This window comes from Vigna unguiculata, chromosome 1 (genome assembly GCF_004118075.2).
Source record: "Vigna unguiculata cultivar IT97K-499-35 chromosome 1, ASM411807v1, whole genome shotgun sequence".
NCBI classification, from domain to species: domain Eukaryota; kingdom Viridiplantae; phylum Streptophyta; class Magnoliopsida; order Fabales; family Fabaceae; genus Vigna; species Vigna unguiculata.
Window position 1 is genome coordinate 12,608,509 of NC_040279.1, and position 144,179 is coordinate 12,752,687.

The 144,179-nt window shown below is 33.7% G+C and overlaps 5 protein-coding genes and 1 long non-coding RNA gene across 16 annotated transcripts; 5 read left to right on the top strand and 1 right to left on the bottom strand.

The window, feature by feature from the left end:
• Positions 1 to 1,803: 1,803 nt before the first annotated feature.
• Positions 1,804 to 33,379, top strand: LOC114178499 (protein RRNAD1). Of its 10 annotated transcripts, none has more exons than XM_028064439.1 (13): positions 1,804 to 2,021; positions 2,106 to 2,201; positions 4,876 to 4,959; positions 10,096 to 10,170; positions 10,349 to 10,429; positions 10,939 to 11,078; positions 11,393 to 11,632; positions 11,919 to 12,093; positions 18,482 to 18,565; positions 19,401 to 19,578; positions 19,778 to 19,983; positions 32,644 to 32,856; positions 32,935 to 33,379. In XM_028064439.1, the coding sequence occupies exons 1-12, from the start codon at positions 1,899 to 1,901 to the stop codon at positions 32,845 to 32,847; spliced, it is 1,686 nt and encodes a 561-aa protein (XP_027920240.1). In that variant the 5' UTR covers positions 1,804 to 1,898; the 3' UTR covers positions 32,848 to 32,856; positions 32,935 to 33,379. The 10 variants fall into 10 exon arrangements, 8 of the variants coding, with proteins under 8 accessions (XP_027920240.1, XP_027920248.1, XP_027920268.1 ...); XM_028064447.1 differs by having other exon boundaries at positions 19,841 to 19,983; XM_028064467.1 differs by lacking the exon at positions 32,935 to 33,379 and adding an exon at positions 20,362 to 20,481 and having other exon boundaries at positions 32,644 to 32,754.
• An 8,086-nt stretch (positions 33,380 to 41,465) lies between these two features.
• On the bottom strand, positions 41,466 to 48,063 carry LOC114178043. 2 transcript variants are annotated; one of them, XR_003603257.1, is made up of 4 exons: positions 47,960 to 48,063; positions 44,084 to 44,867; positions 43,512 to 43,615; positions 41,466 to 43,042 (listed from the first exon to the last, which is right to left on the bottom strand). It is a non-coding gene; the product is annotated as an uncharacterized LOC114178043 (long non-coding RNA). The 2 variants fall into 2 exon arrangements; XR_003603259.1 differs by lacking the exon at positions 47,960 to 48,063 and adding an exon at positions 45,445 to 45,722.
• Positions 48,064 to 56,604: 8,541 nt separating this feature from the next.
• LOC114178035 (ribosomal L1 domain-containing protein 1-like) lies at positions 56,605 to 58,430 on the top strand. The gene has a single exon (XM_028063713.1). The coding sequence runs from the start codon at positions 56,696 to 56,698 to the stop codon at positions 57,932 to 57,934; it is 1,239 nt and encodes a 412-aa protein (XP_027919514.1). The 5' UTR covers positions 56,605 to 56,695; the 3' UTR covers positions 57,935 to 58,430.
• A 10,561-nt stretch (positions 58,431 to 68,991) lies between these two features.
• On the top strand, positions 68,992 to 73,246 carry LOC114162839 (NAC domain-containing protein 21/22-like). The gene is made up of 3 exons (XM_028046819.1): positions 68,992 to 69,275; positions 71,766 to 72,040; positions 72,579 to 73,246. Exons 1-3 carry the CDS (start codon positions 69,110 to 69,112, stop codon positions 73,041 to 73,043), a joined length of 906 nt encoding a protein of 301 aa, XP_027902620.1. The 5' UTR covers positions 68,992 to 69,109; the 3' UTR covers positions 73,044 to 73,246.
• A 21,110-nt stretch (positions 73,247 to 94,356) lies between these two features.
• Positions 94,357 to 95,419, top strand: LOC114188320. Its single transcript, XM_028076918.1, has 5 exons — positions 94,357 to 94,497; positions 94,571 to 94,693; positions 94,879 to 94,994; positions 95,087 to 95,214; positions 95,289 to 95,419. The coding sequence occupies exons 1-5, from the start codon at positions 94,357 to 94,359 to the stop codon at positions 95,417 to 95,419; spliced, it is 639 nt and encodes a 212-aa protein (XP_027932719.1).
• Positions 95,420 to 100,862: 5,443 nt separating this feature from the next.
• LOC114188328 lies at positions 100,863 to 102,810 on the top strand. The gene is made up of 3 exons (XM_028076925.1): positions 100,863 to 101,526; positions 101,631 to 101,734; positions 102,022 to 102,810. The coding sequence occupies exons 1-3, from the start codon at positions 100,863 to 100,865 to the stop codon at positions 102,808 to 102,810; spliced, it is 1,557 nt and encodes a 518-aa protein (XP_027932726.1).
• The last annotated feature ends 41,369 nt before the right edge of the window (positions 102,811 to 144,179 follow it).

Below are 144,179 nucleotides of genomic sequence, written 5' to 3' on the forward strand. Positions count from 1 at the left end.
GGAAGCACATGAAGTTCAAAAATAATTTGGTTTAACTAAGGCTACAACTTTAAATGGCAATGACTAACTACCTATATGGCGAACACTTTAAAGCTTTTTGCACAACAAGTTTTCATGGACATGTGGCAACTTCATTTGTATTTTCTTTTCACTAAACTTTTTTATTAAAAAAACAGTACAACTTTTTTTGTGTAACGAACATATGGGAAGCACATAAAGTTCAAAAATTATATTGCGAAGACTAAGGCTGCAACTTTAAATGGCAATGACAAAATACTTAAATGGCAAACGCTGTAAAGGGTTTTGCACAAATTGTCCTCAGATAGGTGCCCATTTGATTTGGAACAAAATTTAACCAGGGATACATGCCTAACTTTCTTATCCAAATATTAGTGCATAATTTATGTTCCTGGGTATGTCCTTTACACATTTTGGAAAAAAAAAATTCAAATTTTAGTTGGAGATTACAGTGGTAGACATTGACAACGATAATGGGTTTGGGCAAATGCAGCGGAAAGTTTAATCAATGGAAATTTGCAGAAGAATGGTTCTCTTAGCGTGGACAAGAAAAACTTTAAGAGCGGACCAAAAATGAACTCCAGCGCGGGAGCAGTTCTGTGAGAGACAATCCCATTTTTTGAACCACGTCCCTTTTCTTCAATTTCTCTCTCACACGTGCAGTTTCCCATTTTTTAACTCAAAAAAAATCATTTAATATATGCCACGTCAGTTTGTCAAAAACTTTGTAACATTTACTTTGTCAAACAATCGTTTTTTTTATACAAATAAATAAAAAACAAAATAGAGTATGAAAAGAAACGTAGGTAGCTTCTATTTGGAAAACTTAAAAGCATAAAAACATGGTGATTTCTAAACAAAAGAAAGTTGACTGAGAAGAAATTATTTTCTACGACACAAGTGTATGGTCCTGGTCGAAACATAAAAATTTTAAGACAACTTTATCTTATAACGATTAGTGCCTATGTCCAATTCAATGTTTAAAGTCTTAAGTGAATTTAGTTGAAGAACTGCTTACCGTTACAAATGTATACTAGGCCACGTATGGGGTATGTAGAATCTCTTTGTTGGGGAAAAATTGTTTACGTGCAGGGACTGATGCAGGGGAATACAACTCTTCTTTCAATAACGAAAAGACAGAAGGGGGAACACAAATTTTGATTGTTCCAATGAGAGTGGGAGACCATGACATCAAGTAAGGATAACCAAGGTCACATACGCTACTGTAGTGGCGCAACCAGGGATACACACATGGAGCAACAAAGGAGAAGAAAGCCTTCATTAAATTATCAGTCCTGAAGTGAATTTGTATACGGTCTATCTATGTTAGCTTTTGACTCTTATGCAGCTTTGTATCAACTCAAGTAACCTCATGCACAACAACAAAGCAATTAAAAACATAAGATATCACTTAGTTTAAAGTATGTGTAATATATGCTAGTGATCTTATTATATTGGAGCATTGTTTTCAAACAATAAATCTGATCTTGATGCTGATATAACTATTTGTATTTAGATTCTCTCCCAAATATATGTATGTGAACTTTTATCACAAATGCTGGTGGTGTTAGTACAAAAAATATATAGGTGATGCATGACAATACCATGTTTATGTTTGTAAAAGGATTAAAACAGTACACTCTTTTATTTAATTAATCTATTTATTTTGATAAAAAAATTATGTGCGGTAATTTTTTTTTTTAAAAACGAAGATCAAATCTAAAAAAATAATTAGTTTTTTTTAAAGATAGTTAAAAAAATAACCGGTGAATTACAGAAGAATAAAGTTACTGCTTTCAAATAACGTTCATCCGAGTGTGCCCTAAACAGCGGAACGGAGAAAGGGTGACAGTGACACAGTGTCACACAAGCTGGGTCCGATGGGTGAGTGCAGGTATTCATGCAAGAGCGCTGTCGAGACCCTGGCATGGATCAACGACATTATCCACTTCCTTGCGCCTTATTCTTCCTTAATCGATGCTCATGTTGTCAATTTCTTCAAGGTTCATCTGAATTCCATTTTTCACTATTTTTTTTTAATTTGTAATTTAATTAAGTATAAGGAAATGGTGATGATTGAATTTCAGGATAGGCTATGGGAGAATGTTGACGCCGAATGGATCGAGTGCCTGCGCCGTGAACCTGTTCAAAATCTTCTGCTCATACCTTCTGGTGCAGTTCAGGTTGCTTTTTCCAATATTATTTTTTCTTATTTATTTATTTGTATTTCTCTGATTTAGGTTTACTGTTTAGCAATATTTGCTGAAATGCATTCTTTGTTGTTTGAATTACTTTATGCTTGCTTGCCTTGTTGATATAGATTATTTTTAATCCCGTTTTAAGAGCTCGGGTTTAAATTTAGTATTTGATTTGGGGTGCTTTGCTTAATTTGATTATGACTACTTGTTATTTTTGCATTCTGTGTTTTATAGCTCCGAAGTGATTTGGCTATGTTTGGTTTCACTTCTTCAAAATCACTTAAGGAAAGGAACTTCGGTATAAACTATAACTAACGTATATTGTGAAAATAGTCAAAACTAGGTATAGGGTTATTTTCCTCCTATGTAGAAAATATACATAAGGTAATATATTTATAATGAAGAATAATATAAGAAAGTATGGGCTATGCCTAAATACATATAATATTGTAACTAACATATGATATTCTAACTAACAATATTTAACACTCCTTAATCTGGTGCATAAAAATCGTATGTACCAAGCTTGTTACAATAAAATCAATTCTAGGTCATCCTAAATACGTAGTGAAAATATCTGCTAAATTATCACTTGAGTTAACAAACTTAGTCCCGATGTCTCTAGATACAATCTTTGCTTTAATAAAATGACAGTCAATCTCAATGTGCTTGATCTTTTCATGAAAGACAAGATTAGAGCTAATATTAAGAACAACCTGATTATCACATATAAGTGTCATTTGAGTGATATCTCCAAATTACAACTCTCTAAGTAATTGTTTAAGCTAAACAAGTTCATAAGTGGCTTAGGTCATAACTCTATATTCTGCTTCTGCACTAGATCTTGCCACAACACTTTGTTTCTTGCTCTTCCAAGAAATCAAGTTACCTCCAATAGAAACACAATATCCAGAAGTAGATCTTCTCTCAAAAGGAGAGTAACAATGATACCCCTTTTGTAGCCGAGAATATCCTAACAAGACACATTTAATAGCCTGAGTAGAGAGTTTATCCAATCATGAACAAAACATATACAACCAAACACACGAGAGGAACATGAAAGAGAGTATCATTTGGATAACTAATGGAATAAGGAACCTTAATGTTGAGAGGAGAGGACGACATTCTAGTAATAAGAAAACAAGCAATTAAGATAACATTGCCCCCATGATGGACAAATACATTAGCACCAAGCAATAAGGTACAAGCAGTCTCAAAAGTGCCTATTTTTTTCTCTCTACAATACCATTTTGTCAAGGAGTGTGAGGACACAAATAGATTGATGTAAAATGCCATGTGAACTTAAAACTCTAGAAAAATTAGAGAACTATTCTTTGGCATTGTCACTCAATAACTTTTAATTACTTCTCCAAATTGATTTTTAATTTCGTTCATAAAAGATGTAAAGATAGACAATAATTCAAGACGATCTTTCATAAGACAAATCCACGTGCACCTAGAATATTCATCAATGAAAATAACAAAACACCTAAAACTAAAAGATGAGACACGACTTGGTCCCCAAATATCATGATGAATAATGGAAAAAATAGAATTAAACCTTGGTTCAAATCTTTTTGGATAGAAGATCTAACGTGTTTACCTAACTGGCATGACTCACATTCTAATAGTTGAAGACTACAAAGTTCAGGGACCATTTTTTTTCTTAATTTTGACAAGTGTGAATGTCACATACGATCATGCAAAAGTTTAGTAGATGGAGAAGCAAAACAAGACACACCTGGACTAGTTCTAAAATAGTACAAACCTCTAGATTCATATCTTTCTCCAATGAATCGCTCTGTATTACATTTTTGTATAACAAAGGAATTGACATTAAAGGTTTTGAACAGTTTAAAGACTTGGTTAGTTGACTCAAAGAAACAAGATTGAATGACAAGAAAGAACAAAAAGAACCAATTTTATATTTAAGGAAGGAGAAAGTGAAACCTGACCAAATCCTTAGGAGGAGATTTTAGAGCCATTGGCTAAGGTGATAAAATGAGGATTTTTTGGAAAGGAAAGAAATGAGAACAATGAGGTCCATACAATTTGTCTACTGAAACTTGTATTGAGTTTGTCGAATTTGATGAACTTGTAAACTGTTAACAAAATCCTTGAGAAGACCATGGACTAAATTGATTTGTTCCAAGCTTGGTACATACAATTTGTCTACTCTAGCTTGAGGGGGAGTGTTAGAATAGGTCTTAAATTGGTTTTATTGAAAAGTCGCTGTGTGCTGTACCTAGGACTATAGATATGACCTTTCTTATTCTTTTGTCTTCCCTCTCATTTGTTGTATCTGAACTACTATTTTCATTATAAATATGAAAACTTCAGAGAGGGGAATTATGCTATGTGATAAATTTTCTTTTCCTTATTTTTATCTCAAGTGGCTACTAATCTTTTGCTGAAGTTATTTGCTTATTTGGGACAAAATAATTTATTTGGATTTAATGGTATTTATTTAGTGAACAATATTTTTAAGGGTTTTCTTAGACTGATATGCTACAGGATTGGATGTATTTTTTGCATTTATGTTTTTTTCTTCTTATGCTTGTCGTATGTCTCATGTTTGCATCTTTCTGACTTTGGACATGTTCTCCTTTGTTAATAATGATATATTTTCTCTGTGCATGTAATAAAAATTTGGTGGCAGTATGAATGGCCAACTTCTCTGAAGGAGTTCATCCTTAAATTAAGGTCTATGGTATTTTGTCAAGATCAAGCAGATATGAACATGGTATGTAATCTCTTCCTTGTTACTCACCTTTACCATGGTAAAATCTGGGCTATATCTGGTTGATTGCAAATTGTTGAGAAGAAAGAAAATAGGGTTTGAGATTAATCTCCCTTGTATATAAACCACACATAGGGATTGATATTGGGATTAACAATATCTAACAATATCTTAATAATATCAAACAATATCTAAACAATATCTAAAACTCCCCCTCAAGCTGGAGCATACAAATCGTATGTGCCAAGCTTGTTACAAATATAATCAATTCTAGGCCTCGTATAGATTTTGTAAAAATATCTGCTAACTGATCACTTAAGTTAACAAACTCAGTCTTGATGTCTCCAGACATGATCTTTTCCCGAATGAAATGACAATCAATCTCAATGTGTTTGGTCCTCTCATGAAAGGCAGGATTAGAGCTAATATGAAGAGTAACCTGATTGTCACACACAAGTGTCATTTGAGTAACATCTCCAAATTGTAATTCTCTAAGCAATTGCTTGAACCAAACAAGTTCACATGTAGTTGATGCCATAGCTCTATATTCTGCTTCTGTACTGGATCTTGCTACAACACTTTGTTTCTTACTTTTCCACAAGATCAAGTTATCACCAATGGAGACACAATACCCAGATGTAGATCTTCTATCAGAAGATCCTGCCCAATCAGCATCTGAATAGCAAACAACTCTTGTATGGTTATTAGAACCCTATAACAATCCTTTTCCAGGAGATCTTTTAATATACTTCAAGATACGAATGACTGCATTCCAATGATCTTCACATGGGGAATTAAGAAATTGGCTTACCACACTGACTGCAAAGGAAATGTCAGGATGAGTAACAATAAGATAATTCAATTTTTCAACCAATCTTCTATACTGCTCAGGATCAGATATAGGCTCCCCTTGATTTGGTTGAAGTTTAGTATTGAGATTCATGGGTGTATCAACAGACTTTGAACTCACAAACCCAGTTTCCTCCAGAATATCCATGGCATACTTTCTCTGAGATATAACAATACCATCATTGGATTGTGCCACCTCAATATCCAAGAAATATCTGAGTTTGCCAAGATCTTTGGTCTGAAAATGGTGACAGAGATGTTGTTTCAACTGAGAGATGCCATGGTTGTTACTCCCTGTAAGAAGGATGTCATCAACATATACTATCAAGTAAACACATCCAACACTCAAGTGTTGATAAAAGACAAAATGATATGCTTCACATCGAGTCATACCAAATTGCTAAACAACATTGCTAAACTTTCCAAACCAGGCTCTAGGAGATTGTTTTAGGCCATATAGGGATTTGCGAAGACGACATACCATTCCAGAAGACTCCCCTGAGCAACAAACCCAGGAGGTTGCTCCATATAGATTTCTTCTTGCAAATCACCATTGAGGAAAGCATTTTTAACATCCAATTGATAAAGAAGCCATTGTTGAAGAGCAGCCATGACGATAAATAAACGAACAGAAGCCATCTTTGCCACGGGGAAAAGGTATCTCTATAATCCAACCCAAAAATTTGAGTATAACCTTTGGCCACAAGACGAGCTTTGAGGAGATCAATAGTACCATTAGGTCCAACTTTGACAACAAACTCCCACCTGCAACCAACAATAGATTTCCCAGACGATAACGAGACCAGTTCCCAAGTTCCACTGTTATGAAGAGCACTTAGTTCATCTGTCATGGCCTGACACCAACCAGGATGGGCTAAAGCTTCACGGACAGTTTTTGGAATGGTCACAGAAGAAAGAGAGAAAAGACATGTATAAAAAGGTAATGACAAGCGATGATAACTCAAAGCAATATAATGGGGAGAGGGATTATGGGTAGAACGCATACCTTTTCGGAGGGCAATGGGAATGTCAGACTCAGGTGTCAAAGTCGGAGGAGACAGAGTAGTTGGCACTTGAGTGGAGTCACATGGTGGTGGTTGTGATCGATTTCGATGACTATAAACCTGAAAAGGTGGTGGAGGAGAAGCTGATTGTGGAGCAGGAACCGATGGTGAAGAAGACACAGTAAGAGGGTCACAAACAATAGGAACATTAAAGGTACTAGGAGAGTTGTCAGGACTGGATGGAGTAAGAGGTGGAGATTGACTCTTAAAATAAAGGGAGAACTCATCAAAGGTGACATCTGCAGACACAAAATAACGGTTAAGAAAAAGAGAAAAACTTTTGTATCCTTTTTGTGATCTTGTAAACCCTAAGAAAACACACTTATGTGATCTAGGTGAAAGCTTGTCAAGACCAGGATTGAAATTATGAACAAAACATGTAGACCCGAAAACTCTTAGAGGTAAGGGATGAAAAGGTTCATGAGGGAATATAATGGAATGATGTATGGTATTCTTTAAAACCGAAGAAGGCATGTGATTAATGAGATAACAGGTAGTAAGAATAGCATCACCCCAAAAATGTTCAGGAATCTCTCCATAAATTAAAAAAGTGCGAGTTGTTTCAATAAGATGTCTATTTCTACGTTCAACTACACCATTTTGATGAGGGGTATAATCACAAGAAGTTTGATGCAGAATACTGTGAGAAGCCATAAATTGTTTAAAATAATGAGAAAAATATTCACAACCATTATCACTACGCAAAACTCTAATAAGAACACCGAACTCAGTTTTAATTTCATTAAAAAAAGATTGAAAGATATGAAATAATTCCGAACGATGTTTCATTAAAAATAACCAAGTACATTTGGAATAATCATCAATGAAAGTAACAAAGTATTGAAAACCTAAAGTAGACTTAAAGCGGCTAGGACCCCAAATGTTGTGAACCAAGGCAAAAGAGGACGAAGCATCACGTGTGACACTACGAGGAAAGGAAGTACGACTATGCTTACCTACTTGACACGACTCACATACCATACGGGATAACTTGAACAAGGCAGGACAAACTACTGTAACTTTGCAAGGGTTAGATGACCTAACTGAGCATGAAGAAAAGGGGGAGACTCCATAACTGCACTAACGTGTGTAGAAGGACGAAGATGATAAAGACCATGAGACTCACATTTTGTGCCAATCACCTGTTTTGAACTCCGGTCCTGTAAACACACAAAATTGTTGGTAAAAGAAATAACACAATCAAGAGAACGAGTTAGACGACTGATGGACAAGAAGTTAAAAGGAGACCCAGGGACATAAAAAACATTATCAATGGTTATAGAAGGAAAAATTTTAACAGTGCCAACACCATGAGATGAGACTCTAGAACCATCAGCCAGTATAACAGAAGGTAAAGGATTAGGAAAGGATAAAGAAGAGAACAAAGATTTGTTACCAGTAATATGATCAGTGGCTCCTGAATCAAAAACCCAAGGACCAGGAGAAGATTGAGTCAGACCATCAAAAGATGTACCTGTGTGAGCGATAAATGCAGTGGAATTAAAAGACTGTTGATCCTTATACCATTTGAAAAATTTGTTGAACATAGCAGGTGTATCGGATGAAACAGAAGAAGGAGGATCCCTAGTAGACGAAGGTGGGGAAAGGTTGGTCTGAACAGTTGCAGCAGAGCGAGGAGGACGACCATGCAATGCATAACACCTGTCAATGTTGTGACCTTGCTTTCCACAATGTTCACACTCATGTAATGCATAACAGTTGTCAATCTTGTAATCGAGCTTGCCACAATATTCACACTTAGGACACCCTTTTCCCTGTTACTGAGGGCGAGTTCGATCATCACAGTGAGATGCCAACGCAGAAGAATCATCAACAAAAGCAGGTGTATCAGTGTTGGGTTGTTCTGGTACACGCAAAAGAGTAGAGCAGGTTGAATTCAAGGTGGGGACAACCGGGGAACCCAAAATTTGATCATGAATATGTGAATATTTATCAGCAAGCTCGTGTAATGCGTCGAGCATGAAGAACTTTGGGTGTTGCTCGATCTCCGTGGCAGGGTCGGGAGAGGGAGGCAATAACTCATTGAACTCATGAAAAAGAGCATGAATTTTGCCCATATCAGTCATAGAGGTTTGATGTTTAGAGGAAATAAGATCCGCAAATCTAGAACATACACCATAGAGACGTTGAGTATCATTGGTGTATAATAACTTGGCATGCTCCCAGATTTGAGCACATGTTTCGTAGGAACGAAAAAGTTGCTTTAACAAAGGATCAAGAGTACCCTTGAGAACCACACACAATTGAGCATCAATGGTTTCCCAACGGTTGGCCTCAACATGAGTGGGAGTAGGTGCTTTCGGGGCAAGATGATCAACATACCTTTGACTCTTAAGCCATAATCAGACATCTGATGACCATGTGACATAATTAGGGCCAGTTAACTTGTCAATGGATAAGTGTACATTAACAAAAGGGCTTACACATTCTATTTGGTTGTTTTGTTTCTTACTATTATATTATCACGGGAAACATAATCCATTGATTACAGATTTACTGTTGGGGCTCTATATGTGGCAATGCATATTATTCATTTATCTTGTGCTACTTGTACTATGAGAGTGTCGATTGGGCTTATTTACACTGAATTTTTTCATGCCCTTTCCATTTGAGCTAATGAAAACTTGGTGACAACTAATTGTTGGAAAACCATCTTAGTTTTAGTCTCCCTATCCCTCCTTAGTTGCAGTCTCTTTGGGGGTTGCCTTAATTGCAACATCAAGTGTGGTGATTTAGTCCTACATCAATTAAGGATAGTTTTTAAGTTGAACTTATAAAGCTTAGACAACCCTCACCTTATAAACCAGTTTTGTGGAGGTTGAGTTAGGTCCAAACCTATAATCAAGATTACTTCTTTTGAACTCCAAAGTAGGAAAATACTTGAGATTAAAGTAAAGAAGATTTAGAGTGAATTTGAGAGTGTGTGTTTTGAACTCCTCTCAAGAGTTTCATATTTATAATATCTTGAGATACATCTGATACACTAAACATAAGAGAATTCCAGAAGACATTTGTAGGAACTAGGTTCAGCATAAAGCCCATAGCACCTAAGAATAAATCCTATTAAAGATCATTTATTCTAACAAAAATCATTTTAAAGATCTTATATAATTTTGTAATCAAGCTATATTAGTCTGGGATTTCTGCTTAAGAAGGTTTTGTATCTCATAATCTTGATTTATATAAATTTGTTCTATATTTGCAGGCATTACCTGGTCTGCAGATGACTTCACTTAACAGTGTTCTTGCCCAGGGCATGAATGTAAAGAAAAAACATGAAGTGAGTCCCTGGCTATCAAATTTTTACAATTGCCTTCTTAAAGAATTTCCATGGTCAAGGTTTTTTCTGGGATGAGATTTTTGGCAAACGAATTTTGAGTTGTGGATTTCATTTTCCTTTTGATCAATGAATTTGTTGCATTTCAATATAACAGATAAGAAGATTTTCATGTGTGCAGGTAGAAATTCTTTCAGCTGTTATAAGTACAGTTGCAAAAGGTGTGAGAGCTGATGCCGTTGCTGATGTTGGTGCTGGTCAGGTGTAGATTCATTTTCTTTTGCTTACAGTTCTGTTAGACAAGATATGAACCCTAGGTATGATTGACAAATCAAGGGACATTGCATGGTTAGAAGTAATCCTCTTGTTTTAAAATCCACAGATGCAGTGATAGTTGCCTCAGTGTCGGAAGTTAAAGTTGGAATATTGGTTGAATAGTGACGATAAATTATCTCTTTATTAAGTGATTCGTTGGGCATATGTACTTAGTGCTTGGTGGTCTGCATTAGATCCTCTAGTTTTGAAATGGAAGTCTATTTTCTCACAAGCTCAATTTATGACTTCATTTAGTGACAGTTTTTGTCTTCTCCATTGTCTCTATCAGCTTTGTCCATATCAGAGATGAAATTCTGTATATTGATTGAGAAGTGTTGTAATTTTTTCTTGCGCTAGCAATAATTTTGTTGCCTGAATTTTCTTCTTTTTGTTTACTTATTTTAACTTTTTTTTTTAAACTTTATTTATGTGATGCATATTACTTCACGTTTTCAGGGTTATCTTGCACAAGTACTTGCCTTTCAATATCAACATCCTGTCATTGCAATTGATGCATGTTCTCATCATGGGAGGGTTACTGATGCACGGGCAGCACGGATTAAAAAATACTATACATCACAGATGATAAAATCTGGGTATGTTCTTCAATCTTCTTCTTATTGACTGTAATGTGACCTTATAGAGAGTAAATGTCTGACTATATGATAAGACAAGAAGTGAACATTTTGCAGGTTAGTTTTCTATTGTAAGTTTTAATTTTCACATTGTGAATTTATTATTTGAAATAAAAGAATCAACATGGGGATGTTAGTATGTGTTGGGGACGACAATAGCAGTTCAGATATGCCTTTTGTATTTTTTTAAAGTTGACCTCATTGGGTTTTTTATTTCAGCGCCAGCAGTTATTTATTGTCATTATGAGAATTTGTGTTTATTTGTTTTGCTCTAGATCAGGCTTTCGGAGTTTAAATGTGCCAAAGACAATCACATGTAATGTTTTGTCCATCGACTCGTTAAAAACCTTGGTTGAAATATCTTTGACTGGAGATGATGTTGAGCAATCCAGGATAAAGGCAGAAAATCAAGAAGATCTAGGGAAACTAAATTGGCATAGCAATGCAAACAAAAAGTCTTCAATTGTTCTTGCTGGCCTTCATGCCTGCGGTGACCTTTCAGTGACTATGCTAAAGTGAGTTTCAAAATGTGTTTTCTTTCAACCACGGCTTTTAACTCAATTGTTTATAGTTTCTTTAGTTAGAATGGATTTTTTTTTTTTTTTGGTTCTCAAAATAGTTATAGGATGTCATACTGACATCTTTTGCCTTTAATTACTTCGTTAACTTTATTATTGGTATTACCCAGTATAAAAAAATTAACGATTAACGTTTTATGGCATTGCCAGTGTTTCTGTGTCTGTTACTTTATATTATCCGTATTCTGTATACTTGTAACTCTTGGATTCATTTTTCTATTAGGACTTTCTTAGAGTGTAAAGATGTTAAAGCTGTTGTTAGTCTCGGTTGCTGTTACAATTTATTATCTGAAGAAAGGATTGAGGATGGTGAATCTCAGTGTGGATTTCCAATGAGTCATGCTGCAAGATCCACTAGCTTATCACTTGGAAAAAGTGCACGTGATCTGGCTTGCCAGGTACTTGATCTTATTGGTCCCACTTTGACTGTCCCATTTATGCTGGGGGGGTGGCTGGTAAATGGTCAAAATTTAACGAGTCTATTGGCAAGTAGCTCCTTAGGGTCTGTAAATTGAACATACTGTTTCTTTTATTATTTCTTTTAAGAATGCATGTTTCCTTTTATAAGAAATACAAAACAACCGAGCTTCCTTATTAGGGGAGGTGAGCTACATAGATCAAATGACACCAGATATTGTCATATATCATGTCTATAGACAAGTTATTGATTTGTTGTCTAAATCTTCTTTAATCGTTTCTCTGCCTTTGCCTATTATGCCACTTACTGTAGTTTCCTTATTTGGGCTTCCACAAGTCTTCTCTGCACATGGCTGAAAAACATAAGGCAAGACTTTACCATCTATTCTACAATAGGTGCTACCCCAACGTTTTTCCAATATATTTGATTCTAATCCTATCTCGTCAAGTGTAATTATCTGCTCATCTAACAAACAATTGATCTAATACTACACTGTGTATATTCTCATGTTCATTTTACTGCCCAACATTCAATTCTATTTATTAACACAATATAAAAGGCCTTATGACTACGTAGTAAACTTTTCCTTTGAGCATACCTTTTTTCTTTATTAACACTCAAGTTACACCTCCATTTTGTCCATCGCACATAAACCCTACAGTTTACTCTCTTTATTTCTCCTCTTGCAGTACCTTGGACTTTAGATACCCAAAATCTATAACTTGTGAGGGTTATTCTCCTTTGTGCTAGGAATGTGTCACCTCTTACTAAACGTACATTTCATTTTGTCTTGTTTTCAACTTATGTGAAAGCAATGCTCATCCAAAACTCGTTTTCACATCTCCCACTTCCCATTTATTTCCTCTCTTGATTCTCTGGCTAAAAGTATATTGTGTGGAAAAGGCATGCATCCTGGTGATAGGAAAATTTTTTAGGACATTTTGTGTTCTCATCCTTGCTTTATTTGAATTTATGCAATACAAAACTTTTTGTCTCTCTACGGACTTCCACAAACCTCTCTTGGCACCTGATTGCATGCCTTTTCCAAGTTAATAAAGATAAGATTTAAATATTTTGGATTCCTTTGATATTACTTAATTAAATGTAACAATAAGTATATATAAAAGTTGGTGCTGAAAATTCCTACTTGACATTCCGTGCCCAACGTTAGCAATTTCCTTAATTGAGGCTAGCATTTTTTGGTGCCTCTTGCTTTAAGGCGTTAAAACTCTATGGTGCCTATCACCTTTGACTACATTGAACATGCAATGCAAAGTTGGATATAGTACACTACAATTAAGGCTTGATATATGATGTTTCATTGTATATTTGTATTGGAGATCCTTCATCAACCGGAGTTATGGCCAAATTATAATATATAGTGTAAACCTCACCATACCAAGTTTGTTTTACGAGTGAGTTAAGCTTAAAGTTCACTTTTTAAGATGATAAAAGAGCTTATGCCTATCCTAGTAAGGTTTGTTGTGTCACTTGCCATCTGGTCCTCCTCTATTTCCAAGCACAATTGATTGTTGTGAGGGGACATGTTAGAGATCTCACTTCAATTGGTGAAATGGCGAAATTCAAGGTTTAATTGTGGTTAAATCTGACTTAATATCATATTATTATTATTATTAAATAAATATAATATTAGGTTTATAAAACTAAAAAATAAAATATAAACATAATTGGAATTGATTCTTAACTTTCAACATAAATATTGTTGTTAGTAGGATATTAAGTGTTCTACTAGAAGTTGCTAGAAGTTGTTAGAAGGTTCTAGAGATCTCTTTATAATTATTACTTTAGGGTTAGACTTTTCTATATAGAGGTTAATGTACTATTTCAAATGAATCAATTGAATAAGAATGTTCCTTCTTTCATATTTTCAAGTTGGTGTCAAAGCTTTTGCTTAAAGTGCATCCAACTTGTGTTTTGTCACTGTTGTTGCGCCTCGTTTGCCGTCATTGGAGCCAATACTGGAGTTGTCGTCAGACCTTCGATGGAACCGTCGCTAGACCTTTCGTCGTAGCTGTCGCTAGACCTTCTTCAAAACTGTTGTTGGACCTTGTGCCGGAGATACTACCAGACCTTATGGTGGAGCCATTACTAGGTGATAGAGGTCGTACCCCACCAAATTAAAACAGATTAAATGTAGTATATGAAAGTTGAACCAAGTCGTCTCCCAACGACCAATGTTTTCGTCCACAACTTAATTTCCAAAATTACACACAACACCAAGGAGGGGTTTGATAGATTCGCACAAAACTTAATTTGCAATGCAAAGTAATTTAATAGTTGTATAAAAATACAATGATTCCTTGATTCAATTGAAAGTCCACCAATCACAGATTACCAAATTAATTGTTCAATTCCAATTTGCTCTCATGAACCCTAAGTAATCAACTAAGCGAAAATTACCATGGATTCATTATGTCATTAAGCACAACAAATTTCAGGCAATTAACACCCACAGATTAAAGCAAGTTGTGACAAAACCAATAAACATTAAACATGAATACGAGCCATTAATGTGCACAAAATACGAATTTGAGATTAAGCATGCATCAAAAATGCATTTTATCATGAAAACACAACCTGAAACAAAGTCAAATTCGAACACAACCCAGAAACGACCAACAATCCCATGGTTTCATTTCAATTTTGTCAAGGAATCAATGCAAAAAGTTAGTTCCTCATGGAATCCGAATTAGGGTTGAATAGAAATTGCGATTCAACCATTCAAATGAGTATAAATTGATGCAGGAAACCTAAATTGGTGCAGGAAACGAAAATGTGCAAGGAGAGAAAGGGGCAAGAACGAAAACAGCCAACAAAACGTTAAATGCTTCATTGTAAATGTTACCCAAGGTGCAGAAAACGTGAATACAACCAATAGGTGCTGTCCATGACTCATAAAACGTCAAAAATGAGTGGAAAACGTGAAAAATAGACATGTGTCTCCATGGGTCACCTTCAAAGCTTCAAAAACCTAAAAATGGAGAGTGGAGAAGATGATCGTGGCTGGAAAACGAAAACTCAGCCTTCCTATACGTGGTCACATCACCACAGATTCACATAATTACAAAAATGTCATTCTGCCACTAAGAATTACAAAAATGCCACTATGGGCTAAAAATGCCGACCCAATGACATGGATGGGCTGACTGACATGGCGCAGACGTGGCAATGATGTGGAAATCACGTGACAACCTTCTCTTGACCTTAAGATAGATGTCCAAGCTCCAAAATTTGCTCCATATAATACCTATAAATAATTACAGACAATAATTAGACCAATTAATGCCAAATTACTCAAAATTCGGAATAATGGCCCAATGAAGCCCAATTGAGGAAAATGAACTAAGAAAAGACAATTAAGCACTAAACAACTATCAAATGGGTACACAAAGGTTAGTGGAATGGAGGAAAATAATGACTTATCACTAGGGCTTTTGCCATTGCCATCACTAAAATTGTTGCCGCCATCGCCATTGCCATTGATGGAGTTGTTAGTGTTACTGTTCTATTTTATTTAAAATGGGGCTAATGAATCCCTATCATTTATTTAAGCAAGGCAACTCCACTAAGCAATGTTGATATTTTAACTTCAGAAATATATGCACTACGTACGTGCTAAAATTGAACGTTTAGAATCTCTCATGGAGTATATCAGTATGTCACCTCCTGGTACTTGCTCTATGGCCATGAGATGGTTCCTGTATGAAAAGAAATGAAAGATGACTCAACAAATTCAAAAGAACTCTTCCCTTGAAGCCGAGGACCTAGTAAAAAGATTTTGTTTCATAAAAAATGTTGGAAGTCCACATCGACTAGAGATAAGACAATTTCATAGTATATAAGTGGGTGCAAACCTCACCTTACAAGCCGGTTTTATGGGGTTGGGTTAGGCTTAAAGTTCACTTCTTAACATGGTATCAGAGCCATTGTTTAAAAAAGCCTATCGTAGAGAGATTTCTGTTTCTTGGACATATAGTTCCACTCGCTATCTTGGGCCACTCCCGGACCACCCATTAATGTCTAGTCCCACGCACAAGATGTATATATCTTGACATGAGGGGTGTATTGGAAGTCCCACATTGACTAGAGATAAGACAATTTCATAGTACATAAGTGGGTGCAAACCACACCTTACAAGCCAGTTTTGTGGGGTTGAATTATGCCTAACAAAAAATAACATCCATGGAGGTAAAAACTTTTGACTTGGAGGATAATAACAACGATATTCCTTTTTATTAGATGCATAACCAATGAATATGGACAAACACAACACATTCGAACTTATGAAGATTGGAGAGAAAAGGAATAGATGGAAAGAAGGAAGACATGGACTTAATGAGACTCAAACCATTTAGAACCCGAGGGGGTAATTGGCTAATAAGATAGACAGTAATGAGATTTACGGACATACATTTGGAAAAGAAGTGCCCATGCTGTATCACCTTAAGAAGATGCCTGTTTTTTCTCTCAGCATTGCCATTTTGTTGTGGTGTGTCAAGACATGTGGGTTCATGAACAACACCATTCTCAAAAAGGAATTCAAACATGTCATGATTAGATATTCCCTTCCAGATCGGAACACAAACATTTCATTGACTTTCCAAGTTATGTTTTTTTCATATGGAAGAATCTAACAAATAAGGTAAAAACTTAGTACATGGGTACAATCTGGAAGAAATCCATGTAACATGGGTACAATCATCAATAAAAGTGACAAACCATTTAGTACCAAATATACTAGAGTTTGATGTAGGTCCCCAAACATCAGAATGAACCAAATCAAAAGAATAAACACTCTTTGCATTACTGAAAAAGGATGGATGACCTAGATGATGGTGGACGACCTAGACAGCGGCGAACGATGGTGGAGGGAAGCAGTTAGTGGCGAACAGTGGCGAACAACAGCTGCAAACAGTGGTGGACAACAGTGAACAGTGCTGGACAGCAACAGACAACTGTGGATAGTGCCGGCTAGTGGCGAACAAAATGAGACAGAAACCAGTAGAGCAAGACTGACCCACTTTGATACCAACTTAAGATTAAAAAGAGAGAAAATATGTTTTGGAGAGCATGAGAGACCCCTCTTATGATCTTTCTATTTATAATGGAAAATCCGATACAAAGAGAGCATGGAAGATCAAAGTTTTGTACTAGACACCTAGGTACAACTGATACATGTTTCCAACCCACTACTCCGTACTTAAACTTAATGATTAATCTAGCACACATTGCTTTAACACACTTTAATAATTACATTTAATAATTACTTGATGGGAGAAGCTCCTCCAAGCTATATGACTCAAGCCAAAGGGAGACTTCCAAAAGGGTGGTGGTTTGCAGAACCTTGATGGTGGTGGAAATATGGTGCCCATATGGTGGTTTTTATGTGATGAGATGATTTCTCCTCCTCCAAACTATATGACTAAAACAAGGAGGAGAGGTTAAATGAACTCTTAAATAAGGGTGGCTAGAGGAAACCTAGAAGGGGTGCTCTAGCCTTGGTGACATAAAATGAGTAGTATGGCACGACACCTCTATTTATAAGCTTAGGTGTCTCCAAATTGTAGAAGCAAAACCCTAATATTCTAACTTGGAGACCTAGGAAAAATCCTCTCCATTAGGAGCATGACACATGGCTACTACTAAAGAGAAATCCTCTCCATTAGGAATATGCCACATGGCAAGAGCATGTGTCTTACAAAAAAGACCAACTTGGAGACCACTCTAGCCAACGACCCACAAGCTTCTAGAAGGTTTGTGCTCCAAGCTAGGGTTTTTACCCTAGACCCATGTGTCTCCTTAGGGCCAATTCCTTTAGGCCCAAAACCCTAAACTACAACCCTAGGCCCAAATACATGGCCCAAAAGAAAACCTAGACTACTTGGCCTATTATATAAGGTCAAAAGTAAAACCCTATACTTCTACGCCCATAATACAAGGCAAAAAATAAACCTAATCTAATAAGTACTCACTAATGGCCCATGATGATAGGAGTTTAGGCCCACCTTCCACATATGACTCAAACTCTTCTTGAATGTGCTTGACCATGGTTAGGGGGTATGCCATCATTACATCCTAGAGTATGATTTACAGGAAAGAAGTTACATGTAACAATTAAATATTTGTAACATAATGCCATTAGGAATCCTGGGGCCTTTTAAAAATCACTGCAATCCTTTGCAAAATTATATGTATATAACCCTCTATTTTAGCTAATTTAGAAACAAAGAGGCAACTTGCATGTAAATTGGCCACAACTTTTAGCCATATGTATTTCTGACATTGAAGTTTTCTTGATTAAGTCATGTGGGAGAAATTTACTTCATTGTCTATGTTTATCCTATTAGAGTGCAGAGAGGTGGAGGAGCTTGGACATGCATGCTGGCATTCACAACTTCGAGTTGCATGCTTTTCGGGCTGCTTTTCAAATGGTACCAAATTATAACTTTGTTTTGTATTGTTAAATTTTAACTTACCTTTTCAATCCTCTTCATCTTATTAATTTAAAATTTTAGCAAAAAATGTAGATACCTACCTTCGTCAATATACATTAATGGAATCATGCCTCATTCTAGTTTTCATTATGTCTTGCGTAGAGATGCAAATAAGCAAAGCTATTCTTGAGCTATTTGGGTTTGATTTGTTAATATCTCGCTCAAGCTTATTTGTTAGTTAAATAAACAAACCCAAACTTTCAATTAGGCTTGGATTATTTAAATGAGTTGAACCCAAGCTTTAAAGCTTATCCTTAAGGGCTCATGAATACCCGTTTATAAACATACGAAAACATGCATGAAAGTAGTTATATATATAAATTGACTAGAGATATGACTAGAGATATGACTAGTTATATATATGGTATACTTGCTGGAGAGTCCACATTGACTAGAGATATGACTAAATTATAATATATAAATGGGTGCAAACTTCGTAAGTCAGTTTTGTAAAGTTGAATTAAGCTTAAACTTTACTTTCTAAGAGGGTATTAGAGTCTATCGTAGCTAGGGTTATTAGACCTATCATGTGAGGGAATGTGGGGAATACCACAATGACCAGAGATATGACCATATAAGTTGGTCAAGAACTCACCTTACAAATATGTTTTGTGAGGTTGAGTTAGATTGAGTCTACCATTTGAGAATAATATTCATTCTGCTACAATCGGTGGATATAACCCCTGTTTTTTGAATGATTCTTTATTAACAGTGGATCTACACCTAATTCACATCGTCTCCTGTTAATTATAAATATATATTGTTCCTGAAGGTTCTTTCTAAATATTATCCGGAAATTGTGATGAGTACTCCTTCAATTGGGCGTAAAGGGAAGGCTCTTCGTCGGCGACATCAGAGGAGATCTGCAGAATCCCAGCTGCATCTTAAAGGAAGTACTTCCCACACGAGACAAAAGTTCCCTTCCGAAGCTCCTTTTGTATCAAAGACTGGTATTTGAAATTTTGAATCGTATTCTTTTTTACAATTTATGACTGTTATTATTGGGAACTCCTTTAGAAGCATCGCAGTTGCATCTTTACTTAGCTCATTGGTTTGTCTTGGCTGTTTAGTTCTCTTATTTTTTTTATACGCCTATAGGAGGATATCTTTAGTTTGTTCTTTGTATTGTGCTTTTTCAATGTGTTACAGACTGGACTTTGGGTTCGATATCAGAGATACAGAACTTACCTAGTGAAATTCCTTGTAGTGAAGGGGCTGGAGGTGAAGGGATTAAATCTGATGACAAATTTTTACATTTTGAGAATTTCTGTCAGTCTGGATTGTCTCATCTTGGAATTAAACATTCACATGATATAAACCTTGAAGGCATATGGAAGGAAGCAGAACCATTTGCTGTATGTCACTTTCAATTTATTATGTTATTCAAACTATTGTCATCTTAGAGATAGTAAATGTTTCTTTACTCTGCCTAGTACTGTATTTTCTTTATAGCAGTTTTCTTGAAGTTGCTTGTATATGATTTTCTGTTTTGCTACTTTAAAATATTGTTATAATCAATAGGATTTGAATTTGGTGCTGTATGATGAAATGAATAATTGCTCGGTTGAGAATGCCAAACTTTTATCGATAGGCAAAAATGTTGAGTGCATTTTATAGTTAAGAACTTCTATATGTTAATTGTTTTAACTTCAATATTACTTAGATTAGTTAGCTTTCAAATATTTGGTCTTTTTGAAACTTAATTCATATTTCAAGTGGTGAATGGTATGTAGTGGTGGCTAGGGACGACTTTGGTAAAAATCCCAACTCGCAGCAGGAGCCCCAATGGAGGAATAAAGCTCAGTGCAGGAAGACATCTACAATTGTGGAGAATTGTTAGAAGATAGACATATGTTGAGTGACTCTGTCCATTTCCTTATTCTGATTGATCATGTTGGAGATCTCATTGACTAGAGATATTATAAAATTACAACATATAAGTGGATGCAAACCTTATCTTACAAGTCAAGTTGATCTAAATTTAAAATCTACTTTCTGAGATGGTATCACAATATTTTCTTTGAGAAATTCTCAAATCATCCCTTGAACTATACAACTTTTGTACCATGGAAATAGCACAAGTATTCAAGATGTTTGTCTGAAACTTTTGAGTAAAATATTGTTCTAATTGGACAATGCTCTCCTTATCATTGTTTGTGATAAAATTGTTGTCTATATATACAATGAAATAGATGTATCCTTGAGGTGGAATGATGATAAATGATCAACATCACTTTGATCGAGAGACCTACATAGACGACATACCATCCATGTTAGATGACTCCTAAGAAATAAATCTAGGTGGACGACATACCATATCAGATGACTCCTAAGAAATAAATCTGGGTGGTTTTCCATGTAGACATCTGATAGAACACTTGAGGAGGGGCTGATACAACATGAGAAAGATGGTGAAGAAGGCCATGTTAGTGGAAGGCCCAAGATATGGAAGGTTTACTTTAGGAGGAAGAAAACAGGCCCAGGGAATCTTAATTAGTTAGGAGGGTAATGACGTGGCAAAAGAAGACAAGTATTTGAGAAGGGAGGAAAGAGAGAGGGGGGATACGGGAAGTTTGTTATGAAATAGGGTAAGGAGAGTGATCTCTTTGGAGGAGTCATAGACTCTGGAGATATTCTATATTGTCATACCACCGTTTTGCTCATTTTCACACATTCAATAATACAGTTTCCATACACTATCATTTGCTGTGCTGTTTTGATTTGTTTTTGTGGTCATAGTTCTATCACTGGTCCGACCTGCCGGATACCTGCGAGGAGAGCTAGCGGAGTTAACCTTTTTCCATGCCACCGAAGATGTCAGATAGAGTGGAAGTATTGGAGGAGCGTTTGACGGCAATGGAGGCTTCAATGCGACAATCGTTGGTGGAATTTCGTCAATCTATGTTGGAGGAATTTGCTAGATTGCATACTGCAAGAAGTGAAGAGCGGGTTTCATCGTCTCCAGAAATGGAAGCGTCACCGGAGGAAAGGATGACAGCGAAAAAGGTAGAATTGCCTTTATTCGACGGAACTGACCCGGTGGGATGGATTACGCGCGCAGAGACTTATTTCGTGGTTCAGGGGTCGAAGGAGGAAATGGAGGTGCGATTGGCTAAGTTAAGCATGGAGGGGGCCACTATCCATTGGTTCAATCTTCTCCGCGACTCTGGTGAGGGGTTGACTTGGACGAAGTTAAAACGAGAGCTGATTGGGAGATACGGAGGTGGTCGAAGTGACAATCCCTATGAGGAACTTAAGGACTTGAATCAAACAGGAAGCATAGAGGAATACCTGTCGGAGTTTGAATTCATTTCGTCCCAGGTATCACGATTGTCGGAAGAACAATATTTGGGATATTTCATCGGTGGTCTTCGACCGGAGATTCGAAGACGTGTTCGCACTTTCAATCCTATCAACCGCTTAGAGGCTATGCGAATCGCGAGGAACGTAGAAATTGAGTTATATGGGGAACAAAGTGGTAGAGGAGTCGAAGGACGCATGGGAAGAGGAAATCAAGGATGGGTTTCGAATAACCCAGATAGAACTGGTATCGGGTCGGGTTACAACCCAAATAAGATGGGTATAGGAGTGGGTCCAAGTGTTAGAGCCCAATCCAAAGGGTTCTCAAACGAAAGTGTGGCCCAAGGAGGGGCTAGAGCTGCTGGATCACCCATACAACGTGCTAATAGCGATCGATCTTCTCCATCAGAACGAAATAGGGGTACTAAACATCTCCCTTATTCCGAATTAATGAATCGTAAGGCACAAGGGCTCTGTTTCAGATGTGGTGAAAAATATCATCCATTACACAATTGTGCAGAACGACAGTTGAGGTTGCTTGTGTTGGGTGATGATGAAACCGTGAATGAGGAAGGAGAGATTATCGCTAGTAAGGAGATGGAGCAAAAGGAAGAGTCCACATTGGACTGCGGAGCTATGGGAATGTTTGGAGGAGTGGAGATAGGTGGAAATGAAAGGATTATTCCTTCGACCTTACGCTTGGAAGCCTCTATTAATGGAGTTTTTGTGGTGGTGTTGGTTGACAGTGGGGCGAGCCACAACTTTATATCTCCTCATGTAGTGGCAGCTTTGGGATTGGAAATGGAGAATGAAAAGCCTATTGGAGTGCAGTTGGGTGATGGCCATAAGATACCCACTTTGGGTAGATGCAAGCCCGTGAAAATCCAATTTGGAAATTTTCATACTGTTGTAATTGTTGAAATGTAATGTTCTTTTATTATCATGTATGGGATCCCTTCTTTAGGGTTAGGGTTAGGACTGATGACTCTTTGTATTCTGCCTATTTTTTCTTATATAAACAATGGTAAAACAGTAACAGTGATAGTTTTTCACTATTTCATCTTCTCTAAACCTCTTCAAGTTGGTATCAAGAGCCAGAACATCTTCTCTGGTTCCTCTTCACTGTTTGTCACAGTGACTGTCGCCATCTTCCGCCACCGTCCGCCGTGCCGTCCGCCGTCGCCGCCGTCGCCGCCGGCGTGTCTACTCCGGCGAAGTCAGGGTTAGGTGCGCCTCGAGAAGCGCAACCCATCCCCGCAAGTCACGTCCCTGGAAAAGGGCACAAGACATTTTTGCTAACGACATTCAGCGCCTCTTTGATGCAACTCAAAGAGTAGCCTCACTCAAGCAAATCAATCATGATATGGTTTCTCATATAGGAAAGGCTAGGGCTGCGGTAGAAGAATTGAAGAGTTTTTTTGTGGCTGATTCATTAGACGATATCAATAAAAAACTTGATAAGTTTTACATGGTCTTAATTTTGAGGAGCCTGCACTCGAGTTTTGATCATGTGCGTGATCAAGTTTTAGCTGGTGATCAAATTCCTTCAATGGACAACTTAGTTACTAGACTTCTTCGTGTACCTACCTTGGTCAAAGATGAAAGTTCAATTGATGTTTTTGAAACATCAGCAATGGTAGCACCACGAGGAAGAGGAGGAGGTCGGAGCAACCGTGGAGGACGTGGTGGTCGAAGTGGGCGTCCTCAATGCTCATATTGTAATAGAATGTCAACTGCATGCATTTCTCAATCTGTGGAAGGTCTTAGTCCATGGATTCTTGATTCAGGTGCCTCTGATCATGTCTCTGGTAACATTTCCTCATTTTCCTCCATATCCTCTCCCAAAATTCCTCATTTTATTACTGTTGCAAGTGGATCCAAAGTGGCATCTCAAGGAATTGGCAAAGTTTCTTTATCTCCTTCACTAAATTTAAATTCTGTTTTGTACATTCCTCATTGTCCTTACAATTTAATCTCCTTGAGTCAATTGACTCGTTCCTTAAATTGTTCTGTAACCTTTACTGCTAATTCCTTTGCTATACAGGAACATGGTACGGGTCGTCTGATTGGAGAAGGACATGAGTCACGGGGACTTTATTTCCTAAAACCAAGCTCCTCGGTATCTTGTTTTGCAACTTCATCCCCAAAACTTTTGCATGATCGTTTGGGTCACCCAAGTTTGTCCAAGTTGAAGTTGATGGTTCCAAGTTTCAAACACATTCAAGCCTTAGATTGTGAATCGTGTCAGTTAGGAAAGCATATTAGATCTTCCTTCCCTAGAAAGTCTGAGACACGATGTAATTTTGCTTTTTCTACTATTCATTCTGATGTTTGGGGACCAAGTCGTGTCAATTCTTTTGGTTTTAACTATTTTGTAACGTTCATTGATGAATTCTCTCGTTGTACTTGGGTTTATCTAATGAAAGAAAGATCTGAACTTTTATCCATATTTGTGTCCTTCTTTAATGAAATTAAGAACCAATTTGGGAAGACAATTAAAATTCTCAGAAGTGATAATGCTAAGGAATATTTTTCTGCTGCGTTTTCCTCATTTTTATCTTCCCATGGAATTTTACATCAGTCCACATGTCCTCACACTCCACAACAAAATGGCATAGCCGAAAGAAAGAATAGACACCTTATCGAAACTGCACGCTCTCTCATGTTGAATACTAATGTTCCTGTTCATCATTGGGGAGATGCAGTCCTCACTGCTTGTTTTCTAATCAATAGGATGCCTTCTTCTTCTATTGAAAATAAAGTTCCTCACTCGATAATTTTTCCAAATGATCCTTTGTATCGTGTCTCTCCACGTGTGTTTGGATGTACTTGTTTTGTTCATAATGTCTCTCCAGGTCTTGATAAACTTTCTGCAAAGGCTATTAAGTGTGTCTTTTTGGGATATTCTCGCCTTCAGAAAGGGTATAAATGTTATTCTCCCTCAACCAAAAGGTATTATATGTCTGCTGATGTTACATTCTTTGAGGACACACCTTTTTTCTTGTCCTCCATGGAGGAGAGTTCATCTGTTCAATAGGTCCTTCCTTTACCATCCTGTGATCCCTTGGTCATTCCTGAAACTCAACCTCCCACTCAGAATGACAATGACATTGTTCAACCACCTCTTCTCACATATCAGCGTCGCACTCCAAGGACTCCTTCCTTGCTTGAAGACCCCTTGGACTCAAATCCTTCTCCACCAGATTCTCGAATCATGGATCCTTCATCCTCTTCGTCTTCTCTTGACTCCGATCATCCTTGGCCTATTGCCCTTCGAAAAGGTATTCGCTCTACTCGTAATCCACATCCTATTTATAATTTTTTGAGTTATCATCGTTTGTCTCCTCCATATTTCTCTTTTGTTTCCTCCTTGTCTACCATTAAGGTTCCTAAGAATGTTGATGAGGCACTTGGTCATCCTGGATGACGACAAGCCATGATTGATGAAATGCAGACACTTGAACACAGTGGGACTTGGGAACTTGTCTCTCTTCCTCCTGGTAAGAAGCCTGTGGGCTGTAGATGGGTCTATGCTATTAAGGTTGGTCCTAATCGTGCTGTAGATCGACTCAAAGCCCGTCTCGTAGCTAAGGGGTATACTCAGGTTTATGGCCTTGACTACTGTGATACTTTTTCTCCTGTGGCTAAAACCAGTTCTGTTCGTCTTTTCCTTGCTATGGCTGCCATTCGCCAATGGCCTCTGTATCAGTTGGACATTAAAAATGCCTTTCTTCATGGTGATCTGGAAGAGGAGATATACATGGAGCAACCTCCTGGGTTTGTTGCTCAGGGGGAGTCTGGGTTAGTTTGTAAGTTACATCGTTCTCTCTATGGCTTGAAGCAATCTCCTCGAGCTTGGTTTGGTAAATTTAGTCGTGTTGTGCAGAATTTTGGATTGAAACGTTGTGAAGCGGATCATTCAGTATTTTATGGTCATACTTCTCCTGACAAATGTGTTTATCTTATGGTTTATGTTGATGATATTGTTATCATAGGAAATGATATCACTAGAATTGCTCAATTGAAGAACCATTTGTTTAACCACTTTCAGACCAAAGACCTGGGTCGTCTTAAATATTTCCTTGGCATTGAAGTGGCACAATCAAAAGAAGGTGTCATTATTGCACAGAGAAAATATGCTCTTGATATTTTGGAGGAAACAGGCCTGACAAATTGCAAGCCCATTGATAGCCCTATGGACTCAAATCAAAAGTTAACAAGAGATCAAGGTGAACTTTTCTCAGATCCAGAGAGATATAGAAGGTTGGTTGGAAAACTCATCTACCTTACTAAGACCTGATCTTTCTTATCCAGTGGGAGTTGTAAGTCAATTTATGCAAAATCCCCACATTGATCATTGGAATGCTGTGATTCGCATTCTCAGATATGTGAAAGGGAACCCAGGACAAGGATTGTTGTATGAGAACAAGGGAAGTACTCAAGTTGTACATATTGTGATGCAGATTGGGCTGGTTGTCCAATTGATAGAAGATCTACCACAGGGTATTGTGTATTCCTTGGAGGGAACCTTGTTTCTTGGAAAAGTAAGAAACAAAGTGTTGTTGCTCGATCTAGTGCAGAGGCAGAATATCGATCTATGGCTCTAGCTACATGTGAACTAGTGTGGATTAAACAACTCCTTCAAGAGTTGAAATTTTGTGAAAATGAGCAGATGAAGTTATGTTGTGACAATCAAGCAGCCCTTCACATTGCCTCCAATCCGGTGTTTCATGAGAGAACAAAGCATATAGAAATTGATTGTCATTTTGTTACTAAGTTTGTCGGCTCTAATGAACAACTTGCTGACATTCTAACTAAATCTTTAAGAGGGCCTAGAATTCAATTTATATGTTCCAAGCTTGGAGCATATGATCTATATGCTCCATCTTGAGGGGGAGTGTTGAAATGTAATGTTCTTTTATTATTATGTATGGGATCCCTTCTTTAGGGTTAGGGTTAGGACTGATGACTCTTTGTATTCTGCCTATTTTTTCTTATATAAACAATGGTAAAACAGTAACAGTGATAGTTTTTCACTGTTTCATCTTCTCTAAACCTCTTCAAGTGTAATACCGCATGTGTTGGAATTAGGAGGGCTGGATATGATATTGGGAGTAGCCTGGTTACAAGAATTTGGTAAGGTGACTTTCGATTGGAAAAACAGAGTTATCAGTTTTAACTGGATGGGATACCCAGTGGAATTACAGGGGCAGAAAACAGAAAGGAGATGTCAAATAGAAATGGTGGCTTCTTTGCAAAGTTTAATGGCCCAAAGAACACAGAAAAATTATCTAGGTATTGACAGGGGCTTGTCTATTACACAATTGAATGAAGTGCAGCAAGTGTTGTCCACTTTTCAAGAAATTTTCAAGGAACCGAAAGGACTACCTCCAGCTAGAAAGATTTCTCATGGTATTGAACTGTATAAGGAGGTCGGACCTGTGAGTGTGCGACCTTACAGATATCCGTATCATCACAAAGAAGAGATAGAAAAACAGGTGAGTGAATTGTTACATCAAGGAACTATTAGGCATAGCGCAAGTGCTTTCTCAAGCCCAATCATTCTGGTTAAGAACAAGGATGCTTCATGGAGGATGTGTGTGGATTATAGAGAACTGAACAAGGTAACAGTGCCGGATAAATACCCGATTCCTGTGGTGGAAGAGCTATTGGATGAGTTGCATGGAGCTGCTTACTTTTCAAAACTAGACTTGAAGTCCGGGTATCACCAAATTAGAATGAGAGAGGAAGATGTGCACAAGACAGCTTTTCGCACTCATGAAGGCCATTACGAGTACTTGGTAATGCCCCTCGGGTTAACTAACGCCCCAGCCACTTTTAAATCAATAATGAATCAAGTTTTCAAGCCCTATCTAAGGAAGTTTGTCTTAGTATTCTTTGACGATATTTTAGTGTATAGTCGAAGGTGGCAAGACCACTTAGAGAATTTATCTCTAGTGTTGCAACTGTTCAGCAACTAGCTTTTGTGGTGAATCAAAAGAAGTGTGTGTTTGGCAGTAGACAAGTGGTATATTTAGGCCATGTTATCTCAGAACAGGGAGTGGCAGTTGACCCTGAAAAAATTCGAAGTGTAGTAGAATGGCCTATTCCTCGCAATGTGAAGGGAGTGAGGGGTTTTCTTGGGTTGACGGGATATTATCGAAAATTTATTGCGGGGTATGGAAGGATTGCCAAGCCTTTGACAGAACTAACTAAGAAGGATGGGTTTAAATGGGACTCAACGGCTTTAACAACATTTGAAGAATTAAAGAAAGTCACGACACAAGCTCCTGGTTTAGTTCTCCCAAACTTTACACAACCATTCGAGATTGAATGTGACGCTTCAGGAGCGGGAATTGGTGCAGTATTGATGCAAAATCGTAGACCTATTGCTTACTTCAGCAAGGCTTTATCACCAAATAATTTGAGTAAATCCGCTTATGAGAAAGAATTAATGGCTTTAGTGCTAGCTGTACAACATTGGAGGCCATATCTTTTGGGCAGAAGTTTCAAAGTTTATTCTGATCAACGTAGTTTGGGGTATTTGTTGCAGCAACGAATAACTACAGCGGAACGGCAGCATTGGATAGCTAAATTGTTGGGATATCAGTTCGAAGTGGTTTATAAACCGGGCCCCGATAATAAAGCTGCTGATGCTTTGTCACGGGTCTTTGAAGATGGCGAATTAAGAAATATTATTTCTTTTCCTATATGATTGCAAGGACAGCAGGTACAGGGGGAGCAACAATCTGATCCGTTCCTTAAAAGAGTGGTGGACAACATTCAACAAGATGTTAATCCTAAGCAGGGTTCAGTTGGCAGCAGGGCATATTGTTGCATAAGGGACGATTAGTTTTGTCAGCATCGTCTCCTTTGATTCCACTCATCTTAGAAGAATTTCATGCATCTCCTACAGGGGGACATTCGGGTTTTCTGAGGACATATAAGCGGGTTGCTGGGAATCTATATTGGGTTGGCATGAAAAGAAGGGTGCAAGAATTTGTTAAGCAATGTGATATATGTCAAAGGCAAAAGTATGCAGCAACATCTCCAGCTGGGCTCTTACAACCATTACCCATTCCTGATTGTGTTTGGGAGGATATTTCTCTTGACTTTATAACGGGGTTGTCCAAATCAAAGGGATTTGATGTTGTGTTTGTGGTAGTAGACCGATTGTCAAAGTATGGGCACTTTATACCTCTCAAGCATCCATATACGGCAAGAAAAGTGGCTGAAATATTTGCTAAGGAAATTGTGCGTCTCCATGGGATACCCAATTCAATTGTAAGTGATCGAGACCCCTTGTTTATGAGCTTATTTTGGCAAGAGTTGTTTCTTATACAAGGCACTGTGCTAAAGATGAGTTCATCTTATCATCCTGAGACGGATGGTCAAACAGAAGTGGTGAATAGGTGTTTAGAGACTTACTTGCGGTGTTTTGTTTTGGAACAACCTAAATATTGGGTGGATTGGATACCATGGGCTGAATTATGGTACAACACCACTTTTCATGTGACTACGGGAAAAACACCCTTTGAAGTGGTATATGGGAGAGCACCTCCTCCTTTGGTTCGCTTTACACAAGGAGAAACAAATGTGGAGGCTGTGGCAACAGAATTAGTGGATCGTGATGAAGCTCTGCGACAATTAAAATATCATTTGCAGTGTGCTCAACAGCAGATGAAGAAGTATGCAGATAAGAAACGTAAACAAGTGGTGTTTGAAGTAGGAGAATGGGTATTTGTAAAATTACGACCACATAGGCAACAAACAGTGGCACGACGCATTAATCCGAAGTTGGCAGCTCGTTATTATGGACCATTTCTTGTGTTGGCTAAGGTGGGAGCTGTTTCATACAAGTTGAAATTACCCGAGACAGCTAGAGTGCATTCAATATTTCATGTATCACAGTTGAAACGGGCAATTGGAGATTATTCTGCAACACCTGAATTGCCTACAGAATTGGAATTGGAGCCAGGAGATTTGGAGGAACCAGAGTCGATTTTAGCAACACGAAAAATTATGAAAAAAGGGGAGTTAATTGAGCAGTGGCTGGTGCGTTGGAAGGGTAGATCTGCAGAAGAAACCACTTGGACAGATACAGTGTTGCTACAGAGCCAATTTCCTCATCTTCGCCTTGAGGACAAGGCGATTTTTGGAGGAGGGAATAATGATAGAACACTTGAGGAGGGGCTGATACAACATGAGAAAGATGGTGAAGAAGGCCATGTTAGTGGAAGGCCCAAGATATGGAAGGTTTACTTTAGGAGGAAGAAAACAGGCCCAGGGAATATTAATTAGTTAGGAGGGTAATGACGTGGCAAAAGAAGACAAGTATTTGAGAAGGGAGGAAAGAGAGAGGGGGGATACGGGAAGTTTGTTATGAAATAGGGTAAGGAGAGTGATCTCTCTGGAGGAGTCATAGACTCTGGAGATATTCTATATTGTCATACCACCGTTTTGCTCATTTTCACACATTCAATAATACAGTTTCCATACACTATCATTTGCTGTGCTGTTTTGATTTGTTTTTGTGGTCATAGTTCTATCAACATCCTTATCAATGTCATAATGTAGAAATGCATTCTTGATGTCAAGTTGAAACAAATTCTAGTGGTGAATGGTAGCGGAAAAGAGAAGTCAAATAAATGTTATTTCGGCAACATGTATAATCTTGATCATAGATGGTGTATCCTTTGGAAATCAAATGAGATTTATAGTGATCAATAGATCCTGTCTTAAAAGTGTACAACCATTGACACCCAATATTTGATTTGTTAGTTGGAAGAAGAACCAACTCCTAAATACCTCTACTTTGAAGGGCACATTGTAAAGGCATAGATGAGTTTATATGATAGGATGCAAGTTTCAATGTAAATGTCATGGCCACTTGATGGAGATTCCAATATAAGTGTGGAAGTCCACCACTTTGAATTGAAGATTCAAAGATAAGGATCGGTGGTTCGAAGGAGAACCTCGAGATTTAAGAAAAAAACTCAAATTTTCATATACTCAAATGTGTCTTACAAAGACTTATGTATTATGAGCCTTAACACAAAAAGTCCAGTACGACTAAAAGCCCGATAAAACCCAAACACAAAAATTACAAAATTACAAACTAAAAAGTTCTTATTCTATCAATCGAAGCTAATTCGAGAACACTCTGAAGGTCATGGGCACGCTTCTATCAATTACTCCGAAATTCCTTTGACGGTTCTAGTCATGCCTCCATCAGTATTGGAGGTCTTGTATGTGCCAGTTGAATATGGAATAGACTGTTGAGTGGCAGGATCAATAAAGAACAACGACTCACGAGGATGATAGGACTCGTCAGATTTGAAGTGGCAAACATTGGCGGTATGATCAAATTTGAGACAAATTTGGCACTGAAACTTGGCAAACTTGCCACGACCTCGGGCTGGACTACTACCACTGCGACCAGAACCACGAGAATTTCCTTTTTGTGCATCACGAGCATAGGATCCATGAGTAAAATTGAGAGGTGTTACGAGGTTTTTGATTTTCTTGTTCATAGCGACGAAGTCTGGTTGCATGACCATGCATAAGAGCTTCAATCTCAGCAATTGAAGGAGGTCTCTTCTTGCTTTCTATAAGTGAGACAAAAGGAGCATAATCAGATGGAAGACCTTCCAAAAGCACATCCACATGCTTGTCATGACGAACAGAGAAACCAACACCAGCTAGCTCATCAACATAATTCTTGATTCGACGTAGATACTCTTCCATAGTCTGAGAGTCAAGTTTAACGACACATATAGCAGTCCTCAACTGACGTGCATGAGATTTGGTCTGGAGATTACAATAATCATGATTACGCTCCCAAACTTCATACGAGTGAGTACATCCGAGAACAAGAAAGAGTACAGACCTGGAAAGAGTTCATTGAAGCCGTCGAACCAAGACAAGATCCAAGAACGAGCGCCACGAAATCAACCACGCAAGAGAGAGAACCGAACAAAGGAGACAATGAAGAAGCAGTGGAATCAGTCAGGATCGTCAAAAAAAAGCTCATGATACCATATTAGATTCATGAGAGAGAGAACAGAGAAACGAAAGAGAGAGAACAGAGAAACTGAACAAAGTGTTGTAAAATCCACTTAACATTCTGTAAGAGATTGTATTTACAGAAATACAAGAGAAAGGACAGCTGTACGTGACACGTGTCCATGTGTAATTAATATTAACATATACTAACAGGGATCGGCACGTGCATGAGAAATTTTCATGTTGAAAGTATGTCAACTTTCGAAGAGGAGGAAAAGAGATAATCAAGCCTAAGAATATTGTCTTGTGCATACTGATGTGATACAAGATGCAAAGCCTTAACTTCTGTTCATACTAATCTCAATCAAATAAGAAAACAAATCATTAAATACGAAAAAGTATTCACAAGATCTTCTAATATAATATAATATTCTAAGATTCAAAAACGAGAAATTCAAACACAATCTATAAATAGACAGACTGTAGAATATGTTGTTTTAAGTTATAATGTGTTCATTGATTGTGTTTTCTTGGTACCATCATCCATATAATCTTGGTTAAAAAGTAAAGTTTTCTTTAAAATTAAAATAATTTGTTTGAACTGTACTTACAGAGATGTTTGCTATTAATGAAAGCAATTTTACATCTTTTTTTGGTTACATATAATTAAAGTAAAAAATATCTAGTACTTATTTACCAATTATGTACAGGACCTTGTAGGACCTTATTGGTCTCTGAGAGCCGCTTTAGGACCTCTTTTGGAAACTCTTATTCTACTTGATAGATTATTGTTTCTTCAAGAGCAAGGCAGTACTTTAGAAGCCTGCTTGTTGCCTATATTTGATCCAAACATATCGCCAAGAAATGTGGCCGTAATTGCAAAAAAGATTGACAAAGATTTAAGATCTTCCTGATGCTGAAAGGTAATTAGTAGTGTTCTCATTTACCCAATTACAGCTCTTTTTATATCCTTTCATTTTATTACTGTCTTTCTGTGGCAGGAAACATCCCAGTGTAAGCAGGAATGACTCAATATGGCTTGGTTGGTTGATTTTGCCACATGTTGATATTATTAAATCTGTTGAACCATGTAAAGTACCGATATGGCTTCTCCCAACTCCAATTCTAGACTTGTTCGATTCAGATGAAGAAACTCAAAATTCACATGAGAGAAGGCAATGATGCTGCAATCATTCCATGCCGGACATTCTTGAGCTTTTTGTTGATTCTGAATATCCTCTCAGGTTAAGGTCAAGGTCATTTGGGACAGCATGGTTGTTATTGTGTGTCTAACATCTTGAGAAGTTACTTGATTGTCATTAATCATAGCTACTGGTCTGAGTAGCTATCTGGGTAATTCATTTAAATGATGTAAGCTTGGAGAAATTTTAAGCCCTTTTTATTTGTATTAATTATTAAGATTTCAAAATATTTTTGCTTTCGTTCTTTCTGGTGTCTTTCCTGTGTGAGCATGGGGATTTTGACCTAATTTCTTGCGTAGTGACTGTTTTCAATGTACATTGCTAGATGTAATTTAGTATGAACTGAATATGTGTAATGGAAGCTGATACATTCTATGTAAAATAGGGATATAGCATCTGATTTTTTATTTTCTCTGTTTCAATCTCTTATGGTGATTATTTGCTGTTTAATAATGACATTCAATCTCTGGTTCCCTAAATAATGACATTGTTTTCTTATGAGCTCAATGTATCTATGTGTAAAATATGGACTTTACATAACTGATTTTAAAATAATTTTATGTTATTATTTTTTTTTTTAAATACGGTTTGGTGCGAGTTATTTGATTGTTTTTCACACTATAAACTTGTGTACTGATTGATTATGTAAGAATGTCGCAAATAAAATAAGGGATATATTCTTTAAACATAAATTGTATACTCAAATATCACAATTATAAAAAAGTTATTTCAAGATATCTGCAACACGAATAGTGATGGAACTGCGCGTATTTACACTATATTCCTTTTCTATGTTATTATAGGTAAAAAATATTGGTGGAAAATAAAATAGATTCAAAACGGAAATGGAATTATAGGGTGCATGGAAACATATGAAAAACAAAAATAGAAATAGAGATGCTTAGTTTAAAAATAATAATAAAATAATTAAAAAATATGTATAAACTAAAAATCCATTTTATAATTGATGATCGTTCACGCATAATCGATTATTATTCCTACAAACACCATTTTTCCCAAGGGAATCTAGTTTAGTGGGGTTGAATAGTGATAAATATGATAGCATACCTTCTAGCGATAATCAAGTACATTCAAGAACAATTGGAATTATCTGCGAAATGTGTGCTTAAAATCTTATTATCATTATGAATTTAGTAGTATAGAGTTTTCTTTTGGATATTATATCATGGACCATGTAGTATAGGGTTTTTGGAAGAATTCACCTTAAGTTAACATGAGAAGCCTTGTCTTCCAAGGTAAAGGGCTAAGAAGAGTAGTGGCCACACGGCATGCTACTAATGAAGAGGATTTCTCCTTAGTAGTGGTCATGTGTAATGTCTTAATGGAGAGAATTTCTCTTTAGTAGTGGTCATGTGTCATCCTTTTAATAGAGATGATTTTGCCTTATTTTTCAAAGAATTTTGGTTTTGCTTCTCCTTTTTTATGAGAAACCTCTAGGGTTAGTGTTGTAAATAAAGGTGTCTTCCCCCATGTAAATTCACCTTTGAATTTGAGTAAAGTTATGTTGTCAATTTTGTGCCATACAACTCAACTTAAGTCCCCAAGGCTAGAGTGTTGTTTCTAGGTTTCCTTTAGCCACCTTTCCTTAAGAGTTGGTCCAACATCTCTTGAGAGCACCTAAACACCACCATAATCTCTCCCCCTTACTTGAGTCATATGGCTTGGAGGAGGAGTCATCATCTCATCACATCAAAATCACCACATGCGTGCCATATTTCCACCACCATCAGGCTTTCACAAACTACCACGCATTTAGGAGTCTTTCCTTGGCTTGGGTCGTATAGCTTGGAGGAGCTTGCTTATCCTGCCATTTGGTAATCATAGCTTATGTTATTTTGTTTGCCTTTTGTGTTTTCCTAACCTTGTCTTGTTGTACCTATCTTGAGATTATAAAAATCAACCTCTCTTACACATAAACAATATTGATAGTAAACATCTATAACATTCAAAATAAAATTGCTCTCTCTCAAATATCCAAAAGTTACGTGCTTGTATTAGAATGAAAGCCCTTTGAGTCTAGTTTCCAACAAAAAAAAAATCAACTCATTTGGAGTTCTATGAAGAAGGTTATGAGCAAAATAGTCAACAAATGTCAAAGTTGCCATAATGTTGTCATCAATGTTTTCTAGGTTTTGTTTTGGTAGTTTTGGCTATTGTTTTGTTGCTTCTAAATGCTCTTAAATGTGTTGGATAACATGTTTACACATGCTTAGCCTTTGTTGAGTCTTTTCTTAATATTTTTCATTCGGTCATATCATATGTTTGGATCATTTTTATTTTTAAATCATTTCATGTTGTCTACAGTCATGTTTAGTCCTTTTTTGTGTTTCTACATTTTAGTTTAACTTTGAAAAATCACAAAAAATATATGTTCATTTTCAAAAATACACCATATATGTCCCTTTGAATGCTTTTATTTTTGCATCTTTGAGTTCATACTTGTTATTAGTTCATTATCAAGTTCATAGAGTTAGGTTTTCATTATGTTTTGTTGAGTTTTATAATCTATCTTTTGATTCTACTAGGTTTCTTCCATTTTAAATTTCTATCTTTTGATTCTACTAGGTTTCTTTCCATTTTAAATATGTTGTAGTGGTTATGTTTTGGTGTTGAAAAATTATTGAGAAAAATAAAAAAGAAGTTCATAAAAAGAAGTAAAAGAAAAATTAAGAAAATAGTAATTAAAACAAATGCACTAGAACCACTACTACTACCTTCTTTGGGATGTTTATTTTGAAACTTTTTTGGGGCTCGGAATTGGACTTTCCAACAACTATTGGTCTTGGGTTTGAGCTAAAAGAGTGATTATATTCACCATTAGCCATTAACCAAAGAAAACAAGAAGCATAACCCTCTCTATTCTAGTTGTGTTTGTTCATTCATTCTAGTGCCTTTTTTTTAGGTGATTCTCATTGTACTTAACCTTGTTTCTAAACAATTATTTTATTGTTTGAGCTTCTTGGTACACTTGGTTTTGTCATACACGTGCTTCTTGCTTTTCTCCCTTTGGCCTCCTTGGTTTTTGGTGTAGGCGCTCTTTTGAGGTGAACCAATCCCTTGAGGTAGTATCTTAGGGGTGAAAACCTTAAGTGGACTTGAAGCCTTGGTGAAGGAGGCAAAAAGAGGAGAGAGGAGCACCTTTCTTTAATTTGAGTTGTGATTTGTTTCTTGTAAACTTGGCCTAATTAGGTCTCTTGAGGGAGCCTTTGGTATTCAATCTTATCTCCTAATTAGAACCTAGAAATTTTTAGTGCATCATTTTTTTTTAGTTAGAGAGGCTTTGAAAGCTCTAATTGTTTACACACCTTACCATTACACTGCAATTGTCTACACACTTTACCATTATACTACTAAAATTAATCCAAATTTTATTTAATGATTACTGTAGATGGATCCTTGATTACACATCCTACTATTTTTCACGATACTAAAGAGCCGGAGAAATTGATTCATTATTCCATTTCAATTCCAATCGATTCAAGAACGAGACAAAGCACTAATGTTAACTTCCAATATCTCGATTGAAATACCAATCCATGGTATTTTTTGTAGAAATAGTATTTTTGCATATTTCGATGATCCTCAATACCAAACACAAAGCTCGGGTATTACTAAATATAGGACTATTGATATAAATTACATTTTTAAAAAGAGTATTTTTTAATCGAGTATCTAGGAATTGAGGAATTTAAGACAAAATACCAAGTTAAAAAGTAGATCAATTTTTTTTTCATTCCCAAAGAAATGTATATTTTACCAGAATTTTCTTCCATAATGGTACAAAACAATAGTATTATTGAAGTAGATACACCAATCACTGTAAATATAAAAGTCAAGTAAGCGAGTTGGTTCGATTGGAGAAGAAAAAAAAAGATTCAATTAAAAATATTGTCCAGGAATATCTATTTTCCAGAGAAATGGATAAGATATTCCAACACAGTGCCATCTTGATACCACCGAGAACGATAAAAAAATTCAAAAGGATAAAAAAATGAAAATTGGATCTATGCCCAATGGATCACAATTATGAATAAAAATTATATTGTTTTGGTTCGACCGATCATTTTATATGAAATAGAAGATATGATCAATTTAATCTACTTTTTTTCCCAAGATATGTTAAAAGAAAGAGATAATTTGGAACTTGAAGTTATTCATTATATTCTTTCTGGAAATGGAAAATCAATTCGGGGAATTTCTAATTCTAATACAAGTATTCAATTAGTTCAAACTTGTTTAGTCTTAAATTGGGATCAAGACAAAAAATTGTCTTCTATCAAAAAATGGCATGCTTCTTTTGTTGAACTAAGTAGAGAAGGTTTGGTTAGATATTGCTTAAAAATAGACTTAGTAAAATCCCATATTTCATATATAAGAAAAAGGAAAGATCCGCTCGCTTCAAGATTTATCTTAGATAATGAGTCGGACTGGACTAACATCAAATCATTTCTTTTATAGATATGAGGGAAAAATTTCAACAATCACTTAGTCAAAATTATGGAACTATTCATATGTTGTTGAATAGAAATGCGAAATGTCGATCTTTAATAATTTTGTCATCATCGAATTCTTTTCAAATACGATCATTCCATGATGGAAAATATTACAATGGGATAAAATAAGAAATGAATCCAATTCAAAGAGATCCTGTGATTCTAATTCAAAATTTGTTAGGTCCTTTAGGAATAGCCCTTCAAGTTGCCCATTTTTATTTTTACCTTTTAATTACTCATAATTAGATCTCGATAAATAAAAATGGGTAACTTGACAAACTAAAAGAAACTATTCAAGTATTAAAATATTATTTAATAGACGAAAATGAGATAATTTATAAATTTAGTCTATTTAGTAACATCCTTTTAAATCCATTCCATTTAAATTGGCAATTTTTTCCATCATAATTATTGTGAAAAAAAAAATGTTTCCCATAATAAGTCTTGGTCAATTTATTTGTGAAAATGTATGTATAGTTCAAACGAAAAATGAACCATACCTTAAATCGGGTCAAATTCTAATTGTTCAAATGGATTATGTAGGAATAAGATTGGCTAACCCTTATTTGGCGACTCTTGGAAAAATTGTTCATGGTCACTATAAAGAAATACTTTCTGAAAGAGATATATTAGTTACATTTATATATCAAAAATTGAGATCAAGTGATATAACACAAGGTCTTCCAAAAGTAGAACATGTATTAGCAGTTCGTTCGATTGATTTAATATCCATAAACCTAGAAAAGAGAGTGAATACTTGGAATGAGGATACACAAGTTGACCAATAATAAGAAAAAAGATATTGTCATGAAGAAACTTGAAGATTTGAGGACAAATCATTTTCAAGACCAAGCACATACAAGAAGAGTGCACTTCATTTGTGGAACGTGGGCCCAAGCTCTTATCATCATGGGTCATCAATATGTTCTTAGTAGATTAGCTTTACTTTGAGCCTTGTACTATTGGCCTATTAGTATATGATTTTTTTTGTCTTGTATAACAGGCAAAATAGTCTAGGATTTCCTTTATGCCTTGTATTTGGGTCTCGGGTTGTAATTTAGGGTTTTCGGTCTATTAGAGATGGGCCCTAAGGAGACACATGGATCTAGGATAAAAACCTAGTTTGGATAGCAAACCTTCTAGAAGCTTATGGAATCTTGTCTAAAGTGGTCCCCGAGTTGCTCTGTTTTTTGAGACACATGCTCTTGCCATGTGTCATTCTCTTAATGGAAAGGATTTCTCCTTAGTAGTCACCATGTTTCATGTTCCTAATGGAGAGGATTTTACCTTGGTCTCCAAGTTAGAGTATTAGGGTTTTGCTTTTACAATTTGGAGACATCTTTAAGGTTACATAAGCTTATAAATAGAGGTGTCTCCCCTATATAAAAATCACCTTTGAATTTGAGTATTGTTAAGCTGCAAATTTTATGCCATATTACTCATCTTAGGTCACTAAGACTAGAGCACCGATTATAGGTTTCCTCTAGCTACCCTTCCTTAAAGGTTGGCCCAACCTCTCTTTAGAACACTCAAACATCATCATAACCTCTTTCCTTGATTGAGTAATATAGGTTGAAGGAGGATCAACCATCACACCACATCAAACCCACCATATGTGCACCATATTCCCATCACCCTCAAGCTTTCGCAACCACCACCCATTTGGGAGTCTCCACCTTGCTTGATTCATATAGCTTAGAGGAGCTTATCCAATCATTTGGTAATTGAAGCTTAGGTTATTTTGTTTACCTTTGTTTTTTCCTAACATTGTCTTGTTGTAGCTATCTTGGAATTGACAAGATCAACCTCCCTTACACAAAAAAATAGTTAGCAATAAACATCTGCAATTTTCAAAATTAAACTACATCTCGCTCAATGATCCAAAAGTTAAATTCTTGTATTCAAATTAAAGCCCATTGAGTCTAGTTTCCAACATAAAAAGAATCAACTCATTTAAAGTTCTATGGAGAAGATTATGAGCAAAATAGACAACAAAGGTCAGAGTTGCCAGAATGTTGTCATCAACATTGTCTAGGTTCTGTTTTGGTAGTTTTGGCTATTATTTTATGTCTTTTAAATGCTCTTAAATGTTTTGGATAACATGTTTACATGTGCTTAGATTTTGTTGAGTATTTTCATCTTTTTTTCCATTCAGTCATAACATATGTTCAGGTCATTTTTATTTTGTAATCATTTCATATTGTCTAGAGTCATGCCTAGTCTTTTTCAGTTTAACTTTAAAAAATCTGAAAACTAATCTATTTTCATTTTAAAAACCGCATCATATATGTCCTTTTGAGTGCTTTCATTTTTGCATCTTTGATTTCATACTTGTTATTAGTTCATTAGCAAGTTCAAAGAGTTAGGTTTCCATTATGTTTTGTTGAGTTTCATAATCTCTCTTTTGATTCTAATAGGTTTCTTTCCATTTTGAGTTGTTTCTTGTTCAAGTACAATATATATGTTGAAATATGTTGTAGTGGTTATATTTTGGTGTTAGAAAACTATTGAGAAAAATATAAAAGAAGTTCATAAAAAAATAGCAAAAGAACAATCAAAAAAAGAGAGACCAAAACAAGTGCACTAGAACCATTACTACTACCTTCTTTGGGATGTTTATTTTGAAACTGTTTTAGGGCTGTAAACTGGACCTTTCAACAGCTTTAGGTGACTCTCGTCGTGTGCTTAACCTTGTTTCTAGGCATTTATTTTCTTGTTTTTCTTTTTTGGTACTCTTGGTTTTGTCATACAAACTCTCCTTTCGAAGTTAGCCTTCTCTATTTTCAAGCCTTTTCTTGCTTTTCTCCCATTGGCCTCTTGGATTTTGGTGTAGTCTCCCATTTGAGGTGAACCAATCCCTTAAGAAGGTAGCATATTAGGGGGTGTAAATGATAACGTTGTTTTCTACCTATTATTGATGTTAAGTTTCGTGAATAAAATCAACTCCTACATAACTTTTATCTTCTTTAATCCTCTAGTTTATGTTGTTTTTGCATTGTGTCGTATTTTAGTTGTTTTATACTTTTTTACTTCTAATCTCTATTATGAGTGTGTGAAATAAGACAATAGGAAGCAATTCTGGTGAAGGAAAATAAGTTGAAACTTAAGGAAGCATAATTGGACATGAAAGATTGAGTTTTAAACAAATACTCACGTCGAGGGACACCGAGATCAAGTCCAACATTGCAAACATGGAGAAATAACTCACATATATGTATATACTGCCTTGTACCACCCTTGGAAGGCCAAAAAAATGACCATTGGGCGCCAGGGTCACTCGCTGAGCAAGCAGGTGGCTCACTGGGCGAAAATGACAAACCAGAACTGTAGTATTCGAGTCGTTGGGCGAAAATATGGCTCGCCCAGCGAGTTACATGTTTGAGAACGTCGATTTTAGGCCTCACTGGGTGAGAATATCGACCCCAATACGCGAATATGGTTATCTAATCATGTTTCTACGAGAGCATAGAGGGATTCCTCATTTTTCACGAATAGAAACACCTTGGGTGCTTGGGAGAGACTCTTGGAGGCTATTAGGGGTGTTGGGAAACTCTTCGTTTTCCTTCTTGGGTTTCCTTCTTCATCCATAGAGGTTTTACCCCTTTTGGGTTGGAGAGGATGATGGGCTATGAAATTGAAGGCGGAGATGCGAATGGGAGGCGCAATTGAACCATGGAGCAGTATTCAAGAACCTTGGGAGAGGGATTGTTTCTACTTTATGGTTCCAATTTCTTCCCTATTCTTCAATTTTGTAAAACCCTAGGTTCTCCACCATGGAGAACAATTTCTATTTGTTGAGATTAGATGTAAAACATTGAATTCTTGTGTAAAATTGTGTTGTTAATTTATATGCTTTTCCAATTCATGTTAGTATTTGATCTTCATGCTTAATGCTTGATGTGGATTGTTCCCATGCTTGATTTGTGATTCTTGAGGTGTTGGGAAACATCTTTAGAATCTAGATTTGAAATTAAATACCTAATGGATGCTTGTATCTAGGAATAGAACTTGGTTCATTAGTAATCTTAGATTCTTAAAACTAATGCATGATTTCACTTGTTGAGGATTCAAGGAATTGAAACTTGATGAGTAATCATAGGCTCAAAGTCTCTAGGAATAGGATTTGAGTATTCTTATGAATTGATTTTAACATGAATATGGAATTGGGATAATTTAGAATGCATGAGAATGAAATGGTTAAAGTCTAATCTTGAGAAATTGTAAATACACTATGTTAATTTCTTGTTGCACACCAACTGTTTCATAAAATACAAAAATAGTTTTCATTGTGTTTGTGTGAACTTTGTGTCTAATTAAGTCTGAATTGCGAGAGTTGTCATGCGTTGCACAAGTCCCTTGTGAGAGAACGATAAAATACTTATTACTTGTTATGTGCGACTGGTGCACTTGCCATGTTGGTTTTTCACTAACAGTAAACCTGAAGTGGACTTGAAGCCTTGTGAAGGAGACAAAAAGAAGAGGAGATAAACACTTGGAAAGGAATAGCTAAAACTTTGGTTGTATATGCATTTTTCTTTAATTTGAGTTGTGATTTGTTTGTTGTAAAATTGGCCTAGGTAGGTGTCTTGGGGGACCTTTGATGTTGGATCTCATCTCCTAATTGGAACCTAAGCTTTTTAGTACATCATGTTTTTTAGTTGGTTAGGCTTTAGAGGCTTTAAGTGTCTAAAAACCTTCCCATTAGGCTGCATAGTCTTGTTGCTATACTTTCTTTTAATTCTTTTATTTTTGCTTATAGTTTAATGTGTGTCTTAACATGCTTTTTAATTTAAGTTCCCATTGAGAAGTTTGGTACAAGAGGTTTGAGGTAAACTTTGGCTAAGGATAGACTGGGTTGTTAAGTAATCTAAGTGATTTAAAAGAAGGTTATTCTTTTCCTACAATTTTAATCCATCCATAATCAGCGATAACATGTCAGATAAAAGAAGTTTAAAAAATTACATGAGAATGAGAATTCCATACAGTAGATGAATGTGTGCAATGAATCAATGCATGAAAGCATACTTGAGATGTAATATGAGAAAAAATATATAGTCCATTGAAAAACATACTTAACCTATAAAATGCCTTTACTTGGCCGCTTGAGTTCCTTACATTTTGGGTTGCATGATTCAGACCATCCTTCTTGTGCATCCTGTCCAAAAATAGTAATTGCCTTTGGAAATTATTAGATGAATATGCATAGATTACAAAGCTAAACATGTGACCTTGGAAACATTACATATAATAACCATAAAGTATATCATCTTGATTGTTAGTCAATATATAAGTTATATAACATATAACCATAAAGTATATCATCTTTGTTTGCCTAACTTTCCATTGAGTTAGAACTTCCAAGCCTGTAATGGGACACCGAGGATCTTCGACACCTAAAGTTCCCAAAACCCAAACAAATGCTTCAATTACAATTTAGTTTAAAAAATTTCACAAAATCTAAACAATAAGGATTGGTGCAAAGATTATGACGTTATTTCCATACATACACGCATTAAAGAAGCAAACATGCATGCATAACTTTACTTCCAAACCTTAAGTTTTAAGATCTCACCGACCTTGAAAGAGGAATAACTTTATTCTTGATCAAGTAACCACATAGATAAAACAATATATAGTATTAATGAGAACACTATAGTGCATTTTATAACAGTATATATCTTGAATATTATTAACACAATGATGTAGTTCCAATAATAACAATATGTAAAGTGGGACAAACATGGCATTAGGAACTAAATCTGCGATCACAAATAGTTACGTAGTTAATTAGCATTCATTTAAATCACCATAGTAAAACACGATAAGGCATAGATTGATATCAACAAACTTTCCAGTGTGCACCTTTTCCTTATTTGATTCCTGATTGCACTCAAATCCACCGTAATACTCCAAACAAAAATGTGGAGAAATGTTGTCAGGCCTTGAAAGGGGTATTAACATTTTTCCTGATCAAGTAACCACATATAGATCAAGTAACTCTTCAAAGCAAGCCTTAAAACATGATGCCTCATCATTTTAACTATTTTTTACATGAATCAGTTTGAAAAGAAAACTTACAGAAATCTTTAACAATATCAATAATGATATCAAAGTCTATATTGATATTTCAACTTAAACCTACCTTTTTAATGTTCAAGATAGATAACACTATTCCTTTTGTGCACCTCTCATTTCCTAAGGCTCATGACATATATAAGTTGTTGCCACCATATGCTAAGACAAATACTTAGTTAATATAGCCTAATTTATACCATTCATTCAATCAAAACTAAAGGAAAATATCAAAAATACAATTTCAATATGAAAATAGTAGTAAACCAATTATGTCACTCATGAAGTAAAAATAGCCAAAAAACAAAAAGAATAAAAAAAGGAAGGTATATGGTTGAAAAACCAAGGGCCAACAATCTCACCAATTGCTTAAACTTTTGATTTAGTCAAAGAAACATATGGTTGTATCCACCTCTCATGCATTACATGCCCCCATCAATCTTCTTATTCATTGAGGCACTACCATTGGTTCTGATAGGATCGACATGGAGCAAATAAATCTCCATCAAAGATGACAATAAAAGGCATAGCAATGATGATAATCCAATTAAACATGACATGCAAAGTTCAAACAGTTAATAAGCAAGCACTTGCTTCATTCCAATCTAGGGTGACATTCTCTCCTCCATTTAGATGTCATCACAAGCTTTTAGAGTCATTATTTGTTCAAAGATAATTGCTACCTTACTTTTCTATAATGTGATATGTATGAACATATTCCACCCTTTTCAATTAAGTTCAAATAAAATATACCTCAAAGATCCCACCATTGGCACCCACCTCCATCTATGGTGGAACTCTTCTTAAATGGAAGTGTGCACTCCTTCAAGACTGAACTTTTCCCTATTCTTGTAGCAACCATCAAATTCTCCCAGGATTCTAGTGATTGGAACTACTCTTATAACTCAAGTAATACTTTAGGGATCAACCCCTAGTTATAAGTCTAAAAAATGAAAAAAAAAAATGACATAGTATCATTCATTAACTTTGAGTTGCTAGTCCCATATCCACCCCCAAAGATATATAAAGTACCTCGATTTTTCCAAGTACATATTTAGAAAGCAAAGATGTGACCAATTTCATACCCACCAACCACGTAAATGCACTCCAAAATCCTATCATTGCCTTCTCTTCGTCCTCCTCCTTCTATAAAACAAACAAACCCATATCTAAGCATACTCAAAATTTCAAAATTTTAATTAATAATATAACTGTTATAAAAAAATGGTAGATTAAGAAGTGATAGATATTCTATCATATCTTTGCCCTATCTTGAGATTAGCCAAACCACCACAAAGGTGTGAGCTTCCAAGAACCAATGTTAAGGTTTGAGTGAATGGAACCAAGCAAGGACATTGACTTTATTATGATGAAGTGCTAATAATGATATGATCATCTTAGTTGCATTTCCACAAGTTGCATTCAAAAGCCCTCCAATTGAATTAACATCCATAAACCAAAACCAAAACCAACTAAAATAATGCTTGCTGCAAATTTTTGTTTACATAGCTAAAACCAAGCTTACATTTGAAGTGTAGAAAATTAAAAGTTGCACAACTTTAGCCTCATACAACTTCCTAGTCAATAATTTGATTTAGTTATATGACCGAGACAATATAGTTAGGACAATGAGCCATATCTTAGGATTGGATTTCAAATTTGAGTTTAGATCCATAATGCACAACAACATAAAATTCCAAAAGGGGAGAAGCCAACACCTTACCATGTTATCAAATCTTTGAAGATCAACCTTTAAATATCCAACACAACTTGTGGTGTCTCTGCTTATAATTTGTGGTGCTCAGGATACAAAAAATCAGTAAAACAAATATGTAAATAAAGACTAAAGATGTACCAAGTCCATTGTGAGAGAATTTGAATCATTGAAGAATCTTATTGTCGCAACTGGAATCGCGACGAGACGACGAACCAAAAGAGAAAACGGATTTAACAAGAGATTTGGAGTCGTCACCATAGTTATCCTGGAAAACTATGAAAAACCATAAAAATAAAACAAGTCTGCGAAAAACCAGATTTTGGATCCGGGAGTCGGTTACACATAGGGAAGGTGTTAGCACCCTACCATGCCCGTCCGAGGGCTGTACCTTTAATTAAAAAATGCAAAGTTGATGTGGTTTTCAAAATATTAATTTTCCCCAAAAATAATAATACAAAAATACTAAAAGAAACAAAATATTTTTTTTTATTTTTTGGGCCCGATAGGGATTGACCTTGGTCCTGCGTATTCTCATTCAAAATGAGAAATCAGGGTTACGTAGTTCTTCAAAAAGACTTTGTTTTAAAAAAAGTTGATATTTTTATATTTTTTGAAATTTTATATATATTTTTTGTATTTTTTAAATTACTTGAAAATATGTGTCACACGACGCAAACGGTGAGACAGACACTAAAAGAGAAAGAAAAATATTTTTAGCATTTTTGAATTATTTGGAAGAAAGTGTCACACGACGCGAGCGGTCGGATAGACACTAGAAGTGAAATAAAATTATTTTTGGTATTTTTGAATTTCTCATTTTTTTTGTGAAATTTTTATGATTTTCAAACTTTTTTGATTTTTTATTGAAATATTAAAAAGGTGGAAAAGAAAGGGATAAAAGTTGAAAACACAAATATGGGAGTGCATAAGTAATGTGTAAGGTGCATGAAGCAAATTGGGTGTGTGTAGTAAAAAATGAGGTGCGGCGAGTAAAATATCGTTAGGTGTGTGGTAAATGTGAAGGTGCAACAAGTGAACAGAAAAACAGGCCCAAAACAATAAACAAAGAAATAGGGGGTGCGTGGTTAACAATCAGGAGGGTGTTTGAAGTAAAACAAAATAAGCCCCAACAAGCAAAGAAAACAAATGGATTTGGAGTGTGAAGAGTAGAACCAGAGGTGCGAAGAGTACGGATGGCCCAATTCGAAAATTCAAAAGATGAAGGTGTAATTAGTGGCATTGGGGGTGCGGAAATCATTCTAGTCCAAGTGTTAATATCCTTAATGTGCAGAAAACCCAACACGCGTGGGGTTCATCTTCTTCACGAATAGAAACCTGCAAGGGTTTCTTGTCTTCTCCTCCATATGCTCGGACCAACAACATAACCCTCCATTCACGGCCATGCCTTTCTTAGTCAATCGAGGACTCTCTCACTCGTTGTTGTCCACCCGAACACCACCTCCACTACTTTTAGTTCACCACCGCGCCATCACGCGGCTTACTTGCCGGCGGCGCCGACGTAGGAGACGTCGACCTCGTTCTCGAAAGCTGACCCCGAGAGATCGTCACCTCGCCGCAACCATCCAAAGACGTCGACGGCGGCAGTGACGTCCACCACAGACCTTGACGTCGAGAACCGTGAGCTGCTCGACCTTCACTCTTCCTCCTCTCAGGCGCGACTCGGACGGCTTCCGCTTCAGCACCCAGGGGCACTACCGACAACGCTGATCACCCTAGCACCAAATTGCACACGACTCGCATCTTCCGCTAAACTCCGACTCGCCAGCGGCACGCCGTCGAGGATGGTTTTATCTCCTTCCCACCGTTTTCGTTTCCGATTGGATGTATGTGATTGGGGAAGATGAAATGTGAGAGCTTGGTTCTAGAATGGGGGTTCTGATCCGGTGCGGTATTGGATTGCAGGGGTGGGGTTGTGATTTTTGTTTTTTGCTTTGTGTTCTGTTTGCAGGATGGAATGGTGTTGTGATGTTGAGGTGGTGTTCTACGAATGGGATTGCTGCAGGAATGGACTGGAATGCTGCGGGATTGGGATGGAGAAGGAGTTTGGGGTGGAATCGAAGACTTGAATGGAGGGGATTTGCACGTGGGGGCTTTCTTGGTCTCTGTTTTGTATTTTTGTGCAGGTGAATGAGAAAGATGAAGATGGAAAGAAAAGTTGAGGTGAATGCAAGGGTTGAAGATGAAGGTTGGAAAATGATAGTTGGGAGTGTGTATTGCAATCGAGACAGAGGATATGGGTAGCTTTATTAATGGAGATGGAAGATTGGTAAATGATAAGGTTGTAGAGGATGGAGGTGAGGGTGTGATGCTGATGATGGCGAGAGAGATTGAGGGTGAGGAGCTTGATTTTGTTTATTTTTCCTTTGTGCAGTGGCGTAGAGACATTGGAGGGAGGAAACAGGATGTTTCATTCTCAAACATCACTCAAATCCAACAGACAAGTTATACCAACACAACATCAGTCATGTTCATGCCAAAGTATTCGAGTATTGGTGCTTACCTCTTAGAGCTCCTGCTGGTGGTCTTGGGTCTGCTCGTTCAAGTATGCGATCCCCTTTGTCTGAGCTGTTTCTACTCTTTTCTCCCCTCCTCTCATTTTCTCCTCTCCCCTTTGTTGCTTGTTATTGTGTGTTATCCACTGCATTTTGAAATGGTAAAATCTTCTTGTGCCAGTAAGCTGCCCGTGCTAGGAAGTTGTCCCCTTTTTAAACTGCTCTCTCTCCTTTTTTCTTTCGAATCCTCGAGCCATGTGATCATAAGCCTTCCAGCCAAAGGTTTCCTACACCTCAGCCACCCAGCCACCCTATGAGATTAGAGACAATTTCCACCTTCGTATAAAAACTAACTTCAACATAGCCTGCACATGGCTAATCATCACCCAAATAAAGAAATTGTAGAATGACGAATGCAGGTAGGGCTTGATTGATGGGTGGTGCAGGCACTTGACCTCTTTCAGAATCACTTGTATTCATTAAACCTTTTTCTTTCATCATCACCTTTTTTTAAAAAAAAAACAAACGGCTAAATAAAAAGGAAAAAGGTAAAAAGGCTAAAATGAAATAAAAGTACAGTAAAATATATTAAACCCAAAAAACGTAAAATAAAACAAAGCAAAATTAAAATGAAACCAGATAAAGAGAAAGAATAAAATAAAAAAGAAATAAAATAAAATAAGACAAAAATTCAAAATAAAATAAAAAGATAAAATGCATATAAAAACAATATAAGATAATAACAATAATAATAGTAATAAAATAAAAAGGTAAAATAAAAACCATGAAATAAAAGTAAAACGAATTTAAAACAAAAACAAGATGAAAATAAAGTTGAAATAAGTAAAAATAGAAATATGTATTTATGCTCAATTAAATATTTATTTATTTTTATTACTTTTTTTTTACCCGGACGAAATTGGATGTTGACACATATATAATTGGGTTTATCTACCAAGTCACGAGATTTGAGACCCTCAAGGTAATATAGTCATCATCTTTGCCCTTGAAGTCATTTCCAGTATATTTGGACTACAAAATTGTATTCCCGGAGTCACAAACAATGGTCTTTTGTTGCCTTCATCGTCCAAATGCCCTGGACCAATTACTATCACATATAACATACTAAGTATTACAAAAACATCATTCACTTTCAAAATTGTTAATCCACAAAAAAAAGTATAGATCAATATGGCTTGAGGATAATGCTCTTAATTAAAGATTTTCTAATGTATTTAGTGCTTCATAAAAAATATACATAAGACAAGTCAGAATATGATAATCTAATACTACATTAATGAAGTAATAAAAACCTCGAGTATATACGGCCCTATAAGAACAAATTCACACATCATCTTTGTATTGATACTCTTCTGGGACATGCTTGAGAAGTTTTACCTACAACTCAAACACATCATCACCTCGAAGCACATCACAGAGCCAAGTTACCTCAATCTTTGTTGACACTTGTACATAGATATATGGGAATCATGTTTACATGGAAATAAAAAACCTTAATGCCTCACCATGATTCTCAATTCCCAAGATATATCCGAAAACAAAATATTACATACCATGACTCATTTTCCTCAAGGTCAATTTATTACCATAAAAGTGTTCAATAATTTAATTAGGTTGTGTTCAGTGACATGATTTTGGTCAATTTTAACTTGCCCAAAATGTGGAAATTATTAAGCCAATGACAAAGACAAATAAGTTTAATTAAATAAAATCACAAAGAAAATGTAGAAGTAGAATCCACAAAGCTCTACACGGATATAAATTCATAACACATACAAACCAAAATGAACAATAAAAATTACAATCATAATAAAAATAAATCAAACAGAGCTCCAAAAAGAATACTCGTTTACTAAGAAGAAACATTGTCTTTACTTAAGATTAAGAAAATCATAGAACAAAAGTGCACACCAACTAATAATACAAAATAAAAAGGGCTTTTAGAGAAGCACAACTTAATAAACGATTTTCTATAGTCAAAAGCTCCCTCCTTTCGTGACCCCTCAGTCATGCCTTCATGCTCTTATCTCTTCGCGCACCTCAAATCTTGAATGTTTTCCACGAACCTCAACAAATAATCAGGAATTTGTCATGATCCTTCAGCAAAAAAGAAAAAAAAAACTTGCTAGATCCAAAAACTTCCAAAATGGAAAAACTAATGGTACACACCAACTTTATAGTCAACGGTCTTCTTAGCATGATTAGGGCATCGTAGTACTTTTGAAGAAAATCAGACCCATGATAAATGTAAGACCCATGAAATTTAATTAATTAAATAAATAATTAGTTAATAAATGCGTGTCGTGGAAGCCTTTATGGCATTTAATAATGGTTGATGTGATGTGGAAAGGTACTAGCTCAAGTGGTTGAGAGTACTTTATTGTGTAAGAGGACTTGGGTCCGAGTCCTATGTATGCCACTTATGTGTATTTAATTATTATTGTCTTAATAATATGAATGTGCATGTTAAGTAAGAATATACTAATTGAGTTATGTTAGTTTAGCATGAAACATGAATTGGCATGAGTGTTAGCATTGACTTAATATTTGCATGGTTAGGGGTTCAAACCTTGGTGAGACCTAAATTAAGTTTTCTTTTTGCTAAACTTGACTTTTGGCAAAGAAGAGAGGAGGTAGAAAACTAGCAGCCGCGTTAAGGCATCCAAAGGGGCTGAAAAACAACCCCATAATGGTCTTGAATGACACTTATCACAAGCAATTTCGTTTTATGCCATTAAACCATAATTAAGACCCAATTAAAAGGCTAATTGTGAGAGGGAGGAGGGCTTTGGGAGTCTGCACAATTGGGGTATTGAAGGCTGTACGAATTCAGAGAGAAACAGTGAGTAGAGAGTGGGATTGAAGGGCTGGACAGCGAGAGAGCTTGAGGAGTTGTTGGAATTCAAGGAAAGAACGCAAGCTTGTCATTTTTAAGCAAAGGAATTCCAGGTTAGGGGAGTTCTTATTCCGTGTTTTAATGTGTGCGATCTTCTAATGATGTGTCCTGGATCATGTTTGAATTCTGAAAGCTTTGAATCCTGGTTCTGGTTGCATTTTCTGGAATTTTCCAGAAACCACCTGGCGGCGCATGAATTGCCGCCAGGCGACACATGTGGTTGCACCCAGTTTTTTGGGTTTGCGGATGATCCGCCTGGCGACCGAGAGTGACCCGCCAGGCGTTGTACTGTTGTTGCTGTTTGTTTCTTGTTTTGGTTGATTGGTCAATGATGTTGTTGTATTTGGATTGAATTCTTATTGCACATGTATAATTTGCATGATGAATTATGATTGGAGATTATTTGATTGTTGGCAATTGCATAAATTTGTGAATGGATTTTGGGGATTTTAGGTTACGTTGGGTTGGTGATGAATATGCATGAAGTATGTAATTGATTGATGATCTGGTGTTATGGAAATAATGTTCACATGAATAAAGTCTAAACCCTGTAGGATATGTGCACTTGAAGTGAAGCTAGTATGATGGGGGGTAATGTAATTAGGGTGTCTGGGGTCATGACGAGAGCAGGAAAAATTTGGGTAGAAACCAAAAATGCATACACCGCCTGGCGGCGCATGATCTGCCGTCAGGCGACACGTCATAACAATTTGCTGTTTTGATTTTGTCGGGGTTTCGGGTTAATGGGTATCTAATTAGTAAATTAATACATATATGATTAAAGTAATTAAGCATGTAAATGGATGTGGCATAATATGGATTAAAGAAGGTTAAAATGAATGAAAGTTGTAAAGTGTGATATAGTGCAGTGGTGGTTTGTAAAGGTTTGGTTCTATAAGCTATAATTCAGAATGCATGTTAACTTGGTAATAAGAGTGAGATTGACTTATGGGATACGGTATGGATGGTGTATTTTCTCTAGACATTAGGCGTTGTGATGGTGGTCTTGCGATTATAGCATATTGTGTAGCATTGACCATGTTGTGGTGGCATGTTCTAAGTAGTGAATGACTGAGAGTATGCTGGGTATAATACTAATTGATTAAGTGGCATGACTAAATGTGTGCATTGTGCTCTAGTTATAGAAATATGGCTGGAAAATTATAATTGTGCTTCAAGTTTGTGTGTGGTGTGATTCAAATCCTTTGGAGGATCTGTTTAAGTGCCAAGAAACCAGTAGCATTGCGCTACTAGTATGGCGCCAGGCGGCGCGAGCGAGCCGCCAGGCGAACGTAACACAAATCAGTGGCAGTGGCCACTGTTGACGGTGGCGCCTGACGGTAGGGGTAGTTCCGCCAAGCGGTATGGTATAGCGGAGGTCCTGATGGCACGGTGGCGCTTGGCGGCACGGGCAGGTGCGCCAGGCGGTAGCGGCGAGTGGCGCCTGGCAGCGTGGTGGGGTCCGCCTGACGGTGACGATGCAGTGATGATGCTGCAGGCGCGTGGCGCTTGACGGTGTGTGATGTCCGTCAGGTGGTCTGAACCTAGTGTGTGCCTGGCGACGTGGGATGCACGCCAAGCGGTTTTGGTTCAGTGATGGTGCGCGGGGAAAGGTTTCTACACAGCTTTAGGGGATGTTCATGATGCGATGCTTTGGCTGGGGACCCAGTTATGAGTGTAATCTTGTATTGGGGTAACACGTGACCACTCTAGGTTGTAGCCTGGTGGTGTAGGAAGTCCAGTGGAGTGTGCGAGTTGTGGCTCGTACGGCGAAGTTCGAGTGATGCCCTCTTCAGAGTGATTCTGATAGAGCTTTGGTAGTCTGGAACAGCTACAAACTTCATGTTTGTTTCGGGGAACTCCACTTGGTGTCACGGTGAGATGTTATGGCAATGTTATTCCCACGTGTGGACTATCAGGTGGTGGCCTGTAGTCGGAGGGGCGAGTAGACACTCGTGCAGCAAAGATCGATCATCGTTCTCACCTAAAGGGTATAGAAATGATAGACGTCTAATGAAAGTATTGGAAGTGGAAAGGTAAGGAAAGATGGAGAAGAATGCTAACCCGAGGTTTAAATGAGTTGATGTTGTATTTATTATTTTATTGGTTGGTTTTATTTAAATGAGCTCACCCTATCTGTGTGTGTATGGCGATTATCATGTAACTTGTTACATGGGAGCAGATGTTGATGCAGGTGAGCGGACAGGTGCATAGAGACGGAGTGGGGATCTCTTGGGGATTTTCTCACTAGTTTATTGTATTTGGACTATGGTGTTATTGTAATAATTTTATAAATCATTTCAATTGTATTACAGTCCTAATGTGAAATATTTTATCTATTTTGGTGCGTTGAACTCAAGGTTTTAAATATTTCTTGCGTTTTGGGAAATTGATGATTAATAAATGAGGTTGTTTTATTGAAATCTTATTTTTGTTTTATTTTAGTAAGTAATTTCCGGGTAGGACGTTATAATAAAAACCCTACACCATCAAAGGATGACAAAACCCTACACCATCAAAGGAGAAGTACCCAAGTTCAATAAAAAAAATATAGTGTCTTAAGACAACATAAGAATAAATATTACCTGATCAAGGCTGAAGAGAAAACAAACATATATGACATATTATGCTCCCTAGGGTTTCAGAAAGACAGAAAGGAAATAAGAACATTCATGTGGGAAGGCTTTTCTTTTCCAAGACATTTGAAAAAGAGTGATGAAGACATGACCACCTCACCAAGCACCATGGAGACCATCCTCAAAAGAATCACAAGAAGCATGTCAAAAGGGGAGGCTTCTCCATCTCTTTCCTTATTTAGCATTTCTTTAATTTGAATTCCTTTAAGTGGGCTTGGTTGACTATTTTTAAGTTAACTTGTTGACCTTGACTTTGGGTTGACTTGTTGACTCGAGGATTAACTTAACCTAAAGCCCACATGCTAATCTATTTTCTTTGCCTTGTAAGATGTTTAGGAGAGGGCAAATATGGAGACAAGTGGTGCATAAATGTGAGGTCCATATGAGGAGAGAGGACGCATATGGAGAGGCACATGTGAAGGAGAGAGGAGTAGCAAAGCTTTCTATAATCATCTAGAATGCTGATCAGATGCCTTGGCCATCAAGTTGTCTAGAAGCTTCTAGATGGCGCCTCCACCATTGCTTGCCTAAGAAGACACTTTGGAGACCACACATGTGCTCCTTGGTTGCCCTACCTTCTAGATGTTATTTTTGTTGCTTTGTTTTGTAGCCCTTTTGGATTATATGTTTTGCTAAGAGGCCCCTAGGCACTTTTATTTAAGGAGACCTCTAACACTTGTACAAGGTTAAACATTTTGGAGAAATTAAACACCTTTGTGTATTAACCATTGTGAGAGTCTTCCTCCCTACGGAGTGAATACTTTTAAGCCTTATCTTGAACCTTGATTCAAGTGGTGACACCATCACTTATCTTTAGAGGAGTCCATGGCTTTGCCTCTCCTCTAAAGTAGTGTGCTTCTCACATCAATTCCTTTCTATTCCTTTCCATTTTTATGCTTTCTTTCCCCTTTTATTGTCTAAGTTTTTATGTGCTTTCCATTCTTGCTTTACTTGAATCAATCTATCATCTTCTTCTCTTAAGCTTTGTGAAAGAAATCGTCACATCTAGATAGAATACTATCTTAATGTCCAGTGGGGATTTCACTTAGTTTTCTTAATCAACTCACGCCATATTCCATAATCTTAAAAAGGAACAAGATAATCCTACATCAGAGAGTCCAAAAACGTTCTCAACTACACTTTTCATGCCTTATGATTATGTTATGCAAAGACCAATTTGTCAATAAAGATATCGTTCCCTAGAACAAAAGCAGGGTACATTGGTAAACAAAATAACAATGAAATGACAAAAAAACCACATTTTAGCACTATTGTCACAATTTTAAATATGGGTGTTTGGGTAATATTCCTACCAGTTTGTTTTCTTATAGTTATAGTAGATCTCCAATTTAGTCAAGTTTGCTTTGTCTATATGATCATTAAACAATTCAATTATTGTATCATTTACAAACAATTTATGTGCTTGCTTTTAGTTGATCTACATAAAGCACAAGTTAGAATGCTCAAGAACAATTTATGTAGTTACATAATATTCTTAAAACTCAACACATAAATGATTTATTAAGTCGTCTAGGTAAATTGTATAAACTAGATTCTCTAATTAGACTTTGTTATATCGTTTGCCTAGAACAACTTTGGTGTAACAAGGCTTAAAGAATTGATTTTATCATATGTTTTCATTTTATGCAGAAATCCTAGATAAAATAAGAAATTTAAACACAATTATTATATAATAAAATTAAGATTAAATGATGTATCAGTGTATAAAAACACACTCATGAGTATATGTGCTTAAATATGTGTAGTGTAGTAGAACAATTATGTGTTGGAACAAGAAAAATGTTATTAGAATTTTTATTTTTCTTTATTTTGTAGGTAATTTTATAACTAAAAAAATAGGTTAGTTTAAAAAAATGGTTAACCTAAATTGAAATTAGTCCATCTTCAAAACTTTGAACCAATTTAGTCCCTCATGTTTAGAAATGTGTGAATTTAGTCCTTTTAACCTAAATTTTGTTAAATTTATTTAACGTTTCAAACATGTTTCAAATGTGATTCTCAGCTAATATTACAACAAAAATGTTTTAAACCGTACAAACAACTCAAATGCTATCATGAAACGAGTTTGAAACATCAAATAAACTTAACAAAATTTGGTTAAAAAAACTAAATTTTTACAATTCTAAAGTTGAGGGACTAAATTGGACTAAAATTTTGAAAAAGAACCAATTCTAATTTTCACTAAAAATTAAGAGACAAAAAACATATTTAAATCTTAAAAAAGGTTAAATAAAAAAGATTGGTTAAATTAAAAAGGCAATTACTTAAAGAATAAAATTAATTAAGTAAACACTTTAATTTTAAAAAACTTATATTTAAAAGATAAATTAAAATATAAAAATAGATACATAAAAAAAGAATTTTAAATATCCATAAATATCCAGTTTAGATGTAAATATATTTGTTTCCGTTTTAGATTTTGTAAAATTATGTCTTAACTCTATATTTATCCCGAGAGAATATTCGTTAATATGATAAAATAAAATTATTTTTAGATTAAATAATTATATTATTTTTAAATATATAACTCATTTAAGTGATGCATTTATTATTTTATATGAATAAGATAATTTCATGAAATTATTTATATATTTATTAATTTTAAATATATTATTATAAACAATTTTTCAGTATTTTCCTGACTTCGTAACTCACTCATTTACTTTCAAATTTGCACTTAAAAAAATTTCTTATTCACTTTCAAAAGAATTATACTTTATTTAGAAACTCACAATTTAGTTCTATATATAATTTTAATTTTTGTACACTTTAATCCACTAAGTTTGACTATTTGTAATATTAATATTCCAGAAACAAATATTGTACTTCATTTAAAAACCTATAACAATAATATTATTTAAAAATAATAATGATAATTACTTTATCACATTTTTATTTTATAGATTATTTTAAATCCTTCCTCGTAATTATTTTCACTATAGTTTTATTTGTGTTTAAAAAAAGAAAACAATAATCGTTTTCCTGTTTAATTATAATTAGATTCGGGCCAAAGGGCTGGACCATCCTTACATTCTTATATTCTTATCTCTTGAATGGCCCATATCAAAAGTCAAACCCCTTATATTTCAACTCTGACCACCAAAACCCTAATTCTCCTTCTTCTTCACTGAAGACTCAATTTGGTTAAACCCTAAACCCTACTTTGGCGCATGGCTTCCGAGAACCTAAACCCCGCCACAGTCACGAAAGCCATAGACGCGCTTCTCAAATGGCGCCGCACTCAATCGGAAACTCAAAAGCCCAAACTCTTCGATCAAGACGAAGAATTTGTGTACCTCGTCGTAACGCTGAAGAAGATACCCGCGAAATCGCGCGTTAACCCTTACAAGATCCCTCTCCCTCACTCACTGATCTCGCAGTTCTCCGAACAGTGTCTCATCCTCGACGACCGGCCCAACAAGGGCCGCGTGACCAAGGCCCAGGCCCAGGCCAAGATCCAATCCGAGTCTATCCCCATCGCGAAAATCCTGAAGCTGTCAAAGCTGGCCTCCGATTATCGTGCTTTTGAGGCGAAGCGGAAGCTCTGTGGTTCCTACGATTTGTTTTTTGCAGAGAAGACTATTGTGCCGTTGCTTCCTCGGCTACTCGGGAAGCAATTTTTCAAGAAGAGGAAGTTGCCGGTGCCGGTGGATCTGAAGAAGAGTAACTGGAAGGAGCAGGTGGAGAAGGCGTGCTCGTCCGCGATGCTGTTCATGCGGACCGGCACGTGTAGCGTGGTTAGGGTTGCCAAGGTGGGGATGGAGAGAGACTGGATTGTGGAGAATGTGATGGCTGCGGTTGAGGGGATTGTGGAGGTTGTGCCGAAGAAGTGGGGGAATGTGCGGTCGTTGCATTTGAAGCTGTTGGAGAGTGTGTCGTTGCCGGTGTATCAGGTAGTTCCGGACGTGAAGTTGAGGATTGAGGGTGCTAACGAGCAGGATGAGAAAAAGGAGAAGAACAAGAAGAGGAAAAAAGATGAGGAGGTTCGTGAATCGGCAAAGAAGAAGGGGAGAATTCATGAAGTTAGGTATATGGATGAGAATGGTGGTGAGGATGAGATTGAAAATGAATTGGCGAGTGATGATGGTGGTGGTGATGAGAATGTGGATGAGAAGACGAAGAGAGGGGTTTCGAGTGTGTTGAATGATGGGAAGAGGTTGAAGAAATCGTCTGGTGTCAAGGAGAATAGAAAAAAGGGGAAGAGTGGTAGTGAATTGGTTGCTGAGGATACGGAATCTAGTGCCAAGGAGAAGAAGAAAAAGGTGAAGAGTGAGACGGAATTGGTTGTTAGGGATGAGGAATCTGGTGTGAAGAAGACGAAGAAAGGGGAATTGAAGAAGATGAAAACAGGGGAAGTGAAGGTGAAGGCTGTGAAAAGTGTGAAGACTAAGAAAAGTAAGAAGGCTTAGCGAGTTGGATGATGTTGTCTATGGCGATTGATGAAAGAAATCGTTGCTTGTTGGGGCTCTGTGCAAGCCTGTGTGGTGTTGCTTGTTGAGTCCCCAGCTGCATTTTTTGTTTCTGACCATGTATTAGGGCGCTTATGTTTTTCTGTTGGTTCGATTTGTTATTTGCTTGTTCAAAATTTCTATAGTTGAGGTTTAAAATTATTGTGAAATGGTGTCAGAATGTTGCATCCCGGCAAGTTTAATATACTTGAGTCATTTAGATGTTGCTTGTTGGAGATCGATTTAGAAGATGAAGTTATTTAGATATTGCAAATTTTTGGCTTCACTATTAATGAAAGTATCAAGGACATTTGGCAGGGGAATGCTGAGAAGAAATTGGAGCTTTCAGTGAGTTGACTGCTTAATTTTGCTGTTTTCCTTTTGTTTTGAAGATATTAACCTTAAACTTTGCTTCTTAATTTTTTGGTAGTAGATTTTTGAAATATTTTTATTGAAATTCTGCGTGTTAGGTTTCTTTTTTCATTTCTTGGATGCTAAGATTAATGGAAAATGTCTAGTCTGGAACTATCTATTTAGCTTTACTTGAGAGCACCCATAATAATTGAACAGCTATTAATTTGACAGAGCAGTGGGAGCAAAACAACGCCTGTTTTGAAATCACTCTTGGGTTTAAAATCATTCATATACTGGATGTATTAATCATGTCTGTTTGCCTTCATTGCTCGATTTTGGATGTGGAATCAAAACAGTTTTATCGAGTGCATAAATGCTGCAGATCTTGTATTGAGTTTTATCATCTTAATGGTCTGTAGTTAGCCATGAATTATCTTAAAGAGGCAAGACATGTTGAGTACATATTTGTAATGATTTAGCTCTCAAAACATATGCTACTGGTTTTTCTGTGGTCTTTCTTCTGTGGGGTACGGACTTGGGGGTGTTGGACTGATTAGTTGCAAAAGTTTTATTATTCTAAAATATATAGCTGCATTAGAAGTATTTTATGACAATATCTATATAGTGGGTACTTTGAGAAATTGATATTTATGGTCTTGATTCCTCTATAGTTTATTACTTTGATAAATTGGTAGTTATGGTCCTGATTCCTCTAAAGTTTAGACTCTATAGTTCAGACTCCTTGATGTTTTGTTTTTAGGTTACTTAGATATAATTAAAACTTCCTTATAATTATGCTTGGGATTAGACTGCCATTGTTCTTTGTATTCACGTGTCTTTATACTCTTGTATTTAGAGACCATTTCTCTATCAAATAGATTGAACACACATTCAAACGTATTTTCTTCTTGCAGTAACTTGTTCCTTTTAAATTGTACATTCTTGGTTATCTTCTTCAAACTTCAGTACTGTGCTACCAGATTTGTCTAAAACTATAGTTTCTCATAAAATCAGCTGTGTAGTTGTTAGACGGACTTTATCCCCTAAAAGTCGATAGGAATTTATCATTTACTTAGGTTCCTTATATGTAGTTGGGGATCTCATAAAAGGGTTTAGTCAGAAGCAACAAATAAAACCTGTGACCTTTTGCACTATGTTAGTTTGAACTAGGATTTGGGTTCTGTAGTTAGTGATAATTAGAGTTACACAAGTTAGCTAAAAGCTGCTCTTGGTTTTTAATGTCAGACCGTTGTTCTCAGGACTCCAAATAAGGTATTTGAAAGTTATTTAAAGTATTGTAAGATAAAGTTAACACATTCTGAGGCAATGGCATTGGCAGGCAAACATTTGGTTTTAATAGGATATCTTTTAATATTTTTTGTGACTTCCCTAAAAGTTTCTACATTAAGCATGCATTTTATTCTTTTAGCTAAGGAACTACATCGTTATCTGTTCTCCCCTTTCAGTCTCTTTTGATACTAGTCTGCTGGGAGCAAAAGGTTCAACACTTTAAATGGTTCCTTAATTACGAAGTTCTAGTGTTATTTTTCACCCTTAAAGTCTGTTATTCAAAGAGATAAACACTTTACCTAAATATCACCAGCCAGAATGAGATATTTCAAGAATAAGTGGACCTATCAGCAGTTTTGTCATATAATAATAATAATGAGGAAGAGATTATATGTTCAATAACTATTTCTGAGTAAAATACAAAAAAGACGTAAACGAGTGGCATAGACCATTTTGTATATTCTTGTTGGGCTGCTATGTGCCACGGGGTATATTCCGTTGAATCCTGATCTCTTCTTCTGATGTGATAGTTGATGGTTCGAAATGGATAAATCCGTAAGGTGGCTAATACGGTTACAAGTATATCCTGTATGTATATACAGAGAATCATTGGAGTGGAATGAATCATAATTTTCATTTATTATGACATGACAGAATAAAACAAAATTATCATTTGTTCTCATTTTTCTCAGAGAAAGTGAAATGAATGTAGATGATAAACAGGTTTTATTATTTTCATTTTATATTCTGTTTTGGTTTATTCTATACAATTTGAGCAGTTGATCCTTGTATAGAATTGAGGTTCACCCATCCTATCCAACAGTTGTCTCGTCAATTCCTTATCAACAAGAGCTGCAAAGGCAGTCAAAATTGTTGGTGTGTGGTGCGCATGTAGATTGGCCACGTCAAATGTTGTTCAAGAGTGATCTCTCTGAATTAGGAGAGATTAATATTAAACTCCATTTTGGTTTCTCTGTCAAAAGCCGTATTTGCAGGGACTGATAAGTGATTTTTTCTTTGTCAACAGTGGTTGTAATGTTGGAAAGGCAATTCTGAAGACCAAGTTTAAAGTTTAAACGTCTAGCCATTGATGAACTAACCCTTTTGTTCCCTTTCCAATTGTGGGCGGCTTCGGTACACATGGCACTGCCACAACCCACGCCACGTGCTTCAACCTTGTCGTTTTAGGCTTTTGCTCAATGTTTTGATGGGGATTCCTAGCAAAATGACATGAAAGGTTACCATCAACAAAAAGAAGAATGACTGAAACTACAGTGCATACCAGATGATGATATGCACTTCAACACCACACAGCCTCCTCAGTGGTTTCAGATAGGCACAACATCACTCTCATTAATTAGTCAAATTTTCATTATGTAGCTTTGAATGGAAAGTAACCGTATTTGCATGTTATAGACAATGGATTTAGTTTTTAGGTGCACCAAGTGAATTAGACTTTTCAAAACTCTAGGCATAACCAATTATCAATAAAATATATAAATAAAGCTATTGGATTTGGATGCATAACCATGTTCTTATCATTTTCCCTTATGGATGTGCACCATTGTTCTCCAAATTTTGAAATTGGACACCATGTCATAACTTTTGCGTTTAAAAACACTTTCTTTATGTGCTTTTAGTAGTGCTGATCTTTGATCAGAAAATCAGAAACAGAGTTTTGTTTTCTTAAGTTAATCTAATTTTATTACAGACATTTATTATGCATATTACCAGTTTTAGTTGCAAACAGTCTAATCTATATATAATCATACTTTTAACTCCAAATATGAAGTCAGTCCAAAATCATAAGTGTTGGCAGAACACAAAAACTAATGACAGAGCATTAATATGCACATGTGTGTGTAATGAATCACGCCTGAATCAAAAGTAAAATACCTTTTACTGCATCAAAACAGGATATAGTTGATATTATTAGTCATCTGGGGTTGCTGGTGTATATGTTAGAGTAATCATTATTAGGAGTCTAATACAATACTGACTATCACATCATTATTAGGATCACTGGTATTCATCCTTAGACACATAAATGTAATTAAAACTCTAATTTTGATTCAACAACTGCAACTAAAATAAACAAGATTCCATAAAAAAATTATTCTAAACATCATTCATGGTTGGCTATACAAATACTGCATTGACTCATGATTACTTTGAAATGAAATCATTATTATGATATATGGGAGTTTAATTTGTCTGACACTGTTGACGCTGTCACTTTCCAGAATCTAGACCTTGCTTAAACCAAGATTCTTTTGGCCTAAAAGCACCAAACTGTGTATTGGATGCCAGTTTATGATTGGCCAACATGGAAAATCAACCCATTTTATCGTTAGATTATTAGATATTTGGAGAGTTTGATCTGTGCTATAGCTAAGATTCTGCACTGTTCCCGAGAAATATCCAAGTGCATAAGAGAGTCTTATTAGTATGTGTGTGCCTTTTATTGTGTTGTGAGTGTTAACTTTAAGTAGTGGTGTGGCAGTCTTTCACCAAATTTATCAGAACGTTGAACATGGTTCACATTTCTAACTTGAAATTTTATTATTCACACACATATACACTAATATAAGAGAGCCATGGCCTACTTTCTTTGACAAAACTATAACAACTGTTCCTCATTCCATCTTCATAATGCTCGCATGCAAATGGTAGGTCTGGAGTAATTAAGACAAGTACATTGATGTTGAGTTTGTCTTCATATTTCGAACTGTTGTGTCACCTAGCTCAGACCATGGTTTGGTTTCTTGTGCAGTGCATGATTTAAGAATAGGTTAATATGTTCAGAATTTTTATAAGCTTGAATTCAGGATATTTTTTCCTCCACATGCTTACAAACAGGTTATGTTCAATATTTAAAATGAGCATTTCTGTTTAAATATTTTCTTGTTTTTAACAGCTCACCAAGCCAACATTGTTGAATCATAAATAGGTCAGGTCTAGTAGAATGCATAGTACAATTGCCAAATTTTGGATCCTTATACTGATAGCATGTCAGAAAAAAATATGTTCAGTCCAACATTTAACTAACAGCTGGTGCTTTACCAAATCGCAGCATTATCTTACCTTTTCTCTTTTATACAGATCAAAAGATAACATGATAAACAAATTTTCAAATCCATTTTAGGAGAGATAACTCGCTTTTGTTAGTGTTTGTCAATGATGGAACTTTGGAGAAATCACTAAATCACCCGGTAAGAAGATTTTTGATATAGGTACTTATTTAAGTTGTCATCAACATTAGTAGGTTATAAACATTAACTTTCGGTTATGAGTCTTAAGAGAGAAATTATGAGTCTTAAGAGAGAATCTCGTGAAAAAGAAACAATAATAAAATATGAGTTTAATTACACGAATGTTAATATTATTTTTAATTCAAAATTTTAAAATGACAAGTTTATGAGAATTTTATTTTTATATGATGTTCAACTTTTTTTATTTTTATTAAAGGTGAAACTTAAACTCATATCTAGATTTTTCAAGAGATAGTATGTTTATCATGGTTGTTTCGAAAATTAATATCTCTCAAAGGGAAAAAGTAAATTACAAGTGTTCTAACTGAGATTATATATTTTTCAGCATTTCATTCTTATGTTCTTGAGATGTTTTTGTCTTCTAATAGTGGTAGATCCCCTTATCCAAATAAGGAGAGTGTAAAAAGCACTCTCACCCTGGCTAGTGCAAGATCTTTATAAGCAATTAATATTATTGAATGTGATCTCATACTTGTAAAGTTAACGAGTTTTGATGGATATTTTATATAACTGGGTATGTATTTACTGGTTTATAAACCATAATGACCTATGACCTATTATTGCTTTATTAGCTGGTTTAGAGACATAATTTTGTTTATTTTTTTAAGTTTCAAGTTGTCTAAATATATGGGGTTTTCTCCTTTAAAGATGTCTTGGTCTCGAATAGTAAAAAAATTTATATAATAATAATATTTGAATAAAATTTTCTATAAAAAAAAGTACAAAAAGATTATTATTTTTTTCATAAATACAACAAAATAAAAAGAAAAGATTAAATATATTTTTTCAGAAACGTAAATTAATTTGTGTAAAAACTCATTTTCAGAATTTCATATAATTTCTCTAAAATTTTAGTTTTAAGCTGTGCATAAACTAATTACAACTTATGGAAATCTCATTTCCTTTTTTTTTTTGAAGTGCTTAAAATAATTTTATCTAAATAAATTCTGTAGAAAAAATTTATACATTAGTGTTTTATATTTGTAAAATATGGTTAAGAATTGGAAAGGTGAAGATTTTTTGGAGTTTACATAATGAGAATGATGATTATACATTAATTACATTGGTTTGCAATGTTTGTTAATATTAAAAAGCATGATGAAACTAACACAAACAATTTAAAAGCTTATTTGCATGAGGGAATCATTTGTTGACAAGGGGAAAACATGTTATTGTTGTTGTTGTTGTTCAAAAGAAAACTCAGTATTTCCATGGTGACATTTATGGTTTACACGTGACCCTCTCACTCAAATTCAATACCTAAAACTGGGGAACCTGCATTTACCTAACCAAAAAAATAAAATTGAAATAGTCAAAATTTGCACCAATTGCCTCATCTGCCAAAGTTGTCATCAAATTCCCTAATCTCCACTATTCATTGTTTTTACATGATTCTGATATCTCACACGCTTTTGTTCCTCTTTTCAACTATTCTTATTGTTCTTATTATATTACCTACATGCAATTTTCTTCTCTCCCTGTTAATGGATTCAATTTGTCAATTAAGTTGACTTGGAGGAACACTCATAAACAAGTTCCATTCACAATCAAATTCACGTGTGCCTCTATCTTCATCATCATCATAGACCAAACCTACCTATACTTTCATAGCATACATCAACCAACCTTTCAATCTACTCATCATAATCATATCCTTAAACACTTTTCATTAATTAGTTCAATTTCATATATAATATGTCGGTGTTTTATATAGGATATCTAACATCGTTTATTGATAAAACTAAATTATAATATAGAAGTAAAAACAAACTTTATTTTCGTGGCTCAGTATAACAAGGTAGAATTAGGCGTAAGTTTCTCTGCTTTTATATAATATGAGAGTCATAAAGATCTATCTTAATCTATATTTGAAACTATTGTGCCATTGAATATCAAACTTTTCTTGATTTTCGTAATAATTGTCACGTGATATCAAACTTTTCTTAATTTTTATACTATCTATTTTCGGCGTAAAGGAATACGTCAAAGGTTCTATACGTGTAACATCCCAATTTCAGCAGCTTAAAGTTAATAAAAAAATAGGGAGTTTCATCATAGTTCCAAAACAGATAATTCAATGTACATAATATATTAATATAGTCTTACAAAAGATATGATTATAAAAATATATCACTTATACACTTAAACTAAACTAATAAACTCTATACTTAAACTGACCACTGCTAAAGCTCCCACTGGAAACCTCCTCCTCAACAAGAAAAATGATGGCTCTTCATCCTCCAGAAGTGCCTTTGACACTGCAATCACATTTGTTCCCACCGAATAGGTGATCATCGCAAAAGAAAACATACAACACAAGACAGGAACACAAAAAGCAAGGGTAAGCTAATCTGATTAAAGGAATCATACAGTTCAATTATAAACAGAAATCATGCAATCTTTCTCATTTTCACCAGAATCACATAGACCACCACAAACACAATGCATATATATTACTCTAGACTCGATATCTGGATTATGTAAGCGACATTGGATCTCTTGGTGGCGTGCACCTGTGACGGTTCCCAAACTCTGCAGAGTTGGACACAAGGAGTTATCACCTGACCGCTCACAAGGTAAGTCCCATTCGCGTCTAAGACTTGATCAAGTCCAAAAATTAGGACCTCCTGTTACTCCTCACGACATAATCCATTCTGCTCTACCTGAGCGTGAATGATTATTGAAGTTTCAGGATACCAACCAAATTAGGAGTCCTCATGTTCTTACACATACACTAACTTATTCTCTAGAATTCCCCTCTAAATTCTAGTGCAACCACACCTTCTGATGATCTGATTTTATACAATTTCTACCACATGTACTACCAGTCACAATAATCCAAGCATAATATGAATAAACATCACATTAAATCATTTATTATAGCTTCTAATAATTAAAATAGAGGAATAATCAACAATTCTGTATAGGAACTCGCCTGGGCGAGAGGGTCATTCTCGCTTAGGCGGGTCACTCTCGCCTGGGCGAGACTCAAACAGTGGGCAACTCTAAAATTGAACGAATTCTCGCTCAAGCTAAGCTATTTCGCTTAGACGAGAGTGTCTCTCGCTCAGGCGAATCCAGCTCGCCTAGGCGAGACCTCACGCAGTTGCAGGGGTGAATTTCTGGTATTTTCGCTCAAGCGAGAGCTGCTCGCCTGGGCGAAATCAACATAATTTTAATATATCTTCACATGCAGAGCCACACAATTCATACCAGAAACCCAATTTCCATACAACAATTAATCCAAACATCAGTCAAACATAGGATCATGCAAATCTAAGTTCTCATAGAAGATTTCTATTGAATTTGAGCAAAAGGCTAGCTTCCCTACTGTTATCCTGTTTAGACAGCTTTATAAACGTCAACGCCTTAAAAACGTCAACACCTCTAACTCCACAGGATGCTCTATCTACACATAGAAACATCACAAGAACGATCAGGACATACCGTTATGATCACTGATCAGCAGAGACTCATACTGATGATTAAAACGTTACATGCAAGCGAAAGAGGGCTTGTATGCAACGGAAAACAGAAAAAGACTAAAAAAAGAGCGGAAACTCAACTTACGCGAATAGAGAAACTAATCGGTCCAATTTGAAGAGCTCGCCGAGAGGATCAATCCTACGGTCTCGGTTCTTCAATCAAACAACCAAAGAGACAGAACCTCTAGAGAGAAGTCAGAGAACTCTAGAAAAGTGGTTTCTAGAGGGATGTTGTGTTTTAAAATAATGAAACTCGTTTATAACAATTCTATTTACACTAAAACATTTTAATATTAAAATAATCGATTTTCACTATTTTTAAACCACTATCACTTTTAAAATACCATTTTCTAGGGTCTTATAATATGGACTAGAGAAAAAACTAAATCATAGTATATAACCATCTTCTAACTTTATTTGACATATGTTTATTTTTACAAATTATAAGATATGGAGATCACTATTTTGATTGGATCTCTGACGATGAAATGAAGTATTTATTTTTTCTTTCACTATTACTATAGACATATTACTTTTTTGCATTACATTGTAAGTTCGATAAATGTAGCCCTCACAACCTAGTTTATCTTCAATTATTGAAAAAAATATAATGCATATTTTTTACATCTACCTTCAAAGGCATGATGAGGTATTTAACATGTTTGAAGGGTTAAAATAAAGGTTGTATACCTCACTGGTCATTTCATCTATCACAAAATATCTTATTTAATTTCTTCTCAATTCTATTCATTAAAAATTAGAGTATTTAATAAAGAAAGTTATTCAATTAACTTATATCTTTGTTTGATATAATTATTTTTCATTTTTATCTTCAATATTATAATAAGACCTCCACCCCTTTCCCCCCTCTCCTCCAATTCAATAAAATTTTGCAATATTCATTCTAATTTTAGTATTTTATTTTTGGAAAAAATCATAAGAACTCAAAATTAACTAAAAAAATATTATTATAATTACTTAAAAATATATGCATATATATATATATATATATATATATATATATATATATATATATATATATATATATTACCTTAAAAGTGGAAAAGGTTATTGTCCATATTTTACCTTAAAAGTTTCGATACATATTACATTTTTTATTTAAGAAATTGGATTTGTAAAACGTATGGAAACGAAAGGTTTTCTAGTTAACCTAGTAGTAGGTTTAAAATTTCATAAAATAATTATAATTGGTTCATGAAAGAAAAAAACGCAATAAGGGATTAGTTTTTATCCCGTTCCCAAGAGTTGCTCTAAATATACTAGCCAAATTTTATTCGAAAAATAAGTATATAAATATAAAACATTGTAGAAAAGGCTAAAGAAATTCTAATTTAAGAGAAAAGATTATATAGGACCAATTTTTTCCTTCTATTAGGAATATACTTTTATATCTTAGAAAAAAGTAAATTAAAAAGTTACTGAACACTGGTTTAGAATGTTCTTAAGGGTGTTTGACAACAAATACTTTTTTCTAAAAGTAATTACTATTTTTCTATTGTTTCAATCTAGTAAAACAATCTTTATAATGTGTTGAACTAAACATTTTTTATTTGATAAGAGGATCTGAGTTTATTATATATGGCTAATTTAAATAACCTATTATAATATATTAATTTGATTAAGAGAATTTAGGAGGAATAACCCTTTTCAAGTGTTGGGTTAACAGCAAGATTTGAATATATATAATTAATGAATTGATGAAAGCATATTTTTACCGATTTTTTTAATCTTGTGACGAAATTGATCACCTAACGTCCTAACTCCCTTGGCCTCCTATCAAATTTCAGCACAAAATATACTCTTTAGCCTTTGTGTCTTCATATGCATATAAACTATTCGACATAATAACCCTTAAACAAAATTAATATCAATATAATCACTCTGCTTTGTTTGTTCCAAATAAAGGTCATTCAAGAAAATTCTTATGGATGCCAGCTTATCAACAACCAATACAATTGAAAAGAAAAGGGTGTGAGAGAGTAAGAGAGAGATTATATATTTCTAGTTTTTTTGGGCAAAGAATATGAACAAAAATGTATAGTTTGTGCGAAGATAAAATAAACAAATTAATAGAAGGGGAGAGAGATGTTGCAAAAGTGGACAAAATTTAAATAAATGCCTATGTCATCTCTCATCACCACTGTGTTCATTTGAGACTGGCTGCTTATGTGCCAACTCTCTATTATTATCCTCACAAATTCATGTGAGAGTTATATGATTGTGTTTATCTCTCTGTTTTTGTGACATATTTACCATACTTCTTTTAACATTATCTATGATGCAAAATACAAAAAGCAATCTATGATTATTGTGTTATTGAAGTTGAACAAAGTATGTTTGATAGTGTAAATTGTGATGAATGAGTAATTTGGAAGTGTGAAAAAGTATGCTTTTATAGTGTTTGTGATAATGCGAAGATGAAAATAAGTTGAGAGGAAGAAATGAAGGAGTTGGGAGTGATTGGTTTGTGCACGTCATCATTCATTGTGTTGAGACGCAGAACTTAATGACCATCCTACCCTTCTTCAATGGTAACAATTACATGTTGACTTAGCCACTTGTGATCCATCTCCATTTATATATACTCCTTTCTTCTCCTCCTTCCTTTATTATACTTCTCCAAATTTCTCACTTCAACTTTCAACCTCTTTCCTCTGTCATCTTTCTCTTTCTCTTTCTCTTTCTTCTATCCACACCTTTATTCAAACCAAAACATGAGCAACATAAGCATGGTAGAGGCAAAGTTGCCACCAGGGTTCAGGTTCCATCCAAGAGATGAAGAGCTTGTGTGTGATTACTTGATGAAGAAGGTCACACACAATGATTCCCTTCTCATGATAGATGTTGACCTTAACAAGTGTGAACCTTGGGATATTCCTGGTGAGTAGTATTCTTGTTCTTATCTATATCTATATATGTATATCATGCATTCTCTGATATAAACTATTAATCATGTTACATGCCATGTTTCTTATAACTTCTCTATACGTATGATGATTAGAGTTTTGATACAATTCATTGTTTAGTTTTTCTTCTCATAAGTGAAACTGGGAAAGATTCTCTTGAGCCAGAAACTTTGTTTGGTTTTCTTCACCTCACAGTGAAGGCCAAAGCCACCCCACATGATACTTATAATGGGCATGCAGCATGCTTGATCCATTCCAGTTTTCCTATTACGGTTGATAAAGTACAAAATGAGTTGTTGCTTTCATCTGTTTGAATTCTTGTGATGAGGGTAAATTCATTATGTGGGGTGAGGTGATGATAGCAACCGCAATGGCTGTTATAGATCCCAATCTAAACATGCACTTCTGATAGTGCTCTGATGCCAAACAATATATAGCTGCCATCTGTGACTAGTGAGACATTTCAGAATACCTCTAATTCTCACACATCAAATTCATCAGAAAATTATGGTTCATCATCAACTTTTCATCCTTTAACCTTCTGGTTTATGATATCATCATTCTGTTTGCTAGGTGAAAGAACAAGATCAAAACCGTTATTCTTTCATCTCTTTTTTCTTTCTGATACATCAGTAATTCCATGTATGATGTATGATCCATGTTAATTGAATATTTTCTTCCTTGTTAATAATTGAAAAAACATCACTTGTTTTCGGTTTGCATTTTCTTGTGGGACATAACTTTAATTTCAACCCCAGCCACATTCACACAGATAGGTACAGGTGGCTGCACTCCTGTACTATATATTATATAATAAACATAAATATATATTGGAGAAAATTGCTGTTATTTTTATTTTAATAAAGAAAAAGAATTTGTCTTCCGTACTTAATAATTATTAATGATATATATGAAAATCTTAATAAGAAATTGTGGATGCAGATACAGTGCTCTCTCATTGAAAGGGATCTTCACAGTTAGGTTGGAAACTTTGAATGGGAAGCTCTAAAAATCATATATGTGCATATATATATATATATATATATATATATATATATAGATTTTATATACGATAATATTGTAATATTATCCAACGGTTAATGCATGGTATACATCACCTTCATAGCTTTTTTTCAGTTTTGAAAATTTTGACTCATTGAATTTTGTCCTATTATAAAGTGTTTGACAGTGATTTTTTCACCAAAATAATTGAAATATTAATTTTCATTGCAACAACACACCTGCACATGATAATCACCCCCTTACATGTCATGTTAAAGTGATTGAACTCTCCCAAGCCTTATCACTATTCTAGCTGGATCTCACCATGTTCATAGTACTTTCATGTAAAAAACAATTACACTGTGAGATTTGACTTATCATAAGCAAAACAATTAGATTTACATTTTCTCTTTAACTGTCTTGTCCTGTTTGCCTTTGTTTTTTCCCCCTTCATCAGTTGAATAATTTCAAGCAACTGTTACTTTACTGATAATTTAATCCCTTCTGTAAATTTTATCTCCATGCAGGAAAAATGATCTCTTTCCTTCTTAATTTTTAAATATTTATAAAAAGGATTTCAAATATCTGTGTATTTATTTATTTTGGTACTACATGAATAATTATTGAGGTGCTTAATAACAATTTTTTTTTATAATAGTGATTTCTGGGCCTGATATGATGGGTCAACATTGCTTTGGTGTGCTAGGCCATGTGTTATAGTTTACATTATTATAGAAATAATACCAACTGTTTGATTATGAAATCAACATAATTAATTTTGTATTTTATATAAACATGTCATATAGGAAAAGAAACTGATAAGGATAGGTAAATCAGAAGAAACAAGAGCAATTAATGGAAGAATTATAACCTGGTTATAAATAGGGGCCTATCTGAATAGTAACCAGAATAATTTGCATCAGATAATAATAATTGCTTCTCATCAAGAACTATTTGGTTTTTGTATTTTTCTTTAAACTGCTTTCTGATTAAGAGTATTATATATACGTGTGTGCATTTCTAAAATAACATAGACTCTATTATACAATGGAATAATACGCATATAATAACTTTTATTTCCTTGTTCTGCCAAATCAAAATTTTCAATTCTTCTAATAAGACAAAGTAAAGAAAACCGTACTCATTTAATTTAGGATTATATTATAAACAAAAGATAACATTGTTAATGTGAACAATTGTTTTTAACTAATCATAGTTGACTTGAACACACGACACACCTTATTGACCTAGCTTCACATGTTCCTCTTCTCACCGAAATCAAGAGATTATACATCAGCAGAAAAATATAAACACCCCTTTCTTACACAGTAACAAGAATATTCCTACAACACAAAACATACAACTTTTTTTCTCTACAAATTACATATAATGTATCATTATTTAGGCAATGACGTTCTTAGATTGTTGATAATAATAATTCTGTGTTGAAATGATTATGCAGAAACAGCATGTGTGGGAGGGAAAGAGTGGTATTTCTACACACAAAGAGACCGTAAGTATGCAACAGGGTTACGCACAAATCGTGCCACTGCCTCAGGGTACTGGAAGGCCACAGGGAAGGACAGGCCTATCCTTCGCAAGGGCACCCTTGTTGGGATGAGGAAGACTTTGGTGTTCTATCAAGGAAGGGCACCCAAAGGTAGAAAAACTGAGTGGGTGATGCATGAGTTTCGCATTGAAGGGCCCCATGGACCTCCTAAAGTTTCTTCTTCTAAGGTATATATATCCCCTAATGGAATGAGTTTAAGTCTTAGGGTAACATTATTTATTCTGACTGAATATATGAAAAGGATTTAGTTTCTTTGTTCTCCCATCATGAAAAGTATTTTATTGGACCAAAATGAGTAAGTAAGGGGGAACTTGTTTTTCCATAAACAACTGTGAATGGTGAGTAGTATATACATAGACTTTTGGGAAGGACCTTGTTTGGTTTCCTTTGCATGCATCAGGGAGGCAGCTAGTGATTTCCAATAAAAAAAATTGAGGACTTTTGACTTTTTGGGATATGTTTTTGCTCTGTGCCAAAACCAAATTTGTCTCACTTGGCTATTGGCTAGAATGTGACTACATAAGATATATGGGGTAGCTGACCTAAGAAGATCCTATTTCATTTTTTTATTTTGCACTTATGTAAGCCTATATCAAAGCACCAAATTCTTCCATGTGTTGAGAGCAGCCACTGCATCATGTTGTTTTCCTTTCACTTTCTTAACCTTTTTTTTTTTTTTTATGTCTAATCCAAAATTAAATGCAGGAAGACTGGGTTTTGTGTAGAGTGTTCTACAAAAACAGAGAAGTATCAGCCAAAGTTAGCATGGGTAGCTGCTATGAAGACACAGGGTCTTCATCTCTTCCTGCATTAATGGATTCTTACATTAGTTTTGATCAAACTCAAGGTCATGCAGATGAGTTTGAGCAAGTGCCCTGCTTCTCCATTTTGTCTCAGAACCAACAACAAAACCCCATTTTCAATCACATGACAAGCATGGACCCTAAATTACCTGCAACTTCTGGATATGGAGGAGCACCAAATTTGGGTTACTGTTTAGACCCTTTATCCTGTGACAGAAAAGTGTTGAAAGCTGTTTTGAGTCAGATCACAAAGATGGAAAGGAATCCTCTGAACCAAAGTCTGAAAGGCTCTCCAAGCTTTGGAGAAGGAAGCTCAGAGAGTTACTTATCTGAAGTGGGTATGCCTCACCTTTGGAACAATTACTGATGTGGGACTCTTCTCCAATGCAATTAATCCATTGTTTTAAGTGATGGTGAGTGCCTATGTTTTTTTCCCTGTGCTGTTTGCCTATTACTATGATACACATCCCTCCATTATGTGTCCCAATATATTAGGAAAAAATGGGACTTGTAATTCAAACTTATAAATATTTGTAGTTAATTCTAGTTAGTGGATGATTTTTTTTTTTTTTTGTTGCCAAATTCTATCTTGAGCTATATCTTATGAATATCTTTAAAAAGATTTCTCTTTTTGAGATGAAAAAGTTTGAACTTAGATTTTTTTAATAAGTTTTTGGTATTGTATTTTTTTTTGTCTCTAAAACACATCGAAGGACATTGATGTTAATATTTTAAAATATGTTAAAAACTTTTTTCATATACTAACATCAATATATTTACAAGACTTAGTAAAGAGATAATACCAAAATATTAACAAAAAAGTCTAAGCTGAGAAAGTTTTAAACAAAAACCCTTATATTGTGTAAAAATAAATCATTCTTTCGCTTAAAAGTTTTCTAAAGATAAATAATATTTCAAACCAAAAATACAATGAGTCTAAATTTAAGTTAAATATTTAAATTAGAAATAAGAGATCGTTGAATTTGAAGTTATCACATCTCAAATCTCTAACTATTGGTGAGTTTTCTTTTTGTTTTGTGTCACTAAAAAATTTACAGCACCTAAGAAGATGAAAAAGAAAAACAGAGTTTTATGTTAGTACATTATTAGAAACAAGGTAATGTTACTACACTAAATATTAAAATAAAAAAGATAAATGGTGAGCCTTACAAAATTAGAATAAATTTATGTGAATACACTGAATATTAGAAACATTATGTCACAACATTATTTGAACCTCTCCAAAAATGAAAAAAACCGATTAGATTTCTTGTTGAAAGTGTTGCTATCATGTGTCATGGTGTCATTTTAATGGACCAAAATATATTATAGTTCCTATAAAATCTTCTCCACAACCACCACAATAATAGACTGAGGAAATGAAAAAGAGTAAACTAAATGTTTTTTGTGTGCATATACTAATTATAATCTTTGAAGTAATTATCGATTCATAACACTAGTAGTATACAGAAAATGATTAATAACTAATATAAAATTATGGCTTAAATACCTTTTTCGTCCTCATTTTCGTAGTGTTTGTTGTGAATGGTCTTCATTTTGACAGAATGTTTAAAATGGTCATCATTTTTACCAAATGTTTAAAATGGTCCTCATTTTCGCAATTCGTATTTTATTTGGTCATCTTCTGTGACGCCGTTTAAATCAGTAATGAAACAATCTTTTACAGTACACGTAACACACCCCAATGTAACGTAATACAAACAGTGTCACCTATACAGTGTTCCGTTACTGACTTAAACGACGTTACAGAAAAGGATCAAATAAAATACGAATTGCAAAAATGAGGACCATTTTAAACATTCGATAAAAATGAGGATCATTTTAAACATTCTGTCAAAATGAAGACCATCTACAACAAACACTATGAAAATGAGGACGAAAAAAGTATTTAAGTCTAAAATTATTAAATTTAATAGTAGGTTATATTTTGAATAACAAATTACAAGATTGGTAACTTACTATAGCAGCATAGAAGATATTTTTGTTGAAATGTTTTAACCCTTTGGATTTTTAATTTGTTTAGGTGAAAAAGTTTGTGTGAAGTGAAGTGCAATGTCAAACACATTAAAACAAAGGAAAGTTAATGATCTTAAAAGTGTCCCTTTCGTGGGGCTGATTAATTAGAAGAGACAATTAGTATGAGAGAAGACTAAATCACTATGATCTCAGCTTAAGGATTCGCTGACTTCTTTGGTGTTTTCTTCTTCATTTTTTTAATTAGGGTTTTCATCAAATGTAAACAACCCACATTACCAAATACTTTGATTACATCTTCAACTATGAGACTTTTAGTTTCATCTACACTTAAAAATCTCTAAAACATCACTTTTATCATTTCATGAAATAACATCTATCAATAACTAAAAACTATATTAATGTACCTTATGTTCTTGATCAATTTTGAAAAACTATTCATCCTATTTTGTAATCTAATGAAAGGACATTAATTCAATAAAGATAAAGATGTATTAATAAAAGAAATTATATAATTTCTAATATATGATATTTTAATATTGGAAAATAGGTATTTAATAATATTGATATGTTCATGATTATTTCATAATCAAGAATATTATATATATTATTTGATTTTATATGATTGGTATTATTGATTTGTACGTAATTTAACATTTACCTTCTAGTAAGATAAGACGATAAATTTAATAAAAAAAAAAGTTATTCTTCAGATAATTTTTTAATAATAACATCATATTGAAAAATAGACTTTAAAGTTTAAGTTAATTTTGCAAAATTATTTTATCATATTAAAAAATAAATTTTAAAATTTAAGTTAATTTTGCAAAATTATTTTATAAAATGAGATTTGTACTATTATAATACCTCTTATTTCAGGTCAACGTGAAATCTTCTATACATACAAATATTTTGTACATCATTTTCTCTCGTATAATTTAGCTTATTATTTTGTTGTTACTTTTCCTACAATTTGTTTCATTATTTTCTCATAAAATTTACAATTAATTCAATATTATTTGTCTTGAAATAATGTTTTATACTCACTTAAAAAATCCAATAAATAAATTTGGTACACAGTCTCATCTCAATTTATAATTATTTTATGAATTTTATTATCTGAGTTTTTTCATATCTTATTTCATAACTTTAACACATTTTACTAATTTCTTAAATGTTCAAAAACATATTGACATTATAAAAATAGGCAATACTAAATTACAACAATGTATAGAAAGAAAAAAACGTCATCATGATGATATTTTATTTTTTAAATCTTTTATCTGAATCATTTTCTAACATATTTAATATTTAATATGTCGGCAAAATACGTACAAATTTAAAGATATAATAATGAAATATACGAAAAAATTACAAAATGGTGAGAATTTTTTGATAAAATATATCATTTAAGTTTAACTTTAAAACACGAAGTAATAGTAAAGCTTAGTTAATTATATAGTCCATCAAATTTATACAGTTGCTAATGGTGAATAAATTTTGAAATTCAATCTTAATAATATCCGTAATTATAAAATTTTACATTAAATATTAGCACAATTTACCAAAATAAAATTTTAATTAAAAAGAAAGAAACAGTAGTAAAACCTTGTAGTGATCCAAATAAGCACATTGATACGAAAAGGTAAGAATTGAAGTATTTGTAGAATGTAAATGTTGTGTTAGTCAGAGTTCTTAAATAGTTATTTATTACTGCCACCGACAATTTAGACTATTTTTTATTTTTAAATAATACTCAATCACCTTGACCATTAATATTTTCAATCCAAAAATAAATAACTGAAGTCACTTAACAATAATCTAAAGTGCTTTCAATTTTGAAACAGGTGTAAGAAACAAGTGGATCTATATTGCATGTGAGGTCAAAACGCAATAAATGTTAAGATCTCATTAAAGCTTTAATGGAAGATAGATACAATTATTAGACAAATTGTGATAAACAATTAAGTTTTTTTTTTTCAAAAATAATAACCATAAAAAAATTACGTCTATTATAAAAAGTATCACCTCATCATTTTCGATGACAATCGTCAAGTAACTATCATTCAAAATGTTATAAATATTCAATTTTGTGCTAGTAAAAATCTAAAGTTAAAATATATATTTCCTTATTTTTATTTAATTTTGTTATTTTAGTCTTAATATTTTTCTTTTTCAAATAGGTTTTGATTTTCTTTAATTTGATTTTTTTTACTAACATCGTTAAATAATTAATGATAATAAATTGTAACTATCATGTGTCATTTTGATTTTTTTTTTAATTTTTAAAAAATTGTTCACGTCTTGATCCAAAAATGTGTCATGTGTCAGAATCAATGTTTTTTTATTCAATTTAGTCTCTATATTCATTCATTACTTTTGGTCAATATAATTCCAATTTTTTTTAAATGGAACAATTTTGTTCCTTTTCAAATTGAGATGAAATTTAATTTTTATATAAATGTTCTAATAATATTTTTAATAAAATTCACATTTTTATCAAATATTTTGGTTTAAGGTTAAAATTAGTTTAAAATTTTATTTATTAAATATATAAATCACATTTTTATTAAAGACTAATTTTAAAATTGTATATATATCACTACAAAAAACATGAATTTTAGTGGATGCTATATTTGGTGTTTTCAGGGTTTTTTTAACCCCCAATAAGTGCATTACCCACGGTTTACCCTTCTTCTGGTAGAACCACCGTAACTAAAAGATTAACTTGGATTTTTCATAATCTTTGGAAACGTGAAACTTCCCTGGGGTTTGAAAACCCCCGGTATTTTCTTGGGGTTTGTAAAACCTTTACTAGTCTGTGACATTTGTGAAAACCTATTACTTTTGGATTCCAAAATTGCAAAGATACAAATTTTCACAAAAGCATCATTATTTTAGAGGTTTAACATTTGCAAATCCAAGCTTAGATGAATTTCTTGAGATATAGAGGTTTTCTCATACAAGTTAATTTGGGAATGTGGTAAATATTTGATTTGGCACAAATAATTACAACCAAAGAAAGATAAGGAGATTCTTTTTTATATTACAAACTACAGATCCAATAACATAATAGGGCCACAATAAATAAATAAATAAATAAATATATATATATATATATATATATATATATATAATATAATATGTATACGTGTGTGTATGAAGGAAAAGATACATTGAGAAGCATAAATACTATTTGGTAGCATATGTGCAGCTGAACATTTGGCCCCTGCTGCATTTTGACACTATTGAGGACTTATAAAGTTCTCGGCTATTCCAACAATGAATGTCATTTGATTCGATGGTTGAGAAGAATTCTTTTGTTCAAATCCTAGTTATCATGGCTTCATTTTATCCAAATCAACCACTGCATTAAATTCAGTTTTGCAAACAATGAGTCATTTTATAGCCAGAAAAAATGAATCCATTTTTTGCAAAATAGAAATAGAAATGTGAAATGAAATTTTAGTTTCGCATCATTCCATAGGTAAGAATCTTCTTGAGTTCCATCAATAACAGATATTGTAATATCCTGGTCGGATATTACTAATTTAAATAATTAAAATAGAGAATAAGTATAAAATCGCATTTATGATAATTCCTTTTTCTAAAATACTGGAAAATTTAAAACATTTATTATACGAAAATAAACCAAAATCCACAAACTATAATTGTCGATTACAAATTCCAAGTTTGGTAAGATAAATGTTTACAAAATGTTTAAAATCCATAAAACAAGAAAACATCATAAAGGCTTTTCCCCAAGCTAGCCCCTCTGCGAAACATGCTTCACCAGCAACACCTGTAACATCATTTGCTCCCGTGTAACACATTACACGATCATCGCTAAACACAAGCAGATAGGGTGAGCTCAACAAAATAAAACTGCACTACACAATATAATAAATAACCATACAATATTCCAACAATTCTAATACTCCCAAGTCTCATCACATAGTATACTATTCTCTCATAACCAACCGGTTTCCTTTTCTACGCCCTAACGCATCCTGGGAAGAACAAGCAACCACCCTTGCCTTACTTGTTCACCAAAACCGGGTAAGAGCATTACTTTTCTTAGGACTTACAACCAACCACCCTTGCCTGCTCACTAAAACCCAGCAAGAGCATAACCCTTACCTGTTCACCAAAAGCCGATAAGAGCATTGCTTTTCCCAAGACTCACAAGCCATAATCCTTAATCCTCGACTTCCAAATAATCCTTTGGACGTCTCTTGATTCTACACCCTTTGATGATTACATTGATTGATATTTGCTGCCACGAGTGTCTACTCGCCCCTCTGACTACAGGCCACCACCTAATAGTCCACACGCGGAAATAAATTTGCCACGATCCGAGACACCAAGTGGAGTTCCCCAATACAAACCGCAATCCGTATTTGTCCCAAGACTACCAAAGTTGTCGGATAACACCGAGGAGGGCAATCTTCCAGAACCCATCCGTACGAGTCACGATCTTGCACACTCAACTGGACTTCCAAAACCACCAGGCTACAACCTTGAGTGGCCATGTGTTACCCCAATACAAGTTGCACTCGTAACTGGCCCCCCAGGAAAGCAATGATGGGTCACAAAGAGAACTCAATACAATGGAAACCACAAGTATACGCATACTCTCTCTAAAACAACATAAAATAAACATTAAGAAGTTAAACGATACAAGAATTTGGTTCAAGAGAAGACTTTCATGCATCAATATATATAACGCAATTGCATATAATATCATTAGAACAGGAAATGGCAGCTCCCCTAACCTGGATTTCCCGCTCCATTTGTGCTCCTAACGTCCCTTCTTGGCCCAAAATTGCCTTAGGTATTTTCTCCTATACTTGAGTGCACCTTCTCCCCTCAAACACTTCCCTTTTGTTCAGTTTTGGTGTTTTGGAAAACCCTCTTAGGTAGCCACACGAAAATACCTCCTCTCATACACCACCTTTACTCACTCATTAAGCTTTCACCTAGTAATTACTACATTAATGTCCAAAAGCCAAAACAATGATTTAAATGTGATTCAAGTACAATTAACTGGTGGTTTCAGCTCATCAATTGCCATGATCCTTACCTCTCTAGCTTCTTTGGAGACGGCTAGGGTTTCTTGATCACTTACTAATGTAACCAAAAATAATTCAAGCGTAAAAAGATCTATTTTATGCTAGCCAAGGTTCAAACTCGCATCCACCCAATTATCAATTAGCATATGCACAACCATCAACCTATAGATGTTTCTTGACATATCATGCACACATATACTCATAACATCATGCCACATGTTCATATATGTGCCCACAATAAATTAAATAATTAAAACATCACATTAATGGCATACACAACACTTGAACCCAAGTCCCCCTCAAATGCACCAAGCGTGTCTAACCACTTGAGCTACAATTTCTCCTTTATCATAAATCTCCATAGTAATTACTTTATAGATTCCTTCCCTCACATTTATTAAATAAATATTTCTTTACTTACTTAATTTTTTCGGGTCTTACAGATATTGCATATGGTTGAACATTTAGTGTACTTCTATTCTTGAACATTTCCCTAACCTTTAACATAAGAAAACTAACCTTTAACATAAGAAAACAAACACTTAAGACATTGAAAGCATAGTTAACAAGATCAGAACATGAATTAACAAGATAAGAATAAGACAATACATTAAAAGCATAAAACAAGTTGATTTTGGGTCAATTCAAGATTTAAGTCTACTACAAGATGTATTAAAAAAATATTTTGGGCAGTCCACAATCATCCAACTCAAGTATCAATTTTCCATATTTAAAATAAAATAACAAGAATGTAGATTAAATGACAAAAAGGAGGTCAAAATCATGGTTAGGGAATCATCAATTCACATAGAGATATAGATAAAAGGAGGTAAAAAAATGTAGATAGCTCTCTCTAAGGACAAAATGTGCAGAAAATAAGAATGGAGATCCTGCAGAAAACATAATACTCCAACTTCTCCCTGTTTGCTTTATTGGATTTACATCCTATACTATAAACATTGCTTTTATAGATTAATTAGAGTAAATAATTAATAAAACTGTAGTTACTATATTATAAATGTTCACAATTCACTAATTTTCTTTGTTACCAAGACATAATGATGGAAGTAGTTGTTGTGCTTCCTTGTCTCATTTCGATTATTAGTACAATGCAAGCATTTTTGTTAACTGGAAACACTGCTACTTTTACCTTTGTTACATTAATTGCCTAAAACAAATCCAACTGAAGTTTTACTAAATAAGGCTCAAGCAAGAGATAAGATTGAAAATGTCATGTTTACTAAATAAGGCTCAAGCAAGAGATAGGATTGAAAATGTCATGTTTCACTGCACAATGACAAGATTTTAGATGAACTGAAAATGAACAAATTTACCACTCTAGTCAAAGTTGTATATGTCTACTAAACTTGATCATGAAAAGAAATATAGAAATATAGACCATGAATGCCTTAAAACAATTGGGATGCAACAGTCATGTAAATGAATCCAATTAAAACATTACCAAAACCTACATATGATGATTAACATTCATCATATCTATATCTAGAAGTCAACCTACACATTGTGATGAGATGCCTTGAGCCAAGGGACCTACAACAAGAGTCATGGCTAGGAGAATACAAGAGGAATGAGCCCTAAATACGTATGCAAGACCCAAGATGAACTTCACATGGGCCAAGGAAGATGTGAAGACCTAGCCTAGGACATTTTGCTTGTAAATACTAGATTATGATTTTATTTTGGGCTTTGTATTTTGGGCCCAGTAGAATAGGCTTTTCTTTGGGCCATGTATTGGGCCTTAGAGGAAATTGGGCTTTAGAAGTAATTTTGGACCAAAAAGGAGAATTGGGCCAAATGGGCCAAGAGTAGTGTGTCTACTCTAGAAAAGCCTAGAAGCTTCTCAAACTTGCTCTCCAAGGATGAGAGTTAGCTTCTCATGGCAAGACAAGTGTGACTTGCTTAGGTGACAAGTCACACCTCCCACATGCTCCTTTTTGGCTCCAAAATTCAACTTTCTAGACTCCTTTTTCCCTCCACTTTTTGGAGACTCCTTGGTCTCATTTTATCCTATAAATAGAAGGCTTAGGAGATGTATTTTTCAGCTTGAAATTGAGTAATGAATTGCTGCCCAAATTTGTGCACAAATCTCTTTTGAGCTCACCTTAGAGTAAACTCTTGTCTAGTTTACTCTAGTCTTCTTCCTTAGGAGTTGGCCTCACCTCTCTTAAGAATCCTTTCACCTACACCAAACCAAACACCTTAAGCTTCTTTCCTTCATGCTTCCGCGTCCAACACCATCCATGGAGCCTCCATTCTTCATGCAAGCTTCAATGGAGACAAGAAGAAGTCATCATGTGGTATCATGAGCCTTGGTTTTAGTGAGTTAAGTGCTTCTTCTCCATTTTTCTTTCAATTTCATGTTGTTCATCACTTCTTCTACTTGTCTTGCTGTTTTTGTTCATTTTATTTTGATTATTAATGTCCTTTTACTTTGGTTCATCTTCATTTGCTTCATCTTGAACTATCCTTGTGTGCTTTAAGTGTTCTATTTGGTTTCTACCGTTTACTTTTCATTTTAATTGAGTATTTGTTGTTTTTGTTCAGTTCATTCTCTTGTTCTTGAGTTTATTTTGATTTTAAGATCCATATGTTTTGTCTAGAGTCATGTTTAGTCCATATATGTCATTAATTCCTTGTTTAGCTTTTAATTTTCTTTGAATTTATTGGTGATGTGCTGCTGAATTTTGTTTCAGATTTGAGTGCAATTTTTAATCCTTAAAAATTAACACTCTCTTCTCTCTTTGAGCCTTGGAAATGAACCTTCACATCTAGATAACCTTAGTTATCTTAATGTCCATTGGGAATTTTTCTTATGCTTGCTTAACATCACCATAAATCACACTAAATTTCCTTTCAATTAATTGTGCTTTGGTGCTTTTTCATTTCTGTTTTTGAGTTCAGATTGCTATTTAGATCTTATCAATGTTTTAGAGTCAATTTCCATTGTGTTTCATTGTGTTTCATGATCTTCTTTTGATTCCTTTAAGTTTCCTTCTCCTTTGTGCTTTTTGTTTCCATTAAAATGCAAATGATCAAGCATGGTGGTGATTCTGTTTTGTGGTGGAAACTAGCTGCTGTAAGAGCTATAAAAAGAAAGAAAAAGAGCACAAAAAGAATACAAGCAAGTACCAAAAAGAATCAAAAGAAAGTGGCAAAAGAAGTACACTAGAATCACTACCATCACTTGAGTTGGAGAGCATTATTTTGATGCATTTTACTGTTGTTCCAGTTTCTGTCTGACTGCACACTATTTGTATTTGATTTATCATAAAACATTGGCCGGTGCAAATCCAAATATAATTTTTCCCTCTTTTAGCTAAGACATAGACGAAAAAGTGAAAAAAACAATCATTGAAAAATTTTGTGAAATGAAAAAAATGAAAAATAGCTGAAGCAGAGGCTTGAATTCACGTTTTTGGACTGGCAGTGAGTGAAAAATCAAATTTCAGTGTAATTTTCTAGCTTATTTTGGTTGTTTTTCATCCATTCTAGTGTCATTCATTAGGTAATTCATTTGAGTGCTTATCTTGTTTCTTTACCTTATTTCTAGTTTGTCATTTCTTTGGTAATCCTTTGAGTTTGTCATGGCATTATTCACTTTTGGTTTAGCAATTATAATTTTGTGCTTTTCTTGCTTTATTTCTTGACCTCTTTTTGGTTTGGTTTCTATATTTGGTGCATACTTCTTTTTGGAGGTGATCTAATTTTCCTAAGGTAGCATCCTAGGAGGTGGAGTACCTAGTCCCGAAAGAGAACCTCTTTGGTGAGATCAAGAGGAAGTGCAAGAGTGAAACACTTGTGAGGACCAAGCCAAGAAGACAAAGCCAAGAAGACCTTTTACATTTTGTGCACTTTGATTGTATTCAAATTGAGTTGTAAAATTGTAATGCTTTCCTTCTTGTATTCATGGCCTAGTTAGGTGTCTTGGGGGAGTCTTAGGTACTCAATCTCATCTCCTAACTAGAACCTCTTCTATACATTTGTGAAACGCTTTTAGTGGTGAAGTTTGAAGGTTCCAAGTGCCTTCTACTTCTACCAAAACTTAGGCCGCATATAGCTTATAATCTTTCTTGTTTTTAATTTTCTTGTTTGATAGTTTAGTGTGTGTCAACTTAGTCTTTGAATTAATTTCATTTAAGAAGTTTTGTACAAAAGTTTCAAGTTCCCTTGGCTAGGAAAGACTTGGTATGTAAGCAATCCAAGTGATTCACCTCTCTTTCCTGGAGGAGAACTAAAAGCTTTTGCTATTTACTTCTTCTTTGAAATTTTCTTTTAAAGACCAAAGTATTCTTAAAAAAAATTGTCTCAACCTCTTTCTCAATGTATGAGTGCTTCAAATGAAGAAGAAATAAGTTTGAAACAAATTGCCTTTGATTTGAGAGCACTACTACATTGGAAGGAAGATGAAATAATTGCAAGGGAAAGGGAAAAACAAGAAAGAGATAGGTTTCATCAACTTTTAGATGAAGAGAGGAGGGGAACAAGAAATATGGAAAGGTTGCATGAGAGGATGATTAATAGGAGTCAACATTTGTACTCCCACACTTCAACACTAGTCACACACTATGAAGAAGAAGATAGTAGACTAGTTGACAACTTTTATCAACCTCCTCCTCCTCTAAGAAGAGAAAGAGGAGAGCCTAGGGAACCAAGAGCCATTAGAATAGACCTCCCTCACTTTTATGGGAAAGATGATGTTGAAGCTTATCTTGATTGGGAAATGAAGGTTGAGCAACTCATTGCTTCCCATCAAATAAGTGAGGAGAGGAAAGTACCCTTAGCTACCCTTAGCTTCCAGGGCAATGCTATGTATTGGTGGACTGCCCTCGAAAGAGATAGGAGAATCAATCAAAGTCCCGAGGTCAAATATTGGAATGACCTCAAAGGAGCCCTTAGGAGAAGACATATTCCCTCCTACTATCATAGAGAGCTAATGGATAAGCTACAAAGACTTCATCAAAATAAAATGAAAGTGAAAGAATATAGACAAAAGATGGAGTTATATATGATGAGGGTTGGGATTAGGGAGTCTGAGGATACCACCATTGCAAGGTTTCTTGGTGGCTTAAGTCTTGAGATAAGAGATAGAGTAGAATTGTTGCCCTACCAAGACTTAAATGACTTGGTTCAACTTTGCATAAAGGTAGAGCAACAAATTCTAAGAAAATTTTTTCGAAATGACTACTCTAACTCTTATACCAAGAAATAATTCAAGAGGAAAGGTAAGCAAGTCAAAGAGGAACCCTCCAAAAGTTTTAAGGAAAAGGAGAAACCAAGGGAAGGCACATCTTCACACACTCGCACTAGTGAAATCAAATGTTTCAAGTGTCTTGGTAGAGGTCATGTTGCATCTCAATGCCCCACTAAAAAGATCATGATCTTAAGGGGTGTTGACCACTATAGTAGCCAAGATGAGCAAGAAAGTGAGAGTGAGACGTCTAGTGAGGAGTCTAATGATGAGTCTAAGGAAATTGCCTATCGTTGTGAAGGAGACCTTCTAATGATTAGAAGACTTCTTAGCAACCAACCCATTCCAAAAGAGCCAACACAAAGAGAGAACATCTTTCATACAAGATGTAAAATTTTAGAAAACATGTGTTCTCTCATTGTTGATAGTGGTTCATGTTGCAACTATTGTAGTACAAGGTTGGTTGATAAGTTGGCTTTGACTATTATTCCCCATCCAAAACCTTACAAACTGCATTGGCTTAATGAAAGTGGGGATTTGACAGTCTAACATCAAGTGAAGGTCAAGTTATCCATAGGGAAATATGAAGATAGTGTGCTAGTGATGTAGTATCTATGAAAGCTTGCCATGTTTTATTGGGAAGACCTTGGCAACTTGACAAGAAAACCATGCATAACGGTCTTACCAATGAAATCACCTTCACTCACAAGGATAGAAAATTTGTCTTGCATCCTTTATCACCATCCCAAGTGGTAGATGATCAAATCCAAATGAGAAAGAAGTTGGAAAAGGAGAGAAAAGAGGATAAAAAAAAGTCCTCCCTCTCTCCCAAAAAAGTAACTAAAGATGAATCTGAGGTGGGAGAGATTGGTGTTCCTTCTCCCAAGGTCATTCAACATGAGAACATTTTGACTATAAAATCTTTGAACCAAGTTCTCAATGATGAACAACCTTCATGCCTCTTGTTGTGTAAAGGAACACTCACATGCACTGCCACATTTCTTGAACTTAAGAGTCTACTTCCTAAAATTGAAAATCTTTTGAAAGAGTTTGAGGATATATTCCCTAAGGAAGGGCCAATTGGGCTTCCTTCTTTTAGAGGAATTGAGCATCAAATAGATTTAGTGCCTGGGGCAAGTCTTCCGAATAGACCAGCCTATAGGACAAATCCTCAAGAAACAAAGGAGATAGAGTCTCAAGTGCAAGAATTGTTAGAGAAGGGTTGGGTTCAAAAGAGCCTTAGTCCTTGCGTTGTGCCTGTTTTGTTAGTGCCTAAAAAGGATGGAAAGTGGAGAATGTGTTGTGATTGTAGGGCTATAAATAACATCACCATCAAATATAGGCATCCAATCCCTAGGCTTGATGACATGCTTGATGAGTTGCATGGGTCCCTCATGTTTTCTAAAATTGATCTAAAGAGTGGTTATCACCAAATAAGAATCAAAGAAGGTGATGAGTGGAAAACCACTTTTAAGACCAAATTTGGACTATATGAGTGGTTGGTGATGCCCTTTGGGCTTACTAGTGCACCTAGCACATTCATGAGGCTAATGAATCACGTTCTTAGAGAGTGCATAGGAAAGTTTGTGGTTGTCTACTTTGATGACATTTTGATCTATAACAAGAGCTTGCATGAGCACATAGACCATCTGAGGTCTGTCCTTACCATCCTTAGGGTAAATAGTTTGTTTGCAAATAAAGAGAAATGCACTTTTTGTGTAGATAGTGTTATTTTATTAGGTTTTGTAGTAAATAAAAATGGGGTCCATGTTGACCCTACAAAAATAAAGGCCATCCAAGAATGGCCTACTCCTAAAAATGTTGGAGAGGTTAGGAGCTTACATGGTTTGGCAAGCTTTTATAGGAGGTTTGTTCCTAACTTCTCTACTTTGGCTTCACCCCTCAATGAAATCATCAAGAAAAATTTATCTTTTAATTGGGGTGAAAAACAAGAGTCTGCTTTTCAGCAACTCAAGGAAAAGCTCACCAATGCACTCATTCTAGCTTTACCAAACTTTTCAAAAACCTTTGAGCTAGAGTGTGATGCATCCGGTGTAGGAATAGGTGCTGTGTTGTTGCAAGGAGGGCACCCAATTGCTTATTTCAGTGAAAACCTTCATGGTGCCTCCCTCAACTATCTCACTTATGATAAGGAATTGTATGCCTTAGTTAGGGCCCTTCAAACTTGGGAACACTACCTTGTGTCCAAAGAGTTTGTCATTCATAGTGACCATGAGTCGCTAAAATATTTGAAGGGCCAACACAAGCTGAATAAAAGACATGCTAAGTGGATGGAATTCTTGGAACAATTTTCTTATGTTATAAAGTACAAGAATGGAAAAAGTAATGTGGTGGCTGATGCCTTGTCTAGAAGGCACACCTTGTTTTCAAAATTGGGAGCCCAAATTCTTGGATTTGATCACATTCCAAAAATGTATAATTAAGATTATGAGTTTTCCTCTACTGATGCTGAATGTGTGGAAAGACCTCAAGGAGGTTTCTATGTGAATGAGGGGTATTTGTTTAAAGAAGGAAAAATTTGTATTCCCCAAGGTTCACAAAGAAAACTCCTTGTTCAAGAAACACATGAAGGGGGATTAATGGGTCATTTTGGGATAGAAAAAACCCTAGGTCTTTTAAAAGAGAAATTCTTTTGGCCCCATATGAGGAAGGATGTCCAAAGGCATTGTAATAGATGTATTTCATGCTTACAATCTAAGTCTAAAACAATGCCTCATGGATTATACACCCCCTTGCCTGTTGCTTCAGCCTCTTGGGAAGATATAAGTATGGATTTTGTCTTAGGACTCCCAAGAACACAAAGGGGTTTTGATTCCATTTTTGTGGTGGTAGATCGTTTTAGCAAAATGACACACTTTATACCCTGCTACAAAGTGGATGATGCTAGCAACATTGCTAGGCTTTTCTTTAGAGATATGGTCAAGCTTCATGGTATACCCCGCACCATAGTTTCTGATAGAGACACCAAGTTCCTTAGCTACTTTTGGAAAACACTTTGGTCAAGGTTAGGAACTAAGCTTAATTTCTCTACTTCATGTCACCCACAAACTGATGGGCAAACGTAAGTTGCTAATAGGTCTCTGTATACTATGTTAAGGGCAATTTTGAAAGGGAACCACAAATCTTGGGATGAATGCCTTCCCCATATTGAGTTTGCCTACAATAGAGTAGTTCATAGGACTACTAAAATCTCTCCATTTGAAGCTGTTTATGGCTTTAATCCTCTCACTCCTATGGACTTACTACCACTTCCTACATCTTTTGATTTTATTCATAAAGAAAGGGTGGCAAAATTTGATTTTGTTAAGAAAATGCATGAAAAGATTAAAAGCCAAATCCAACAACAAACAGAGAGGTATGCTAAGTACAACAATAAGGGGAAGAGGGAAATGATTTTTGAAGAAGGGGATTGGGTGTGGCTACACCTTAGAAAAGATAGATTTCCTAAGCAAAGGAAGTCTAAACTTAGCCCTCGAGGTGATGGTCCCTTTAAAGTGCTGAAAAGAGTAAATGATAATGCGTATAGGCTAGAGTTGCCTGAAGGCTATGATGTGCATGCCACCTTTAATGTTGTTGACTTAATACCTTTTGCAGGTGGTACAGATGATGAGGCAGAGACTACATATTTGAGGACAAATCCTTCTCAAGAGGGAGGGAATGATGAGATGCCTCGAGCCAAGGGACCTACAACAAGAGTCATGGCTAGGAGAATACAAGAGGAATGGGCCTTAAATGCGCATGCAAGGCCAAAGATGAACTTCACATGGGCCAAGGAAGATGTGAAAACCTAGCCTAGGACATTTTGCTTGTAAATACTAGATTAGGATTTTATTTTGGGTTTTGTATTTTGGGCCCAGTAGAATAAGGTTTTCTTTGGGCCATGTATTGGGCCTTAGAGGAAATTGGGCTTTAGAAGTAATTTTGGACCAAAAAAGGAATTTGGGCCAAATGGGCCAAGAGTAGTATGTCTACCCTAGAAAAGCCTAGAAGCTTCTCAAACTTGCTCTCCAAGGATGAGAGTTAGCTTCCCATGGCAAGACAAGTGTGACTTGCTTAGGTGGCAAGTCACACCTCCCACATGCTCCTTTTTGGCTCCAAAATTCAACTTTCTAGACTCCTTTTTCCCTCCACTTTTTGTAGACTCTTTGGTCTCATTTTAGCCTATAAATAGAAGGCTTAGGAGATGTATTTTTTAGCTTGAAATTGAGTAATGAATTGCTGCACAAATTTGTGCACAAATCTCTTTTGAGCTCACCTTAGAGTAAACTCTTCTCTAGTTTACTCTAGTCTTCTTCCTTAGGAGTTGGCCTCACCTCTCTTAAGAATCCTTTCACCTACACCAAACCAAACACCTTAAGCTTCTTTCCTTCATGCTTCTGCATCCAACACCATCCATGGAGCCTCCATTCTTCATGCAAGCTTCAATGGAGACAAGAAGAAGCCATCACATTAGGAACCAACAGATTCAAAAATTTCAATAAAGATCAAACACCTAAAGGAAATAAAGAAACTACCTCCACTCCTATGGATGATCCAGTGGAAGAAGCTAGAAAGATAATGGAAAAATACAAGTAGGAACATCAAAGTTAACATATCGTGAAGCTCTAAAATTTTGCATCATAAATTTTTAGATCATATTATAGTCTTGGTCCTTTCTTGAAGTTACATATGACAAGACATCAAATTTATATGCATTGCTTATTGTAGTCCTTGACAAAATACTTAAACCTTGTAACTTTTAGTAAAAGTAACGACAAAGAACATAAACTTTTACAAAATATTTGAAGGCACCATAACCATATATTTTATACTATTCTTTGAAGCATCACAAGACATTTATTCTAGTGTGATATTATGTCAGGTGCATAAATATTATATGCATGGCTATAGAAGTAGCTTAAATCAATGCAACATGAATTGATCATTTTAGCAAGATCTATTGTACAAACAATCTCATAAAAATAATATTTGACTTGTGTAGTGTTTATATATGTTAAACAGGTTGATAGTACTTTTTAACCCGTATATCAAATACATCCATTGAACTTCATTGGATGTCTATTAGAGTGAATGGCAGAAATAGAATGAGTGGCCGTTTTAGTAATCTATCCTTTTCTACTTTCCTTTTTTCACCTCATTAGCCCCTATCATCTTCCGCTCACATTTAATAACCCATCTTTCATATGCATTCCCTATCCGCCTCTTCATGCTCCAAACCATATGTTCATGCCTCTCAATCTTCACTATTTAATTATAGAATAACACTCACTTCTTCATTCTAATTTCTCTTTAAATGGAAGGACTAGAATCTGTGATGGTTACTAATAATTTCATATATGGTAGCAAGTAAAAATTATAGGACTTCAACTTACCATAGTAGATCCATGAGTTTTATCACCTATTGCACCCTCCCTTACAAGACTAAAATCTAAAAATTTAGGATGAAAATGCTTGTCGAGTAACACATTTCAAGATTTGAAATCTCGGCAGATCACCTTCCAATAGAAACAAAATTAAAACAAGACAAGATTATAAACAATTGAAACAAGTACAATGTTCAATTAAGACAAGATTAAAACAACTATCTTAAAGGATAATCAATTACAAATGTGAAACATGTCTCAACTACAGTGTACCTAAATAACTAATCCCTTGTGTAGATAATACAATCCTTGAGCAACATCGAGCATGTACCTTCCAAACCACTATTTCAATAACATCAATGTAGGTTAAAGTTAGACTTGAGAGAATGACAAGAAAGGATTAATTGAAAAAACCTAAAATAAAATATAATTTTTAATCATTCGAACCTAATACACCACACTAATTTCAAAATTTGTCACACCACTGAAACGAAGATCCTTACCAGGAAGATTCTTACATGGTAAGACAAAAAAGAGAATAGAACGCTCCATAACAGAGAGCCCATGGCATTAGCATAAACCCGATGAAAAATATCACAGATTCGTAGAGCATGAGTGCCACTGAAATCCCCAGAAGCAACAATGTGAACCCTACCGGCATTATCTTAGCCCCCGCCTGTGAGCGCTTGACAAGAGACTCTGGTATGAACGATAGAGAGCGAAGGAGGTTGAAGACTAGAGTCGACAACTTACAGAAAACCCTAGATCGTTGATCTCCCAATCCTCTGGTGGTATTCAATTCTTAAAGATGAAGAGACAAAGGAAGAAATACGAAACACCAGAAAAGATGAAAGAGGGAAGCTGAAAAAAATAAGTAGAAACCTATTAAAATACTACCTACTCTAATTGGGGTTTGATAAAAAACCCTCGTTAGTTGTCAAGGGTTTAGAAAACCTCAGATATGCATGTTACTTCTTAGAGGTTAGCATATCCTCTCTTAAATAACCCCTTTTAAAATTAAATTTTCTTGTAGTGTATGGTGGTAGTTGTCATCCTTAATTTTTTTTTCCAATTTTAAATTAATAATAACCTTGAACCAAAAATATTTAATAAAAATGTGAATTTTAATAAAAATATCATTGTAAGTTCTATATAAAAATTAAATTTGGTATCAATTTTGAAAGGGACAAAATTGGTCAATTTTAAATAAATTGGGACTAAATTGGACAAATATAACTAATACAGTGACTAAATTGAATATAAAACATTGACTACGATACGTATCACACTGCTAGATTGACACATGGACATTCTTTTAAAAATTAAAAAAATTAAAAAAAACCACAAAGTGACAAGTGACAGTCACTGTTTATTACTGTTAGTTATTTAAACGACAATAGAAAAAAATGATCAAATTGAACAAAATTGACGAAAATTATGACTTATTTGAACATCAAAAACAATATTAGGACTAAAATAATAGAACTGAATGAAAATAGAAATATATTTTTTAACCAAATTTCAATTAGAAATATAATATTTTTGTTGGTATATACTATTTTTAATTTTTAAAAAAATATTTCAATTCTATACTTCTTTTATCCTGAATATAAAATATAATTTAGAGAAAAAAAATGGTGGTGGTTTCTATGACGCATTTTATAGTTTTTATAAAATTAATGTTTTTTTCCTTCTTTGTTCCTATTCAATTGTATAAGTATATATTTTTTATTAATAAATAATGCCTAGAGATGGCAAATAAACCCGTCTCCGTGGATATTGCTCGAACTCGTCCCCGATTTTACGGAGAATCCCCACATTGACTGGGTATGGGTATGGATATAGGGAATTCCCAATTTTTTCAATTGGGTATGGGGATGGGGATAAGGATGTACATATCCCCGTCATGATACCCGTCCCCGCCATATCTCTATCATCATTTAAATTATTAAAATATTCACAATTAATTAAGTAACTATATATGTATATATATATATATATATATATATACTTTCTATTTTTTATTTCTTTTAATTATTTGGTTTGTTATGAAACTCATTCGCATCTCCAATATATTTTTTATCTTATGTTAAAATTATGTATGTCAATTAAAAAAATTGTACTTATATTTGAATATTTCTATTATTTTTTAATATTTTTATTTATTGTATATTTTCATTTCACATTAGAATGTTTAATACTCTCAATTTATTTGTTTAATAACATAACCTTTTCATTTACTAGGTAATATAAAAAAAATTACTTATTATTATTAATTTTTGTTTCATTTGAAATTTTTTTTTTGTTTCGCTAAAACATTTTTTGTTATTTCTCAACCATTGAGTATATATGTTGATATTGGAAAAGTTTTCTTAGATATCTAAGATATTTTTCATCTTATCATACCCTTAATTATACATTTCTTTTCCTTTGTGCGATTCCTTTCAATAGTCTCTAAATTGTTTATAAGACACACATTTGTTAATTTTTTAATTTTTTAATTTTTTATTTATTTTCATTATGTAGAATACTATTTCGATATATTTTATCTAATTATTTTTTATTTTCTAACTCATTACAATCATACTTTAATTTTTTCGCTATAATTGTATACATAATTTTTATTTACTATAATAAAAAAAATTTAATATAATTGACATGAATATTTTTTATCACCATCCAATATATATTGGAGTTCAAAAGATACAAGATCTATGTTAAAATTTTATTATTTATTCTTTGCGTCATTTTGATCAAATGATGTATTATAACTTTTATTAGTGTATAAAAAGGAGATTCATTATAATTTAAAAAATTGAAGTAAACAAACATTTAAAATATATTTTAATTTGAATATTTTTTTTCCTTATATATATATATATATATATATATATATATATATATATATATATATATATATATATATTTTTAAATAATTTTAAATTTTATCAACAGGGTTTCATTAATGTTTGCAAATTTAATAAATGTTTTGGTTCTCAAGAAATTTTATTTAGTATCTAAACTATAAGAAAACAAACACCTATGGATATTACCCAAATACCCCAACTTAAATCATTGACACATGTCCTTTTTTCAGTTTTTTTAGTAATTTTATAGGTGGATATTACCCAAATACCCCAACTGAATTCATTGACACCTGTCCTCTAAACTGGTATTTTGGTCAAATAAGTTTTGGCACTGATCTGAAACCCAAAGCTCAGTATTTTACTGTTGTAACCCTTTTCTACAGATTGAATTTCGTTTAGTGCCCGGGGTTAAAAGTAATTTTGTATTTCCTGCCTGTTAAGTGTTGGAAGAAGGGAAACTATGCATGAGTTGATTGATGTTGCATGCATTAATTATCTCAACCGTGTTTGAAATCGTTTTTTAAGGGTAGTGTTTAGTGGTTTGGTTTTTTCATATGGTTCTTGCGTTTTCTTTTCTCCGGTTTGGGTATGGGATTTTTTTTTCCAGTTTACTGTTTAAATTTTTCCTTCCATCCAGTACCCTATTTTCTCTGATATCGTTATTGGTTTTCTTTGTTGTTGTGTCTGACTTTTTGGTTTGATGGTGTAGTTGAGTTGGCTTCAGATGATTTTTCGTTTCTTTCTTTTGGTTTGATTCTGTTTATTGTTTGTATTTTTAGTGCATTGTTGATTATTAATTGTTAATACTGTGTTTTGGATGTTGTTTACTGTGATCGTGTATCTCAGTTGGCATGAGATAATTTTTCTTTTCTTCCTCTTGCTTCTATCCTCTTTAATATATTTTCTAAAATTATTTTAGATTTCGTGTTTGTATTTTTTAGTTCATTGTTTGTTATTTACTGTTATTGTGTTTTGGATGTGTTTAACGCTTTTGGTTTGTATTTTCGTTTCCCCAGTTACGTGAGGTATGATCTTCCTTTGCTTTGTTTTTTAGTTTTATTTTCTGTTATTTGTATACTTTTCGGGTTGTGTAAATGGATTTTATTTCGTGTGTGCTTTTTGAGTTCATGTAGGTTGTATTTGTTGTCTTCAAATGGCTAGAAAATTTGATTGGATCAAAGAAATAGATGAGAAGAAAGAGACTTTGAAGCTTGTTGTGAGAGTAAAGGATTTGTGGTTTGTTCAAAACTGGGATATGAATCGTCATATGGAGTTGATTCTTTTGGATCAGAAGGTAAATAAAGTTTGTTGTCTTCTTTATTTTTTGGGATATGGAATGATCTTTACTGTTTACGTTATTTTTCCAGGGGGATATGATTCCTACAATGGTAAAAAAGGAAGATATAGGTTTGTGGGAAGAAAAGTTGGTTGAGGGTCATACCTACATAATGCATAATTTTAAAATCATGAAGAACCAAGGACAATTTCGGGTTTGTGACCACCCTTACAAGTTATTGTTCATAGGTGCAACAACTATAAAAGAACAACCAATTTCAAGTATTCCTCTAAACAGTTATAATTTCAAAAGTATCGAGGATATAGTTGATGGAAAATTCTCTGCTGATTTGGTGTATGGTAGGTACATATACTAATGCTTTTTTACTTTATCCTGTAGAAATTTAATGATTTTGTTTTCATGGTAATATTGGTTTTATATATTATTGGAGTGGTGGATAATGTGAGGTGTAATCCCCAGTCCAAGAATGTTGTGTTTCATATAAGGGATTTAAGGTTTGTGTATTTGATATAAGTATAGTGTTTTAATTTATTAGGGTTTCATATATGTGTTGTTGTTTATAATGTATTGTTGTTTCATTTTACAGTTCTGCTGTTATTGGGTGTACGTTGTGGGATTCCTATTACTTTAAATTTATGAGTAATTGGAGGGGAGAACCAGATTCCTTTATTATTGTTGTTATGTTGACTCAAGCTAAGATCAAGCCGTCTTCAGGTTTGTGAATTTAAATTCATTATTTTGTGGTATTTTGTAATCATTTGTAATCATTATTCTTCTGATGGATTTAGGACAGTGGCCAGTGTCAATATCAAATTCCTGGAATGGTTCAAAGTTGCTTATGGGTGATGAATGTTCTGAATTGGTCAGGTTCAAGGAGCAATGGATACAATATACATTTCTTGAATTACTTAGTTCTTAGAACATTATTTTCCATTTATTATATTATACTAACATACATATTGGAAGTATAGACGTTTTGGCAATAAAGTTAGTCAAAGTCAAGAAGCTAGCCAATTGAGTTCATCGTCTCAATATAGTGAACATGAGAAATTTATTTATAAAGCTGTTGTGAGTACAATATCCGAAATCACAACAATGAAGGAGGTAATATAGCACTAAGTAATGGTTTTAACATCCTTATTGAATTTTTAAGTTTGTTATTGTAATGACTTTTTTTATGTATATAGGAAGTGTATTGTGTTACTGTTGCAACTACCGTCAAGTTTAATTTAGGGAATGATGGATGGTGTTATCCAGTATGCAATGGTTGCAGGAAGAAGACTGAAGAGATAGGTGCTTTTAAGTGTGTCATGTGTGGGTTTAATAATGAAAAACTTGGAATTAGGTTTGTATTTTTTTTTAGTATTGTATATGTTAATGTATGTTGTATGATTTTAATTAAAAAAGTTAATTTTGTTGTAGATATAAGTTGGAATTACAGGTCTGTGATGGAGATAGTTATGCGAATTTCGTTATATGGGATCAAGACTGCATTAACTTGATTGGTGTATCAGTTGTTGAGTTAATGAATAAGATGATTGAGGTAGTATTACTATGTTGATTTATTAATTTAACAAAATTTTAGTGTTAATGTCTTTTTCTTTTGTTAGGATGGGGAAGGTGATCCGAAATGTTTTCCAGAGGATCTAGATGTTATGCTGGGATGTACTCTTGCATTCAAGGTTAGAGTTCAACCAAAAAATAGATCTTCATCGGTCATGAAAGCTTCAAACAATCTTGAAACCATTGCTTTTATTAGAAGTAAACTTGACTCAAAGATGGTAACTCATTTATATGATGCTTTAAGTTTAGATACCCTACTGGAATAGTTACATCAAATTAAATGTTTTTAATTACCCAATTTTTTATTCTTCATATGTAGATTAAAGACTCCAGTGCTGAAGCTACGTCTGATTCTAGTACTGAGGAAAATTCTAAGGGCAGAGACCAATTACAATAGGTGAAATAATTTATGTCACTAATTGCTTTGTATGTAGTTTTTATGATGTAATAAATATTTGTCTAAACGCACAGGGTAAACAGTCTTTTGATCTACTTGTATATGACTCTAACAACGAACAAGAATCAATTCCCATTATTAGTTACGAGTCTTAGACAGATGTGGTTAGACTCATTTAAATTTATGTTAGTCATTTATTTGCGACACTAAATAAATGATGTAATAACTGTTGTTATAGAAATTATAGAATAAGGAGTCCAGTCCCACATATATATGTGGTTCCAGGATGCAATCTATGGCGGTTGGTTTGATTAAAAGTGGATCTCGTGGAAAAAATGTATGTGTACTTTAAACTATATGTATACTTCTTTGTTCAGACTAAATTTCTAATGAGGTACTTTTATGCTAATTTTAGATTAAAGAGTCCAGTCCCACTGCAATATGTGGCTCCAGTACCCAATCGAAAGCTACAAATCCGATTAAAACAGGATTTCATGGAAATAAGGTATCTGTACTTCAACCTATTTTTATAGTTTTCTATTGACACTAAATTTATGATATGCTATTTTTATGCAAGTTACAAATTAAAGAGTCTGATCCTGTAGATCTAAGTCCTTGCAGTACGCAATCTAAAACACTTGCTTCCATTAAAACTCCAAGTCATACAGGAAAGGTCTCTATAATTTAAACTGTTTGTATACTTATTTCATTGCACTAAATTTTCTATTTTCTAACCACTTTATTTTTAAATGGACAGATTAAAGAATCTAGGGGTAAGCCAAGTGTTAATAAAAATACCGAAGCTGACAATTGCATGGTAAGATAAGATATGTAATTTTATTAAATATGAAATGTTTTATAACTAACAAAATGGATGTCATAGTAATACTGTTTTGATATGCTGCAGTTGACTGTGAGTGCTTTAGCAGATCATGATCCTTATATTGATTTTTGTGTTACCCCTACAAAGGACTTATTGCTGGACTTTGAAGTTGATTGCGACCACCTTGAAGACATACCAAGTGTAGAATTTTCGAGGTCCAAGACTAAGAAACGAGTGAAACAGGAAAAACACTGATGTGGGCCACTGCTGTTTGTAATTAGACATATATATAATATATATATTAAATGTGGGTGGTAAATGCTAACTTGGGTTTTGGAAACCATAGCCATGTTAATGTTTTTTGTGGTGGACTTGGGTGTATTTTGTTGGAGTTGGCTATCAAGGATGCAAAATGGTTATAATTAATGTTGGAAACACCAAAGGATATCGCACATTGGATATGTAATGTTATGGTAATTTTATTCAAAGAATCATTATACATATATTTCGGGTTAAAGGGTTAATTATTGATTATTGAATGTGATATGATACAACTGTTGTTACAAGTTTAAATGTTATATGGACAAGAACCCAAATGAGATACTATTTGGTGTAAAAGTACGTTGATGGTAAAATAGTATGCAAAATATATGTATAGGTAATAGTTCATTAAAGATGTTTACAAAATGTACGTAATGTTTTGAAACATATGATCAACACCGGAACTAATTTTTTATCTCAATAACCATTAAAATTGGTAAATCACGAACTTCGTTAAACTATATTCTTGAGTTTATTTTCTTAATGATCAAATTAATATTAATACTTAACATGGACCATTACGAGATCACAACGAGAAGCATAAGGAATCATTTAGACAAATAGGATGCAATATATATATATATATATATATATATATATATATATATATATATAGCTAATAGTTCATTAAACATGTTTACAAAATATAACATATGATGAAGACCGGAACTAAATTTTTATCTCCATTACATGAATATACATGCTTAGGTCTCTATCAACACCAAGTTGGATCATAGTGCCTTCCTTGAATCCATTTTCATTGCAAAAATCTTTCCATCCACAAGTTAAATAACATTGACTGTTATTTCTTCCAGACCATCTAATTTTGCAAGGCCAACAATCACCTTCTGCATTCACCAGTAAATAGCGCTTCCTCTATTTAACCAAAGCTTTTCCAGCAAATTCAGAATCCAAGTACTGAAAGAAGTTTGAATTTTAATAAATTAGAACACATCAAACAAATTGATAATTCAAATAACCAAGTTTAAGAATCCGTTACCAATGAAGAAGATTTTGCATCATTTGAAGATAAGCATTTTGACATTGAATGGTAGAAGTCTGTAGGATCATAACCTCCATCATTTGAAGATAAGGCTTCCGAATTATTACTACTGACCAATTGCGCAGTATAATCAATTTCAATTGCTTAAGTAGAGAAAACCTTGAATAAAAACGTATTTTTGTCAACATAATTCATATGTATGGCTTTGTTTTCCTTCAGATTGTAGTATTGACATATCTCTAAGACACCTTTATGTATTATAAAATCTCCATTCTCTAATTTCTGGATACTAACATCATGTTTCTTCTGACGCGGATCAATAAGTTTAAATTTGTTGATAGTCAATTCATGTCCCCAAAAAATAACAAAGGAGTCGTCTAGGCGAATGATTTTCTGCAACCAAGTTAAACATAAACAAATCATTTAAAGCAAATGTTTCAGATAATGAAATACAATGATTCGAAGTTTTAAATAGTACCTCAGATACCAATATCTCGAATCTAAAACAAGTCATAAACCTTGAAGAAGACAAAGTGTGTTGCGGCATAGGAACCATGTTGGGTGCAGGATAATATATTTCTTCCATGGGTAAACTGAAAATTCTAAATTGGAAATACCGGTTTCCATAGTAAATGATCACTAACCAGTAAAGATCATCCAACTTATAAAACTTTGCAAGTTCACTAGCTATCCGAAATTTGCGGTTTTCCATCAAAGAATCTTCAAATTCAACCATAATAAAATTTCCTACCAGATCACGAAAATAGATTGGGCCCATTAGCATGTGTTGTCCCCAGTAAGCAAAGAAGGTTTCATCAAACTCTACGAATTCCTACAAACAATTACAAAAGCCAACAAAAATGGAATTTTTAGAAAAGTGATAAGTATACACGGTCTAATGGTTGAACATTTCATGAAAGATTGATTTTTCCAGCAATCTAACAATAAAAGAAGCGTTAAAAGTAAATGAAATCACAACTTTAAGACTTACCCATTGTGGATGAACCAAAGTCATTGAAGTCTGGAACCAGTTCTTGAAGGAGTAACGTTTTGCAGAGTTATTTTCATTTTCCTGAGAGGTCACCATTGAAGAGGTCGCCAAACAGAAAAAAGTAAAGAATATAGAAATGCTGAAACGACGCAAGGGGTTATCCAAATGGAACGTTCTATCGTTACACTTATTTTTTTTAATTGAAAAAAAAACCATAGAAATGAAAGCTTAATTAATGGATGTAGACATTTACATCAAGTACATTCTAGAAAAGCGTTAAGAAGTCGAACTGCCCCCATACCATGCAATCAATCATTTCTATAAAAAAGGATTTCATAAAATTTATTTAATAATTAAATTATTTTTGGCGCGCATTATGCATGGACCGTGAACGAAAAGCTTTTTTAGGAAGTTCTGTTTCAAAGCTTCAGACATCAAAAAAACTAATACACACAACAGCGGGCAATGTAATGGATCAAGTAGCCAACCAGTAAAGTAAATGAAGTGTGAGGTACAAAAATGGATTAAATGCTATTTTTAATGTTTGGTTCTTGCACATATTAGACATCTACCTTGTCTTTATTCCATCTTCGAATTAATTTTTCAACATTTATGTTATGTCAATGTGTTTGTGTATTGGGATAAATTTTAAAGTTCTCTATGTACACCATTAATGACTTTACCTTTAACAGATTAATGTGAATGTGCAAATTGCTTTTGTTTCAGTTCCAACTTTTATTGCCATAGTAACCAATATGAGTGATTCGAAGGTGCTATCAAATCTAGGTTGTGCAAATGCAAGACTAAAGAGAAAGTTAGTGCTAAAACAAAAGAAAATGAAGTGTGCACAAAAGACTCAAAGTCTCCTACTTGACGAGGAACAGCGGAAGAAAAGGAATTTCACACCATTATATGATATAATAATGAATGCTTTCCTCAATCAAGATACTCCAACACATAATGATATCAGTGGCTATTATAAAGGTCAACCACCACAGAGAAGAACTAACGAAATGAACCACAGATTATTTCATCAGAGTTCTCATCGTCAAAATTTATTTCGAAAGTTTGAGGTTGTTGGATCCATAGGTCAATCATCTTTCCAGAGAGTACTAAAGGATACTACAATATGTCCAAGTACAAGTACTCCAATCGAAAATATGGGTACAGGTAGTAGTTTCTAAATTTCTGCGCATATGACTATACATTCTAAATTAAATTTTATACTTTATTATTTACTAAAGAAGCATCTGTTGACAAAATAATGGAAAAGCAGTCTGGCAAGTTGCAAAGAATAAATGAATTGCACACTAGCAATTTAGGATTTCAATATCCTTTACTCTTCCCATATGGGGAAGATGGTTATAGACATGATGTCAATCATCGACAAAAACCAGGATTCAACAACAAAAGGAACAGACTCACAATTAGGGAATGGTTTTGTTTTAGATTACAAACGAGACAATCTGAAGCACAAACTTTGCTTAGATCTAGACGACTTTTTCAACAATTCATAGTTGATGGATATACAATGATGGAGTCTGAAAGATTGTCATTCATTAAATATAATCCATCGAAGTTAAGGGTTGATAAATACAATAACCTCTGTCAGGCTTCCACCAGCTCACAAACTCAAGGATCACAACAAGGAAAGAGGGTTGTTCTTCCGTCATCTTTTATTGGTAGTCGCAGATTCATGGACCAACTATATTTTGATGGAATGACTATTTGTAGTTATATGGGATTCCCAGACCTTTTTATAACTTTCACATGCAATCCTAAATGGCTAGAAATAACCAGACTACTTGCTAAGCTAAAGCTATCTCCAACAGACCGTCCTGATATAGTTTCAAGGGTCTTCAAGATTAAGTTTGAACAACTTTTGACAGACTTAACTAAGAATCATCTACTAGGCAAAACTATTGCATGTAAGCCATCCCTTTTTGTAATCATCGTTCTTTAATATGGTTTTCTATCAAATCAGTTTGGATTGTTTTTTTTTGTGAATAAATGTCTTTTGCTTCATTTGCAGTCATGTATACCATAGAATTTCAGAAGCGTGGTCTACCTCATGCACACCTACTGATTTTTTTGCATCCCAGTAGCAAATACCCAACTCCTGATGATATTGATAAGGTAATATCTGCAGAAATCCCTTGTCCAATAAGTAATCATGAATTGCATAAATGTGTTCAAGATCACATGATTCATGGACCTTGTGGAATGTCAAACAAATCTCTGCCTTGCCTGAAAAACGGAAATGCTCACGCCTATTTCCAAAAAAATATCAAAGGACAACTACCATATCAGAAGATGGTTTTCCTCATTATCGTAGAAGGAACGATTCATTAACAGTAACCAAGAATGGGGTTTGCTTTGACAATCGTTCTGTGGTTCCTTACAATCCACAATTGTTGTTGAAGTACCAAGCACATATAAATGTTGAATGGTGTAATCGTAGCACTTCCATCAAGTACTTATTCAAATATATCAACAAGGGTTATGACAGAATAACGGCTGCTATAGTTCCCGAGCAAAATGAATTCTTTTTGAACAAAGAACCAATAGATGAAATCAAGCAATATCTTGATTGCAGATATGTATCTCCTTGTGAAGCATGTTGGAGAATATTTTCGTTTCCAATTCATGGACGAAATCCAGCAGTAGAAAGATTGTTTTTCCATCTTTTTGGAGAACAGGCAGTATACTTTAAAGATGATGACGTGATTGATGATATCATGGGAAAGACAACAGTTTCAGAATCAATGTTTATAGGTTGGATGAAATGTAATAAGAAATACGCAGAAGCCAGGGAATTAACATATGCTGAATTTGTTTCTAAGTTTGTATATGTCAAGAAAGATAGATATTGGAAACCAAGGAAAATGGGGAATACTATTGGAAGACTGATTTGGGTTCCTCCAAGTACTGGAGAAGTATTTTATCTTAGAAGAATGCTAACCCATGTAAGAGGACCAACATCCTACATTGATATCAGAACAATTAACAATGTAATATATTCTACATTTAGAGAAGCTTGCTTAGCTTTAGGAATATTAGAAGATGATACAGAATATGTTGAAGCTATAAAAGAAGCAAAGGATTGGGGTTCCGGACATTATCTAAGAAAATTATTTGTCACTATCATGTTGTCAAATAGTATTAATCGACCAGAAGACCTATGGAACAAGACATGGGAGTGGAGTGGTTAACAGATGGAATTCTCTACCGAGAGAGAATAATAGCAGGAATTTCAGGTTAGCTCCAATAAATTGTATTCATAAATATATAATGCAAAATTAAATATCATAATGTTTTTGTGTGCAGAACTGAATCTTACTCCAGAAGTAATCCAAAATCTAACCTTGATTGAGATTGAAAAGATCTTGGAATCTAATAGAAGCAGTTTAAAGTTCTTCCCAACAATGCCATACCCAAATGGATTCGTTACCCAAAATTGTGGAAATAGATTGGTATATGCAGAACTTGACAATAACACTGTTGACCAACAACATTTATTCCAATCAAATTTCAAATCCATGACAAGTTAAGTATTATTATCGTTTTTTGTACTTGACTATTAAATCGAATTACATTATACAATCAGTTTGAATAACCATTCAATTACAGGTGAACAAAAAATATTTTTGAAAAGATCAAGCAAGTAGTTGTTAATAAACAAGGAGGTGTATTCTTTTTGTATGGGTATGGTGGAACTGGCAAAACGTTCATGTGGAAGACACTTTCAGCAGTAGTTCATTCCAAAGGTAAAATTGTACTCACAATAGCTTCAAGTGGAATAGCTTCTCTATTATTGCTAGGGGGAAGAACAACACATTCTAAATTCAAGATACCGGTTCCAACACTAGAACATTCAATTTGTAACATTTCACAAGGATCTGAAGCGTCAGAGTTGTTAAAGAAAGCATAACTAATTATTTGGGATGAAGCTCCTATGGCACACAAATTTTGTTTTGAAGCTCTGGATAGAACTCTAAATGACATAATGAACGGTATTACAAAAGAAGGTTCAGTTTTTGGAGGAAAAGTCATAGTATTTGGAGGAGACTTTAGGCAAATATTACCTATTATACCAGGAGGGTCCAGATCAGATATTGTCAACGCCACAATTAATTCATCTTATATATGGGATCACTGTGAAGTTTTAAAACTGATAAAAAACATGTGTCTATTACAAGAAGGCCTACAATCAACTACTGCATCAGAGATTCAAGAATTCTCAGACAGGATTGTTCAAATTGGTGATGGTAAGTTACAAGAACCTAATGACGGTTTAGTTGAAATTGAAATACCTGAAGAATTCCTAATTTCAGAGTTCAATGATCCTATAGAAGCAATTGTGTCTGCCATTTACCCAAATTTGATACAAAACCATACGGACGAGTCCTATCTATAGTGTAGGGCAATATTGGCAAGTAGGATTGAGACAGTCAATGAAATCAATCAATACATGTTATCACTAATTCCAGGTATATTAATCTACATCCCCAAACTGATGATTATAATTTGGAAATTTAGTGTGACTAATGTTATTACTAATACAGGGGAAGAAAATGAGTATCTTAGTTGCGATTCAATTGATGAAACAGAATCTGCTTCAAATGATAGCTACAACACTATAACTTCCGAATTCCTAAATTCTCTCTCTACGTCTGGCCTTCCTAACCATAGAATCAAACTGAAGATTGGAGCACCAATAATGCTTTTGAGGAACTTGGATTAAGCAGAAGGTTTGTGCAATGGGAGCAGATTAATAATAACAAGACTTGCAAACCATGTTATTGGAGCTAAGATGATTACAGGTAATAAAGATAATCAAGACATTTATATTCCACGAATGTCAATGTCCCCTTCACAATCCCCATGGCCATTTAAGCTAATCAGAAAAAATTTTCCTATCATGCTATCATATGCAATGACAATAAACAAATCTCAAGGTCAATCACTACGTTTTGTTGGATTGTATTTACCGACACCGGTATTTAGTCACGGTCAGCTATATGTTGCAGTCTCTCGAGTTCAAAGTAAATCTGGATTAAGAATCCTAATCCATGATAAGGACAACAAACCTTCGAATACAACAACCAATGTTGTATACAAAGAAGTGTTCCCAAATGTATAGTTTGTCTTAAGACAAAATCTTTTCTTACTATTTACTAAACATTTTGTACAAGACTGTCAAAGAACTGATTAGAAAAAGATATATTATTGTATTCCGATTCCATACAAAGAAGTTCGATCTATTATTTAAGTTTATAGGTGATACCAAAATACATTACCAAAGATGCATAAAAATTCTTACCTTTCGAGTTAGAAAGAACCATTGCAATAAGCTTATCAAGATCTACCCATGATAAAACCTGGAAATCCCAATTGCAAACAATGATACATGTCTCTTCGCAAGTTTAACTGCAAAAACGAAAAATCTTCAATAAATTCTGAAAAAAAACATCCAGATCCCGTCTAATATGGTTTGCAGAGTAATTGATCAATATGAGATTAAAAAAAGAATAACCAATTCAACGTTATTGAGGCCACAAGAACTCACCAAAACAGATATCAAGCTCCTTCCATTGTTCCAACTTTTCAATTGTTCCCAAAAGCTTACAATTTCCCCTATATGAACCCGTGACCAATGACTACTTTAGAATCTTTTCAGGTTGACCATTATTTTGTCCTATTGCACCACACATGACAATGCATTTAAACTGAAACCAACAAACGTACCTAACTTATATTGAAGTTTGATAACAACACCACCAAAATTGATTTCTGCACCACTACGATAAAATTTATTATATTCAGTTTTTTTTTCAAGTCCAGCTTTTATTTACAACCATACATCTTCCAGTATGTTTTGTTTCACGATCCATTGGGGGTACGTCAACTTAGAACCCAATCCAAATTTTCACTAACCACACCACCACAAGTCTTAGCTACAAATATACCATTAGCCATGACTATAATATCGGTACACAACTGGATCATCGCACTTAATTATTTGATTAACATTAAGATTAAAAATTTTCGTTATTAATCAATTATTGCAGTTAAATATTTTCATCACATTCCTACAAAGCTTTGCTTTATTAATTAATTTTTGGGATTAATTCTCTTTTTAATAAATTTTCTCTGTAACTTCTACAATTTTTATATAACATCCAAAATTATACAAAAATACACATTATTTTAATTAGTACCGCTCAATTTATTATTTTAATTGTTACATTCAAGTAATTTAGTGCCCACGTTAATATACCAACAAAAATTAAACAATTCTATACCAGATAATTTATTACTTACTACATTAAAACCACGTCAACCATTTTAAGTAATGAAATATTATTACATATAGTCTCAATCAATATCTAAAACATTTTAACGATATTTAATATCAACCTGGACTACTTGGTCAAATATCAACGTCGACTACTTGGTCAAATATCATCATTCAACAAAATAACAATCCACAATTAAACACGAGTTCACAAAATAGACATTGTCCTTGCAAAAAAAGCAAAAAAATAAATTAACCAACACAGCTAAACCTTTACAACATGGATGATATTTTTCTTATCATCGTCTATTACAAATTTTATGCCATCACCAGCAGCTAAGCCATTGTCCTTACAGAACGTCTTCCATCCACACGTCAGATAGCATTCAAAATTGCTCCTTCCAGTCCAACGAATTGAACAAGGCCAATATATAGCAGTTTCATTTATCAGCAAATAGCTCTTGCGGCTTTTATCCAAAAACTGTCCAGCAAAATTGGAATTCAGATACTGCAAACAAAAATTCCTCTGTTCAAGACCAATTCCATAACAATACAACTATGAGAAATATACATCCATAAACATAAAGTATACCAAACATGAACTTCGAACATCATAATGAGTTAAGTATTCCACCACTCCATCATCACTAATAGGTGACGCATTATCAACAATAGCACTAACATCAGCATTATCAGGAATGCCACTACCATCAGGTTCATTAACAACATCATGCTCTATATCATTTCCACTCACTGAATCCCTACAGTACACAATTTCTACTCCTTCAGGGGAGAAAAACTTATGGATAAATTGATTTTTTCCTACATAACTCAAATGTAAGAAAAAATATTTCTTGAACCCATAGTACTTCAGAAATTCCGCCAACCCAAACAATACAATAGTGCCTACATCTGTTGTATCCACAGACAGCTCAAACTTTTTCCTAAGAGGATCATAAAGTTCAACTTTACGATCAAGTTTTAGTTCATCCTAAGAAAACATCTAAAATTCTTCTGGGAGAAGAATGTATGGTTGTTCAGAAGCAATACAAGTAAATCAAAAATTAGTAAATATAGATATACCTGCACAAAATTAATCAAACTATGTAAGGAATATAACACTTTACCGTCGATCGCAGCAACTTCACTCTAAAACATTGAAAAAATCTTGGTGAACCCAAAGGATCATAGGTCATCCCAGTCCTTGATTGCCCTACCACAGGATACTCAACTTCCTTCCAATATGAGTCAAAGACTCTTAACCGAAAGTACCTATCTCCACAAAACAGAGTGCACACGTAACACATGCATCACAAATTATAGAACCCTAATATCTGAAAAACACCACGAAATTTCCTCTATGCCACCAGATTTTCATCAAACTTAATGTTAAGCACATTTCCCGAAGGATCAGAAAAATAGTTTGTCCCTATTACTAGTGATTTACCCCATTCCAAGAAGAAGCCTTCATCAAACAATAAAAAATCCTGGGAAAAATAGAAACAGAAAGGAATGCGTTCAATAATTTTTGTTTTTAAGAAATTTCCTACTCTCAAACAAAATCACATTAAAAACGATTGCTTTCAAACCAAATCACATTAAAAAGGAAAAAAAACAAAAAACAGACAACTGAATTAACATTAACCTCAGAAGGATCCAAGAACATGACCGAGTTCTGGTAAAAAATTTTGAAACTCAAATGTTTGGAACCTGACATTTTCCCTTCTGCCCAAACGAAACACAGACCTATGGACTTTGAAGGGTTTTCTTTTGTTCTTCTTTCCAGAAACCGAACAATACACTTAATAAATCGTTTCTCTGCTCTTTTACTCCAACATTTCATTTCCTCCTTTAATCAAATCGAGACGCCACATATAACAAAACGCCACATATTTCGAAAACATAAATAATAAACATAATAATACTACTTCTGTTGTGAAAAAAATATTATATTATAATAATATTTTCCCTTTTCAATTAAATTTATTACCTAAAAACCAATATCTATAATTAAAATTTCTATTAATCAAATAATTCCATATTTACTTACATAAAACATAAATAAATGTGAAATCCAAAACCAAAAACACAAAGAAAAAAGAATGACCCGTGCATACGCACGAGTCTCAACCTAGTTCTAATATAAAATGTAAATAATTATAATTTATTTCAAAGTATTTGATATCGAAGAAACAACTATCCTCCTAATATTGAATATTTCATAATATTATATTTTTTTACCGTAATTTTTTATTATTTCATAAAAATTAATTAAAATTAATATTAAAGTAGTAAGAAAGCGGGTACGTGTATGGGTACGAGATTATACTCATTATCCGGTGGGGATGAGGATGGGGATGAGACAAAAGATTGATACCCATTAAGTTTAGGTATAGGAATGGGGATGAATTTTTTTACGAGGATGGATATGGGATAGCGAAATTCGTCGCCGTCCCGCCCTATTGCCATATCTGTCTAAGCCCAAACATATATGCTTAAGTTTGATGACTGCAGATAATTAATAATAATAGTTTTTATTGGTTAATGTTTTTAAAATTAATGAACAATGAAAATGTACGGCCAGAGATTGTGTTCTTATTTTATTTTATTATATATTTTTACTTACAGTAAATTGAAATTTGAACATTAATTTCCATAATAATAAGTTTATTAGACATTTTTTTTGTTTAAATATTATTAGGGTTAATCATAATATTTGAGACATAGTATATTTTAGAATTTTTAATTATTTCTTATTTTGATTTTTAAACGATGTTAAATTATTAAGTTTTCCAGCACTAAAATGGTTTTTATTGTTTACTTTAATATAAAAGTTCCGTCATGATTTTGATTTTAAAAAACTTTTTCGAGAATCTATTATTACTACTTAAAACAAGTATTGTACTATGCCACTTGTCAAATCTTTAAGTAATTAAGTTTTCCCGTTCCATTTATTACGTTGTTCTTTCTTTTCTTTTCTTTTTACTTTTCAAAATATTACCATTTAGCTCTCATCTTTTTTCTCGATTGTGTCATTGGTGTAGGTTGTTTCGACAGTTGGATTCTTCATCGACACAATTATGAAAGCTTCAAAACTCGTCGCTCTATAATGGTGTGGTAAGCCTTAATATTTTCATTTTTTTTTTCCTTTTACTCTCATCTTCTTCCTCGGTTGTTCCGGTAGTAGAATTCTTGTATCGACACACTTGTGGAAGCTTCAAATTACATAAGTTTTTATCTAAATATAGTACAACTTGATTATCATTATTTCATTTTTCAAACAATTTATATATATATATATATATATATATATATATATATATATATATATATATATATATATATATATATATATATATATATATATATATATATATATATATATATACTTACGTTATGACAGATGGGTCATGCTTCCAAATTTTTTTTATAATTAATATAATTTATTATATAATTTTAAATATATTTTTACAAATTTAATATTTTTAATATATTTTATGTATTTGATATTTAAAAATAATTATATATCAATATCAATAAATAATTTTTTATTGTCCATATTTATTTTTCATTTTGATCTTTTGAATATTTTTTAAATAAAATTATTTTTTTTAATATTATTTTTTAAGTGATCATTTATTTAATTAGGTTAAATATATTTTTGGTCCCTTAACTTTCAGTGAATTTTGGAATTAGTCCATTTCGAAACTTTGTACTAATTTAGTCCTTCATCTTTCGAAATACGTGGATTTAGTCCTTTTAATCAAATTTTGTTAGGGTTATTTGATGTTTCGTATGCATTTGAGGATTGTGTTTGAGTTGTTTATATTGTTTGACACATTTTTGCTTTAATGTTAAGTCAAATAATATTATGAAACGCACTTGAAATGTCAAATAAACTTAATAAAATTTGATTAAAAGGACTCCACGTATTTCGAAAGATGAAGGACTAAATTGGTCCAAATTTCGAAATGGACTAATTCCAAAAATTCAGTGAAAGTTAAGGGACAAAAACATATTTAACCCTATTTAATTTAACCATCTTTTTATTTAATTATTTTTTTAAACTTGATTACTATAAATGAAAATTAATTATATTAAAATTATAAAAATTATTTATATTTAATTTATAATTATAATAATAACAATAATTATAAGTTTATTATATTTTATTATCATAACAAATAAATACAATGTTTTTACTAGTTTATATAAAAGATTTGGGATTACTTTTTTTGTTTTTATTTTAGTTAAAAAATATCAAGTTGGTCCTATAGTTTTTTTTAGTTCAATTTGATCCCGATTTTTGAAAAAATGATTCAATCTGGTATTTTTTTTTTTGTTAAATTTCTTGAATTGGATCAATGTTTTTCCATAAAAATTGAAATAATGATGGTTTTCTTTGTTGATGTAATTGACATAATCCTAATGTCAATTTTGATGAAAAATCCTTGCTTCACTTCAAGAAATTTAACGAGAAGGATCTAATTGCATCAATTTTTAAAAAATCGGAACCAATTTGAGACTAAAAATGTAACGTCCCATTTTAATAGATAAATCTATCCAAATAAAACATCGTACATATTACAATATCCAAGGGCACGAGACTTAAAGTATAAGGATTTCGCAGCCATCCGAGTATTCAATAAAGAAAACTAAGGCACACCAATGTACCCTTAACAAAACAGAAAGATTCAACAGATGACCAAAAGCTTTCTCATAAGCAAGGGATTACAATATAATAATAACTCTTCATCGTGGGCTCAACAGCGAGCCCAACACCAAACCCTGCCAATTAGGCTACAGCATTCCCGTCGCCACTACGATCACCAGGAGTTCCCACATCTACTCACATCAATAAATTGATGATCATCGCAAAAGGAGAAAACCACACACGAGACATACAAGCAAACGAAAAGGGTAAGCTAGAGTAAAAAGGTTTTATCATACAATTGAACATATGAATTTAAAAGCCGAGAACACATAAATCACTCAATCATGTGATACCAACCAACAAGACCCTACGACACATTTATCCGAATACATAGAATCAGTCGGATTCACTAGATGCTTGCACTTGTGGTGGCCTCTACTGCTCTGCAAAGTCATTGCCAATGGGTTTCACCCTACCACGCACAAGGTTAACCTTCAAACATTTAAGGCCATTATCCTGCCAAAGACTAGGGCTTCCTACTACTCTCACCACTTGAGTCAGTATGCTCTACGTGAGACTAACTGACTCTTTAGAGCTTCAGGATGTAATCCTTACTTGAATCACTTCTTAATTATGTACTGAGGCACCACCACGTAACCTTACTAAGAAGTTCGTGGAATTACGTCCATTACCTGAGGCACCACCATGAGCTCTCACTAAGAAGGTCATGGAATTACGTCCTTACATGAGGCACCACCATGAACTCTCACTAAGAAGGTCATGGAATTACGTCCTTACATGAGGCACCACCATGAACTCTCACCAAGAGGTTCATGGAATTACATCCTAAACTATGAGGCACCACCATGAGATCTCATCAAGAGATTCATGGAATTACGTCCTAAACCATGAGACATCACCATGAGTTCTCACCAGGAGATTCATGGAATTACGTCCTAACCTATACCATTATCATGTCTCACCAACCAAACATAGGATTATCATGCATACCAATCTCATGCCAATATATAACCAACCATCCAATCATGTTTCCTACGTATAATCATACCAAACTCATCAATTCTAGTCCATAAATCATATAATACATGCATATTCACACACTTCATACTTTACATAAGGTAATCCAATCAATCATGTGACCAATAACCACACAAAGAGAAGAAACTGCACTGGAACACGTCCCTACCCAGTTCTCGCTCAAGCGAGAGAAATCCCTCGCTCACCAGCCCTTGCCTGGCGAGACTACAAACAAAGGGTGTGTCGATGTCTCACTCAAGCTAGCCTAGCTCGCTCAAGCGAGACTCCTCTCGCTCAGGCAAATGGCCTTCGCCTAGATGAACCCTCGAAACAGAAGGAGGGTGAGTTGTTACTATTCTCGCTCAGGCGAGAGCTCCTCGCTTAAGCGAGAGCTTTCTTTTTTAGCGACCAACCCCCTCGCTTGGGCGAGTCCAGCAGAACTCACCTGCTCTCACACATGCCGTCGCGACCAGAATCACACCAGAGCATTTTCCATATCGTCAACATCACCATACAAGCATTCAAGAATACCCAATATTATGATAGTAGATAAAACAGTATAGAAACACCAAACAACTTGAAAATAATAGAACCCTAGCTTCCCTTACCTCAACAAAAGCTACTGCGAAGGAGGTTTAGACTCTAGCGAAAAGGCTCCACAACTTCAAGAGTACCAGAAACTGGAGAGGAAAGGAACACCAGCACGAGGGTAAGGTTCTGGAAAGAACCTATTTTCAAACAAGAACAATAGACAGTAAAAAGAAAGGTAAAAGTTGGAGCTTAACTTACTTGAAGGGAAAAGCACTACTGACTTAGAGGAAAAGAGGAGCTAACTAAAACCCTATCAGAACTCTTTGCCTCAACAGTGGAAGGAGAAAGGGTTTCTATTTTCTAAGAATGAGGTAGAGTGAGGGCTGGGAAAGGGTTTTGGGGCACCCTATGGGCTGGCGGCCTAATAGTTAAGGCTAGGTCCTTAGACATTTAGGACAGGAAAAAGTGGGTCTTACATTCTCCCCAACAATAAAAATTTTCGACCTCAAAAGTTCACTGATGAGGTAGGAAGAAAACTATGTTTTCCTCATTTTCTCTAACAACCACCACTTAGACACGACTGATATAACGACTCCAACACCCATAGTCACCAGAAACTTTGCCTCTATGTTAAGCGATATGTGTTCAATTGTGTAAATTTGTTTAGTCACTACTCTCGAAGCTACTCTCTACCTCCAACCTTAAAACTGGAATGCTCCTTCATACCTGCCCAACCAACTTGTATCTGATATACTGACTCGCTTACCCTATGCTCTTCACTCCCCTTGTAGGTTTTTACCAAACTCTCTATTGACTTCAAGTCTCAAACTAAAGCATGTTAGTTAACACTTCACATCACCTTGTTCTCTCCTTTAAGCATCACTCCACTGACTTGATTAAACTTGAGTTTTGGCTTACTGCCCCACCATTTACACTCTTGACCACTTTATGCATAACTACACCCATAACATCTTGTTTCCTTTGCTGACTTTGACCAAGGCAACAAAGTTCACTATTGAGTTATCCCATTTCCAATTTAAAACTTTCAACGGTTTCCATCCCCATATCGTTTTGGCATCCTATCTTCATTTCTGATCCCTTAACTTATAACCATCATTCCACAAAACCTCAGAACTACAACTTTCTTTAACTTCAAAATTTCTAGTTTGGTTTGTACTAATCCACTCTACGATTCACCTCGAACTAATATTGCCTGATTTGTCTTCTTCTTTTTTCTTTTCTTTTCCAACCTTTTTTAGAAACTCGCCCATCCTAGTCGAATGACTAGAACAATGAAATCTCTTCACATCTTCTCCTCCCAACTCAAACACTTACTTCTCCACCAACTCCTTACTCCTACCTCGTCAAACCCAGATCTTGAGTTCCCTTCTTTAGCTAAGCACCTACTCTTACTTCCTTACTCCCAGGTTGGCACCCTAACTTGAAATCATAACTCAAACCATCTCCTACTTCTCTTGTCCAACTTCCTCTGAGTAACTCCACAATTCCAACTTTGAATGATCATTGAACACCCTTAACTAATACTCATAAGAAAGATACCTTAGTTGTTTTGAAAGGATTGGTTACCGTAGTAACCTCTAGATCGTTAATAAGATAGTTCTTCGCAAGCACATCTTACTATTCATAAGCATCACTTGTCACCATTCCATTGCGCTACTTTGATCCACATACAAAGTCACTTATTTGTTTACTCAACATGATGCTTCCTTCATGTCTGCGTGACAAGGAAGCAATCATCGTTAAGAAACCTTCCTCTAAAACATCTATGAAACTTGCAAAACCCTTTAAACTCTCATTTTCTCAACATCATATCCACCCTATTTAGAACCATATGTCCTTCTAGCCACTCCAACCTTAGTCAATACTCTTCTTGAACATTCTGAAGACTCTCTTCACACTTGAGAAACTTGCCGCTAAACCTTGATGACACCATCAACCTATTTGAAATTTCTTGCCTTCATCATGTTTCCACTTCTTTAAAACCATAGGCCCGTAAATTCAATCCTTCCTTATCCAACATTTTCCTTTGATCAGTCTATCCTACCACTACCTCTCCTCTAAGATTTACCAAACTTACAAATAACCAGGTTATCCTACTAAGTCCATGCCACTACATCCTTAACAATACTCCTTTTACTTCACACTCTGAGCATGAATGTCCAATTGGGAAAAATTGGCATTAGTTCTACTTCAAACACCGACGCATTAGTTAACACCACCCCTTCCTTGGTGGAAATTCCAGTACTTGTTTCAAAGCCACGTTTAGAAACTTTTCCATAGCTAAGATCCTTTGTGTCTAATCTTCCCCCGCCTTTGTTAAAATCCTATGATTCGCATGACACTATGCCTCCACCCTTCAACTTATCCTTCTCTTGATACAGAACCACTGACTTGTCTCCTTGAATCGAAGAACATCACTTCGTTGGGTGTCACATCTAATAGGAATGAGATTCGAAAAAACAACCAATTCATCCTTGATGTTATATCCCACCCTTACCAAGGGAACAATTCAAATCGACTTGAATTTGAATCCTTTGATCACCACAGGACAAATCACAGACTTGAGCAGTCTTCACTTGATAATCAAACTACCATATATATATATATATATATATATATATATATATATATATATATATATATATATATATATATATATATATATATATATATATATATATATATATATATATATAATGATTTTGTTAAAAAATTTATAACAAAATTAAATTATAATTGTAGATAAAATTCTTATTAAAGGTAATATTTATAGTAAATATTACCATTATTAGTATATCAACATATAATCACAACTTATTTAACATTTTTATTTAGTTTTTATTTAGTTAATTATGTTTTTAGTCTTTAAACTTAAACATGAAATTGAAATCCATTTATATCTTAAATTTTAATATATTTTAGTCCCAAAACTTAAAAAATAAATGAATATAATCATTTTAATCTAATAGTGTTAACTTGTTTTTACGTGTTAAACGATGTTTTAGGCTAACCTTTCAGCTGAAATGTGTAAAATATGATAGACAACTCAAATGTAAGCTTGAAATATTGTTTAACATATCAACAAAATTTTATGTAGTTGGATTATAATGTCTATATCTTTTGATTTTTAAAGTTTGAGAACCTTACTATATCAAAGTTTGAAACATGAATGAATTCTAATTTTATATCTAAGTTTTAGGACTAAAAATATATTTAACCATTATCTTGTATTACTCTTACATTTTTTTCTAAGAAAATAAATATTTTTTAACTTAATTTATTCAACTGATTAAATATTATACATTTCAATAATACTTAATTTTAAAATAATTACTGCATACATTTTTTTTTTCATTATATATTATGTGTATAAGTATAAAACAAACAGTGGTGTACCTTCAATTGACAGAGGGGCATGTCCCCAAATTTTTTTAAATCTATATATTTAATATATAATTTTAAATATATTTTTTTAAAATTTAATATTTTTAATATATTTTATATATTTGTTTTCTAAAAATTTTTCATATATCTGTATCTGTATATATAAAAGATTTTTTTTTTCACATTTTCAATCTTATCTTTTAAATATTTTTTAAAATTAAAATAATTATTTTATTAATTATCTTAAGTGATCAGTGGTTCAATTTAACTATATTTTTATTCTCAATTTGATCTCGAATTTTTTAAAAAAATATGCAATTTGGTCCTGTTTTATTAAATTTTTATTAGGTCAAGGTTTTTTTAATCAAAATTGAAGTTGTGAATAAGGATGATTTGTTTTGTTGGTGTAATTAAAATAATTCTAATGTCAATTTTGATGAAAAATCTTTGCAAAATTTCAAGACATTTAACAAAAAAATCAAATTGTATCAATTTTAAAAATCAGAACCAAATTGAGACTAAAAAAATTAGAACTTAACATTTTTGAAAAAAAATAACCAAAAAATAATTCAACCAAAATTTTGATACCCAAAAATATTAATTGAAGATCTGCCACCAAACACAAAGTAAGTTACCTGTCATACTAGTTGAAAAAGAAAAATATGCTTTTAAATTATGAGTAACCTCATCTTCTAAAAACTATTAAATGTATCATAACCATATTTATTACAAACCATTGGATTGAATGTGGAGAGAAGATTATTTCCCCTCATTTGGCTCCAATGGATGAGTGTTAGGTAAAAACTCCCGCAACAGTGTTTTATGTCTCATCCATGAGTTGGCATCAAATCAAATGCGAAAGATATACGCATAATTTACCATAATATTTATCACAAGATATTCTTTTAACACTGTTTGTTACTTTGATTTTCTTTTTATTTTATTTGTTAATATAAAAAATATTATATGATTGTTTTACTAAAATTTATATCTTGTCTCATATTATAATTGCAGTCAAAGCTTAAACACAACATGAAATTCAAACTCAAATAGTTTATATTACGTGTATGTAAAGTTTATGTATTTAGTGTAATTTGCTTTTGTAATTGCAAAAGTGGGTAAGTTAAAAACAGCAAAAACTCAACTGAACAATACCACTTGCTGTATTTTATTTTTGTTATTGTAAATCTTTTTTTTTCTTTTTGAGAAATTTTTGTCTCAATCATTAAGAGTTTATCCATGTAGATGAAGTGAATCCTTCAATTTCATAACATTTAGCCCTTAAAAAAATATTAAATAGTTAAAATTTACTAGAAACATTATTATAAAAGAATATATTACGAAAAAAAATACTTCAATTCGTTAATAACCAATGTAAAAAATATGTGTGGTAAGCTTTCTTAATATCTTAACCATATTTTATAGAGTTTGTTAATGAACAATACAGAAATATATTTCTTTGTATCGACAAAACTTTTTAACGGATGTGAAATAAAAGGGATTTTCTACCTTTAAAGAACAACTGTGTAAAGATAATAATTTATGTTTTTTAGACAAATTTCTCTATAAATATTTTTAGGATAGGAAAAAATAGAGGATGGAAAAGAAATTAACTTACTCATGATTTAAAATAGCTCATGCACAAAAAAAACTCTTAAATAATTAGTGACAAAAAGTTATTAGTTATTATAGTGACTTTTTTAGATATCAATTTATAAAATATAATTTTATTGGTTATTAAAATAGTCACTATTATGAATAAAAAATTATAATTAGTCGTTAAATTGGTCACTAATTAATTATAGACTAATTTAGAAGTTAATTCTTTTGGTAGTCAAATCTTTGGTAGTTAATGTTTAATGACCAATTTATAAACTAATTTTTTTGGTAGACAAAACTTTGGTAGCTAAATTTTAGAGACCAATTTATTTTGTAAATTGTTATATAAATTAGTTACTATAGTGACTAACAATTTTGTCACTAAAATTAGTTATTAATGGAGGATTTTCTTGTAGTGATAAATAAATTAATTTGCAAAATTTATCTCATTTAACTTTCTTTATATGATATGTATAAGCTGATTTAATTTAGAAAAAAAATCATTTTCTTTTTATGGTAAACAAAAGGGTTAGAGATAATGTGAGCATTTCTTCACCATGAAACCAACGTATATTATATACAACAAATTAATGTTAATATAAAATAGGTATAAATACACATTTGGTACCCAAACTTTTTCGGAAAGTTCAATGTGGTACCCGAACTTTAGGAATGTTCAATTTGGTACCCCAATTTTCTAAAGAGGTTCAATTTGGTCCTCTCCGTTAAGTTGGAGTTAACACCGTGTCCGTACAGGACACGTGTCAAGCCATGAAATTTTTATTTTTTTTCAAAAAATTATTTTTCTTTTTCAAAAAATTAATTTTTTTTTCAAAAAATTTAAAAAAAACTGCCACGTGTCAGTTTATCATCGTGCCACGTGGCAGCTTACAAGCATGACACGTGGCAGTGTAATAGTTGTTTTCAATTTAGTACCCCAATTTAAATTTTTGGTTCAATTTAGCACCCCAATTTTTTAAAATCATTCAATTTAGTCCTCTTCCATTTGAGACCAAATTAGTAAATAAGCTTAATTACAACCTATATATACATGTTACAATAACTTCTTCTAATATATACATCAAATCATTTCACCTAAATACTTAAATTATTTTATTTTTTACATTTTAACCTTTGTAATTTTTTATACATGAAATTTTTTACACTTGTAAAAAATAAAATAATTTGAATATTTAGGTGTAGTGATTTGATGTATAAATTCAAAACAATTATTTTAACATGTTTATATAAATTATAATTAAGCTTATTTACTAATTTGGTCTCAAATAGGAAAGGACGAAATTGGATCATTTTAAAAAATTTGGGTACTAAATTGAACCAAAAATTTAAATTGGGTACTAAATTAAAAACAATTATTACACTGCCACGTGTCATGCTTGTAAGCTGCCACGTGGCACGATGATAAATTGACACGTGGCAGTTTTATAAATTTTTTGAAAAAAAAAATTAATTTTTTTGAAAAAAAAAATTAAAAAATAAAATAAAATTTCATGGCTTGACACGTGTCCTGTACGGACACGGTGTTAACTCCAACTTAACGGAGAGGACCAAATTGAACCTCTTTAGAAAATTGGGGTACCAAATTGAACATTCCTAAAGTTCGGGTACCACATTGAACTTTCCGAAAAAGTTTGGGTACCAAATGTGTATTTATACCTATAAAATATTAGTAACTAAAATTTGAGTATTTCCAAGAACATTTTTTTGGGCTGTTGTCCAAATTTCATGAGTTATGCCCTAGAACAACTATTTTCTGAAATTTGAGGCTCCATATTGAATTAGGGCTAAATATGTTTTTGGTCCCTCAAGTTTTAGTAAATTTTGGAATTAGTCCCTCATCAAAACTTTATACCAATTTAGTCCTTCATCTTTCAAAATGCGTGAATTTAGTCCTTTTAACCAAATTTTGTTAAGTTTATTTGATGTTTCAAGCGCATTTCATGATAGTATTTAAGTTAACATTGAAACAAAAATGTGTCGAATAGTGTAAATAATTTAAATACTATCATGAAATGCGCTTGAAACGTTAAAAAAACTTAACAAAATTTGGTTAAAAGGACTAAATTCACGCATTTTGAAAGATGAAGGACTAAATTGATCAAAAGTTTTGATGAGGGACTAATTCAAATTTTCGCTAAAACTTGAGGGATCAAAAACATATTTAACCCTATTGAATTAATTAAACCATGCGAGACATAATAGTTTTTTGCTTCCCATATATATGGGATGCATTTCATAGCACCTTGGCATAATATTATTAAATTTGGGTGTGTTTTCATTGTTTTTTTTATAATAGTGACATTTTTTGTCAAATAAATAAAATATAATAAAATTAATATATATATATATATATATATATATTAAGTTAAATATGTTTTTGGTCCTTTAACTTTCAGTAAAAATTGGAATTAGTCCGTTTTTTAAAGTTTGGAGGCATTTAGTTCCCTAACTTTGAAAATACATGAGTTCAGTCCTTTTAAACACATTTGTTAAGTTTATTTGACGTTTTAAATGTGTTTCATGATAACATGTGTCTCATGATAACATTTCAGCTAACATTAAAGCGGAAATATGTCAAAATGGTGTAAAAGAACTCCAATACTATCATGAAACTCATTTGAAACATTAAATAAACTTAACAAAATTTCGTTAAAAGAACTAAATCCACACATTTCTAAAGATGGAGGACTAAATTAGACTAAAGTTTCAAAGAAGAACTAATTTTAATTTTTACTGCAAGTTAAGAATCAAAAACATATTTAATAAATTTTTTTTCTTTGTTCACTATGAAACCAAGGTACATTATATGCCATAGAAGGGTTGAAACCAAGGTACATTATATTGTTATACAAGTTTTCTCCTTCTTTTGTTCAATATCATATATTACCATGGATCGTGATTTTCCTGTTTTTCTTTTCTCTCTCTTCGTCCTCTCATATTACCAGAAATTTTGCTTTTAATTTAATATAAACATGTTTTAAATATTAGATTTTTTTTAGTAATTTTAATGTAATAAAGATTACAATTAAAATGATATGCTAAAAAAGATGTCGTATTGATAATAGCATCCTAGGAAACAAACACAACCAAATACTAGGTTCTTCCAACAAGATTGCGTAGAAATGAAAGATATAAAGTGGCTATATATATAAAAGTTGGAAGATTATTTTCAAGTTCATGCATATGTAGTAAGTTTCTTTTTCAATCCGCACGATTGGAAGTGATTGAAAACTTATAAACATGTGTAACATTTTTCTTCCTATGATTTTGATGTCAAACATGGGTGAACAGTTGTAACATAACGTTGAAAGTAAACCCTAGATTAGGTATATGTGTATGCATCAAGTGCATGAGATTCTTTGAAAACAACTAATAACCTAACTTAGGATTGGACCACATTAAACTATCAACAATTCACACCAATTTAAAAAATCATGCATTATTAAATTACAACCTTTTATAAGTCTTGCCACTTTTCAATCTAGCTAGTGATATAGCTAGTATATGTAGGCTTTATCTCCTACCTCCATAGACATACAAGTGGCCTGTGATGAACATATCAGTATATATTATTAATATTCCAATGTATACAGAAAAAATATATATGATTTTTTTTTTTTTAAATACATTGTATACCTTTAATATTTAAAAAGGTACACTTGTTTTGATATTTTAAATTATATTAATTTTTTTTGTTTATTAATATCAATGTATTTTGAAAACTCAGTACGAATAATACAAAGAAAATTAGCAGAAAATCTGGACTTAGAAAAGTTAATATTTGCATGTTTTAGAAATCAAAAGAGGCATGTTGATTTCCACACAAAGAAGTTCCCCAAAGCTCAGGTAGATGAATAGTCACAACTTGTGTATTTGTAACCCTAAAAAGTTTGTGGAAGAAAATCACAAAATGTATATTTGGCAAATTGAAGCTTTAGTGAATGATTTTTTGGTGATAATGACAATTAGTTAGTCGTATTCTCTGTTGATGTTGGAATACATTATTCATTAAGATCCAATTAATGATAATTAATTGTTGCTTTACTTTAAGTCACCAACGAATCTGAAAAGTGAAAAATCAAATCATTAATTTATCAAAATCAAATTATTTATTAAGTTACAAAAAGTTCAATAAAAATAAAATCACTCTCTATGTTTATGTGTCGAGTAATTTTTTATAACACTTAAAGCAAAATCAACTCATCCAATTTCCACTGAAAAAGAATTCACACAAATAAAAATAACTTATTTTTAATTACATAGTTATTACTATATAAAAAATTAGAGACTTCTCCTTCAAAAATTATTTTCAGGTCTATACATTATCATTGGTGTTATAAATATATTCAAAACTGTAATATATATATATATTTGTTTTTAAAGACATGGATATGGCAATAGTTAAATAAGAACTTAATTAGAAATAAGTGAAAAATTTTCGACGTCAAATTTCTGTATACACAGTTAAGATTAGTGTTTAGTAATTTCATCGCGGATTTATTTTTGTAATTAAAGGAGAAAATTATTTATAAATTACTTGTAGTCTGAGTGTTTAAGGGGTGTGAAGTATTTTAGTTATTAAAACAGTATCAATACAATGCAGCACCACCATACATTGTTTAAAACACAAATAATAATTTGTTCACTTCAAATTATTCTGTTTTCTTTATTTTACAATAACAACATTGGCATTTCTTTATTTAGTTCTCTAAAATAAGAATATACTCTACAGAATAATTTAATAATTTACTTTTTTACATTTGAAACTCCAAACTTTAAATAAATAAAAAAATTATCATAGAAGGTGTACAGTGCCTAGTAGCTAAGATTTAGGCACCTGGAAAAGGACAGCACAATGGAGTTAGGTATGGTGTGGGAACTTTGTTGTGCTTTTATATTATCATCGTGAATTTGGTCCTATACCCAAAATTCAATGAATGAAGCCACTTTTATCTATTTTCCATATACAAAATGCTTAATATCTATCTCTTGTCATTGTTTTAGAATGGTGGATTCTAAATCCTAGATACTATTTGAACTTTTTCTTTATTAAATTTTATCATGAAAGAAAATTAAGAAAAAAATTAACATTAATTTCTTCATAGAAGTTGTAAAGTTTTTATATTAAACTAGTGTGAAGAAGCTTATTTCATTTTTTTTCTTTCCTAAAAGTTCTTACGATGAAGCTTGCTCAACTATATCCTTGGTTTATGTGTGTTTGATTTGAATAAACACACATTATTAATATTAAATTTCATTTTACTCAAAACTAGTCTCACAAAACATTAATGTTGAACGAAATTTAATGATGTTTCAAACACACGTTTCTTTCGTTTATATTTTTAAATGATTTGAAATTTTAGTTAATATTTTTTTTTACACTTCCTATTTTGATTTTATATTAAAAAGGTTATTCTTGACTAAAATTAATTAAAATAGTTGAATTGATCCAACTACTATACTCAAGAATAAGATATATAATAATTTTAAACTGAAATAAATGTTAGTTCCGAAAAAGAGAGTTTGAATAAAGTTTAAGAACTACCTTTAAATATTTTTACAAATAAGTCCATTGGACACTGATAAAGGGCTCTTCTATGGTTTCATAATTAAGTTGACAATGTTTTTCGGCAACATTTTACAACAAAGGAATGCAAAATCATGTCTAATGGAAAAAAGTAGAAACACTTTGTTTCTATAATAGTTCACTCCTAATTCGAGCTACTTTAAGTTCTTCGGCACAAAAAAAAAGCTTCCACTAATAAAAATAATGTTTTACAAAAGATTATGTTTGTACTTCTAACTTATAATAAGTAACAAAGTCACTTATGACTATCCTATAAACTTTCCATGAGTTTTATTCTAATCTCAAATTCGCTAAGTGACATCGTTAGGATCAATTATCACATATGAGGTATTGTCCGTTTTAGAACTTGGAATTCCGCTACGATTTTATCCTTAAAAGGTGTATCAAAAGGTTGAAGGAGGAAGATGTATTTAAACCGCCATTGGCCTCGACCCCTAAGGAATGTGAGATTATTGGATGTACTAGAACAAACTCTCTTTTCAAGGGCTAGGGGAGTTTTCGTCCCCATAGACAGCGCCAATATTCCGATCCCAAGTCTGGCGAGTGATATCATTAGGGTCAATCACCACATTCAAGGTATTGTCTGCTTTGAAACTCGAAGTTTAGTCACAATTTTGCCCTTAAAAGGCCCCTCAAAGGGTTAAAGGAGGAATGTGTATTTAAATTGTCCTTAGCCTCAACTCTTGAGTGATGTAAGACTTTTTGGTGTATCTAAACAAGCCCCCAGTTAAGGACTAGGAACATAGATTTGACAAGAACAAATTTAAACACAAGAAGAACTATTTAGAAAAAAGCACAAAATCTCTTGAAACTATACTATAATAAGTTGTTTATTTACAAAGTTCATACTAAATGAGTAAATATAAAATATAAGTTCTCTCTACTATCACGTTATAGTATTGGTTCACTGCCTAGCTTCATCGTTATTGTACTCTAATGAGTGATGGGTTTCATACCCATTTTGCAATTCATGAAATTTAGGAAATATGCTTGAGATGTTCGGTGAATTGAAACGAAATAGAAAAGGATGAACCGATTAAACAAACACACAAATGGAACATTGATTAAAAAGGGAAAACACAATCATGGATACTTAATGAGTTGTGAACGTAAGCAGAATTGAATGCGAGAATCAAATAGAAGAATGGAATGGGTGGGGGAAGCCACACCAATTGGGGATAACACTAATATTAATGAAAAAGAGTCACCACTTGAGTTAAACACTCATGATAAGACCTAAGAGAGACTCACTCCTTTCTCACATAAAGGTGCAAAGAAATTCTCAATTCAATATGGTCAAATTTATCTTACAATGAAGGTCAAACCCATATTTATAGTGGAAGGTAAGCGAACCTAAAATTAAGTCAAAATAAACAAGGTTTATCCCCTAATTACAAGACTTAATTAAAGAAAACACAAAACAACATATGCAGGCCTTTTAGAATGTGTATGCGCTCACTAGGCATCATTCCTATTGATGGGCATCGACATTGGCAAACATTGGCCACAAACTTCATCCTCGTTGGGCAATACCCTCTCATCATTGGGCGATGTCGTCCCCGCAGGTGTTGATTGGCCACTAACTTGAATGGGTGCACCAGTTCTTCCCGTTGTGCACTATCTGTTGGAGTGGGGGAGAATGCTGTTGAAAGCCCTTAATGCTTACTACATTGAGTGCCACTCTTCTTCATGCAATTCCTTCTATGATTAGGCTTTCATCATCCTTCCCTTCTTGGAGAGAATTTGCCCACGAATTCTAGAATATTCTACACACAAACATAAGTCAAAGAAGACAAATCTTGGTAAGAGGAGTGGTCTCCAATTTTCTCTTTTGGAGTCTCCACCTTAGTATTGGAAGTTATAATCTAATTGATCATATGAGTAATTCAATAGATGACTATATTCATTTAAAGCTCTCAAATGTCTTGATCATATTATGGATACGTTGTCTCTATCTTGTTCTTGCTCTTTTAATATTAATTGAGTTTTAATATTATTTGAAAGCAATATTAAATTATTTGAAATGGTTAATCTGATTATCAATAGTTAAAATATTTTTATCAAGGCACAACGATTAAAATTATCTTTTTATAACTATATTCTAAAGAGAAAATGTTTTAAATCAAACGATTACTTTACATGCACATGTAGAAACATTTTATGTGATTGAAAATTAAATTGATCTTGATTGATATTAGCAAATATTATAATACTAACAAGATATTTCAAAATATGATGCACAAGTTTCCTTCAATAGGTAAATTTAAATATTGGAGGGAAGAACAAAATCAAAGGATACCAACTCAAGCTCTCTCTAATTTAAGAAAGGAAGTAAAAGAACTAAGAGTCTTAGTGAAAGCAATTCAAAGACTTGAAGAGTCAAACAAAAGAATTTATCAAGCCATTCCTTATAAAGCACAATTACCAAGATGTTGATCAAGGTTATGAAATTCAAAGTCCTCAACAACTATCATTTCAACATTTATAAAAAGGATGACAAACTAATCATGGAAAAGAACAACAAGTGTTACATACATGGGAAAAAGAATTACCAAGTGCAAGTTTGAAATAATAATGAGTTCATATAGTCAAATTTAGAGAAAAGAGTCTTCAGAGAAATACAATTGGGTTGCATGCTTAAATCATTGTAATATTTTTCACTTTGTGAAGTTTTACCTAGTGAGATAAAATTGTGCTATCTTTCTTTGAGAGTATTTTTCTCATCTTATTTTAGATTTGTTAATCTCAATAGGAGATTAAGAAGGTTATACTTGGAGAGGTTGATACTTGTGGTACCTAGAGAGGTTGATACTCGTGTTACTTCGAGAGGCTAATTGATGGAAAAGCTCCTTCCAAGTTATATGACTCAAGCAAGGTGGAGACTCCCAAATGAGTGGCGGTTTGCAGAAGCTTGATGGTGGTGGAAATATGATGTGCATATGGTGGTTTTGATGTGATGAAATGAATGCTCTTCCTCCAAGCTATATGACTCAAGAAAGGGGGAGGCTATGGTGGTGTTTGAGTGCTCTCAAGAGAAGTTGGGCCAACTCTTAAGGAAGGGTGGCTAGAGGAAACCTAGAAGGGGTGCTCAAGCCTTGGTGACCTAAGTTGAGTAGTATGGCACAAAATTGGCAATATAACTTTACTCAAATCAAAGGTGGCTTACATGGGGGAGACACCTTTATTTATAAGTTTAGGTAACCCTAAAGGTGTCTCCAAATTGTAGAAGAAAAACCCTAATTCTACTCCTTGGATAACAAGGCAAAAATCCTCTCCATTAAGAGGATGACACATTGCCACTACTAAGGAGGAAGTCCCTCCATTAGGAGCATGACACATGGCAAGAGCATGTGCCTCACAAAAGATAGCAACTTGGAGACCACTATAAACAAAGGCCCATAAGCTTCTAGAAGGTTTTGCTCTCTAAGCTAGGTTTTTACCCTAGATCCATGAGTCTCCTTAGGGCCTATCTCCTCTAGGCCATAAACCCTACAATACAACCCTAGGCCAAAATATAAGACCCCAAAGAAACCTAGACTAATTGGCCCATTATATAAAGCATAAAATAAACCTAATCTACTAAGAACTCATTGATAACCCATGATGATAAGAGCTTAGACCCACCTTTTGTAACATCTCGGTCAGATATTACTAATTTTAAATAATAAAAAATAGATATAAACAAAACTGCATTTATTATACTGTCTTTTCCCAAAATGAGGGAGAATTAAATACCATACATCAATTGTCATATCAACAATAATCATAAATTAAACTCCAAGTCTTACAATTTCAAAACTATTTATAAAACCAAGTTACAAAATAACTAAAATAAGCTGAAATCATAAAATTCCCATGCTGCCTTGCTCCGATCTATGCCTCACTAGCACCACCTGCAACATCATTTGCTATCGTGTAATGCATTACACGATCATCACCAAACACAAGCAGATAGGGTGAGCTAACATATACATATATAGATACAATTCAAATATATATACACACACTAATCAAGGAAACACTATCCTCTGATTCCATACCACATGGTCACTACCATGTTATCCATGTTCTACATCTTTTGATGATAACCTCAAGACACCCTTTGTTGCCACCACCTACAAGCCACAACTTGAAGAACACGTGAGGGAAATCATGCTATGGACCACACTCTGCAAAGCTAGGTGGAGTTCCCAATACAAACCATAATTCGTACTCTTGACACAAGATTATCACATCATTGGCCATAACCTATGATTGCTTAATCGAGTGGAGACCTTTCGTACGAGCCACAACTAGCACACTCACATTGGTAACACACACAATTCTAAGCCAAAACTCAAGGAATATCCCGTGTCCATCCTCTATCTTGAGCCACAACTTAAAAGATGTCATTCTAAGCCACAACTCAAAGAATGCCACGTGTTTACCCTCTATCCCGAGCCATAACTCAAGGGATACCATTACGAGCCATAACTCAAAGAATACTCCAGCAAGTCTACCTTTAAGGTACCATCCAAAGCTTTGTAGACCACGCACATCCAAATCACACAAGCCTCTGCCCATGCACTATCGTTTGGTGCTGCTCCAGAGACGCCAGGCAAAAGCCAATTCCAGATCGCCTGGTAGAAGCCTCAGCCCGCCAAGCGCCACGAGTTGTAGAGCCCAATGTTATTCCAATCATCGCCTAGCGGAACGTTCCTGTCGCTAGGTGCTAAGTGGTCCATACCTCATTGTCTTTGTAGCTACCTATTAGCACTCCAATTTTGGTTAATTTTCCTTTCTAAAAATTTAGTTTTAGTTTAAATAAATATTAGTTTGTCTTTAATTAACTAGTTTTTGCTAATTGCTTAGGAAATTTTAGTTTTCAAAAAATGTGATAAAAAGGTTAGTTTTAATATAGTTTTGTTCTTGTAAAAACTCCCCTTTTTAGAATAAATTTGTTCTGTTTGTCAGGAAGTCCTCTAATTCGTGCTCAATTGCATATGAGCCCCTACCTTGGTCAACTCAATTGAGTGGTCAAAATGCAAAAGGAAGGCATTGTGCATCGTGATCCTTTGATGCGTGAACCCTTGATGCACTAGGAAGTTTCTGATCCAAGGTGGCACGACTAAGAACCCAAATGTCGTGATCAAGGGAGAGGATTGGAAGATCAAGAGGAGAGGTTGAGGGTTGAGGTGTGATGAAATCGTGCTAGAGTCGAGATTGCGTGATCAAAATGGAGCAAGATCAAGTCTGACTCGAGGGCACAATGTCAATTGGTGCAATATTGCGATTCTGGTTTGAGAAATGGGTTAGGTCTAAAAAGGGTAGATTTAGGATTTGTGGGTGATGTAAGACCGAGAAAATTAAATAATTATTTAATTAATGCAGGTAATAGAAGCCTTTAAGGAATTTAATGCGGAGTGTTGTGATGTGGAAAAGTACTAGCTCAAGTGGTTGAGAGTGCTTTGATTGTGTGAGAGGACTTGGGTTCAAGTCCAGTGTATGCCAATTGTGTGTTATTTTAATCTATCCTAAAATTATAGAAATTATCACGAAACATAATTTGGTTGAATGGTTGTGCATTAACTTTGTAATTAGGTGGTTATGTGTTCAAACCTTGCTAAGAACAAAACTAAACTTCCTTTTTGCCAAACTTCCTTTTTGGCATGGATATGAAAGGGTTTAAGAACCCTAACAGCTAATGGAGAGGCAACCTAGGGGATGGAAAACACTAGGTTAATACTCATTGAATGGCCTTAATCATCATTTTTTTATTTAAAATTCGTTTTAATGAATTAAAGGGTAATTAAGAGAGAATTAATCTTGAGAAAGAAGGGAATTAGAGAAAGGAGTGTTGCATTTTTCGTGTGAGGGTTAGGCAGAGGTTTTCCAGAGTAATTCATATTGTGTGGAGCAAAGAATTGGAGTGAAAACCATTGTTGGAGAGGGAGCAAAGGCAAGGGAGCTTTTGGGTTAAAGACCCACACACCCAAATTCGAATTTGAGCGAGGATTCCAGGTAAGGGGAGCTGTTCTCACATGATTTTATTCATATTTGATGAATTGTGGTATGATATGATCGAATGCATGAGAAATTCTCTTGTTTGCGCTGATTCTCGAAGGTTTCTGGGTTTGTGGCCAGAAATCGCCTGATGGAAATGCTTGTGCCGCCAGGTGACTCAACTCATCTGGCCCATTTTTCACGGGTTCTAGTATGAACTGCCTGGCGGTGAGGGAGAAACCGCCAGGCGACATGTAGTGGTTGGTTGCAGTCTTTTCATTTCTGTGAAATTGTCCGTGAAAGAGTCTCTATTGAATGGCTATATTCATGTATTTACTTGAGAATGATATTTTTGTTACTATTGTACTAATTATGTATGAATTTGGAACTTACAAATACGAGCGGCAAGGTTCATAGAGTAGGACTACGAGCGGGGAGGTTCGTAGAGGCAGGACCACGAGTGGGCATGTTCGTGTGAGCATCATATTCCTGAGTCCAAGGCTAACTATTTGTGTGATTAAAGGTTGAAAAGCCTTGGGGATTAAGATCTTGGACAAGAACTAAGTAGAATGAATAAGATGGGTGCCTTATTTATATATTCTATTAATTTATATAATATTTCTAACTTTATCAGCTCACCCTTTCTGTTTGTGATTGGTGATGATCGTGTGATTCGTTACACGGGAGCAGATGATGATATAGGTGATGTTGTGGATGCGCAGACGACAGAGTGAGGGCTAGCTGGGATTAGAGCTAGGAGATTTTACTATGATTTCATTTATGTTAAAGGATTTTGGAAGTTGTACATTTTTATTACTACTACTTTATAAATGTTGGTGCGTTGTTTGAACATTTTAAATATTTCCTGCGTTTGAGAATAATAATATTGCGACGTTTTAATTTCTTTTCCTTTATTTATTTATTTACTTAAGTAATATTCCTTACGGATGTTACAGGTGAGCCCTAGCGTGTGCGCGAAGAGATATTTGTGTAGAGGCTAGGGTTCGAGGAAGGTCTGGCGCGAGAGTGAGAAGAGTGCATTGTAATGGGGTTCCTCATTCTCTGATGAGCACAAAGTAACCTTCAGAGATTGAGGTTTTCTCTAGTGTGTTAGGTAGTCTCACATAGCGAATCACGACCGCAAAGTGGTTGGGATTGTGCTAAATCTTACTTACCTTCTATTGAATTCTTATTTTCATTGCTTTAAATCTGTTTAGGTGTTTTAGTTCCTCGATTTTGATTTCACATGCCTAAATCTAGTCTTTTTTAGTGTTTCTTTTGTTTTAGTTGTCTTTTAAATTTTGTTTTGGTTCTGAATTTTCTAGTTTCATAATTGTGTAGTGCTCTCACACACATTTGCATTTGCATGTTCTAATTTCCAGGTTTATTATACTACATCATTCATATTTTCTTTTCCCTAGCATATCATGCATCTAGAATGAATTAGATTAGATAATGCTACATGTTTCTTGTTACATCGTCCACACTAGCATTGGGTCTAGAACATGAGCTTAGTGGACTTTGGTTTTGCTGATTAATCTTTCTACTGCCACATGGTTTGATGCACATTCTCATCTAGTCCCATTTGCATTCCTTACTGTCACAGACCATTTGTGATGCAAGGTTCAATCAAATTGGTGGGCATAATGCATTTCTGTTTTATTAGGTCAGCGGTTGCAGATTCTGCCTTGTTGCTGCCATAGCATTTTCACACATGTTCACTTGAGTTTGGCAGTGCATCTTTCAAATTCATTCCATATTTAATTCAATTCACCATCCCACATTCCATTAGATTCTCCCCATGCATTGCATTTGAAAGTGAATGGAATCGAGTGTGCTACCATCGTAAATTGGATATATAAAATCATGTCCAGCTGCACTTGGTTTCATTTCAGTTTGTGATCATACACTAGTATTTTGGGTTGCATATGAGATTGTATCTATAGGTGTTCATATTTCCATTTTTGTTGAAATTTCGGAATTGATGGATGGGTAGATGTAGCGTATTATTTCTCAATTGAATTTCATTTCAAAAATATAGAATTGTTGGATTAAACGTTTTGAAACATTTTGATTCATAGAAAATTGTTTTTTCTAACATTAACCAAACTTACAATTTTTTGTATTAAAGGAAATAACATGAAACCAAAATGGAATCTCAATTAATTTTCTATCTTAGATCCAATGAAAGCCTATAGCCTTTTTGGAGGAATAGAATATTTTCTATCTCATCACTTTTTTTATTTACTTTTTGTTATTATTATACACTTAGTCTAATTAAAAATTAATTAGATATGAAATATTATAAATTTAGTTCACTAAAGAATATATGTGATCACTTAATTTTATGTTTTTAATAGATTTAAAGTAATATGATATCAACATTTTTCAAATATACAAAATTCTCTCTCTAATGTCAAAAATTTCCCATGGGTGTAATATGCTATCTTTTCATTGTTTCTTCTTAACTATTTTTAACACTTTAAAGATACAGACATTTGCATTGTCAAGTTAAACTTTAATAGGTATAAATGGTAGTTTATACCTATTGATAATATTTTGTATGAAATTCAGATTCTAACCTTATATTATTGGTTTTGTGGTGAAATTGAATCATTAGTTTATTATTTAGCTCAGTTAGACATTTTTTTCTTCATAATTTTTTTTGTCTCTTAGTTTTTTATTCCCTTACTTTTGTTCTTCAAATTAGTTATGTTTAACAAAACATATCATATCCTTTTAAATAGATTATATATAATTGTAGAGTTGTCAAAATGGGTTATAACTAAGGATGTCAAAAAAATTCGTACCCGCGGATATCCGTGGATAAAACCCGCAATAGGTAAGAAATTGATATTGTAAATGGATACCTGCGGGTAACGGGTACAGGTATTTTTACCCGCATGTTAACGGGGCGGGTACGAATATTATAGTATTTGTACCCGTGGATACCCGTACCCGCTATACTCTAATTTAAAATATAAAAAAAAACATGCTTAAAATATTAACATATTGATTTTGAATGAGTTATTTTTTTATCAATTAGTTTTTTTAAAAAAAAAATCATTTTTTTGTAAATTGTCATTCAATACTATTTAAATAAGTTATTTGGACTTTGTTTAAAATTTATGAATGTTATGTATGATATTTTATTTGAATTTATGATTCAAATGTGTTGTTAAATATTTGTTTTTATTTTTTTTGTAAATACTCATGGGTATCCGTGGATATCCGTGGATATTAAAAAATTATGCGGGTACCCGCATAATGGATACCCGACGGATATGGGTACGGGTACAAGGCATATATTTCTACAGTGGGTAGGATACGAGGGAGCTACTACCCGTACCCTACTCGCCCCATTGACATCCCTAGTTATAACCTGCGAGCCAACCTGACCCACCACAGGTTCGGGCCAAGTTGGGTTGAAAAAAAATTACAAATTTTGGTACGGGCCAAAAATGGACCCTACCCACTAAGAACCTAGCTCACTGACCCACCCATAAATTTTAAATAAATATTAAATTATATAAAAAACGAAAACCCTAATTGTTATTCTCTTTCTACTTCTCGTTTCCTCTTCTTGATGACTGCCTCTACATGCTTCTCTTTTCGTTTCTCTCCTCTTCATAGACTCCTTTTTGCTGCTCTATTCGAAGGTGATGGTGATATAGTTCTTATTCAAACACCCTAACTTCATCTTTCATGACTCTATCTCTCATCTCAACCTCATTTTCTATTTTTCTTTCTCCCTCATTACAATCTCATCTTTCTTGCATCTTAAATTTATTTGGAGTTAAATTTTTCATTACCATATTGTAATTGTACTGTTATGAAAAGGAAATAATATAAGACACAACAAATGGTGAACAAGCCTGCACATGCTAATATTTATGTCGAAAAAGTTTGTGACAATGAAGGACTCAACCACTGGATGTGAAACAATTAATTAATTAATGTTGAAACTTATATTATTGGGTGATAAAGAGAACCAAACAATCAGATGCAGATTCTTAAATTCTACTATTTGTATATTTAAAACTTGGAAATTGTTAAATTCATTAACACGTCCACGAGGGTAACTCCACTGCAACTTTATTTTTCTTTCATGTCATAGCAGGCTCATGAGTTCATGCATTGTGCTACAAGAGCGTAGATTTTATTTTATTAATATATGCTAAGATTTCTTCTAATATTTTATGGATTTTATTGTATTGAAATTTATGTAAATTTTAATCAGAATTATAATTAGGGTATTTTAGGATTGAAAAAAATTATATTTTTTTAATTAAGTGATCCAACCCGTTTAACTCCCCAACCCGTGGTGGGTCGGGCCGGGTTCGAATTTTTTTGGCTCGTTAATAAGTGAGATGGGTTGGGTTGACGTACTAAGTGATCAACCCGTGGTGGGTCGAATGACCCATTTTGACAGCTCTATATAATTGTATATTTGTAATTTAAATTTTTTTGCACCATCTTATATGTTTTCCTTCTATAATCACTTAATGATATTATGCTAATTGATTGATTACACATGTTTAATTTGATAGATGAATAAATATTAGATCAAGTGCCTTGTAATACACCAGAGTATTTAGTGGCACTAAATAAATTTTTAGATTTTTCCTTTCAACACGAAGCAAGTGCTAGCACGATAATATGCTCATGTAGTAAATGTGGCTTTACGAAATGGAAAACTCGAGAAGTAGTGTATGACCACTTGCTTCTTAAACCCTTGCTTGAAAGTTACACATTTTAGTGTCATCATGAGGAGACAATATCAGGGGAGCTTATATTGATAAATGGAGATAGAATGACAAATATAGAAAATGAAAATCCAATGCAAATAATGATAAATGATACATTTGGATTCTCTTACATGTGTACCAATGAATAGTCACATGCACAATTATTTGAACGTAATGACAAGGTTAAAAAAAATTGTTTGATTTACTTAAAGATGGGAAACAACCACTCTATAATGGATGTACCAAGTATTCAAAATTATCTTTCTTTGTGAAATTATATTACATTAAAGTTTTGTGTCGAATTAGCAACAAAGCAATGAATATGATCATTGACTTGTTGCATGATTCCTTTAAACATGCAAGCATCCCTTCATCTAATTACGAAGCAAAGAAGCTTCTCAACAAGCTTGGTCTTCATTATAATAAAACACATGTATGTCTTAATGATTATATGTTATATTGGGGAGAGAATGGAGGTCAAAAGGAATGCAAAAAGATGCAAGAGATCTGGGATGAAAGCAAAATGGTCATGGAACTGCTAGTGAACACAATTTGATAAATAAAAACAAGAACAACAAAAACGTTTCCAACAAAAGTTTTACACTACTTTCCATTGATCTCGTGATTGAAAATGATGTTTACGTATTCAAAGACAACTAAGAGTATGAGTTGACATGTTCAGAACAATAACAATGATTGGTTGATAAGACATCCTAGAGATTCAAAGGCTTGGAATACTTTTGATATAAAATATCCCGATTTTCATTTAAATCCTTGAAATGTATGACTGGCTTCAGTAAGTGATGGTTTTAATCCTTTTGGATCTTTGAGCAATAATTATAGTGTTTGGCCATTAGTTATCACTCCATACAACACTCCCTCATGGATATGTATGAAGGAAACAAACTTTATTCTCTCAGGCATAATTTCGCGAAAGTGAATGTCAGGTAACGAAATTGACATCTACATGCAGGCCTTTGTAGCAAAGTTGAAAAAGTTATGAGAAAAAGGTGTTTAAACATACGATGCTTCAAAGAATAAAGTGTTCATGATGTGAGCATGTCTATTATGGACCATTAGTGACTTTCTTAATCTTGGAATGCTTTTAGGATGGAATATTTATATTGGTCTAGTTGTCCATCTTGTAATATTTGTGCAAATCCACTTCTTCTTCCATTTAGCAGTAAATGGTGTTTTATGGGTCATTGACGATTTTTGTCTAGATGGCATAAATTTCGATTGAACCAAGTCCAATTTAATGGAAACATTAAGGATAGGAACCCACCAAACCAATTATTTGGCTTGTAAATTTTGGAGCAAGTCAAGAATATAAACATTACATTTAGGAAGAAACCAAAATCATTAGCTAAACAAAAGATAAATTGTAAAGAAAAACACCACTACATATCAAACACAATAATGGAAGAAGAAAAGAACATTCTTACAACTTCCATATTGGGAATTTAATTTGTTGGGACACAATTTGGATATGATGTATATTGAAAAGAATGTAAGTGGCAACATAATTTTTACGTTGATAAATGATAAAGACTTGAAAGGACTTGTAAGCAATGGGTATAAGAAGAGAACTTTGGCCACCAAATGATGGAAAAAAAGTTTCATGCAACTTTGTTTATACTAGAAAAGGAAAAGCTAGACATTTTGTTATTCACCTTGAAAAATGTTAGGGTGCTAGCTCGATATTCAAGCAACATTTCTAGATATTAATCAAAGAAAAATTTCTTGGTTAAAAAGTAATGATTGTCACATTCTAATGGAGCAATTATTGCCCTTGTTAGTTAGAAATGTGTTGCCTATCCAAGTTGCAACTATTTTTATTGATTTGTGCAAATTTTTTAAGTTACTATGTACTAAAGTGCTAAGCCATGATGAAGTAGACAAGCTTAAAGAACAAATTTTTCTTATAATGTGTATTGTTTCCTCCATCATTCTTCACGATTATGGTTCATCTTATGGTGCATCTAGTTGATGAAGCAAAATTTGGAGGAATAGTATATTATATATAGATGTATCCGGTAGAAAGGTATGGCCACTACCAAAATATGAGTAGAGGTAATTTGTATAATCATAATCATATGAGAGCCGATGGGACATACATAAATGAAGAGACTCAAATTGTTTGTGTCGGTAATTACTTATTTGTATGTTTTGTTCATTTTGTTTTTAAGTTATATTTATATCATGTAACTTAAATTATACAGGAGAAGATTGTTGAGATAGAGAATCAAGGAACTACTTCTATGGAATTCTTATCTAATGATTCCCTTGGTCAAGTGTTTAGAAAAGAACATTCAGATCGAGTACGAGGTTTGGGAGACAAAGTTTATCCATCCTAAGTTTTTGGACCATCACAAACCCACGATTTGGTGGCATTCCTACTTATGCTAATTTAGGTGAGCAAATATGTGTTTAAGAACTTCAAATTGAAGTTCAAGAGTTGAAAAGTAAAATAGAGACAAAGAATGGGAATATGAAAACAACGGCTACATTACTTGTACAACTCCTACAAAATTCATCAATGTCAATTCTTCATGAAGAACTTGATGTTGTAGTAAGTTTCTCCAATCATATATCATAATTAGTTATAAAACTTCAATCTATTCATAGAAATAACAAATTATTCTTGTACTTTTATTATTTCTGCAACAAGAAAGCTCAAGTGATCATCATTCATCATCAAATGTTAGAGCTAGTCAATCTTAGAAATACTTTAAAGCTCTTACTATATTAGTATTTGTACATTTGATGTTTTAACTAGATTGTGATTTAGACCTTATGATGTTTTAGAATGTTTTGAAAAGAAGATCAAGAAGTAGGATTCAGGATCTTATGCTTAGTAGAAGGACTGAAGATAAAATGTTGACTTATGATGATGATACACTGGCTAAGTTGTTATGTCCTTTCTGATGATTATACTTTGTTGTCATCATTTTTTGATAATAGTTTATATTTTCCATGTAGTGTAGCTTTTTCATGATTTTGATGAGATATTCAAACAAAGATAGAGAGTAAGGAAGTGATATGGTGAGAATTTGTATCACTATTATGGGATTATAATGGTGAGAATGGTCACAAAAAACTAGTAGCTTATAGAATCCCCTTCCAAACAAAGAGAGAATTTGTACACAAAATAAGGTTAGGACTAATAGTTTTTAAGTGGTATCACTTTGGAGATATTTAAATGTATGATAAAGTGTTGTATTATTTTGAAATATTGCTCTTTCTAATATTATAACATTTGATGTGGAGACCTCAACCATAAATATCATACCCAAAATATGATCTACATATTGAGGGTGTTCATGTAGTTGTTTACAGTTTTAGCATGACAATAGGAACGTTGCACGTGCATTAAAAGCATATGACATGAAAATTAATCAATGAAAAAATAATTTTGTGAGGAAAAGGAATGCATGAAACAATGTTTATTTTCATATAATTTTATAGGGGTGCGTAAATTGCAGTGCTTTTAATTACAAGAGACAAATTACCAACCCATGATAAATGTTAATGATGACAAAATTAAATGAATGTTATTGTGAAAGACCACTAGGAACTGAATGGATGACCCAAGTTTCCATAGACCATTGCTCTTATTTAACATTTTGAAAAGTTATACTTTTTGACATATTTTTTCATTTTACATAAATTTTTTTTCTTTATTTCTAGTTGTATTTTGGTTATGTTTTCTGCATTTATTTTTTATTTTAGAAAAGTTATGATTTAGTGGCAGTTAGAATTGTCACTAAATATTGAAAAGATTTTTTAAGGGTGTTTTTAATCTTTGAACTTACATATGAAATTGGAATTCTTCCATCTCTCAACTTTGATACATTTTGATTCTCAAACTTTAAAAATAAATGAATATAGTCATTCTAACATAATGATGTTTATTTTTTTGGGCTTGTTAAACAATTTTCAAACTGACATTTGAGATTGAATGTATCAAAATGGTGCAAACAATTCAAAAGTCATCCTAAAACATATTTGACACAAATTTGTTTTAATGCGATCGTGTTAAGAGGACTATGTCTATTTATTTTTAAAGTTTAAAAATTAAGATGTATCAAAGTTTGAAACATAAATGATATCTAATTTCACATCAAAATTTTAGGACTAAAAAATATTTAACTTAAATTATGATTTTGTTGACTGACCATCACTAAATATGATTTTTTTTTCAAAAGAATTAGTTATATTGACAATTATAACCATCATTAAACATTGGATGATAATTTTTAAAATTAATTTAAAGGCGGCAACTGTCTCTAATATTTTAACGACAATTATTCTAATATTTATATTAAATCGATGTTATTACGCTTTTATGACGCTAAACTCTATATTGATTAAATAACTAACGAAAATAAAGTAAATGGTGGTTACAACCGCTGCTGAAAAATATATCTAGTCAAATTAAAGAATTAAAATTTTAATGATGAAGAACGAAAGAGAAAATTAGAAAGAAATTTTTTATAATAACTAATAAATTATGTTATTATTATTATTTCTCTTGCTATGTTGTGTTCGTACGGAGAGAATAACACCATTCCACAAATCATTTATTTAGGTTTAATCAAACTTAATTATTAGTTTTTTATATTATTCTTTATAAATTGCAAGTCTTTGTAAGAAAGAAATGGTGAGCCCAGGATCTAATTATTAGTGAAAATATATTGGTTTGCTCTTCCTTCATCCCCGTAATTTCTATTGGTACCCCCACAATTTTAAAATAATTATTTTACTGTCTATAAAAGTGACTGGTGGAATAAATTTTCTACAAATTTCAAAACATGCCGGATTTTAGGAATAAAGCTTTTGTAATATACTTTTTTGAAAACACATTAAATGTATTCTAGAATGAATTTTCCCAAAAAAAAAAATCTAATATGAACATTTTGAAACATATATGACACTAAGGTTTTTGAAACAATTAACATAAGAGATGAATTTTGGAACAACCTTTTAAAAAATATATTTATTCTTTTATATATATATATATATACATATATATATATATACATATATATATATATATACATATATATATAAAGGATTCTTTTTCTTTGTTTACATTTGCTTCTCATTTTACTTTTTAAATATATATTTTTAAAATAAATTAATTATTTTATCAATTTTTTACCCTTTTTCTTAATTTAATTATCTTTTTTATTTGACCATTTTTTTGTGCAAAATAAATAAAAATTATTTACAATAAAATTATTACAATTTTTATATTTAATTTAATAATTATATAATTAGTTTTTATTATCATAGAATAAATTACATATGTTTTCACTGTTAATACGTTTTGTACAAACTTCTCTTCTTCGTAGTGCAAACAGTGATAGAAAATGAAACTGTAGTTGAAATTGGTGACTGGGACGACTAGTCATCTTGTATTGGTTCGATCTGATTAGTCTATTAATTTATGAGTCAATATGTTTCTCATTCGTTGGTCCAGTTTAATTTTGATTTATTATTTTTTTAAATTACAATAAATATAATTAAAAGAATTAATTTCTTTTATATTAATTTTGTTAAAAATGTAAATATGTTATACTATTATAATTTAAATTATTCATACTTACAAATTAAATTCTAATTATTAATATATTAGAGTAATTTAATATATAAATATAATAATTATTTTAATTTATTTAATTAAAAATATTAATTAATTAATTAAAAATTAAAAAAATATTTATATGATTAAATATGTTTTAAATATTTATTTATAAATTTAAAAAAAGAAATAGAAAAAAAGGTTTTGGAACATCCTGCCAACTAGTTTTTTTATGGGACATATTGCAATTTATGATCCATATCTTTTGATGGACCAACCTGTTTTTTACGAGCCAAAGATAGGAAATGGGTCATACAAGACGAACTAACTCGTTTTACAACCGTAGCGGTGATGTAGTGAGTAGCAAAGAGAATATTTTAGTTTTTTCACATTGAACAAAGGGTATTGGTAGTAATCATTGGTGCGAGAAAAAAAAAAGGACAATTTTTTTTACAATTATTTTCTTTAAAATATGAGAATTACTTATTCATTCTATCATTTTCTTCGTACACTCCATCACTTCTCATATTACTTTCGAAATTTATTTTTTAAACACAATAAGCAATTTTAGATTTTTTTTTCAGAAATCAATCACCCCTCCTTTTACAGAAAATATTTTTCAAAATATTTTGATGGAGTGGGAGTAAAGATATCAAAATGGATTCCAACTCGTGATCCAACTTCATTTTTTCAAGAGTTGATTAAACTGAACCTGACTCATTTAACTCACGGGTTAAATGGGTTCAAATTGGGTCGGAAGTGGGTTAACCAGCAACCCACCACCACCAACACTATAATTTTTTTTATAATTTTAATTTTTTCATTATAATTATTTATCATAGAGTTGTCAAAATGGGTAATCTGACCCGACCCAGCTCGACCCCACCACGAGTTGATCACTTAGTTAGCCAACCCAACCCGACTCACTTATTAGTGAGTCAACAAAATTTGAACCAGGCCCGACCCATCACGGGTTTGTGGTTAAAACGGGTTGGCTCACGGGTTCACTTAATTAAAAAAATACATTTTTTTATTTTTTCAGTCAAAACTAAATTATAATTCTAATTAAAGTCTAAACAAATTTTAATACAATCCAAATACAAACCAAAATCACAAAAATACAAATTATCTATGTGTTGATTAAAAAAAACAACCTAACATGACCCAAATGCAAAGTCCAACTTAATGAAAAACACTTGTGTGACCCTTTATTTGCACCAACCAGGCTCACCACGGGTTCAACCCGGGTGAGCCAGGTCAAAAATCAACTCGTATTGAAATTTGTAAAGTTTGAGGAGGATCCTTGATTCTCCTTCTTATTGCTCTTGAATTGAATTCATCCTTTGGCCTTCATGGACTTTGTGAACTTCTTTATCATGAGACTAAGGTTCTCATCACCATTAGAATCTTTCTTCTTCTTTTTGCTTCTTGCCTTTGACAACTTCAGTTTTGAATGCAATATTCTTCTTTCTTCCTTGATCTTCTTCATCATTCAATATGCCCAGTTCAAGCTCGTGCTCTCTCAGTTTTACAAAGAGAGCCGCCATGGTCATTATTGCAAAATTTTGTGACTCCGTGATGGTCATCACCTTTGGCTGCCAAGTCCTATTCAAAGATTTAAGAATTTTTATGTTAAGTTCATCAATATCAAAGGTTTTACCTAGCCCACTCAGATGGTTGACGATGTGTGTGAACCGCTTTTGCACATCGTAGATGGTTTTTCCAAGCTTCATGTGAAACATTTCATATTCTTGAATCAAAGAGTTCTTTCTAGCCCGTTTGACATCATCAGTTCCTTCGTGAGTCACTCGAAGGATTTCCCACATCTCGCGTGCACTGGTGCAAACAGAAATTCTATAGAACTCATCAAGAGTTAGAGCAGATGATATGATGTTTCTAGCTTTAACATCATATTGAGCTCGCCTATTTTCATCACCAGTCCATTGTGCAAAAGACTTTAGTTCATGCACTTCATTAATGATGTTAACAGGAACAAATGGTCTCTTCAAAACAGCATCCCAAGTACCCTTATCAACTGATTCCAAAAATATTTGCATTCTAACTTTCCAGAATGGGTAATTTTACTTGTAAAAAGTGGAGGTATATTGATAGACGTTGTAAGACCCGAGGAAATTGAATAACTAGATAAATAATTATTTAATAAATACGGATAGTATGAGCCTTTATGACATTTAATGTAGATTGTTATGATGTGGAAAAATACTAGCTCAAGTGGTTGAGAGTACTTAAATGTGTGAGAGAACTTAGGTTTAAGTCCTATGTGTGTCAAATTGTATGTTATTTTAATAATTGCATCATTTTTAATGTTATGTTGAATGTGAGTAGTGATAATGTAATCCTAAAATTATAGGAATTATCACGAAACATGATTGGTTGAGTTAGTTGTGCACTTGCTTTGTGATTGAATGGTTGTGGGTTCAAACCTTGCTAAGAATGAAACTATACTCTCTTTTTTGCCAAATTTTATTTTAACTTGAATATGAAAGGGTGGAGAAAACTCTAACTGCTAAGGGAGAAAACCTAGTGGGTTGGGGGACAACCAAATAATGGTTCTTGATTAACCACTAACCTAAAACTTAATGGCATTTTCGATTTTGGGGTTAATCATTCTTAATTAGGGTAGTAATTGAGAGAGAAAAGGATTTTGGAGGAAAAAGAATGGTTGCTTATTGTGTGAGTGATTGGGCAGAGATATTTTACAAAAGAGTGCATGTTGGTAGCAAAAAGAGTGAGGGAGGAATCCATTGTTAAGGTGGAAGCAAAGACTAAGAGAGTTTTGGCTAAGGACACACACCAAATTTGAATTTGAGCAAGGAATCTGGGTAAGGGGAACTGTTTGTATATGTTTATGGTTCGTGTTTAATGTATTGTGATTTGCAATGATCAAACTACATGAACACCCCTCCTTTTCACACTGCTTTTTGAGGTCTTTGGGTTTCCGCCCAGAAACCGCCTGACGGTGATGATGGTGCCGCCAGGCGACGCATCAGCTCTAACCTAGATTATGGGTTTTGTCACGAATTGCCTAGCGGTGAGATGGAATCCTCCAGGCGATGTATTATATATGTTGTTGTTTCGCTGTGTTTTTGTGATTATCCTTGGATCTTTTAGTTTGACTTTTATGTCTGCTATTGTGTTATACTATGATATTCTTAGTATTGGGTGCTTGTGGTTATCAATGGAGATGTACACTTGGAGAGTTTATGTTAGAATTAATAATTCATTTAAATTGATGGATTAGTGGCTTATCGATACGTGATTGTGCGCATATGATACCAATTGGTGCATAAGTAATAAACATTGGATGGAAAGCGTGTGTATTCCAGTATTGATATAACGAAACTATGAGAAGTAGAACATGATTCTAACGGGTGCAGAAAACCTAGGTTTTTACCTAGGAACTGACATGCCGCTTGGCGATATCTTATTAGCCGCCAGGCGATAATGGAGGACAAGCATTGTTCTGGAAAATTGGCTTTCTGACTGTAAGAGAGGATGCTAGGGAATTGAGTTGAGAGCAAATTCATTGTGATTAGATGAAAAAAATAAAGAAAACATGGGCGGGTTAGTGATGATATAGGCAATGCATAGATTGCGTAGGTGTACTTGGGATGAAGGGATGCCAATAAATAAGTGATGAAGTTCAGGTATGGATCAACAATCCTACGTGAGTGAACAGAGAGGAAGAGACTAACTGAATTGAAATGGTGGAATTCTGTGGTTATGGAGTTGGAATTCAATGAAAAATTAATGGAATGATATATTAAATTTGGTTAAGTCTAATAATTGAAAATGTGTGGAATATAGTGGTGGAAGAGATAAGGATTTAATTTGGTATGAGTCTCATACTACCTAGGATTATGGTTGATTTATAACCCTTAGTTAAAGTATGTTCACTGGATGGATGACGAGGGCGATTTGTGGAAATATTAATTGGCTATTATATGGAAATTCTGGAGTTGTATTAGGCATATGTGGTGGCAAGACGATGTTAACAATTGCTAGAAGAGGGAATAAGGGAGTGCAGGTCATATTCATAAGGTTAACTAAGGCATGATGTAGGTTGGAGTAACTAATGAGTAATTTAGTCAACAAGGAGTTATGTAATCAAGTTAAGGTACGATATTACATGTGAGAAGGCCAAGTACCTGGAATTAGACAAATTATTTGAAGGGAAGGGTGTAGGTTGAAGGTATTGCAGAGTGGAATGGGTCCGATTTGGTGTCAAAACCAACAGGGACGAGTTATTGGTATGGCGTCTGGCGGCAGGGTGTGGTCCGCCAGGCGACAGACTCTAAAACAATGGGTCTATTTAGGGCTTGGCGCCTGGCGACGGGAAGGTCCCGTCAGGTGGTCTGCACAGGTTTCACCTGGCAGCGCTTAGGCTACACCAGGCGATAATGATGCGGTTAGTGGCTTGCATGTGATGCTTTTACGCAGTTATGTGATACTTGGATCAAGGGATGTTGTGCCATGAGCAGGTAGGTTCAAGGATGCTAGTGAACACGTGATGATATGAGCGGGGAGGTTCATATCCTGTTACTCTCGTGTAGGGATACGAGCGAGGTAGGTTCGTATGTTTCGTGCTCACACTTGAGAGATGTTGTGTGCGGGGAGGTACGTAGCTGGTGGATCACGTGTGTTGGACTACGGGCAGGCAGGTCCATAGAGTAGGACTATGAGCGGGAAGGTCCGTAGAGCAGGACTACGAGCGGGGAGGTTCGAAGAGGCAGGACCACGAGCGAGCAGGTTCGTGTGAGCATCATAAATCCTGAATCCAAGACTAACTATTTATGTGTTGTGAAGGTTGAAAAGTCTTGGGGATTAAGGTCTTGGCCAAGAACTAACTAGGATGAATCAAATGGGTGTATTGCTTTTATGTTGTTAAATTACATGTTATTTTTATTTATTAGCTCACCCTTTTTGTTTGTGATTGGCGATGATTGTGTGACTTGTCATACGGGAGCAGATCATATTCCAAGTGACGTTGTGGATGCATAAACGACGGAGAGAGGACTAGCTTTTGACTTGAGCTAGGGATTTTGTTATGTTTTCATTTACTTTATCGGATTTTGAAATTTGTAATAAGATTATTATTTAGTTATGTTTA

Bases quoted from the DNA above. Each gene is read 5' to 3' on its own strand.
- LOC114178499 (XM_028064439.1), top strand. From the start codon at position 1,899: ATGGGTGAGTGCAGGTATTCATGCAAGAGCGCTGTCGAGACCCTGGCA. The intron at 2,022-2,105 runs GTTCATCTGAAT...ATTGAATTTCAG, and splicing joins ATGTTGTCAATTTCTTCAAG to GATAGGCTATGGGAGAATGT. The intron at 10,430-10,938 runs GTGTAGATTCAT...TCACGTTTTCAG, and splicing joins CTGATGTTGGTGCTGGTCAG to GGTTATCTTGCACAAGTACT.
- LOC114178035 (XM_028063713.1), top strand. From the start codon at position 56,696: ATGGCTTCCGAGAACCTAAACCCCGCCACAGTCACGAAAGCCATAGAC.
- LOC114162839 (XM_028046819.1), top strand. From the start codon at position 69,110: ATGAGCAACATAAGCATGGTAGAGGCAAAGTTGCCACCAGGGTTCAGG. The intron at 69,276-71,765 runs GTGAGTAGTATT...ATGATTATGCAG, and splicing joins TGAACCTTGGGATATTCCTG to AAACAGCATGTGTGGGAGGG. The intron at 72,041-72,578 runs GTATATATATCC...AATTAAATGCAG, and splicing joins CTAAAGTTTCTTCTTCTAAG to GAAGACTGGGTTTTGTGTAG.
- LOC114188320 (XM_028076918.1), top strand. From the start codon at position 94,357: ATGGCTAGAAAATTTGATTGGATCAAAGAAATAGATGAGAAGAAAGAG. The intron at 94,995-95,086 runs GTTTGTGTATTT...TTCATTTTACAG, and splicing joins TTTCATATAAGGGATTTAAG to TTCTGCTGTTATTGGGTGTA. The intron at 95,215-95,288 runs GTTTGTGAATTT...TGATGGATTTAG, and splicing joins TAAGATCAAGCCGTCTTCAG to GACAGTGGCCAGTGTCAATA.
- LOC114188328 (XM_028076925.1), top strand. From the start codon at position 100,863: ATGGAAAAGCAGTCTGGCAAGTTGCAAAGAATAAATGAATTGCACACT. The intron at 101,527-101,630 runs GTAAGCCATCCC...CTTCATTTGCAG, and splicing joins ACTAGGCAAAACTATTGCAT to TCATGTATACCATAGAATTT. The intron at 101,735-102,021 runs GTAATATCTGCA...TTGTTGTTGAAG, and splicing joins CTCCTGATGATATTGATAAG to TACCAAGCACATATAAATGT.